This window comes from Pararge aegeria, chromosome 15, assembly GCF_905163445.1.
Source record: "Pararge aegeria chromosome 15, ilParAegt1.1, whole genome shotgun sequence".
In the NCBI taxonomy this organism is placed as follows: domain Eukaryota; kingdom Metazoa; phylum Arthropoda; class Insecta; order Lepidoptera; family Nymphalidae; genus Pararge; species Pararge aegeria.
Window position 1 is genome coordinate 17,888,474 of NC_053194.1, and position 113,126 is coordinate 18,001,599.

At 37.7% G+C, this 113,126-nt stretch overlaps 9 protein-coding genes across 10 annotated transcripts; 7 read left to right on the forward strand and 2 right to left on the reverse strand.

Moving 5' to 3' along the window:
- Positions 1-1,888: 1,888 nt before the first annotated feature.
- On the forward strand, positions 1,889-31,526 carry LOC120630004 (tetratricopeptide repeat protein 7B). The gene is made up of 18 exons (XM_039899121.1): positions 1,889-2,114; positions 3,070-3,349; positions 7,275-7,389; positions 8,011-8,156; positions 8,992-9,097; positions 9,827-9,949; positions 10,496-10,693; positions 11,326-11,458; positions 15,460-15,581; positions 16,822-16,938; positions 18,281-18,430; positions 21,860-22,063; positions 23,409-23,541; positions 24,565-24,712; positions 25,091-25,172; positions 25,773-25,878; positions 27,555-27,762; positions 30,957-31,526. Exons 1-17 carry the CDS (start codon positions 1,988-1,990, stop codon positions 27,755-27,757), a joined length of 2,493 nt encoding a protein of 830 aa, XP_039755055.1. The 5' UTR covers positions 1,889-1,987; the 3' UTR covers positions 27,758-27,762; positions 30,957-31,526.
- Positions 31,527-46,695: 15,169 nt separating this feature from the next.
- On the forward strand, positions 46,696-63,968 carry LOC120629749 (organic cation transporter protein-like). 2 transcript variants are annotated; one of them, XM_039898770.1, is made up of 7 exons: positions 46,696-46,954; positions 57,563-57,764; positions 58,483-58,583; positions 59,556-59,710; positions 60,129-60,770; positions 61,049-61,230; positions 63,232-63,968. In XM_039898770.1, the coding sequence occupies exons 1-7, from the start codon at positions 46,791-46,793 to the stop codon at positions 63,403-63,405; spliced, it is 1,620 nt and encodes a 539-aa protein (XP_039754704.1). In that variant the 5' UTR covers positions 46,696-46,790; the 3' UTR covers positions 63,406-63,968. The 2 variants fall into 2 exon arrangements, with proteins under 2 accessions (XP_039754704.1, XP_039754705.1); XM_039898771.1 differs by lacking the exon at positions 46,696-46,954 and adding an exon at positions 49,155-49,773 and having other exon boundaries at positions 63,232-63,965.
- On the forward strand, positions 51,675-54,309 carry LOC120629751 (protein ALP1-like). Its single transcript, XM_039898772.1, has 2 exons — positions 51,675-51,982; positions 53,082-54,309. The coding sequence occupies exons 1-2, from the start codon at positions 51,702-51,704 to the stop codon at positions 53,956-53,958; spliced, it is 1,158 nt and encodes a 385-aa protein (XP_039754706.1). The 5' UTR covers positions 51,675-51,701; the 3' UTR covers positions 53,959-54,309.
- LOC120629752 (uncharacterized serine-rich protein C215.13-like) lies at positions 51,977-54,672 on the reverse strand. The gene is made up of 2 exons (XM_039898773.1): positions 54,311-54,672; positions 51,977-52,955 (listed from the first exon to the last, which is right to left on the reverse strand). The coding sequence occupies exons 1-2, from the start codon at positions 54,498-54,500 to the stop codon at positions 52,075-52,077; spliced, it is 1,071 nt and encodes a 356-aa protein (XP_039754707.1). The 5' UTR covers positions 54,501-54,672; the 3' UTR covers positions 51,977-52,074.
- A 48-nt stretch (positions 63,969-64,016) lies between the features above and the next one.
- On the forward strand, positions 64,017-65,209 carry LOC120630160. The gene is made up of 2 exons (XM_039899312.1): positions 64,017-64,464; positions 65,028-65,209. Exons 1-2 carry the CDS (start codon positions 64,017-64,019, stop codon positions 65,207-65,209), a joined length of 630 nt encoding a protein of 209 aa, XP_039755246.1.
- Positions 65,210-68,850: 3,641 nt separating this feature from the next.
- LOC120630019 (organic cation transporter protein-like) lies at positions 68,851-79,638 on the reverse strand. The gene is made up of 8 exons (XM_039899137.1): positions 79,460-79,638; positions 77,298-77,490; positions 76,716-76,816; positions 75,550-75,713; positions 74,209-74,587; positions 72,326-72,564; positions 69,353-69,534; positions 68,851-68,988 (listed from the first exon to the last, which is right to left on the reverse strand). The coding sequence occupies exons 1-8, from the start codon at positions 79,636-79,638 to the stop codon at positions 68,851-68,853; spliced, it is 1,575 nt and encodes a 524-aa protein (XP_039755071.1).
- A 719-nt stretch (positions 79,639-80,357) lies between these two features.
- On the forward strand, positions 80,358-85,076 carry LOC120630017 (solute carrier family 22 member 7-like). Its single transcript, XM_039899135.1, has 7 exons — positions 80,358-80,596; positions 80,852-81,086; positions 82,056-82,311; positions 82,697-83,025; positions 83,350-83,644; positions 83,949-84,130; positions 84,900-85,076. Exons 1-7 carry the CDS (start codon positions 80,358-80,360, stop codon positions 85,059-85,061), a joined length of 1,698 nt encoding a protein of 565 aa, XP_039755069.1. The 3' UTR covers positions 85,062-85,076.
- Positions 85,077-86,995: 1,919 nt separating this feature from the next.
- LOC120630161 (organic cation transporter protein-like) lies at positions 86,996-93,809 on the forward strand. The gene is made up of 7 exons (XM_039899313.1): positions 86,996-87,225; positions 88,915-89,149; positions 89,486-89,741; positions 89,930-90,249; positions 91,480-91,774; positions 92,773-92,954; positions 93,642-93,809. The coding sequence occupies exons 1-7, from the start codon at positions 86,996-86,998 to the stop codon at positions 93,807-93,809; spliced, it is 1,686 nt and encodes a 561-aa protein (XP_039755247.1).
- A 1,290-nt stretch (positions 93,810-95,099) lies between these two features.
- Positions 95,100-100,190, forward strand: LOC120630162 (organic cation transporter protein-like). The gene is made up of 7 exons (XM_039899314.1): positions 95,100-95,338; positions 95,834-96,068; positions 96,592-96,847; positions 96,953-97,281; positions 97,786-98,080; positions 98,963-99,144; positions 100,023-100,190. The coding sequence occupies exons 1-7, from the start codon at positions 95,100-95,102 to the stop codon at positions 100,188-100,190; spliced, it is 1,704 nt and encodes a 567-aa protein (XP_039755248.1).
- Positions 100,191-113,126: the final 12,936 nt, after the last annotated feature.

The window sequence follows — 113,126 nt, forward strand, 5'->3', positions numbered from 1 at the left end:
TAATTCTCTGGGCTCTGGTCCAAAATGCTCTTCTGGTTTTTGTGATAAACGTGCCTCTTTGTCTTTTCATACGCCGTTACTTTACATATCAAACCCGTCCTTTTTTGTAGATCAAAGAACATCATAGTTAAAGTAACTACTTATCTGCACGCCCGCATGGGGCCATTATAATATCCAAAACCATTCAAAAATTCAAAATTCATTTATTTCAAGTAGGCCTAATATAAGCACTTTTGAAACATCAAGTCTGTCTGTGTATAGTGACTCTACCACCGGTTCGGAAGGCAGATTCTACCGAGAAGAACCCGGCAAGAAACTCAGCAGTTGCTCTTTTCCAACATTAACAATTTACATATTACATTTCAAAATTCATTTTTCTATCTTGTGAGAGATGAAAGCGGAGCCGGATGCTTCCAAGCAACCTTGTCATTAAGAAATTCATCAATTGTATAATAACCTCGCTGTAATAAATGTGTTTTAACATATTCTTTAAACTTATGCATTGGTAGGTCCAAAATTACCTTAGGAATCATATTATAAAAGCGTATACTCAGTCCCACAAATGAGTTCTGCACCTTTCGCAGACGATATGCAGATATCACTAATTTATGACCATTTCTTGTAAGTCGACTGTTTATATTTTATAGATTGGTAGATAACCATTCATTTTTAAAAACCTTACTACAATAACTATGGTGTAAGATGAAAGTAGACGTTGGCAATGATGTGGTGACAACTTTGAGAAGTGATTTAGCTGGATTGCAATATAAAAGAGACAAATGGATTTATAAAGTAGGTAACGGGTTTAAGCTACCTACGTAAGTATATAGAAATTATTTGCTTAATTATAATAATTTCAAATCTTTCTGACTGTGTTTTACTATACTAATAGTGTGTTAGTTAGTATTTACTATTTTTTTAAAACGCGACTTGCCAAGTACCAAATGTTGCCCAGAGATCAAAGAATCTTAGAGCAACAGGTTGAAAAAGATCATCTTCGAAAAAAAATGCACGTTTTTAAAAACCCTGCCGGAAACCTAAGCGTAAAACTTAGTTTCTGTAAGTAAATGTAACTTAGGTATACAAGTTCTTCTCAAACTAGGTATACCTGATCATAACAGCTTTCCATCAAATCACAAAGTAACAAGGGCAAAAATTTTGCTCCGATGCAACGTACCTAGTAGCTGATATGTAAATATCCTATCAGTCTTCAAGTAGCTATTCAATCTACTACCTACTTCAAAAATTTCACTAAGACCAGTTAAGCGGCCAAGCCATGCATGATTACAAATACATTTTTGTTTAAATCTTGCGGCTGAGCCTATTCATCCCGGAAAAAATGTATAGGTACCTAACCTCCAGACCTACTTAAAAAAGAAAAATAAAGTGCAATTCTAGATATCTAGTTATCTCTACATACGTAGGTACTTAAATGGCCTAACGGATTTTGATGTTAGTAAGGTCTATATTAATAAACTGGATACTTCTTTTTATCTATATATGAGCTAAGCGCTACATTAAGTTATATATTACTGTAGTATACACCTACCTAGACAACTGGAATGTTTTTACTTTCTTATTAAAACGAGATCTACTTTGCAATTTACAGATGGTTTAGCTTACTTTTAGATACATACCGCGCCATCTAGTTGAAGCTGTAGGTGTCTCTTACAACTACATAAAGTCATGGTTTTTAAAATAATATGTTCCACCAACTTAGATTGATTTATTTGCATTTTAAATACAGTAGTTTAAAATAAAGTCAGTGGTTATAATTATTAACATTATTTTTGAGGCTGGAACAGTTATTCTGAATGTAATGGAACGTTGTAATACACACCCGAAAATGTCATCACAAACGTCAAATTTGGCCTTCAATTTCTGGGAATTCTCGCAATTTCAGTGCGAGTTGTGAGATTTTGCAATGTCCGAGTGAAGTCAAACAGGCGAAATCGATGCTGTGACCGCGTAGAGTGTCCGTCTGAAAATGACATCGAGGAGCAAAAATGCCGTGCGGAGTTACGAGACCGAGATCGAAAAGAGTCGGGAGGAGTCCAACTGGAAGAAGGCAATCGAATTGGCACTGCAGCTCAAGGCCAGGTCTCCTCAACATGGTAAGTTTCAGTTGTAATTCAGGTACTTTTTTAAGACTTGTGTGTCATTCACCATAACACTTATAATAACTCACAAATTGCGTTATATCATCAAAACAATAAGTATTGTGGTACCTTTTATTATGTAGTTTTATTACGTTGATGGACGTAACTCATTTATCATAATAATTAGTGGTTAGTTCTCACTTACAGTGTTTGTTGTTCTTACAAGTCTTGTGATGCTAAAATCTACCCAACTTTCTTATCACTTGAAAACAAATACTAAACATTTGTTGGAATGACTCAGTGAATGCTGCTCAGTTAAAGTTGTATTTATGAAATTTTATAAATACTTCTCACTATCGTCAATGCATAACCAACCCAATACAAGACATGGGTCTCCTCTCTGAATGAAATGGGTTGAGGCTCACAAGCCCTTGAGAATGTTATATGGAACTCTTAGGTATGCATATTTCCTCATGATGTTTCCATTCACTGATAAAACAACTGGTATTGTTGCTTAAATTGAAAACCCACAGAACTCTGAAAAGTTAGCGGTACATCCTGGGGATCAAACTTTGGCCCCCCTCTAAGCCTTACCTACCAGACTTTTATTGCTTTCAAATTCAAATTCAAAATTCATTTTGAATTACCAGTTATATACAAAATCACTAAGACTGGTGATTTCATTGGTTGGCGTAAGAGCAGTAGTTGATTTGCTGAATCCCCTTGGCCATGATATATAGACAGATGCTAGTTTCAAGTCTTCTAACTTTAGGTTCTAAGTTTATTTATAGGTTTAATAAGCTATTTTAGTGTTCTTTATTAAATCTGACAGTTTTATGCATGTTCAGTTAATTTAGATTTAGTCAAGTAGATAAATTCTATTAAGTTAAGTAATATTGTCATAAAGGTGCATACTTATCAGATAAATGCAAAAAAAAACCACTAGATAAAAAAACCCTTAACATTTCAGAAAGCCTCGCACATTTCCTCATTGGCGAAGGCAAGTTGGAAGCATACCTTGATGAATGGCCACCCATCAAGGAGAACATTGAGAGAGCCCAGAGGGAGCTGTCTGAAGCTCGGGGTTACCTGACATTAGCTACAGATGAGGCGGGAAAGAAGGCTGGGGTTGCACTAGATGCACATCTTTTACTTGGGAAGCTAAACTTTGCGTGCGGCACGTATGATGATGCTTTGAAGCATTATAAGTTAGCAGAACTTGATACTTTGACCGAAAAAGAGTTGCCAGTGTAAGTATTCTTTTTGTTTATGCTCAGTTTATTCTGTTTATTCAGTTAGGATATCAAAATTTTGTGCTATTAAGTTCAGATAATATAACCACATTCTGTAGTGTTATATATATATATTTTTGTTACATAGCTTATTATGTTTGTCTTATTATAATTATTAATTTCATTAGTTTATAATTTTCATAACTTTCGTAGTATATGGAGTTTTGCCTTTCAAATCTGTTGAAATAAAATAAATGAATTAATGTTAACTTTAAATTAAATTATTTAATGTCACTATAATTTTTTTTTTACTAAATGCTTATGAATAACAATTAACAATTTTTAATGTACTTGTTTTGGATAATAATTTGCTCGACTAATTTTGATGCGGCTTTCTCTGGCAGATAGCTTAATAACTTAGGAAACTTTTATATTCAAAAAAGTTTGTCTCAAAAAATAACACTCATGAAATAAGGATTGTAATTTTCAAATAAATAATATACATATTATATATTAATAATAATAAAAGGTATAGGACTTGGATCTTATTAATGGTGAAAATAAATGATTAAATTAGTAACATTACTATCTGCATAAATTACAAGTGATATCAGTAGAATCTAATCAATAAAAATTTTATCAATTTTATTACAATGACAACTGGACCCACAACTGAATTATAGCTAAGGTTTTTCCAGTACTACTTATAAAATGTTATCAAACCCATTTTTTATATATACCTTAATGACTTTGTTTCATAATTGTAATTATTTAACAATAAAAAAAATTAGACGATTAATCTCCCTGACACTGTGGTGAGCTTAGTTTTCTTTAAAATGAAAGGTTATGCATTCAATCCAGGCAGGGGTAGTTGGAGTACTTATAATTTCTGGATTTTCTTTTTCTGATCTGGTCTAAGTTGCAACTTGAAATTAATGAAATAAGTAAATTGGTAAAATAAATCACCCTTGCCTTCCTTCGGTGTGGTCGGGTAAAGAGAACGAGAACATATTTGTATCAGTACCCGAGATCTCGTGTTCATTACGACCCTCAAATTTATTTTCGTCAAAAAAGTATTCTAGCGCATTTTGAGTGTGTTTATCTTTTTTTATAAACGAGACTATTTTCTCCATATTATATTAACTATCGCAGTTGTACTATAACGGTATACTACTATAGGTGGTTGCAAGGGAGGCACCGGTGCGTTCCTAGGAGATCCCGGAGCCTCCCATTATGTACTGAGGCTGGCAACCGAGGGGGTTTTAGTGGGTAGAAATCCCACATAACCCAAATTCTCCCACAGAGAATTGGGCATCTTTTGAGAAGATTTCCCCCCCCGTCAACAAAAAAAAAAAAAAAAAAAAAAGGTGGTTTCTAAAATGTGAACAAAATGAACAATATATTCTATTTCTAATCTATTTTATAAAATATCTCAAATCATAAAATATTTTAACACAAATTTCAGGAAATATAATAACATACCTCCTAGGTACCTATAAATCATTTAAAATTTTGTAGATTAATATAAAATCATTGAATTTAAAAAGTCCGCAATTAGTTTCACTACACATCCAAAATAACTGAACTCCTAGGAACCAACATAGCAACGTTTCGTACTATACAAACAGTGTAGTGTTCGTCTAATAAAACTTTACGTAGGTACCTGTACCAATAAGTGATCACTTAAAAGATTTTGCTCAGTGAATTTAATGTTACATCGAAACTCCATTTCATTCCCGAACATAAACAGATTGACTTCGTGGAATAAAGCGTATCATGTATAATACTCAGGACTACATAAATAAAACATACTAAATGTACTTACTATGATCGATTTTGATATGAAAAGCGAAAACCCAAGGATGTTTCAAGTGTGACTATTTCCCACTACCCTACAGCAAAACACATGCTTATGAGTATTTTACCTTGAATAACTTGCACCCCACAAGTTTAATTAATACCATTTAAGGTCAGTTCAACTTGTAGTAGTATAATAGTCAAGTCAAGTTGTCTATAATAATTCATCTATAGTTTTGCAATACAATAATTAGCTTAATTATAAGTTACCAATGCCTCCGTAGCAAGTTCTGAGTCATTTCATTTCCCATCCAAACTCTAATAATAACCTGGTATGACGTCAGAGGCGTACTGCTGTGATTCAATTATAGCCATGGTTTTCTTATTAAACATTGATACTTTGCTAGCTATTGATACAGGTTTATAATAAGCTGATAACAATTTATTTTATCCATTAACAAAATCAATCCAAGATTCCAAATAAGAAATAAGAAGAAGAAATACTTTACTGTACACAATCTTTAAAAAATATATAAAATAAAGTAGTGAACAGAATAAAATAAAAAATTGTAGGCTTACAATACTTAAATGTGGCAAAAAAATATTTTTTTGTAAATCTGATTAATATTAGGAATTTTATTTACCTAAGGAAACCCTTACGGTTTCCTTGGTTTACACTTTGGGCTCTTTGTTTGTGTGTCTGTCTTTCCATATTACAGAGACCTTTAAGTTCTGATTTTAAGACAGTAGTTACTTTGAATTACCAAGTTATTTTTGCATAATATATTGCCTAACGCCCAATGCTCTCATTAAACGTTCGAACAACCAATATACTTCGATTATCTCCATCGCGCAACGGTGAGAATTTAAGTAGAATATATATATATATATATATATATATATATATATAAATATATATATATAATCGTATTAGCACACACAAAAGCCTGGTGCATTATTAATAAACGTGGCATAACGTCGGAATAGCTATGCAGAGTTCTGTTACACTTCAACTGACAGCACCTTTCCAATGTTCGACAGCCGATTGGCGCAGTTTGCAGCGACCCTGCTTTCTGAGTCCAAGGCCGTGGGTTCGATTCCCACAACTGGAAGAAAAAATTATATGTATATTCTAAGTATTTATGTATATTATTCATAAAAATATTCATCAGTCATCTTAGTACCCATAACACAAGCTTCGCTTACTTTGGGGCTAGGTGGCGATGTGTGTCGTAGTATATTTATTTATTTATTTATTTATTTATTAATGTGAAAGTGTGTCAAAACACTGCTCAACTATTCGAGCGTTATTGTTCATTTATTAATGAATCCCCGGGAGTGTCATCGGAAAGCACTAACTACGACACTTAAATATGGCATAATACAATTTTTTGTAAATTTAATTGATACATATTTGGGATCAAAAAAATAGGCGTAGTATGAAGTCGGAATCGATATGCAGTGTTTTGTGATACTTACACTAAAAGAACCTTACAAAGATCTGTGAACACGGAATGGCTATCCTGACGTTATTCCTTATTTATTCGTAAAGTAAAGCCCTAGAATAAAGTTTATAGTTGTGTTGTGTTGGAAATAAGAAATAATCAATTCAATACTAGAATTAGATCAAAAAAGTTATTCAGTTTTAGGGAGTGCAACTACTTAACTGTAATAACCTACCAACATTTTGTATAGATTTTTGTGGAAAAGTTGTAACTCAGCTACAGGAAAAACTAATTTTCAAAATTTATAACTGCTCAGCTAAATAATATATCTTTGTAATAAATAATTTATCTTTGTATAGAGTTCGAGTCACCGATCATAATAAAAATAATAATGATTCATTCAATATCGAGAATTGTTGGTCACAGAGATTTGAATGCTCTACCCTCCTCCGCTAGGAAAACCTGTTTCAGATGTCCCGAATTCTTCCAGAGACCCAACTACAGATCGGTTGATTGCTTAATTAAATGTTTCCAAACAAACAGTATTGAATAAAAAAAAATGAATGTTATTAGTTTTATGTCCTCTTAAAAGTATGTTTTCTGGAGAATAAAAAAAACTGATAAATAAAATGTAAACTCCTCCTTTGAGGCGGCACACTTTTTATGAAGCATCATGTGAAGGTGGTATGTATCTGTTGCAGGCGCAGTTTGCGCATAGTGGCGGAGTCGTACGCCATCAAGGGGCTCTGCTTAGAGCAGACCGCTCTGCCCGGCTCCAGCAGCCGCTTCAAGCAGGCGGAGCGGGAGTCGGAGATGGTGAGGATATATTTGTTCATCGGACCGTCCGCCTGTCCGTCTGTCTGTCAGATCGATAGTCTGACTCTCCTTTCGGGAGTACGGAGTTCAATTTAAAGCACGCACTTTTGAATTTTTGGCCTCATGAGCATTTAAAATTTAAGCGATCAAATATCACTCGTTTTAACGCCGAAGGACCGTAGGAAACATTCATACCGGAGTGATCTCAAAGGTCCACCGATCCGCACTCGGCCAGCGTAGTGGACTTAACGACCTTATTCCTTTTTATTCTGAGAGGAGACTATTCCATTTTTAAATTAATCGACAGATTATTTTTATTCAACCAAACGGTTTACTTCAAACTAAAAATTAACACAAAGAAAAATTGTTTTTTTTTTTTTTTTGCATATGATTTTACAAATGTGATAATAATAAATATCAAATTAATGAATAGTTTACAAGAAACGCTTATGCAATGTTATTCGATTCACAACCAATGTTTCATGATGTAGTTCATAGTTGGGTATTTGGATATAATTACTCGTATGAGACTAAACGATGCCAAGTCTCAGTCGCTATCGAACGTTCGAGAACGTGGATACGAGTGCAGTGAGGCACCGTGCTGAGCCGTGTGGCGGGCAGGTGCGCAGCTTCGAGGTGTCGTCGGAGCTGAGCCTGCTGTACCTGCAGCGCGCGCGCGCGGGCGCCGGCGCCGCGCTGGAGACGGCGCTGCAGCGCGCGCCGCTGCTGCACATCCGCGCCGGCCGCCTCGGCGCCGCCGTCGACAGGTCAGCTGCGGCCCTGCGCGCCATACTAACCACTTCATTCAGACGTTTCCATCCATACATTGTTACTGTATTACTTACACTTTTCCTTAACCACCAAGTTAGTATTGATTAGTTTCAATAAATAAAAAAAATAATCAAAATTACACTCGCCCGATCGCTACTCTCACACAGTGGCACAGTGTAGGGCAGTCGAATCTGGCAGCAAATACCTTTAGAATGCCGTTGTCGCTGGTACGTAAACGCTGTAGGAGAGAGGCTGCTTTGTAACGCATTATGGCAAAAAAGTCATTTGTTGCTGCGTCTGCGAACATTTTAGAGGCGCTACAGCGCCGCGGCAGCCTCAACAGCATTCTAAAGGCGTAGTTATATTGAACACGAAGGGCATTGTAAGCCCGGCGCGTATAAGTCATCCACAGTCCACCGGTATAGAAGGACATAACGGATTATAACGGAGAACGGGCAGCGCTTTCTGTGCTACTACTACAATCTACTGCGATCACCAATTGGGTAGTGATTCAATGGAAAAATCCAGCTAACATTGCGGTATTTTTGAGAACATTTCTGACCCTATAGATTAACATGATATAACGTCCTACAAACTTGAAGCACTGTACTCTACCCGCACTGGATAGGCTGTTATCACACTGGTTTTTGTCTCCAATAATGGACTTAGTTCAATAGCATCTAAGTAATAGTATGGTAGTAGTTCTATTTTTTTGTAGTAACAATTGACGGACCAAGCAGATAGTCTACCTGATGGTAAGTGGAAAACCGTCGCAATATCGTCCTCGTGGTATAACGCAACGCAGCTGTTAAGCCTCACTGTCTGCGGCAGGTACCGGGAGATGCTGACAGCGGTGGAATCCGTGTCCACGCAGTCGCTGCGGCTCACGCTGGCGCGGCAGCTCGCCGAGGTGCTCATGAGGGGAGTCACGGGGCAGGTGAGGCCTTTATTCATGCATGGATATGGGTATATGAAGTGAAAACTTGCGTTGAATACTATTTGGGTGAACAAAAATCATGGAACGCGTGTCATTTTCACCGAACGCTTCCCGTTAGCTATATATATACCGTGGGTATAGGTAAACATTATGGGTGAATAAAAGGCGTGAAACTCGCATAGATGTTACGTGGACTATGTACATAGATTTAGTTTTAACATCTATCGGCAGTCTCCAGTGCCTGCTACGCATGTTTATTTATTCTACTATACAAGCTAGCCCTAGCTAGATCAAAGAAGTTGTTGTTGAGTATGATTTTTGTAACATTACGTTGCGTATAGTACTCGTTTTCTTGCTCGAACCGACAGACATAGTGTAGCGGATGTAACTTTGTACGGGAAACTTAAGCCGAAGTTGTGAGCAGAAAAATTCGGGAACCGCTATAGGTCTATAATCTTTTAGAAGTCAATTTAAGTGCAGAGTTAATGTTTTTGTTAATTGGCTGCTATTCAAGTTATATTTTACTTTATAGTCAATATATCAAAAAAAATTACAATGATCAAAATTATACGTCAGGGAAATTCGGGAAGGCACACACTGCGTTTACCGGTCTGTTGTGTCACTCCAGGAAACGACTGCAATCCCTCAAGCTGTGACCGTGAATGTGGCTAATTGTTCTCCTGCGAGTTTATACCCCCGAATATGCTAGTCAACAAATGAACGTTCCAGGTGTACAAAGCGCCGCAGAAGGTGGCCTCCCCGCCGCAGCAGCAGGGCACGCTCACTCGGAGAAGAGAAGAGCACGTGTCCGAGGGACCCTGGAAACCGAAGAAGTACGCGGGCATCAATCAGGTCAGGACACTTATTACTCAACACGTCATAAAGTTTACTTACAGAAATTCCAGCTGTCTCTTACGGTTTGAAACTTCTTCTCCCTCATTTGAGATTGTGTCTTTTAGCTTTGCTCTCAAGATGCTTCACTAGCAAGCTTATATTTCTGAAGTTGTTCTGTCCATTGTTTTCTTAATGGATTAAGTTTCGAAGTCACAAGTTAAGCAGGATAAAATTAATTTGTTTAAAGGTTTCTTTTTTATGAGTAATTTGAAACTCTTTTATATTCATAATTTTACCCCACAGACCAGTATTTTGCACACTGTAGAATAGTATCTTTAATTTAATATCTACACGGCACAGGTCTCCTTTCAAAATGCCAGTGTCGAGAAATATGGCCTTAAACCATATTCCTCGACACTCGAAAATATGAGAGACACCAAACGCTTCCTAAGAACATTACGAAGAATACAAAAAGTTAGAGATCGAGGACCCCAAAAGGCTATCAAATCTGGTCATTAGGGGATATGGTGTCCCACGTCCAAGTCTATAATGGAATCCCCGCAGTTCGTGCCGCGGAACGAGTACGAGGAGGTGGTGCTGCTGTTGCTGGTGGGCGAGGCGATGGCCGTTCGCGACGCCGTGCTGTCGCAGAGCGCCGAGTTCGAGGCGGCGCGCGAGCACGCGCTGCGCAACGCCGTGGCCGTCGTCGACCTGCTGGCGCTGGCCAGCGTGCGCTGGGGGCAGCTGGCGCTCGTCATTGAGGTTAGCGGTGTGTCAGTGACTCCTCCAACGCTCCTCCAACGCAACGCAAAGTAGGCTTTGCTTGCGCGCCGGTACTGTCAATGAGTACACAAAATAGTAGACTCACCTTACTACCTTGGCCTCTCAGGCTGAAACAGGGGTTTCCAGGTAGTAAGACAATACCGAAGATCTGTTTGGTGTGGAGTATACGGATTGAAGATTAAGTATAGCAAATTAAGCTTAATTTTCATACTATATTATGATGGATTTCCGCAAAGTAACGCCTGCTTGTATCTAATACCGCTTTTGAACCGCCAAGTCGGTCCGTTGGTACCGGTTCAAGGCTGATAACACAAGTTTATCAGCCTTGTCGTTAATGAATTCATTAATGGTGTAGTAACCACGATCGATTAAATGTGTTTTAATATATTGTTTTGAAAGAAAATAGTGGAGATCGAGTTCGAGACCCGGCACGCACCACTAACTTTTCGGAGTGGAATCTGTCGGCGTGTGAAATCTACCAATCCGCACTTGGCCAGCGTGGGCTAGACCCGTGCCGGTAATGGGTTGCCGATGATGATGATCTAATATTAGCTTCGGTACCGTGTTGTGGGGTATATGCCCTCCCGTCCTGACGCGCAAGTGTGTCGCAGTCGCTGGAGCGCGCCATGAAGTTCTCGTTCGGCTGCGCGCACGTGTGGCGCCAGCGCGCGCTCGCCACGGCCGCCGCCGCGCGCTGCCCCGCCGCCGCGCCGCCGCCCGCCGCGCCCGCGCCGCTGCTGCCGGGTGAGTCCGCATTCCGAATTCTAAATTCGAATTCATTCATTCCCAGTAGGCCAAGTTTATAACGTCATATTCCAAAATGTTTTCTTCATGTAGACCTTATCGCGTTTAACATGTTACCGCTAGTGTTAGGTGATGGTAACTGCATTCGATAACTGAAAACTAAACTTTTTTTTGTTATCACCATCTCACAGTCGAGTTAATATTTAGCTATTTTTTATTCATGTAGACTTTATCGCGTTTAACATGTTACCGCTAGTGTTAGGTGATGGTGATAACTGCATTCGATAACTGAAAACTAAACTTTTTTTGTTATCACCATCTCACAGTCGAGTTAATATTTAGCTATGAAGTAAAAACAATTCATACCCAAATTTTTTTTACGATACCTACATGTAATCCCTTATATTATAATAGGATTTTTCTAAAAGCTTTGAACTGGTAATTTGTTATAAAATGTTTTACAATTACCCTTAAATGAATTACTAATTTTATGCAGCCTAGTAAATTGCACTACAAGTTTATTTTTACTTCTAATATCAGAATTGTTACAGTGCACTTTCTTTTTAATTTTTGTTATATTTTTATGTACGTAAATAAATTTTTCAAATATGTATTGATTATACACTGTCATTATTTTAGTTTCTTTAAATTTATCTCTTAAAAACTCTTTGGGGCCCACTTTATACAGGATGTTTGGTGCATCGTGTGCCAAATCGAATCTGATGATTGGAGGGGTCTTTGGCTATCTCTTCAGCCCTCGTAAAAAAATCTTGCTCAAACGGTTTTTTTTATACTGATTTTAAATTGTTTTTTTAAAAATTGTAAAAATTCTACATTTAAATTTTAATAAAAAATAAAGTTGTTAAGTATTAATTAATTTTCTTTTTAATCTTTAATTTGTAACGTTTTACGCTTCTTTTGAAACTAGAATTACACGCCAGCAACATCTAGTTTTTGTTTTACAGCCCCGCAAAGTTTTTTTTACGTAAAAAAATAAGCTTGAACGTCAACTTTCGGTTTTAATAAAAAAAAAACTAAAAGTGATCATGTTCTTCCAATTTTTTTAAAACATCTCTGGACTGTCCCCTTTCTAATGGTGTGCAATATGCCATGAAAAGTAATTAGTAACATCACTAATTTTCAAATTTTCTAAACTTGGTCGCAATTTTCTAATATTCAACAGGTGAAAGAAAAACAAGGGTTTGCGTAAATAACACTCACAATTCACAAGGCAGATGACATTTTCTGTCTCTTTCATAAAGTTATACGCCCGTTGTTCGTTTAAACAGGCAAAAATAGTTTTTTCACTCTAGTGAAGCGAAATCTATCTTCTATTCCTTTCTTGCATAGTGCAAACCTGTTTGAACCAATCGCGAACGGGCCCCGCGTCGCGTCGACACGGCGGCCATCTTATTTTTTAGTCGAGACATCACTGCCTCTGCTGCCTAACGTGTGTGCTAGCTTACTGTACTCCACGATTCTTTTATTTAGTTTTCGTTAAGTTTTGTTGTTTTTTGTTACGTTTTATTTACTTTTGGTGTTATTGTTAAACTTTGTTGACTTTTTTGTTGTTGCAATGACGACATACTCTAACGAGGAATATGCGGACATCATAATGGTTTATGGTGCAGCCCGTGGTGTCGCTCGTGCAGCGCAACGACTTTACCAGGAACGCTTTCCTGGTCGACGATTACCTGGCCGCAGAGTCTTCCAAGACACATACCGACGTTTACGCGAGACTGGGAGTGTCAATTTTCATGAACCAAGGGGACATGTTGTGCGACATAATGTTGAAGTGGACGAGAGAATACTGGCACTTTTTGAGGAAGACGACACAAGAAGCATTAGATATGTGGCGGCACAACTTGATATTTCAATATGGAAAGTGTGGAAAGTCCTTCGACAAAACGAAAAATATCCATTCCACGAGACTCCGGTTCAAGGTACGTAATTTAAAACCTTTGTTTGACGTTGCCTTTGTTTAGCAGGTATCCATAATCTTCTAGTGCAATTAATTACTGCTCAAGGGGAATTAAAAAGATTTTTGGTTGTTGCAGGTCTTGAGGGTGGCGACTTTGACAGACGAATGCACTTTTGTCGGTTTTTGTTACACACAGATGTGGATAATCCTGATTTTTTAAAAAGAATACTGTGGACTGACGAATCCAAATTTACCAGAGAAGGGATTCTTAACTTGCACAATTTACACCATTGGGCACCGAAACGGCAAAACCCACATGCCAAAAGACAGCAATCTTTTCAAAGACGGTTTAGTGTGAACGTTTGGGCAGGAGTGATTGGGAATCAGGTAATTGGACCGCACTACCTGCCTGATAACTTAAATGGCGATAATTATTTAGAGTTCCTGCAAAATGATCTGCCGGAATTATTGGCCGAGGTGCCCGTGTTTAATGAAGATGTGCCCATAGTATTTCAAAATGACGGCTGTCCCGCGCATTGGCGTTTAACTGTGAGGGAATACCTCGATAATGTGTTCCCCAATTCGTGGATTGGGCGCGATGGGCCTATTGCATGGCCTCCACGTTCCCCAGACTTAACTCCGTTAGATTTTTATGTCTGGGGACGTGCCAAAGAGCTAGTATACGCCACAGAAGTCCCAACGAGGGAGGTACTAATACAACGCATAGAAGCGGCCTTCGGTACAATTAAGAACGAAATACGGCTTCGGACTACAACTGTAACAATACGTCAAAGATGTCGGGCCTGCATTCGAAACAGGGGTGAACAATTTGAGCAGAATTTGTAAAAATTATGAAATAAATGTTTCAAATGCAATGTATTATTTTTATTTCAAGTAAAACCTACGAAATTTAAAAATTTTACCTGCTTGTGAGTTTTATTTACGCAAAAACTTGTTTTTCTTTCATCTGTTGAATATTAGAAAATTGTGACTAAGTTTAGAAAATTTGAAAATTAGTGATGTTACTAATTACTTTTCATGGCATATTGCACACCATTAGAAAGGGGACAGTCCAGAGATGTTTTAAAAAAATTGGAAGAACATGATCACTTTTAGTTTTTTTTTTATTAAAACCGAAAGTTGACGTTCAAGCTTATTTTTTTACGTAAAAAAAACTTTGCGGGGCTGTAAAACAAAAACTAGATGTTGCTGGCGTGTAATTCTAGTTTCAAAAGAAGCGTAAAACGTTACAAATTAAAGATTAAAAAGAAAATTAATTAATACTTAACAACTTTATTTTTTATTAAAATTTAAATGTAGAATTTTTACAATTTTTAAAAAAACAATTTAAAATCAGTATAAAAAAAACCGTTTGAGCAAGATTTTTTTACGAGGGCTGAAGAGATAGCCAAAGACCCCTCCAATCATCAGATTCGATTTGGCACACGATGCACCAAACATCCGGTATACTGCACGAACAGCCCAGAATCAGCCGCATTACCCATAATAATATGCCGTTGGACAGTATGCTGTGAAAGTATCTAAAATGCACAAGCCAGGCAGTTTTCATACCTAAAATACGACGCATATTTTTATCCGCGTATGCTGCAGAGCTAAGTCTATTCGACACATCCTACTTTCTATAGCGATTTCAAAAATACTTCCCGTCATAAAATTAAAAATTGTTAGCGAGCGAAGATTCAGACTCAATTCTGAAGTCGCGGGCAGAAGCTAGTTACCTATAAAAATCATGTTTTTTGTATGGAAGCCCCACTTAAAATTTGTTTTTGATTCTATTTTATAGTTTAGACGGCCGATAGGCCATGGGTTTCCCACAACTGGAGAATTAACATAAATGATTTCAGTGTCTGGGTCTTTATCTATTAGATATATTATAAATATCTGTGGGGGGCTCTCGCTGACGCCAGCTGGCCCGCGACATATTTATGTATATTAATAATAAAAAAAAATTCATTAGTTATCTTAGTATCCATTACACAAGCTACGCTTACTTTGAAACTAGATGGCGATGTGTGAATTGTCGTAGTAATACTATTTTTAAAATATATAAAAATAGCAGGCACGCACGCGTGGAGCGCGCACGTGCGCGCGCTGTGCGTGGCGCGGCGCAGCGGCCCGCTGGTCCCGCGCGACGCCGCGCTGCGGTTGCTGGGCGCCAGTACGTGCTACCGCGCCGGCTGGGTGAGACGCGCTGTTGCTAACTACCTTTATAACTGGTTCATTTTAATTTTTCAGACATTTTCTATTATATGATTACTGTCCACAAAACCGCACTGAGCCATACTTGTTTGAGTACGGACCAAGGGCTTCTTATTTTGGAAAGAGACTTATGTTTTAAGGAACCATGAAACTGCACTATAGTTACCTATAGTATTTGATAATTATTAATGTCTTTGCACTCGGAATTGTTCTTAATGTTCAAAATTGTAACCGACTCGAAAAATCACGGACTCATTTCCGTCAACTGAACTATAACGAACATTGCCAACTGTCAAATGTCATATGTCAAGTGTCACTTATCATGATCATTGTCTTGCCACTATTGTCCTTATGTGAACAGTACCATTCTTGCTACCATCTGATAGTCTTATTTATTTATTTCTTTAATTGCAAAACCAACAGTTGTAATTACTAAATAGTTCAAAAATTGGTTGACTTAAAACTAATAAAAGGTTTCCACATAAGTTCTTTATAAACAAGGGTTCCAAGTAGAACCCAGAAAAAATGCAGCATTATAATTAAGTTTACCTAGCGTGCAACAGTTTATCTAAAAAATTGCGACGTACGCTATTTATATTACCATAAAATAAGTCAATTTCGGGGTCCATATAAACAGAATTAAAAAGGCGAGAAACATTGATAACAAAATAATTCATATCTAATAATAATAAATTAATCTGTCTAGTAGTCTTTTGAATATTGTTGTTGAAGGAACTAACGGTCTCCGCAATACAGGTCACCTTATGTGCAAAGCAAAAAAGACTTCAACTTTTTGGCAATAACGAATTTATTATGCTGTCATACTCATATGATATACCTATTTACCTTGACCTTGAAAATATAGTGATTATAATAGTCGTGAAACGAAACTTCAATAATATTATTATAAGCTTTAATCGATGGTAGTAAGTAAGTAAGTATACATGGAACGACTTGGAGTGGATGTAACCCATGCGCAAGGATGGCACGCAAAATCGTGAAGCTTTCCACAACTACACTAATAACGACCCTACCAAGACCTAATTACCAGCAATTTAGCACATCGGTACGATGCCGATAAACTGATAAGACAGGGGATTTAACTGGGGTAGATATTTAATATAACGTACAGGTTTAATAGAGAGTCATCTCCGTAAGATGTTGGTAGAAAAACCAGAGAGTGAATTTTTGTTTTACGTATAACGTGTCAACCTTTCGGTAGATAGAGGAAGGCATAGAGCTGGCGGACGAGGCGCTGGCGATAGAAGAGGAACGCGAGGGCTGGTTGCTAGCGCGCTGCTACCTCTACTGCGGCATCGGCCATCAGATGAAGGCGCAGGTATTTACAGGAATACATATATTTATAGCAATAAAAAACTATTAATTATCTTAATAAACAAATATTCCAATTAACTGTCATATTAAATCTCACTTCGGAATCTACCACAATCGAATGAGATTCGAGAGATTATAGAGATTATCTAAGGGACAATTTTATCATCAAAAACTGATTCAGAGAACCAAGGTCACCAACAACAAAAGAATTACCTTGAGAATTAACAAATGTACTGTTTCAAAATTTAAAAAAATCATTTATTTCAAGTAGGCCTAATACAAGCACTTTTGAAACGTCAAATCTGTCTGTGTGTAGTGACTCTAACACCGGTTCGGAAGGCAGATTCTACCGAGAAGAAGCCGGCAAGAAACTCAGCAGTTGCTTTTTTCCAACATCAAAAATTTACATTTTACATTTTAACATTCGTTTTGCGCATTAAAAGCGGAGCCGGATGCGTCATTAAATTAACAGAGTATATTCAAAATTCAAAATTCAAAAATGTTTTATTCATGTAGACTTTATTACAGGCACTTATGAAGCGTTCATAATTTTAAATGTTACACTAATGTTAGTGATGGTGATAACTGCATTCGTTAACTTTAAACTAAAGCTAGGATGTTTCCAAACGCGTAATGGTCTGAGAAGAGCCAACAACAAACATAGCCAGGTTTTTTTTTTGTTATCACCATCTCACAGTGTAGTTAATGTTGAGCTATGAAGTTAGAGCAATTCATACCCAAGCTTTTTTATCATACATGTAATCCTTAATATTATACATAATAGGATTTTTCTATAAGCTTACGTTTTATATAAACTTTGAACTTATTGAGAGACATATCAAGGATTTCATCTGGCAATTTGTTATAAAAAGTTATATAATTACCCTTAAATGAATTACAAATTTTATGCAGCCCAGTAAACTGCACTACTAGTTTATTTTTACTTTTAATATTAATATTGTTACATTCCATTCCTTTCTTTTTAAAATTTGTTATGTTTTTATGTACATAAATTAAATTTTTAAATATGTATTGATTATGCACCGTCATAATTTAAGCTGCTTTAAATATATCTCTTAAAGACTATCTTGGGCCCATTTTATATCCAACAGCCCTCTCCTGCAGCACAAAAATAAAATCAATATCAGCAGCATTATCCCATAATAATATGCCGTAGGACATAATGCTGTGAAAGTAACTTAAATTCACAAGCCTGTTTCGACATCTGTCATACGACGTATCTTTTGAACCGCGTTTGATGCAGAGCTAGGTCTGTATATCTTTCTTGTCTGTGTAGTATGCATTTGGAGTTACTCGTCTCCATTAATATGGGCATTTGTTACCAGAAAACAAATTCCCGCGTGGAGAAGGAGTCCGCGAACGAAACGAGCTTGCGGATGCTGCTGCGGGCGGTGGAGCTGGATGACAACGACCACTTGGCGTTCTACCACCTGGCGCTGCAGTACATGCACGTGGGCATGCTCAACGAGGCTATGGTGAGTGGTGGGCTCATTGTCTGTCGTGCATTCATTATTAGTCTGCATTTTATTACTTCACGAGGTATTACCTTCTGTTAATGAAAATCGGTGCCGCATGCAATAATGATCATCAATATAGACAATTTATTTGTGGTTGTGTTTATAATTGTCAGGCTTTTTTACAACAAAGTTTGGTTGATGATGTGTATAAAAATTCCCCAGGTATAAGATAAATATTGTACCTTTTTGTATGTTACCCCGGAAAAATTGCAACTCACTTCAGAGATTTTATGCGGACTTAGTTATATAAACAATAAAAAGCTTTAGCTGTAGTGTCTAGTATACGAGTAATCTACGCTAGTATTGACCTTCTCTTCTTACTTAGGTTTTATGGAAGGCCTGAAAGGCATCAATCTTTGGATGTCATTTCCGTCGGTATTAATCTTGTTGGAGGACGTTAAAAGTCCGTTAAAACTACCTAAACTGCATCAAAGCGTTTATCATCGTAAAGTCGCAAATCATCATGTCCTTTGCCTCATCTAAGCCTTATGTAGCTGTATATGTATGTGTATCATTTGAAGAAATTATTTGAAAAGTGGATTTAATTGACGCGGCATCTATATAAGCGTACCTCAATTTAACTCCCAAATATGGTCATAAGTGAAAGTAGGACAATTTTCGGAAATACTTACTTAAACTCGTTCAAGGTCAATGTAGTCTGGTGGCAAAATTAAACGTCGCCGACCGCTGAGATTTGAATACTGCTCAGGTTTTTCGTCGACGTTTCTTATTACCTCCTCGGCTGAGTTGGTGCGTTCTGCTTAGATCAGGGCGCGTTTCGAACCGTTCTAGCTTTAGTTATAAGTTGGAATGGAGTTATCACCGTCACTTAACATATTATATGTATTCTGGGCTAAAAAGTAAATTTTACCATATAAATATATTTAAGTTTATTTCATACATAATATATAAGAACAATTCACACACCATATTTCTATAAATACCCATACACCAGCGAACGAAAAAAGCATAGAAGACGCGTTTCTAAGAAATTGTCTTTCGAAACTAGTACCAATTAGTCAATAAACGCACGCCCTTTAAAAGAAGGAACTTGAGTCGCAAAGAGCTTTTAATAGGTTCTTCTATTTGTCGTACGACACGGGACCAAGCTTGATTGGCCGATAGTTACGTAGTGCCGCGGCTGCGCAGGACCAATCAGCAGTCTCTGGAATCGTTGGATGATTTTATGCAATAAGGAAAGCAAAATAAATTAGATTAAAATAACGTCAAAATAAACGCCGATTTACTCCAAACTAAATGCACTCTATTAACAACATTCTATTATTATGAATGTGAAAGTGTGTCTGTTTGTTTGTTACCTATGTTCGGCTCAACCACTGCACCGATCTTGATGAAGGAAGGCCTTTATAGCTTGTACCCTGGAGATTATACACTTTTCATCAAACGTTTCCGCGTTTAAATTTACAAAACTGACTACAAACACTTTAAAAGTATAAAATAATTTTAGTTGGTACACGTACACGCCGCATCCTTGTAGGTACATTTATTTTAACACGCCTAGCGTGTTCGAGCCGCACACGCGTTACGTAGTTAAAATAATATCCATTTGAAATATAATAATCCCTCCAGTAAATATACAGAACCATTGTTAAATTTACTTTAAATTCCAAACAATAGTAACTCATTACTAAGTAGTTCATTGGTACCGCTGGCCGCACCGATAAGGTTTATTCAAGACGATAAGAAAAAATATGGATGCGGATGCATCGTTTTGTACTTCTGTCGGTATAATGGAATGCAAACCAATATTTATAAAATATCTACTATATATCGACGATACCGATACCAGTGAAAATAGTGCAGACGAACTCAGGTGTACAAATATTAAAGAATATAGACATCAAACTTATGTTGCGGAAACCTTTATTGCAGAAAAACATTTAAAAGTATGCTAAAATATACGACGACGATCCTATATCGATATCAATATCTATTTCGCGTCCCTATAAAATATTTTAAAACAATGCAATTGTCTAGGTGGTTATTATTAGTGATTGATGGTATTATACTATTGTTTCAAATATTTGGTCGAAAACATGTTTTTTATTTTATTATAGTAATTATCACATTATTATAGTTATACGTGTGATGGTTGATTCTCTCGATGGCATGAGACTTATTAAGAAATCTACACTAATGTATAATGAGTAGATAACTCACAAAACAACGAATTTTAAGTAGGTATATTGTCTAATATATAATAAAACGTTATTGCGTTAACGTTTAACTAATATTTAATAAAACATACTTGCGGTAACGTATAACACACTTGTTGCGTAAATGCCGCTCTAGCAGTATATTTAAAACAACACAGCGTTTGTGTTTGCCGCACTCGCAGAACGCCGGAAAAACACGCCCAGCGTGTTCGGCCGCATCCTTGTAAGTACATTTATTTTAACACGCCTAGCGTGTTAAAATAAATGTATAAATGAGCCGCACACGCGTTACGTAGTTTTAAAACACAAACGTTGTGTTTTCAGCAGCCAACGTGTTAACTACATATGGCATAACACAAACGTTGTTTTCAGCAGCCAACGTGTTAACTACATATGGCATAACACCATCCATAAGGATAATACGTAATTGTAATTATTTAGATTTTAGTATAGTTATCGGTGTACTTACACGTGAAAAGTTATTCCACTATCCTTGTGGTGATGATCCGTATGATTTCGACACCATTTCACAACACATGAAGGCATTTTGAATTATTAAAATCTAGTTTTACGCAATTCGTTTAGCCGCCACTACGCACGAATGTCGCGAGTCAACTAGATTCGTTTGCGGTACAGTGTATAAGCCCCTCCCACCACGGCATAGTTTCCGTTACGCTATTTTTGAGTACGAGAAATGCTTCTATGCTTTTTTCGTTCGCTGCCATACACACACATAACTTTCATACCAACTTTTCGTCACAAACAAACACTTTATCCAAAGAGCTCGAACGAACACTGAATATGTCTTCTCGCGAGAACGCTTCACGGCTCTTTTTCAGCCGTCCTACACGGGCCCACACAACCACGGCATAGTTTCCGTTACGCTATTTTTGAGTACGAGAAATGCTTCTATGCTTTTTTCGTTCGCTGCCATACACACACATAACTTTCATACCAACTTTTCGTCACAAACAAACACTTTATCCAAAGAGCTCGAACGAACACTGAATATGTCTTCTCGCGAGAACGCTTCACGGCTCTTTTTCAGCCGTCCTACACGGGCCCACACAAGGTCCTAGGGAGAGGTGACAAGACTTTTACCCCACTTATTAAAGGGAAAACTGTCACCGTCTACATAAACCGGCGTATATTGTCTCGGTCGAAGAGGACCTCGCTACGAACTCACCTTTCATAAGTGAACATTCGCCAGGACGCGACGCGCGCGTGCCTGGGCGCGCGGCCGGAGTGCGGCGGCGGCTTGCGGCTGGCGACCGCGCTGTGGGCGTCGGCGTGCGCGGGCGTGCGCGGCGCGCGGGCGCTGGCGGCGGCGCGCCTGGCGCACCTGCACTACCCCGCCGCCGCGTGGCCGCTGCTCAGCCTGGCCGCGCTGCAGCTCGTGTGGGAGAGCGGAGAGGTGAGGCAGCGCACACTACTTGCATCCCGCGTCGCCAGCCACCTCCGACCCTCGGACTTGGCTTTGTTAGACGCCCGGGGACCACCCCAACCGAATGTTGGGCTCCCGCGCTAGCGAGGAAGGGATCAGGACAGCTTGACCCCCCCTCAGATCGTAGAGAAGCTTGTGTAGTGACGGGTAGCTAGCCCAATAGCTACCCGCCTCCTCCTAAGAGATGCTGGCGAGCGGCAAATTGCCGCCGTCTTCTTCCCACTCGTCTACGCCGGAGCGGATGCGCGTCTGGAGCCTCTTCACGCACCCGCTCCGCGGCCTCCTCTCGCGAAATCCCGTCCTCGCAGAAGTCGGCCACGGCTACGGAGTACCATACCCCTAACAGGTTAGGTTACACCGTCTGAGACCCGTGAAATCCCGGAACATATAAAAGAAAAAGAAAGTATTAACAAATTCCTTAAAACATTCCTTGCTGGAGAATGTTTCAAATAAACGACTTTCTAAATGAGAATATTTAATAATGACAATAATAAATCCGCCTCTAAATCTGGTTACAGCGCCCTCCCAGGGTTCCATTTTAAATGTATACATTCTATTGATATTCTCTTATGGAAATATAGAAATTATGTAATTTATAAAGACATTTAAATTGTAATTGAATAAATAAATAAAGAGAATAAAGCCAGCAAGTGACATTGCAGCCAAGGTGTTACTTGTAGCGAGATAAAAGAAAAATAAATAAAGTGCAGAACTTATCTGTGTGTTGAAGCTAAGACAGTAAATAATATGTACACTACATTCCGACAAAGCGAGGATTCAATGATAATTAATCACAAGAAGAAAACCTTGTAATAATATTTAATTATTGTTTCAAGAACCACAATTTATAAATCGTGGTTACTACACAATTGATGAATTTCTTAACGACAAGGCTGTTTAGTTTTACTATAAAATTATGTTCAAAAAAGAGCAATCTGGTGAGTTTCTTGCCGGCTTCCTCTCGGTAGAATCTGCCTTCCGAATCTGTGGCAGATTGACTTGAGGTTACAAAACTGCTTACACCACCTGCGTTGTCCTACTACGGTTTATCACTGTATCCTTATCCATAGGGCGTACCCAGCGTCTGGTCTGATCGTCGTTTTGTGAATTTTTTTAGGGCTACTATAATCGTTACTGAAGCCAATTCATTTTTGTCTGTCTATGTGCATCTTGGCCGCCATACATTTTTTAAGAGAGTTCATACGTTCCCTGGGTACGGCCCCTGGGTACGCCCCCCGGGCACGCCCCCCGGGCACGCCCCCGGGCACGCCCCCCGGGCAGCTGTCCCTCGTGTTGAAGTGGCTGTGTATTGTAGGCCGCTCTCGCCACAGGCAAGGAGCTGCTGAAGCTGCTGCACGGCGCGCCCGACGACGAGCCCGCGCCCTACGCCGAGCTGGACGCGCGCTCCGACTCGCTACACGACGACACGCACAGCAACCGCGACGCCGGTGCGTACGCCACTACTGATTTGCACACACACACACTCGCATGATTTCCTTTTTGTGTACTTAAACATGCATCCAGCCATTTCTGACGAACAACGGTTTAATGAATTGATAAGTAGATTTTCCATACTTGATAATTTTCATCCATTCTAAAATATAAGTGATAATAACATGTCAAATACAATATCATGTTTGATTAATGTCATCAATTTAATTAAGAATATAGAATAAAACATAGGTCATTCAAAATTATAAGTATGCCCGATAACAATTTAATATCTCACAAATATTATTTGAAACTAATTAATTTAGTAAACATTGTCTTGCGCCGCGTTGCACCCAGCGGACGGCAACGCGCGACTAGCGTTTATGCAGTCGTTAAGTTTGACGGTGGAATCGCTTCCGGAGATTCTTGACAACCCCTCTCAAGTATCTCCGGAAGCGATAAGCGTTACCGTAACCGCTGCCAGAGCCAGAAATATTAGGGCCGCTTGGGACTAGGGCTGGGGATTTTTTTGCAGTTCCAATAACGTTTTGCTGTTAATTGCAACACTTTGCACGCGGGTTGGTGGTTTCAGTGATGCTATCACAGCTATAACGCTACTGCCGCTAATATTCCGCTAAGCTGAATAAGCTCGGAGAACCAAGGGACTCCCAAGGGGCTAGAATGGTGAACCGCACCGGTAAAGGCACCGTTGCTCCGACGACATCAAGCGAGTCGCTGGGAGCCGCTACAAAGTCAAACGATTTAGGTCTATGTAGTAAAACTAGGCATCGATATTTTTGGTACAAGCATTAAAAGTGAAATTTCAAGATTGAAGAGAGTTACAAAAATACTTATTGAATATACCAACCTAAAGCGACAACGTAATGAGATAATTATTTTAATTAAAACTAAACTTCTATGGTATGGTATAACACCTATGTTCAGGAGTAGACGTCCATCAGTTATCATGATATTGTAGATTGATGGATACGTGTGAGTGGCTGGTAGGAAGCAGCTAAACATGTGTAGTGTGCCCGCAGCCTCGATCCGCGCGGAGTCGGCGGGCGCGTACCGCATGGAGCGCGCGCTGTCGGAGGGCGCGTCGTCGCTGTCGGCCCGGAAGCCCAAGTCGCCGCTGGCCGAGCAGAAAGCGCATGCGTGGCTGCTGCTAGCGGATTTATGTTTAAGGTAAGTGAGAAATCCTTCAGAATATCTTTCTCTTCGTGCTAAGGCATTGTTGCTCATAACACATTTTGTTTCCAAACTCGTTTCCATCTGCGATGTCGAAAATGAATAAAGACAAACTTTCTGTTTTCAAGATGTTATTCAATTCTCAGCGACTATTTGGAATTTATGAAGAAAACACCAACCATCTATTGAACCTTTGACAGTCCTACAATCAGTGATGTGATTTCCAAAATCTTTTTTCAAGTTGATTTTGCAATCCTTTTAAATTTATATGACTTTTTTTCATATCTATCCTACTCAATATTGTGTGACTCATTGTACGTCTTGTACTTTAGTGAAGGTTTTGACACTGTATTTCACATACTATTACCGTTATAGGTTAGACCGTGTCGGTGCAGCGGCCGGTTGTGTTTCGGAAGCGGCTGCACTAACTCCCTTCAGTCATCTCGTGTTGTACACGGTTAGTATATTATTGTAGCTTTTAATACAATAGGGTCTCACAAGGTGCTTAGTTAGAACCATTGTTGTTGACATGATATAAGTTTGTTCTATATATCGCAATTATAATTTCTGTTAAAACGTACGACGTTAATTATATTGAAGTAATATTACATTTGAAAAAAATTACTTGGTATTTAAAAAGTAATAGAGTTAATTATGGTTGAATTATTTTCAGAATAACCCTCCAAATTATTCGTTCGGTTTGAATTTACTATCTTATGCTATCCTATGAGTATTTACAGAAAATATTCTGCAAATGAGTTTTGTTGATCATGTATATTTTCAATGAAACCTGATAATAAACACCAAAATAAACCTATGTGTAACTAAACATTTTTATATTCACCTTCTGGATTGAATTCCGAGATTAAAATACACACGGAATTTCATTTTTTTGAAGGGCTTAGGATATATATGGAGCCGGGCTTTGATTGAGACGGTTCTTTATGTCTATGACCTGTGCCAGCAGTGCTTGTAAGTAGGTAACTGGCGATGGTTACTCACATCTTAGCGAACCGCAAGTTTTCTTTGTAATTAAACAGTTAAAGTGGCCTTTCAGAGAGGCCTCGTGCACGCGGCCGGCGCCGAGTGGGACGAGGCGCGCCAGTGCTTCCAGAACGCGCTGGCGATACACCCCACGCACCTCGATAGCTTAGTGCAGCTAGGTGAGGTTATCACTATTGCCTTTTCTTATCTCATCAATAACCTATAACAGAACTGATGGACCAAGGCCTCTCATAAAGGGAGCATCACAATGCTGGGCAAACGGGTTGGTGGCATACCAATAGTTTTTAGCGTAATTTGGTGTAATCAAAGATTTATGTACCAGAAACGCAACTTAAAACTTCGGTTGTTTAGGCTGGGTGATCTTTTCATCCGATAAACAGATTTAGTTATATTAGAATTCTGAGGTTTTTAAATGTTTTGCGTATAAATACCAGATTATATGAGGACATAACAAGTTTATTTGTTAAACTTTAATGGTACAGTGTGAGAGTACAGTTTACAAGTACAGGAGTTAGTTCAGTTTGTTCAGATGTAGCAGGATAGTATAAAGTCATTCTTCAGCGATTTTTGCTTGCGAGTACCAGGATCACATAAGCACATAGCAAGTTTGTTTCATAGATCGATATCAGTTTAATATACATATATCAATTTAATATTCACATGGATTGTTTTCATTTAATTTCTTTCCAAATAAAACTTGTTTTGCGTTTAGATAATTTTTTTTCTTCGTATATTTTGCTTAGATGTACTAAGGTAGCAGAAAGTAAGTGGCAATCAATGCCCAACACATATGCCCAACACAACCACACGCAGTTTCATATGCATACAAAAATTTAAATATCTTAACGCTTTAACCTAGCATCTGTTTGTTGTCCACGAACACTACGAAATGTTAGTTATCAGTTACACATACATAGGTTTGAATGATTCGTTTTCTCGCACTTGTTGCACACACACGCGCAATTGTTTACATTGTCCTTAACCTCCAACTCGCTTATGCAGTCCTATTATTATGAAATTAATTGAAGATTTAATTTATTTTATATTTAATGTGGAATTCAAAAACGTTCACTCGCAATCGAGGTCCGGGGGAGGATTGCTGACAACTATATTGTGATTTGCCGTCACCACACGGATATTTTTTTTTATCTAATGTTGATTTTTCTTTATGGTGTAGACTTATTATATATATTGCCTTTTGAGATTCTTCTCTTTGAAGATTGGCGCAGTGGACAACGACCATGCTTTCTGAGTCCAAGGCCGTGGGCTCAATTACGAAAAATGTTTTTGTGATAAACGTGAATGTGTTTTAGTGTCTGGGTGTTTATCTGTATATTAGAAATATTTACATGTTCCGCGCTACAGTTTGCCATTCTGTGGCATGCAAATTTATTATTTTTCCATTTTATACAAAATGTCAGAAATTTAACGTATCAAAACTGTGAAATTAAATAACAATGTCAACTTAACATTAAATAATATGAAGTAAAACAAAATATAAACCAAGAAATATAATAATTTAAACCTTTAGATTAGGATATTCGTCTACAGAATGAACCTGACGAAGCATAAGCCATTTTAATCTTAAATTTAGGCAGAGAGCTTAAATTTGAATATTTTAAATATTCATCAGCTATCTTACTGAGTACGCATTACAGAAGCCACGCTTACTTCGGGGCTAGATTTGCGCATTGCCGTTATATATTTATTGGTAAACGTTATTTTTCACACGCAAGTTCACTTCTTTGTCGAACTTATTTCACTAAGGCCGAGCGCTCTTCCACGGAATGTATCGAATGTATTTAAAACAACGAGTGCCGCGTGTCCCGCGCAGGCGCCACGTACTACTCGCTGGGCTGGCTGCGCCTGGCGGAGCGCACGCTGCGCGAGGCGGGCTCGCTGCAGCCCACGCGCGCCGACACGTGGCGGCGCCTGGCGCTGGTGCTGGCGGCGCTGGGCGAGCCCGCCGCGGCCGCCGACGCCGCCGCCGCCGCGCTGGCGCTGCAGCCGCTGTCCGGCGACCCGCTGCCGCTCTGACGCGAGTGAGTACGGCGGGGAGCGGCCACGAGCCACTTACTGGCGGGCGAATGATATATCCGTTCTGGCCCATGGAGCTTTAATCACCTACTATTTGAAACCTTCAATTCCGTAAATATTGGCAACCGTAAATTACCGTCCCGGGCCCTACTCCCGTTAAAAAACTTTTAATTTCTGCAAAAAATAACTTAATAGCTGCACTACATATTAGTCGATTTAGCTGGGTAAGTGACGTCGACTAAAGTAAATGGATGGGTGCCCATCTTTGGAAGTCTGACTGAGAATTTGCTATCCACCAGTCTCGGCTCGAGAATGAATAAAAATACAATTTAGGCATCGATGGTAGGAGAGCCGTAGCTTAATTGGTGAAAGGATGACTATCGTAGCAAAAAGTTAATGACTGTAGTGGAATCCTGTAGTTTGACTGTCTTGCCCCTTGCTGCTACGCATTACTCTCCTGGCTGTACTCCCTCTTTTCTTGACCTTATTATGGTCTCTTCTCCGGATTTTGTCTTCAAGCACGGTCAATGTCCTGCTGATGCATTTTCATATCATGATTTAATTTTTCTTTGCTATAAAATACGTCCTCCTAAAGCTTAATCTAAAATAATTCTCCAGCGTAACTTTGGTGGGATTGACAAGAGTCGCCTTTGTGATGATGCCAGTCTTCTTGATTGGACTGCTATCACAGATGTCGACTTGATTGATCGTAAGGTTGAGGTATTTAATACTTTGCTAACGCAGCTTTATGATGCACATGCTCCTATACGACCGATAAAGATTAAGCATCTGCCAGCGCCATGGTTGTCGGATGAGATAAAAGTCGTAATGAATAAAAAGAATGCGGCTAGATATAAATATAAAGTGAAAAATATCATAAATTACGGAACCGCTGCAATACCATGTGTAGAGATGCTCAACGACGCCACATTCATAAGTCAGTTGAAAATGGTGATACCATTAAAACATGGAAATTTCTTGAGTCGCTTGGAGTTGGTAAGTCATCCAGTCATACTTCTATTAATTTCGATATTGATCTCCTGAATAAACATTTCTCTACTTCCGATACAATCGATAGTGTCGATAAGGAAAATACTCTTAGACTTCTTTCTTCTGCCTCAACTCCAGACTTTCCTGCCTTTAACTTCAAATCTTTCACTGAATGTGATGTTAAGAAGAGCATTATGTCCATCGCCTCGAATGCTGTCGGTACTGATTGCATAAGCCGTAATATGATCATTCCTATTCTTGATGTTATTTCTCCCATTCTAACTCATATCTTTAATTATTCAATCCACTGTAGTAAATTTCCTGATGCATGGAAAAATGCACAGATTATTCCTCTTCCTAAAAAGACAACCCCCGAATCTTTTTCGGATTTTAGACCTATATCTATTCTACCCTTTTTGTCAAAAGTTCTTGAAAAACTAGTTTTCCAGCAACTGAATCTATTTCTTAATAAACATTCCCTTCTCAATCCTTTGCAATCGGGATTTCGTCTTGGTCATAGTACGGTTACAGCATTAGTTAAAGTGACCGATGACATTCGGCTGGCGATGGATAATAAGCAGGTTACAGTTTTGACTCTGCTTGACTTTAGCAACGCTTTCAATACTGTTGACTATGACATTTTGCTTAGTCTGATGTGCTCTATTAACATATCTCCATCTGTGATAGACTGGTTTCGGAGTTACCTCTATGGTCGTCGACAACGCATTCGCTTGGATGAGTCTATGTCTTCTTGGTGTGATGTTACGGCCGGGGTACCTCAGGGTGGCGTGTTATCTCCCTTACTCTTTGCTGTATTCATCAATTCCATTACTCAAAATATATCTTCTCTCTACCACATGTATGCAGATGATATCCAAATTTATCGCCACTCAAGCATTGAAAATCTTGGTTCTGCTGTCTCTGCTATAAATTTGGATCTTGGGGTTATTTATGAGTGGAGCAAGCAATATGGTCTAAAAGTTAATCCTGTGAAGTCTAAATCAATCATCATTGGCAGCCCTGGAATGATTTCCAAAGTTGATGGACGTAACTTATGGCCTATTCTATATAACGGTGTAGGTATACCTTTTTGTGCTACCGTTAAAGACCTTGGCTTATATTTAGATCAGGATTTGTCTTGGTCCACACATATAAAAGAAATGAGTAGACGTATGTTTGCCACCATGGGCTCGCTGCGACGCCTAAGATCTATTCTCCCAATCCCGACTAAAGTTATGTTGGCACATTCCCTCCTTCTATCTATTCTTGACTATGCGGACGCAAGCTATCTTAATTTGACTGAGGACCAGCTTAACAAAATTGAGCGTCTCCAAAATCTTGCTATTCGGTTCATATTTGGCCTACGCAAGTATGACCACGTATCTGAATTTCGACAAAAGCTCAAGTGGCTCCCTATTCGCCGTCGCCGAGATATGCATGTCCTTTCACTTCTGTACTGTGTGTTATTTAATCCTAAAACATCTTCGTACTTGAAGGAAAAATTTGATTTTGTAGGATTGCCTGCTGATTTAAGATCATGTCGTATGCTGACACTTCACATGCCTTTTCACAAGACGAAGTTCTATAAACTCTCGTTTACAGTGCAAGCTATTGAGTTGTGGAATGCGCTCCCACTAAATATACGTGAGGCAAAATCGCTTGAAACATTTAAAAACGCGGTGAAAGCATATTATCTTGCACTATAATGACGACATTTATTATACCTTGATTATGTTTATTTTTATTATCTATATGTTCATATATGTGTATGATTGAGTATATATTAGTTTATTATTTTATATTTATTTATTATATTTTTCTTATTTGTGCAATTTTGTTTATGTATTTGTATTTAGCTATTTGAATGTACGTTTATAATAATTTTACACCACCTGTCCGCTCTCTCTCATCTTGTCCTAATCCAAAGGTTGCCTGGCAGAGATCGCTACTTAGCGATAAGGCCGCCTTTTGTATTCTACTTCTGTCTTTGTATTTCTTTTGTTTTTTTTATTTTCCTAACTTCATTGTGGTGTACAAATAAAGAGTTAAATAATAATAATAATAAAGCAGTCAGGCTGCGATTGCCCGAGAGTCGCAGGTTCCGAAAATTTTTATATGCATTTTAGATTTATAAAATTGATAATTCCTCCAAGTGTAGGTAAAAACACTAATAGAAATTATAAAAATATAGTACGACTGTTTGTTTCAGGGATATCCACGGTAGTGACTAGCGCGAGCGAGGCGACTGGCGGCACGCGGACGGACACACGAATATATTACACTAATATATTGATACGGTATCTGTAAGGAGTGCATGTGTTGATATGACTCGAAGGTTTCAATCGTAGATATGCAAAACCACTAAAATTACCCTCCGACGCCATATCAACTTGACACTGTTCCAAATGAAAGCATTGGAAAGGCACGGGTCTCCTCTCGGAATAGGCCGTAGGCTGAAGTCCGCCATACTGGCCAAGTGCGGATTGATATTTATACAAGTTTTCGTTTACCGTTATAGCAAGGCGATCCAACTTAGCCTACCGTCAAGTCCTAACCTCTAGGCGAACATAAAGCTCAAATTCCAGCCTAATCAGTGTTGAGTCCATCATGGCGCGTCAAGGACACAAACTTCCATTAGATTGTCTGTGCCTAAAAATGTCAGCTTACATTTTGCCCTATTTAAAGCGACAACATGAGTAATTGTAGTTTTTTTTTAGTAATTTTTATTATAATTCCTTGGACATTCGTATTCCAAGTGTATTTTTCTTACCTGTCTTATAATCTTTTCGTTACTTTTTAGCTGAAAGTTTTTTTTAAATTGTTATGAAAGTAAAATAGAAAAGAAAAACACATAAACAATAAAAATCTACGATGCCCCCTTGAGGATAATTGGTCACCATCAGGTCAGCTTTGCGAAGAAATACTGCAGCGCTGATTTTCAGTAGGGACCCAATGTGATGCCACGGACAGGCAACAACATGGTCTGACGTAGCGTCTGTATACTCATTGGCAAGCTAACGATAAACAACAAAGATAATACAAACATAAAGAAAATCTTCTTAAATTTAAATTTATCACTCTTGTTTTTCTTTACCCTTTCAAAACCTACTTTACACTGAGAAACAATAAAAAGATTATATACATTATTAGACAGGTTAGGAAAAGTGGATTGTCGTGGTTTAATAGTAATAGAGGTCACCAATGTTCAGAGTTGGGTGATCACGCCCATTTTTTTTACGTGATAAAGGTGAAGTTAGCGAGTGCATATCTACCATATAAACCTTCGATGTTAAATACGAATACTGCTAGTATTAATGTAATTTTGACAGCGTTTTCGCATTATCCGATCCGATAGTGGTAGGTTCATTACCAACGGTTAGTTCTTTAATAATTTAAGCTGCTTCTTAAATGCCAGTTAAAAATAGCATTATCACACTATACTACTGGCAACAACGGCCTGTTTCGCTTATATGAGCGAGGAGACCCACTATGTTTCGCCAATGCAGGGTGGTGGGACACCTGGATTTCATTTCAGGATTTAGTGATAATAACCGAGACCGATAGCTAAACATGCTTCCGAGGCATGAAGTATTATGTCCAGTTCTAAAAAGTAAATAAGTGCATTGAGATAAATATTTGTTACTATTATATTGTACTTAAAAGTTTTAATTTTAAAAATATTAATTAAATTTCAATTATTTAGAGTAATAATGTACTACATAAACGTTGCGTTTTAAAGAAATTGATGCGCTACTGGGGTCTACGGGGCTGCAAGTCACAAGTGTATTCGCTTAAGCTCTCTGGCGCAGTGGTACGCACTTTGATCATATAGATGGGAGGTACTGGGTTACCGTTAAGGAACGTTAACGTTAGGCGTTTCGGTGCTATACCGCGTATCAGCTACCAACTTGGGTGAGATGAGATTGCAGTCAAGAGCTAACTCGTAGAGTAACAAAAGAAAAAGGAGTCAGTAAGCCTCAAACGCTAGCTAGTGTCTAGACTTGTAACTTTAAAAAAACCAGTGGAAAATATGTTTCCAAAGGCTGCACGGATCACTCAAGAAATAAATGGGGCTATCGGCGTACTGATAAAGTAGGCATAACTCTTAAGTAAGTTATTATTACTCGATGTTTAAATATGTCTTCCCTATGGCGATCGTACATGTTATACTTACACTGTCCCGTGCGCATTTGGAGTGGGGGTAGCTGTCAATTGTATAGTGACAGACGTCAGTCTTGGGGCGGACACTGTGCGGATTGGACGTGCGCGTTTTTATTTTGTAGCGAGCCAATAAATTTCAGTTTGCTGTTTTCATTGAGCGATATTTTGGCGATTCGTTAAATTTTTGCCTCGCGAGAAAAATTCTGAGTTCAAACTAGTTTTACGGAATCGTTGACGAAGTAAATAACTCAAATTGAATCGCTGTTACTGAAAAATGAATATTTATAAATACTAGCCTAGACGCGCGACGTCTTCCACTTTTTTAACGACCTCCTTGGCGCAGTGGTCATCACTGTATTTTGCAAGTGGGAGGTCCTGGGTTTTATCCCCAGCAGGTGCAGTTTGGGAATTTTATAATTTCTGAATACTCTCTAATCAGCTGTGGCTTGTTGCCAACCTACCGACTAGAAACTCTGCAAAGCTATATAGCGTTCTGATGCGATGCCACGTAGAAACTGATTAGTGGTGTGGGCTTAAACTGTCAAGGCTAAAACTGTCCAGAACCCCCTAACAGTTTAACACGCTACTGTCTCAGACTGCATGATCACTTACCACCTGAGTGCCTAGTGCGACATTTTCTACCTCTTCGATCGCGTGAAGGTTAACTACGATTTGTATAGGATCGGAAGAGCGCCATCTAGTAACAATACTGGTAATAAAACTCGATGGGATTGATGTTTCAAATGAGATTGCAGTCTAGGACTAACTTAAAGAATAATTATATCCTATAGTAAAACACTCCTGCAAAGTCCAACTTACCCAACTGAAAGTGAAGTCAGCAAGGAAGGCAACAGGAACTCACTAGTGCAATTGTTCACCATTAAGACTCATTAAAGTTTGGTTAACTATTTTGACATCTTGTTATAGATCTTTAGTATTGTAACTTTTTGATATAAATATTTAAAAATCGAGTTAACTACATTTTCACTTGTCTATAAATTTTGTGTCTGTTATTGGTTGTTAAGGAACAGCATTTGGAATACTGAATATTTCAGAACCGCATGCCAGGTTACGCATGCCGCACCAATACGTAATGGTGTGGATATTTAACGCTACATTTCGACTTTCCGAATGCAGAAAGTTCGCATGCTATATATCAAACACGTTACCGAGAAATAAAAATACGCCCAAAGGTGCATTTTCTGTAGCCGTTCATATAGCAATACTACGTAGTCTATACATATAATAATAATATAATATAATAAAATTAGTATTAATTATAGTCATACTGTGACTGATTCTTAATGTCTTTGATCATTCCTTGTTAGATTCGATACGAATAGATAGACTCTTATAAAGAACTATAAAAGTGATCGTGAATAAAAAAAACACATACTCTAACAATGCATCGAGATTCTACGTACTTAAATAAATATTGTATTACGCGGAAAAATATAACTTCATTTAAAAAATAGTCCAAGCGACCACAGCATGCTATCCCCTGATTATAAGACTTGTTTTTTTCTATTCGTCTGACTCCTATTCTTTATCGAATCATTAATCGTGTACAACTAAATAACAAACAGTTAATTGAAAAAATAGTTTGATTAATATATAGACTTAGAGTCAGAGTATCAAATCAGATTTAGTTTCGTCTGAAAATATCTATCTGGTCATGTGAAAGCACAATTTTATGTCAGTCGTTTTTGGTAAAAGAAATTTAACATTTTTTTCTGGTAACTGACGGAAAGTAGACTTAATTTCTTACCTATTATCTTTTTCTCTTACTCATTATTATTGATATTATTGTATATATTTTTAATATATTTTTTAAAATGACATTAGATATTTTATTTATTATTATAATTAATTGCAATACATATATTAGACTAGATACTGGATATGTTTCTAAAAAAAAGTCACACTGTTCTAAAATTATCTTTAATTATAAATGCTATGGGCTCTTGCACTATAAAATTTTCCATACTGAATAAAATAATAGAATAATAAATAGTGATTGTGACCTTGCGATGTGTGTACCACTAAAAAGATTTTTTCTCGTTCCATTTTCACGTCCGTCATGACGTATTAACATTTACTGTTAAAATTGTAAACGTTCTATCGAATAAAAATTAATAAGAAACTATATATTGAAGCGTTTTCACACTATCCGATCGGATGTCGCGATACAAGGTGGGATACTAATAACTAACTTAAAGTGCTATATTTTAAAACTTTATTATACATGACTAAATAAAAATGGTTTCTTGCTTTTGTATTTCAAATCTAAAGATTTAGTCATCATCAGCTTTTAGATTTTAGTTAGCATAGGAACTAAATTTGCACAATACATATCAACTTATTAAAGTTGTAGTGCTGTCTAAAAAATTGGATTTTTTTATCATCTATGTGTACAGGATCTTTGACTTGGGAGGGCATTTCCAGGCAGGTCTGTTTAATTTCGCACTTGGACAGGAATTCTCAGACCGGCGGTCTGTTAAACCCGCACTTTAGGCGCGCTAAACTAGCTAGTTCATCATAGTGTATTGTGATCCGTGTGTTACGGTGTTTCGGTTTAATTTGGCTTGAACTATTGTTGCCTAGGTATATATAGCAGGGGCGCAGCATCTTCGAATATCGGATCGCATAGTGTGCTAAACTCTTATCAGCGTATAAGCGTTGTGAATGTCGTAATTTACTCAACTTTAATAAAAGAATAGTGAGATGTTTGTTGACTAGTATATTAATAGTTTGCGGTTATACCTCTCTCAAAGGAGTGCTAAATCATCATCACTATACAGCCTGCCTCTGACTGCCTCGTTGATCTGTGTCCGATTACGGAGCTCGAGACTTGGGTTTGATTGCCGGATCGTGTAAAAAAAAAATAGGAACGAATGAATGAACAGGTATCCCTTTTAACACTCAATAAATCAAAAAGGAAATGTTAATGATTCAAGGTAGTTATTGGATAGAAATTGGTGTTGCCTAGCCCCCGCCTCCAAGAGCAGGATAAGCCATTGGTTATCATCATTGGCTGGTGCCTTCACAGTAAGGTGTATGAGATATGCAGTGGGAAGCGGATATATCTTGCTGTCTTGCTCACACGCCAATTGTCAGCTCACACGTTAATTGACAGTTTAGAAAGGTTTTTAATTTATATATTTAAAGGGGTAAAATTATTTTTATTCCTAAGGCCGTTTTAAAACCAACATCGAGCTATTAACAGGTTCTCAAGTATCAGACAAGGTATGCTTAAGATCAAACTTGAACTTGAATTTCGCATTCAATTTGGGAGAGGTTTAAACGTTGCCTCGTTATCATAGATTATATCATAGTAAACTTATAGTATAGCTTTACATATTGATTAACTTAATGTATCTACTCGAATTGAACCTACTCACTTTTTTATAAAAAAAAAATCGATGTCTGTTCTTCTTTTATACTTTAGGGCATATTGAGTATCTTCGCAAGGCGAGCAAGATAGCAATATCTTTGTAAGGGAGGTACACACAGTTTCAATCCATCATCTGCTAAACAAATATAAAAAACAAGTCAAACTCGGCTTTCGATGTTAATTACGGTTTTCGTGTGAACTCGCAGATAAAATGAATATATAATTACTCTTGCGGCTACGAATATTCTGATTATGTCCGCATGGAAGCTGATTGTTATACATAATAAATTAAAAGCCAATAAAACATTTTATTTTGGGGCGCTATAAAGCCACGCTTTCACTGGTTTTAAAATTGTTTCGGAAATGTACATGTTTAAAACAAAATCGATAAAATAATATTATCGGCTAAAGTTTTTTTAAGATTTATGTTCGTACGTGTATTTTAAAACCTGGCCCTTACTGCAATAGTTCCAGCAGCTGCCATACTATGCCAGTCTAAAAACTCACGCTAACAAAATGTATACCACTGATGATACATAACTTTAGTGATAAATTATTTAAGAAACAATACAAAGAAAATAATATCTAAACATTGCTACACACATGCATCTACAGAAGTGGTCAAACAGGTTTCAGTTATATATGATTGTTTTGGGAAAATTCAGTTGTTAGTTAAGTAATTTTATAATACGTTCCTTTTAGTTGTTTACCTCTTTTTGAAAATGTAGGGATAAATATGATCACGCTAAGACCAATAGGAGCATAGCACCAAAGAAGAGTGTTTTAAAATCGGGGGTTTTTTCTTACTTTTTGAGATCTTCCGCTGCAACTGTTAAAGTTTCGATAAAATCATGTTTGACAACGTTGTTCCCCTTTAAAACTTTGACTCATACGCGGACGAAGACCCGAGGAATTAGTGATTCTATAAATTTAACTGTTTTGATTGCAATTTGTTGTTCGAGGTGTTGAGAGATGTGTTTCCTAGAATTTTTAGTCTTTTAGAAATCTTTAATCTTGTAGTAAATTTTTCAATTTTATGGGTCCAAAATAGATCGCATTGTGTACAGGTTGGCATTGGTCAAGTACAGCCTAGATAGCTTCCATAAGCATTGGCAACTCCTGCAAGGAAAACATGAAACCTGTCTAGAGACGTCCCGCTAGTCTTTTATAAGTTTTATTTTTGAATCGGATGCTATGACAGTTTGTACCAATGTCAAAAACTCTGATAGTACTGACAGGGGCTTCGTTTGTCGAGGATTGCTCCAAAACTCTGAAGGATGAGCCGATTTAGGACAGGTTCATGCGAATAGTACACCGCCGAAGTTTTCTTTATACTACATACTTAGTATATGTAACTTAGCCCCAATAACGCAAAAGTGGCGAATTGAATCGGAAAGATCTTAGATTTGAATTCTGAATTGTCGTATCAACTTATAGCGTCTTGAATGACGCTAAATTGGAGGGGTGAAGGATGAAGACATGAGTAATATTAAACATGGCTTATTCTCTTTCTTGTGGCATTCGACACCTGCCTAGCTTTGAAAGACAGCAGGCATTCTACGACGTCATTATTTACATCGTATATCTGATCTGTATTTTCTGCCGTGTTTGAATACTTCTATTTTCGGAGCTTTAAGTCTACGGTTAGTTTTTAACTTTGATCAATGCATTTTGAGTACCGTCCAATGGTGTATAGTGTGAACTGAATTCATCACGGAAGTTGGTGTGTTACGTTAGTCGATTATAAATTGTATATCTAATTTAGTTCTATTCATCGAATTTACTGATCAAAATAAGCTAAACTGCACTATGCATGTAGCAAGGGTATCGTTAGTAAAGCCAATAACAACAATTGCTATGGTATAAAATATATAGGGTACGATAAAATGTGAACTATTTGAGTTTATAATTGTTACGATGTATGTTATACTCGTATGTGGAACATATCCTAGGGGTTGTATGCCAGTAACCGTTTCTCCAACTTTCGTGTCGTTACTCTCACCGCAAAATGTAGTCATAGTTTAGTATTAACAGAACTTGTGTTGTATTTATGTAGTTTTTAAGGCAATGGTATTTTGTGGGTATAGGAATTCATACAACGTCAGTTTTTTTATGTAATAGCATCATATTCCGAACTTTTTTTATGAATCGAAATCATTTTTATATTTTGAATATAATTTCAGAAAATGTATACAACGTGTAACAGTATTATGAAATAATATTGAAGGATGCATAAGTATAATTCATAAGGAATCACCCTGTAAAAATATTAAATCCAAATAAGCATATTTATTTTTCCATACAAACTAATTTAAGACATTATAATTGTTTTCTTATGACATGCACAATATCTGCTTCTTTCAGAACTTTTACTCAAAAACTATTAGGTTTTCAGTTTCATAGAAAAGTCTCAGACAGTCCATAATGTAGGTACCTCTAAAGCCTGTGAGGTTTTATTTCGATATTCATTTACACGTTGTATATTATATTTTTTTTTCATAGAAAAAGTTATTATAAATATAAAATAGGTTATCTTTGTTTGCGGGCAAAAAAATAAATTTAGTTTACGGTAAAAGTTTGGGTTTGGTCCGGTGTTCTTTAAGTACTCTAGATATTTGAATTATGTCCAATTGTTGTACAATAGTTTTGGTTTCGGGCTGGAGTTTTATCATAGTTTAATATTCAGTTTTAAATAAAAGTAAAGTACAATTGTTGGTCGACACCTCGGAATGTATGTGTTATTGGATATTATCTTTTGTATCGCTTCTGGTTGTAATTCGAACAAAAATGCAAACTAGGAAAAACGTTTTGTATAGGAAAATCATATTTTTATTCTCTTAAGGTTACCGACCTTAAGAGCAACATACAAACATGATTTTACTTTGTGCTATTGTATTGATGTAAGTAACAAAAATTGCAAAAAGCGGTACGAATATTTCGATGCGCGTTCACTCAGGGCGTTTTTGCACGAGCCACAATAAGGTACGGATTTGTGGTTACAATAATGAAAATTACGTCGTAGGGTTTGTTTGTGTTTCGTACAGCCGCAATATCGTAAAACAACTCGTAATAACATAGCGGCACCAACGACTTAGCTAAAACTTCTACTATAAAATAGATCGTCGTTCTATGCGTTATTGTTGAGTGAGCGAACGTTTCATAGCAATATGTGGCATCTTGAGCTGTCGCCACATTTCAAGTCAAGTCAAATATTCAAAAAATTCAAATATTCAAAAGTGCCATCTATGAAGAAAGCACTTTCGATGCGTTGATTTTATACAAAATGTGAACATAGCAATGAGTAGTGTTGGCGACAACTACATTCGTATACTTAAAACTAAAGCTACGCGGTTTTCAACGCGCCCTGGTCTAAGAAGAAGCCCACAACAAACTTAGCCAGATGAAATTTAGGATTTAGCGTGTCAGGTGACTCGTGCATAAACGCCCTTATCGTAATCGTGTAAAGATATTATACTAATATTTTGAATATTGTTTATATGACGCCCAAACATTTGATAGTGTAATGCCAAAATAGTTTCATAGAAGATGTTATATTTCGTGATAGGTATTCGGATACAACGCGGTACATTCCTAGTGTTATGTATATTATAAGTTTATAACTATCGCACTATTGTTCGTTTAAATCTTCCATTAGGTACCTACTACTACTTTTTGTTGTGTCATCTGATCAATCAACTAATATTTTCTTTAGAAGTAGATGTATTTTATCAACACATTGTGGTTTCCAAGTCATATTTATATCTACTGTCTAGGTATGTGTATGAAACGAATCTGCGGGTTGGAAAGATGACAATCGATGGTTTATTATATTTTTTTCGAGAATATTAATTATTTAAGCTGGGCCTATTTACTTTGTCGATAACCTATAAAGACGTGCGAAGTGCTTTTTTCCCACACACTGACACACACACACGCACACACAATTAAGAATATACAGAACCCTTTAATTCACTGACGGCCGGACCGGCCATTGGAACCGGAAAATGTTTGTGTGATGAACATGAATGTTTTTCAGTGTCTGGGTGTTGTCTATATTATAAGTATTTATGTATATTATTCATAAAAATATTCATCAGTCATCTTAGTACCCATAACACAAGCTACGCTTACTTTGGGGCTAGATGGTGATGGTGATATATTTATTTATTATTTATTTTCTTTTCATTCAACCATTATTGCATGCAGTGCATTGTGTCCAAAAACAGTGAAACGCTCCGCGCACGTCACACTTCACATCCGCGTAATGTTCAGAAACTTTTGAAAATTTTCCATTTTATGGTGGAACATTAGAGGAAAAATAATTACTGTATACTGCTAAATGGATCACTCCATTCTCACTCCAGTGACTAACCGCCTGTTCGAGAAACACTACTAAAGTGGAGTGGTTTTTAAAGCTTCAATATTAGTCGTGTACACTGTTTCTGTATGTTCTTAATTATGCGATCCTACCGGTTTCCTCTTTTCCTAATCCCTATATTATAAGTTCTTTTCAACCAAGAGTTAATAAACATCTATTGAAGCACTCACTGACATGTGACTGCTGATCTTAATAAAAAAAACTGAAATTATAAATCTACTATAGATCGATAATAATAGTCGAGTAACAAAATCATACACAATACAGATAGTTCACGCAAATAGATCTGTCATTGCTTCTTTAAAAGTATACAAAAACTAACATTGTATATTTGTAACAGGCAGAGCAACGGGTGGGCAAAGCGGGCTTGTCCGGTTGATTTACTCCAAACATTAAGCTTAGTTGTTATAATTAGGAGTTTAGCAAATTATTGTATATCATAGAATCATATCCAATTTGTTACTTCAATTACGTTTGCATCGTTTGCTTTTATAATTGTGTGGTCGTCGAAATGGTCGACCAGAGCTACTCGTATGTTCAAATTGAAAAATGTTTCATTCATATAGACCTTATCACAGGCACTTATGAAGCGGTCATACATTTTACATGTTACTTAGCCATAAGTGCAAACCAGTGTCAAATTTGCCCACCCGGTTGTCCGTTAGATGTATACGTTGAAATAAATTAATATAGTTCCCACTCGTTGGCACCCTGAGTCCTATTAAGAAACTTTATATACCTTGTATAAAGATTCAGGTACACTATTTAATATACCTATACCTATTGTATATAATTTAAAGTATATAAATCTATAAATATATATATAAATTTTTAAACCTGTTGTTTCCTGTGTACACTCTATGTAGATGTTTTCGCATTCGATGTTGACTGTACTGTAAATAATATATAAAGTTTGAACATAATATAATATGGAAGTGTAATAATTATAATGTTACATAAAATGTTTGTTTTTATTTTCATCATCATATTCCACTGTTGGTCTTCTTAGAACCACTTAAGACTTTGCCCTGATGCGAGTTGGAGCAATAAAATGGCCAACCCTGAGTTTAAGGAACTATATTATATATTATGCGATATGGTTTTATATTATTATGCGAAAGTGTGTTGTGTTTGCTTGTGGTTAGTTACCACCGTGCCGTCGAAGCGATTTAGTGTTCCGGTGCGATATCACGTAGAAACCGATTAGGGGTATCACTACCACACTCCCTAATAGATTATACTCCTTCCATCTTAGACAGCATCATCACCTACCAGCAGGTGAAATTGCAGTCCAGGGCTAAGCTGTAGTGGAATAAAAAAAACCTTATATCAGTATTGAATGTATGAATTATTTGACGGCCGATTGGCGCAGTGGGCAGCGACCCTGCTTTCTGAGTCCAAGGTCGTGGGTTCGATTCCCACAACTGGATAATGTTTGTGTGATGAACATGAATGTTTTTCAGTGTCTGGGTGCTTATCTGTATATTATAAGTATTATATTCATAAAAAATATTCATCAGCTATCTCAGTACCCATAACACAAGCTACGCTTACTTTAGGGCTAGATGGCGATGTGTGTATTGTCGTAGTATATTTATTTATTTATTTATTTATAAAGTAGGTAAATTTGAATACACCATGCATACTCATTCAGTTGAATTGATGACGATGATGATGCATTATGATAAAAAGGTGATGAGGATATTAATTTTATTTTAACATGCGAGTCTAAACGCGCGAAGAGAACGAAGCGAATCTCCTTATTCTGGACTACTACTGAGAATTGCTTAACATAAAATCGAACCTAGGCCCTCGTGATCTGTAAGCAAACATCCCAACCAGTAGACCAACGAGGCAGGCAATAATTTCTCTTAATTGAACACTGCGTCAGCGAATCGAATAGGAATTCTCTTATAATCACATCCCTATCCCTATCCCTACTAATATTATAAATGAAAATGTATGCTTGTTTGTTACACTTTCAAGCAAAAACTACTTAACCGATTCTCATGAAACTTTGTACACATATTCGAAAAAGTGTTAGAAGTAATATAGGATACTTTTTATCCCGACATTAAGCTCGGTTTCTTTGGGAGAGGGGTTGAAAGTGTTTGATGATTTTACACCATAACTCCGACACATTATAACCTATTTTAATAATCATATTTTGTACTATAGAGGTTGTAGTATGTGTTAAATTTTGCCCAAACTGTGGCGATAGAGGACAGAACTCCTCAGCGGACAGCAGCAAACCCCTCATTTAAGGCTTAGCGATACTGAATACTTTAAATTATTTTACAACTACAACTAAATTTAATGCCACATCAAAAAACAAAATCAAACGCAGGCGAAGTCACGGGCAACAGCTGATATAAATCAATTCAGTTTTTAGTTTCATCATCATATCAACCCAGCCTACTGCAGGCCACACACAATGAGAAGGGATTATGGCCGTAGTTCACCTCGCTTGCTCCGTTCGGATTGGTGGACTCAATACACCATTGAGAACATTATGGAGAACTCTTGAGCCATGCAATTTTCCTTCAAGTTATATTGGTTGAAACGCACATAACTTAGAAAGAGGTGGGTACTGGGATTCGAACTCTGCCCTCCGAAAGTGGAATCGAAACCCTACAGTTTTAGTTTATTAAGTATTTGCGTGAATCATAAAGGTACTATTATTAAAGAGATTAATTAGATACAACGTTGTACAAATATTTAAAAACGTAAATAGATTCTTTTACGAAAAAATAGTTAATTGACATCTTGATAAAAATAATCCGTACGCCCTCGGACTGATTTTCAAGTGGCCGCCGTAGCACAGATAAGTTTGTTTAGATCTCAAATGTTCAGATATGTACTAATAACAAAAATACGCTTGTCTAGCGGGCAAGATGTCCTACACGCGATTCCCGCCCGCGTCACATTCCCAGAAATCTATTGTAAGGTCTCTAAGCAATCTTATTGGTACGTACGATGAATATTCATGATTGAGAAAGGTTGAGTCTATATTGTCCAGGATGCTGGCCCTGTGCGGATTACAAAACGAGTGAACTCCACACGCCTTTGAATACATTATGGAGAAATCTCAGGCATGTAGGTTATCTCACGATTATTTCCTTCATCGTTGAATGAATGAATAAATGAATATACTTTTATTGCACACGACAAAAAGTACCTATATAAAAAAAGAAAAGCTCGCTTCAGAGCGATTTCTTCCAGGCAACCAATGACGAAGAAAACAAATATAGAAAATAGTTTGGTGGTGCACATACACATATACCTACGGTTATACCCATAAAATAAATATATTAAAACTTAAATAAATATATATAACTAGCGAACCCCAACGCCATCTGTCGAGCTGATTTGTGAATCTAAACCATGGGTGCCACCCAAACGGAGGAGGAGTTCAGTGACATACACACGCACACAAGAAATATATATATATATATAAAGATATTTAAATTGTTGAATTAAGTTTTATGCTTAACACGCACATAACTTAGAAAAGTTAGAGGTGCTGGGATTAAAACTCGTGCCCCCCAAAGTAAAACTGAAGCCCTTATCACTAAGCTATCACCGCATAGGTTGATATAGGTATCATTATTCAATGATCAATGCTGTTAAAAGTGCATGGAGCCTTCACCTTAGACGTGTCCGCGTCATAAGTAAATTCATCTAGGGCAAGAATGCCTATACCCCCACTCCGCCAATTACGCAGGGGGGTAAGGCCGAATTCCACCACCCTAATCAAGTGCGGTTTGATACACTTCACATGTCTATGACTACATTATAGAGAGTGCAGGTTTACCCAATAAAAAAGTGATATACTAATGAAAATACATATATCTTCTGAAAATTAACAGTCAGCCAGGGATCAAACGTGATCCGAAGAGAAAATAGTATATATAACTTTAATATATAACTTTGACTTTGACTTTGAATAGGCTTCCACCGCTTTTTATAAGCAGTATATAGTGCGATTACAATGCTTTGTAAGTTTACTTTGGTTTGAAAAAATGTAGGTACCTAATACGCGATGGTATTTGGGGGCGTTCATAATATACGTTAAATGTTTAAGGAGGGGAGGGGGCGATTCAAAACTCATCTAATGTTACGTTGGAAAGAGGCGGGGTCTCGGCAAATATCACGCAATTTTTTTGTTAAATTTTTATCACAACAATGTTAATTACTAGTCTTAATTAACTAGTGGTATGTTAAAGCACGAAGCATATTTTTTTCTTTTTACAGTAACAATACAACGCGTTTACGTAAGAATCTCACATTTAAAAAAATCTCAAGTGAGATTGGGGGATGGGGAGAGGGTTGAATAAAATCTCACGACATCTCACCAGGGGGGAAGGGGGGGACCTAGGTATCTGTTTTTATTCTAGCTGTAAGTATTGTAAGAACGGGTTGCCGTTCGTTGGTTCTTTGTTTTTGTTTGGTTACAGTTATTACATAGGTACGTACCTATATAGCTAGGTACTTACTAAGCTGATACAGCTAGGTATATAGGTTCCCAGTAAGTAAATTATAGTTTAGTACCTACCTACCTTTGTACTAATTAACTTAGCCATTATCAATGGTTTAAGATAGCAATCTATAATTGTAACGCCAGTTACTTACAATGTATGTAAGGAGATTATAAGAATTACTTAGGTAGGTATATTTACGTATAAGTGAGTAGGTAGATACATAATAATTTGCTCGACTTGTCCGGTAAAAATATAATGTTAGATTAGCAGCCCATGCTCGAGTCAGATGATTAAGTTCAATTCTGCTGCCATTAAATCTCGCAAGCTAACCAAGTAGCTACCTAAATAGGTACTAAGGTTTGATTGCAAAACTTGTCGTGGTAACATTATATTAAGAAAACTTCAATAACACATTGCGATATTTATATATATAGTTATATAACATTAAGTATCACGTATAAGCTCATCTCATCAACCCATTACCGACCAACTACAGGGCACAGGTCTCATCCCATTATGAGAAAGGGTTAAGGCCGTAGTCCACCGCGCTGGCCCAGTGTGGATTGGAGGACTCCACACAACTTTGAGAACATTATGTAGAGCTTTGAGGCATGCAGCTTTCCTTACGATGTTTTCTTTCACCGTTGTAGCAAGTGATATTTTAATTAGGTACTTAAAACCTTAGAGGTGCGTGCTGGGATTCGAGGCCCCCCGAAAGTGAAGTCGAGCTCCTAGCAAAAAACGCTATCATACGTATCATAAGCTTTATAATGTTAAAATACTTACTGAAGAAACCAGGGCCTGATTGCAAGATCCTATTTTGACGAACCGATTAAGTTAAAGAGGATATAAACACTAAGTACTTGATACGGTTACAATTATTTAAAAAAAAAAACTTATGATAAAATAATTTTCCAAATGTCTTAATTGACAGTCTACTAGACGACTTTGAAATCTTGGTAGCCATAAACAAAAGTTGCTCCTTCGTGCCTTATCCATCTACAAGACCTTGTGCCCAGTTGGCCCAGACAAACAAGAATTGAATTGAAACAAAAGTTGAAGTTGAAATCTTGGTATTCTATCTGAGCCTGATTGGAACTTGGAAGGCCAAATACTGAAGCCAAATGTTTAATTATTATCATCCACGCCAAATCACGTAGCTATAGTCCAAGCAAAATTAGGGAATAGATAATGAAGAACTAAACTACTTATATCGGTATACCCACAGAGAACGTCGTGAAGAACACAACAAGAAATATTTTTGCATACTTACTAGAGTAATTTGTTCTGGGACCGTAAACCATCCAGATCATTAAAAGTATGAGCATAGAAACAGAAATAAAGCGTGAGAATACGCTGCTTTTTAAACAAGGCTCAATGTTGCTGGTTGCTCCCCAACGCACGAGCAGCGGTCTACCTAAGTCATATTTTGGAGGTGAAAGTGAAATTTATTTTAACCAGCTTGACCTCTTTACTTATTGAGTACGACTCATAATAAATTGATGAACTGTGCTTATAGTTAACGGAATAGGCAAGGTTATGCGTCTAAGCTCACTGAGCTTACAACGGTCGCCTCTACGCGTCGCGTAGGCTTGTCTTCGCAGTGTTCTTTACTCCGAGGAATGAGACATGCCGAATTACAAATGCGATGTGAACCTGGACAGCGTCTTGGTGGAGATCGGAGAGTACGGCCGCTACCAGATTCAGAACTACGTGCTGATCCTCGTCGCCATCATTACAAGTGCCCTCTATAACAGCCAGTACATATTCACCGCTGCAGACGTCAAGGCAAGGTAAGACTATAGGACCGTATTCGTAGTCCTTTCGCTTATTGGCATCTTCTTTATCTTTAGGTTCACTAGCTGTCTTCAGCGTTCTTCGTAATTTTTGTAGTACCTAGTAGTTAGAGGTTTTTGTGACAGAGCCGTGCTTATTTCTGCCGCTACGTAGCATTGTTGCAATGCTGTGAGGCTGTGAGGCACGTGAGGCCTCAATTTGATGGACACAGGGCTGCATGTTGCAGGACGTGCTCCTTGCATGCTCTTTGAAATTTTGCTGTTTTTGGGCAATCGTTTTCCACTTACCATCAGGTGGGCCATCGGCTCGGTCTGTCAATTATTACTAAGTATTATAATTTTCATTATCCGTTGCTAATTAGTAACTTATTACTCTGCACATTTGATATTATTATCTTACACAATAATCTTCGATCTATCATTGTGTATGGGTAGGTACAAGTCGCCATGACCGGCTTTTAGTATTTTTGATGTGAAACATCTATAGGCGGAGGGTAAACCTGATATATGATTGAATTTTTGTATTTTGTATGTAACAATAAAAATTAATATTAATTTCATTCTAACAGTCATTACTAACCGACAAAAATCATTACTAACTTACAAAAGGAGTGGTTATCCATTTGGTTGTATTTTTTTAATAATTTGTGGAACAAATTTGTAATGCTTTATCTTTTCATTATGCAATATCTGCAATAACTTACAGAAAACAATTTCGATGTTTCACATCTGCCAGGCGCGTCGTCCCGTGACGGCTCACACGTTTTTTTTTTTCACTTGTAAGTAGTTTTTAGGGTAAAAGCGCACTAGAGTTATCCACGAGTGGCTCGTTTGCGGAGGTTCGCAACGCTAATAGGAATCAACCGAAAAGAAAGGTCAAGCAAACAACTTACATCTTCATCATCATATCAACCCGCGAATCAGCATATCAATACCTGTGACCAGAAGACACGCGTTAACGCACAACGAGAGCGGGTTAGGCCGTATACCACCACGCTAGCCAAGTGTTGGCAGTCTTCACACGTCCGAGAACACGATGGAGAACTTTCAGCAATGCAAGTTTCCCTACGCCCGCCTGGCGCAGAGGGCGGTTCCCATAACTGGAAAATGTTTGTGTGATAAACATCAATGTTTTTCAGTGTCTGAGTGTTTACTTGTAAGTATATTATATGTATTTATGTATATTATTCATAAAAATATTTATCAGACATTTTAGTACCAATAACTCATGCTACGCTTAATTTGGGGTTTGATGGCGATGTAATGTCGTGGTATATTTATTTATTATTTATTTTATATTTATAATGTCTTCCTTCACCGTTAAAGCAAGTGATATTTAATTAAGTAAATTTAAAACGCACACAGCTCTTAAAAGTTAGAGGTTCGGGTTCCTCAGTCCCCCCAAAAGGAACTCCAAAGCCCTTACCACAAGGCTATCACCGCATTTATATTAAACTTTAATGAAATTTCGGTTATCTTTCCTTATGGTGTACAATAAAAATGTGCATTGCACTGCATGCATTTTTTAGGTCTTGCAATTATTCATTCAATCTATTTATTTATTCCACATTACGATACGCTTATAAACCTACAACTTCTTAAAACTGTATTGCTAGCGAGGCAGGTAATTTTCTCCCCGGGGAAAGAATCAAATTTTATCTTTTCCCACTGCTTTATCAAGTCTCCAACGCACAAGTGAACATAGGTATGTTATTTTATGTACCTACGTTTATTGTTTATTTTAAAATTAATAAATCGGTTTTATTTCTTGTTTCTTTTTTTATCTGTGCACCAACCACCATTTTAACTCTTTGTTCTCTTTACCTTCATTAACGCCGCCCTTACGCCCTACGTTAGTTCATAAATTTAGTTTCCTGTATTGTTTTTTTTATTTTTTATCATTTGGTGTAAAGAAGAGTTTTATTATTATTCCACCAATCTAGTCTACCGATCCGCACTTGGCCAGCGTTGTAGACTACGGCTTAAACCCTTCTCATTCCGAGGGGAGACCCGTGCCCTGTAGTGGGCCGGTAATGGGTGATCATGATCATAACAATATTTGTTGTCTACTGTCTGTGCTAGTAATGTATTGCATTGCGGTCCGTCATCGTGTGGGCTCACCATTAGTACTAGATCATATCAATTTTCTCAAATCTGTCGCGGGCAGCAGTGCGGAATGCGAAGTCGCAGGCGGACGTCAGTCGCCGCGGACGAAGGTGCTCGGGACGAAACAGCGTGCGAAATTACTTTTTCATAACATAAATAACATCAAATAAGTAAACAAATACAGAAGGAAATTGTAAATTGCTATAAAAAAGTGCTTCAAAATAAATCGCTAAAAGAGCATTGCATTAAGAACACATATGAAGGTTACAATAGTAAATAATACTAAGTTTATTTTATAATTATTTAAAAAAAGTGTTGCGATCTGAATTTGCTAACGAGGTACGAAAGATAAACTTTATCGGTAAAATAATACGATAAGTAACTCTATATTTTGTATGCTTTAGTAACTGTTTAATAATTAAATATCTAGATATATATCTGAAGTTGGTAAATAAGCCGGGAAAATGATCAACGTTGTATTTAAGAAGTACTAAGTTGAGTGAACAGAAAAGTGTTTGTACATATTAAAAGTTAAGTTCTTGCAACAAAATGAGTAAGGAGAAGGTAATAGACCTGGATGAGATCCTGCTGGAGGTGGGACAGTTCGGGAGATACCAGATGAAGAACTTCGGTTTGATTCTGATACCGATCATGTTCACTGCGATCTACAACAGCCAGTATATATTTTCAGCTGGCAATGTACCTTACAGGTGAGAATAAGCTTATTTTTGGCGCAGCTGTTGCTGTAAGTGGCTGTACCGGCCACTGGGTTTGATTAGGCAGTTTTCGTAATCTGTATATCAATACGTGAAGCAAAAACTTTGTACCCATTTTACCCGGACGGGGGAGTATGAAATTTTGCAACGGTTTTACAGATAAGTCTCTGACAAAGTACATTATGTACCTGTGAAGTAATATTTCTATAGAGTACGGTACTAATGTTTTTTTTTAATTGTGCAAAAAATACATTAAGACACACATTACCACGTATTTGACACACACGCGCATATGTGTATAGGTCCTCTTTTTAGTAATCTTTTGGATTATAATTTGTTTGAAAAAAATAGGCCAAGTAACAGTGTCAGTGCTTCGGCTAAATCTATTGAAGTATAGAAACTTATTATTTAAACTAATTATGGTAAAATTTTGACGGCGGGACCGCCAGTTTCTAGAATCCCTGCGTTTTCTCTAGTCTGGTCTGGTGGGAGGATTCGACCGTGGCCTACAGTGGTTCCGGTACGACGTCGTGACGACGTCCGGTAAAAATCGAGTAGGAGTAGTTAAGGATATCATATAACTGCTATATTCACTATCAGGTTAGCCCGTTACCATTTCAGACTGCATCATCTTTTACCACCAGGTGAGATTGTATTGCTTACTTGGAGTAAAATAAAAAAAAAACCTTTCCAGCTTACTGCCTTTTCGGTCTAGTGGTTGGTTCAGTTAAAGTTCAAGCTATCCCGGGTAGGTACGGTTCCCGAGTTAGTGTCAAATGTATTACCCAGATAGGTAAGGTTAAAATTAGGTTTCCTGGCAAGAAATTGTCGGGGCTTTAAAGCACGTGCCGTCATAGTTGTTTATCATCGCTAACGGATTGTGATAAAGGTTTTAAGCCGTTTGATAAAAAATCGTTAAAGCCACAGTCGCTGACACGCATTTGTAAAGCGTCTTATGACGGCTTTCTCTCTGCTTAGAGAGATAAGGCTTGTGACCAGCCATGGGAAACTAATAGGCTGAGGAATATGATGAAATCGTAATGTTAGGCATATGAGTGTAAGCGTTATGAGTGAAGAAGACAGAAAGCCACACACTAAAATGTTTACACGTAAGATGCGAGCCAGCACCTCTTTTAATTGACTTAGCTCAATGCTCAGTTAGCAAAAACGTCAGGATAACTTATCATGTGGCACAACCTAGTAAAAGGTTACGGCACAGCATTATGCTACATTGCTTTATGCAGCGCAGTTTTTTTAGCTGGATCCCCATGCCAGGTGGTTTTCAGATGCGATTCCCCGCGGGTTATCATTCCCTGGGTGATGGAAGATCAGAATACACAGTTGTTATCAACCTTTCTTTACTCACTTATAACGGATAACGGACAGCAGCTATCTTAATACCCAAAACACTTTGGGTCTAGTTGGTGATGTGTGTTTTGTTGTAGTATTTTATTTACCAAAACAAAAAACTTGTCCACTCATTTGTTCAACTATGACGTCACACCAAGCGCGTTAGTTTTGTGTCCGCGTCGATTGGCTATTTTTTTAAATAAAAATTTTAAAAACCCTTTTGTACGCAGTCGAAGTCAAGAGCATCCGCTAGTCCTTCATAAGAATGAAGAGTTATCTCCCATTCCGCAACATTGTTACACACTACGCAATCTCCTAGCGTTAGATGGCCATCAAGATTTCAAATAGATATCTAAATAAGTGCCTACTTATTGCTTACAGTTATCAGTACACGAGACACTTTGAGCTCAGCCCGAACTTCCACTTAGTGTGGTTTTACAGTGACGCTTACTGTCCGCGCGGGTGGTAAGCGCGCGGATGACCCGCTCGAAACTATAAAACTAGTTTAAAGCTAGTCGCGCGGTTAGCCGCCTCGTACAGTCGTGATCGGTTTGCCGGCTCATACAGTCGTGATGAGACTTCTCGTATTTATTATACTATATTACTTATGGAAAAAAAGGCAACGACGACGACGTATACAAGTACATCCTTACAATGCCACTAGATTGCTGAGAGGCGCGTTCTCTACATCGTTTGCGGATTTAAGAGAACATAGTGACAAGTTCTTTAAACATTTTCGTCTGTCTATAACAACATTTAATGAATTACTCTGCAAGATAGAACATAATTTAAAAAGATCAAGTTTACGTCGAGCACCTATAGAACCAGTTGAAAAGTTGGCGATTACCTTAAGGTAAGTGGCATGAAAAATACTATTTAATTTTTAGTAATTACTTTATTTAGAAAATTTAAACAATCAAAAAAACAAAACTCGTTGAAATGTAATTAATAGAAATTGTCGTTTTCTGATGCAATATTTGGAAAGTGCTGTATTTCTTCACAGCTTTGCTGAACAGAATTATTGACTGTTGAATGAGGATCATATTGATTTGCTGTTTGATAGCCTTGCTGAGTGGTGGTACTAGACATTGATTCGTTGACTGGTAGCGTTTGGTTTGAAAAATATGATGAATTGGTTGCACACATTACAGAAGAATTAGAATCATTTTCTGGTGACATGACGGTGTAATATTGACTTGCTGATTGATAACCTCGTTGCGTAGTAGTATCATTAGAATGATTGGTTGTTGATGTTGTAGTAGAATTTGAGTTATGTTCTGGTGACAAGATGTTGGACGTCGACGTAGTGCCACTTGAAGTTGGCGCGGAGAGATCCATGGCGATTTGCAATACTTTGGAACGAAATAATAGTTTTTTATAACTGTTAAAAGATTTTAGTATTGGACCTAGAGAATTAAAAAATGACAAATCGTCAGAGCTTATGTCTGGCATATTTTTGTCTAACAAATCTACCAACTTTTTCTCAAACGCGGAGTTCTCTTGTACCCGTTCATGTTTCCTCTTCCGAGTCCATGTTGGTTTATCTTGGTCAGCCACCGGAGTAGAACTGTTTTGAGAAGAGCCAGAAATTTCGTCGTTATTTACTACGTGAGCTATTGTTTCAGATGAACTTGATTGTTCATTAATGTTGTACATAGATTCTGAAACTTCGTTTTCAGTGATACGATCAAGAAAGTTTAATTCTTTGAAATAAATGTATTTTGTAACGGTTTTTGCCCCGCTACCAGATGGTGCTTTTTTCATATTAGCTTTGGTTTTGAAATATCCATCTCTTGCAGATTTCCATCTTTGACGTAAAAGCTTATCTGAAACAAAAAAAAATTGGCAAAAATAATATTTTGTGTATCACGCCTTCTCACTTGTACTTTTTATGAATCCTTTCCTACTTGGAACTTTCTACTAGTTCTAATAATTATATATATTTTTTTCAGATTCTTAGCTACTGGGAACACTTACTCCGATCTACATGTCACATACAGAATGGGCGTTACTACTATAAGCAAAATCGTCAAGGAAGTTTGCTGTGAGATATGGGAAAAACTACGCGAAGAATGCATTCCTCAACCGACAACGCAAATGTGGCAACGTATTAGTGCAGAGTTTGAGATGTATGCAAACTTTCCTAACTGTTGTGGGGCAATAGATGGTAAACATATACGCATAGTTAATCCCGCAGGTGGAGGGTCAATGTTTTACAATTACAAACATTTTTATTCTATTGTCCTTCTGGCAATGTGCGATGCCAACTATTGCTTTACTTATGTCAACATTGGTTCTTGTGGGAAAAACTCTGATTCCACCATATTCCAAAACAGTGTACTATTTCAACAGTTAGAAAGAAATAATTTAAGGTTACCGGCTCCAAAGTACCTGCAAGGATCTAATATTGTGGCACCTCATATAATAATTGGTGATGGTGCATTTGGCATATCGAACTATGTGATGAAACCTTATCTTCGAAATGATATGAGCCACAAACAGAAGATATTCAATTACCGTCTAAGCCGTGCCAGAAGGTACATAGAATGTACATTTGGAATATTATCAAACAAGTTTAGAGTGTTTCACACTCCAATGAACGTGAGCTTCTCCAACGCAAAAACTATAGTTAAAGCTTGTTGCGTATTACACAATTTTATCAGAGTGCGAGACGGCTACAATGGAAATGACTTATTAAGCATTAGTGGTTTGATTGACATGAATCTTCAGCCAGTTTCTAGAACAGGAAACACACTACGCGAAGTGTTTGCCGATTACTTTATATCGCCTGCTGGCAGTGTTTCGTGGCAAGACAGACAAATATTCTAGAGGTACCTACCTAGTACCTATTTGAAAGAACTTATTAGTGGAATTGAATTCATTGTCGTCCTTTCAAGTATAGACTATAGTGATGATTCATAGTCATTTATGACTAATCTAATGTGTTTTTTCTGCAAGTAAACCGTTGAAGAGTGTTCAAATCATCAAAAATCCACAATCTTATTTTTAAATCCATAAAGATAGTGCTCCAACAAGTAAAATTGATCAATTTACCTTATCTTACCCTACATATCGATTGAAATCTTACCCTACATATGTTTAACGACGACTTTTATACCAACATAATATAAATTTTATATTATAAATGTAATTGATAAAAATACAAATTTTATAAACATACCTTTGTCTTTCTTTATGTAATTTTCTCCAAAGATTGCTTCTCCAACTTCTTCCCAAGCCTTATTTTTTGCGTCTTTGTTTTTGTATAATTCGTTCGATGGATCCCACAGCAACGGTCGAAAGCGAACTTCTTCAATCAATCGACCCGTATCGATATAATTCGCATTCATTTTGGCGACGACGGTACGCATGCGCGCGTCCGACCGGCGAGACTGTGCAACGCACACTGAACACAATGACTCCTCGCCCGCACGCGGTTGAAAAGCGCGGCTGAATTGCCGTCAACGCGGGCCATCCGCGTGACTATGTAATGATCCATGAGACGCAAAGCTCGTGGCCCGCGACGCTTACCAACTGCGCTGGCGAAAGCGTCACTGTAAAACCACACTAAAAAGTTTTACTGTCACGTAAGAAAATCTGGCGCGAAAATCATTATAAGTACTTGTATGTTCCTGAGGCCATTCATGTTAACAAATTCAAAGATGTTATAAATACGATGTGAAATGGACCAATCAAAAGAAAATTAACCTTTTAATTTCGTTTAATACTCAAAAGAAAGGACAGGGAATCGGGACGTGGCTGTCTGTGGCCTGTTTAAGGTGTTTAATATATCCTCTGTTCTGCATGACGCATTGTGTGTTAGGCACACTACGCAGATATGCCTAGGCTAGGTATGTGAACCAGAAAAATTTTGAGTACAAATCAACAATTTAATGTAATTTTGTTTCAATAAAATTGGCATGATTATGATAGAGAAATCATGAGGGTCTGATAACAAATCGTACGACCTATCCATTTAAATTATTATCAACGACGATTACTGAAGATTTACGAACTAAATACAGAAATCCGGAAAATTACTTATCTGTTGAGTAATGAGTAAATTGCCATTGTCGAATTAATAAATATAAATGAATCTAAACTAAGAACAGATTTTAGCAAATTAAGTTCAATTTGAAGAACGTAGAGCTTTTTGGTGTCGTCATAGCGTATTGGAAGCGGTGATAGCGCATTGGGTAGAAGCTCGACTTCTCTAAAACAAAAACTGTAGTAAAGTAAACAAACACGTTATTGGTATGTTTTTGATAAATGTCCCGTAAGCTTAAAAGCTTAATCAGGCATAAGCACCTAATAACGATCCAGGAAGTGAGCGTTTCATGATGCCGAACTTCATCATTACTTTATTGTGCACTCGAAAATTGAGTACGTACTTATTATCTCTGCTAGTCGTAATACCGTGGATATTCTACACATGCGCGCTCTCACGTCATGTTAGCCGATCATTCATCATTGACGAAATTATTTTTGGGCACAACTAACACTAGGATTATTTCTACAAGATAATGTTTAATTACTTTTAGGGATAACAGAATACTTGACAATGAACCGTTATCAATCATTATGGAGAGTTATCAAATACTACTTTTCATTACAGTAGATAATAACGAGTTTATTGATCCTGGGGTACTGATTGGTATTTTGGGGAATGTTCGCGTCTCTGTCTTTTCTGAGTTATGTGTGTTTTTAACTAAGGCGATTAAAATATCACTTGATTTAGCAGTGAAGATCTCATCGTGAGGAATCCTGCATCGCTGAGAGTGCATAATGTTCTCAAAGGCGTGTATCTACCAATTCCACTAGACCAGCGTGGTACCTAGAGAGATTCTGAGAATCGTGTGTCAGAAAATCAGAAAATAAATCAGCCTCTCGTTTAAAATTAATTAAGAGCAATCATTGTTTATTAATATTGCAATTAATACACTATTCAAAGTGGAGGAACTATCACGCTCAAGGGGACGGTGAGGAAAAATAAAAAAAGGAAGTGTTTAATGACAAGCGATCTCAGTACAACGAGACTCGCGGCAAACGAGTATACCGGATGGTTGTAACTAGGTTAAAGCGTTATCCTTTTTATTACTAACGCCATCTAAGAACTCGCAAATAAAAGATTTGTAATGTGATGTCGTGACAAAGCTATTTTTGTGCGCTTACATTGCAAAACCTGGCTACACCATAGGAGGTAGAATAAATCAATGTACTACGGAGTTATATATCTTAGAAAGATCAATAAAAAGTCCACGGCGGTATATGTTTACCTCCAAAGAAGAACCCACACTAACGATTTATATCCTATCCTTAACGTTTTACAAAAAAAAAATTGGGCTATTTACCAATCATCAGAGATTTAAAAAGCGGGGACAGAGCGGCTGGCGGGCGCGGGCATTTAAACTCCCGCTAAATTACATACATAAATAAATATACTACTACAAAACACAAATCGCCATCTAGCCCCAAAATAAGCGTAGCTTGTGTCATGGGTACTAAGATAACTGATGAATATTTTTATGAATAATATACATATAAACACCCAGACACTGAAATACATTCATGTTTCATCACACAAACATTTTCCAGTTTTGGGAATCGAACCCACGGCCTTGGACTCAGAAAGCAAAGTCGCTGCCCACTGCGCCAGTCGGCCGTCTAATACATAAATACATTGTACCTTTGTGAAGCCGGGTGGATCGCAATTTGTCAATAATATTGGCTTGTGTTACTGAACAGAAGGGCAAATGTGGGTAGCGGGTGGGAAGCCGTTGAAAACAACACATTTAAAATACCTACAACGCATAGTTATCCAATGTAACCTCACAAATAATGCCGATTGAAAGTACAAAGAGATGAATGAACGGCTGCAACAGATAAAGGGTCAGATTCATTGCATATAAGTAGGTAGTTACCTAGCGTACATACGTCAGAGCTACTATTGTTACTTTTCACGGAAACAAATTAACTTTGAAGTAGATAATGTAAATCTACGAAGTATAGAATTTTACGTTTTGTCTTTCTTAGAAAATGAGAGATTTCCGCTAAGGGTAGGAGCTAAGGGCTATGGCCATGCTCATAGTTATCATCATCATTTTCCCCCATGGAGATCACTGCTGCGCACTTCTTATGGACCAATTTTATATAACCACAATCTGGCTGCGTTTAACGATACGGCCCTCCTTGGAATCTCAATGCAGCATATATGCTGCATATTTCTAAGCTTTATTGTGTACCTTGGCCATCATAGCCGTAAAAGTGTTTAAACTTTTATTTGTCACTCTTCATGAGGGACCTGTAAGTTGGGATTCGACTTCAGTTTAAGGACCCAATAAAGTATGGTATAGAATTATGTGGGAACAGATTTACCCACCTTGTCTCAATTGTGACTTGACTAGTTGAACGTTGGAAAAATCTTTTATTTCAGATGCAAAGTCCCAGAGTGCGAGGCAAATCCCCCAAGGTTCGAAACCAACGGATGGGGAAACTGGGCTTTACCCGACGGCAGAGGGCGCTGCGAGCGGTACTTACCGATCGGTAATACCTGTGCGGCCGACTCCTTCCACCCCACTGACACAAAGCTGTGCTCCAGATGGGTGTATGAGAACCACAACACTATTGTTTCGACGGTGAGGTTTGGCTTCTTAATCCCTTTCCTAATAGCAGGTGCGGACAGTGCTTTCAAGTCAGTAATTCCTGCAGGACCACAACATCAGTTTCTCAATGGTGAGGTTTGTCTTCAAAATAGCCATCCCAATGGCCACTGTGGACAGTGCGTACCAATTAGTTCCACCTGACTCTTTATACCCATCGTCTGTCTGTATGATTCTGGGTGTATGTGACCACAACACACTATTATTAAACGCTTAGTTTTCTTTCGTTAATTTCCTCGTATTTGAAATACAAAAATAATAATCAATAAAGCTTAATTATTTGTTAATGCTTAACGTCTAGGGTTTCTATTGCCTTTTTGAGTTAACTGAATGCACCTTAATAGGTACATAGATCGTTTAAATTTGAATTGAGACACAAAAGATAAACCATTTACGTAATCATTCCCAAGGACAGATAAAGAGGTCCCGAAAGCTGAAAGAGTTGGTTTTGTTTTGAAGTTTCATTTTTATGTATTTATATCGCAGGCTGGCTTTCCTGTTCTTTATTGAAAATACTAACAAATTACAACAACATTTTTAAGTACTTGGGTATAACTAAACAGCAAAGGCAGGTAGCATTTCAGTGTTTTGTTCGGAGGCAAATTTAGATCCTCAAAATTAAATTTTGCCTTATACGAGTTTATTTTGTAAAATTGTTATCGGTAATTTAAAAATTTTGTTTCTCATTTTTCAGTTCGATCTGGCATGCGAGGAATGGAAGCGTACGTTAGTCGGCACGCTTCACAGTGCCGGTATATTCCTTGCTCTGCCGCTAACTGCTTACATCTCTGACAAGTAAGTGATTTGAATTCCTTTTTGTAATTTGTAAAATGCTAAGTTTCTGATACGTATTTAATATTCACTTAACTATTTTGTCTTTCAATGTGTGTTTCAATAATTTCTGATATGCAAGTAAAGAGTTGTTCTTCAATACTTATATTTAATTTCTTTATGCATATAAGATAATCAGAACCAACGGAATTCTATCTAGCCTCTCTGGCAACAGCGAATACTATACGCGTAGGTAAATACTATACGCTTTTATTATTTCTGCTCTTTTGTATCTAACTCAAAAGCTTTAGAATATTTCATCACGTTTCATTATCTCGATTCAATGCGCGATTCACTGCATTGACAAAAGAACAATGCTTTAGATATTGCAATAATGCCAATTTAATATTTTGTTGAAAAAAATAAGACCATTTTAAAATAATGTGCCAGAAAGAAAATATCGGTGTAAATATATGGGAGAAGAGAGCTAGCCAATGCCTGGGGTAGATCGCTAAACGTGCTCTTCAAGGTACAGCCACAAAATTAAGAAAAACTCGGTACTCTCTTCAAGTTATCGATGCTGCGGCCAGCAAAATCTCCTGATTTGTTAGAAACTTAGTGCCCTTAGCCTTGCAACATTCTACATATATCCTTTTATTATTATTTCCTTACTAGGCGTCGCCCGCGTTTTTCGTCGCGTTTGCGTTTTACACTCTTTTTCCCCTGGGAACCGTTGGTTTTCCTCCGATTAAAAGGAGCTTCTGTTATTCTCGGTCTTTTATACTAATTTTATGCCAAAAATTAAGTTGATAAGTTGCTCGGTTAAGTCTTGAAAGAAGAGCAAACAAACACACTTTCGCATTTATAGTATTAGTATGAATTTAGTTCTGTTCCTTACATTACACGAACTAAGTTTATCCTTGAGCGTTTTTACTTGGCAGAATATGTTATATTTTTCAACCCAAATTTAAAGGTGTTCTATTTACTGCCTTCCAGCTTCGGTCGGCGAGTGGCATTCATCCTGACTGCCATCGCCCCGGCTGCTGTGGGTTTGGGACGTTCCTTTTCCCAGGACTACATCACCTATGTGTGTCTGGAGTTCTTCGAGGCAGTCGTTGGCGCTGGCGTGTACAGCTCTGGTTTCATTCTTGGTAAGTCGTTTTATTCTTAGCATATTCCTGAGAATTTATTTAATCAAAGACTACACATTTTTTTTCATTGAAAGAGATTAGCGATGTATGCACCGCAATATCTTCCAACATTAATAAATATATACCGAAAGCAACAGCCGAAAATTTACATGGACTGCCAAAAAAAGTTCAGATTAATAAAGTTCACTGGGTCACCTAGTTATGTTGAATATATATACAATTTTATAATTAACTACAGCTCCATGGACCATTTGGTACAAAACTAACAAAGTTCCGGAAAGACAAAGGGTCAAATGTAATATATTTACAGACATGGGCTCATCAATAGAATTCATTATTGCCTTTACTATTCGTTTGTTCGCAACCACCTATTGTATTTTAACACGAGAAATTATAACCTGGTGTATTCTTTTTTCAGCACTTGAAATGATGGGACTCAACAAGCGGGTTCTCGGAGGCAACATCATTTCTTGCACCTTCGCAGTCGGTCAAGCGGTAGTTGCACTAGTAGCGTGGGCTGTGCCAGAATGGAGAACGCTGACAAGGATCCTTTACGTTCCTTCTTTTCTCTTTGTATTCTACTACTTCCTGATAGAGGAGAGTGTTAGATGGCTGCTCAGCAAGGGCAGGAAGAAGGAAGCGGCTACAATCATCTTTAAAGCCGCAACGGTCAACAACAGAAAACTTTCTCCTGAAACTATCAAATTATTGACCGACGATACACCATCCACCACAGACGAAGCCAAAACACAAGCAACTCCCGAGGAGAAGCAAGAATCTATTGTTTTGCAAGTGTTAAAATCAAAAGTTATAGTATCAAGGTTGTTTATATGCTCATTTTGGTGGATCACGGTGACGTTTATCTACTACGGACTTTCAATAAACTCTGTGTCCCTTGCGGGGAACAGCTACGTGAACTACATCCTCACGGCGCTGGTGGAGATCCCAGGGTACTGCATCAGCGTCCTCACGCTGGACCGCTTTGGACGGAAGACTTCTATCATGACCGCCTTCTTCGTTTGTGGAATCTCTTTAGTCTGCTTGCCCTTCATTCCAGAATGTAAGTTTCTAAATAACAAAACATTTAATGTTAAATTTAGCCATGGTTATAGCTAGTACATTTATCATTTTATTATATATATGGTAATTTATATTCTGCTGTGTTACTATTTAGTTTTGTTAAGCGGTTAGTTAATCAAGGAGAGATTTATCAAATTCCTCAAATTGGAAATTTTAGAAAAATCGCATTTTGCTGTGATTTGTTCATTTTCTTTATGTATTTTTTTAGTGTTAACACCATCATGTAGAGTAGACAGTAGCCTAGATCTTACTTTGCAGATTTGCAATGGCTGCAGACGTGTCTGAACTTGCTGGGCAAGTTGTGCATAAGCATGGCGTTCAGCAGCATTTACATCTACACCTCGGAGCTGTACCCCACCACCATCAGACACAGCTTGGTTGCCGTGTGCTCTATGGCGGGTAGAATTGGACAGGTCATTGCACCGCAGACACCGCTTTTGGTTAGTATACCTTAGTTTTGTTTGGGATACAGTATTCATACACATTTGCGTTTAAATTCTTCTTCAAATACTTTTCCTAATGATATCTTTAACTATCTACGTATCTTAATAATTTGATGTCCACTTGAAAAGCGTTTGTCGGCAAAAATAGCAATAAGTGTGTAAAATTGATAAAGCGTTCTGCATATTTGACAAAAGTGACTGCCTCGTTGGTCAAGTGTTTGTATATCTCGCGTGTAGTTGGAAAACCTCTCTTGTGATTAAATCGGCCAGAAAACTGCAATTTGCGTCATTTTGCGGAATTTCATGATATACAATGCACATTAAGTTTATTCACATAATTTGTTGTCCTCCACGAGCTTACTGTCATTGTAAAGCGTTCATCCACAATAGAGACATCGCACGTCATTCCACCAACAGCTGCGTTTACGATAGCGCTGACGATGATCGGCAAGTTGTGTATCAGCATGGTGTTCGCCTCCATCTACATCTACACCCTCGAGCTGTTCCCCACGCAGGCGCGCCACTCCCTGATGGGTTTCTGCTCCATGGTCGGCCGGATCGGATCCACGGTCGCGCCCTTGACGCCTCTACTGGTCTGTTCTGTAGCGAAGCTAAGCGGAAAGTTTAGTATTTGAGTGCTAGTCCTGGTCGCTTGTAGATAAGAACTGTACAAATTCTTGACTCTAGTTTTTTGTGTAGATTGCTCGTAGATTTAACTCCCATATTAGCAAAGCGTCATCATCATAAACCCATTGAAGAGCCGCTACAGGACCTCCGGGTCAACTTTCAGAAGGGCTTAGACTGTAATCCACAGCGCTGGCCAAGTGATGAATGCCCCACATCGTCAAATTGATGTTAGATGATTGTTCATAAATTTAACCTGATATCCAATGGTTGAAAGATCAATCAAAAAATCAGCGAATCAAAAGCTTTTGAACTTAATAAATGATTTATGTGATAGATTGAAAAGTCTAGGTATTAAGTGTTAGTCAGGTTCGTTAGGTAATTTATTTAAAGTACAAGATTTTTTTGCATTTAATTTTCCGCTTTCAAGTAAATAGACCATAAGTAGTTGTGCATGTCAATTTTATCTGACCAAGTAGCGTATAAAATCATGAATTTGGGTTAATAGCTTTGTTGTTTTAAAAATAAACAGGTGTCTTTAAAGAAAACGAAAGTGTATTTTTGGTATTGACGTGAATTTTTGCATAAAGATAGTTTTTAGATGGAATAGCAGCACAAGGCAGCAAATTTATCCGTCTAATGAGCATTTTTAGTTTTAGATATATAATAGTAAACGAATTCTGATGAAATCTATGTAATGTACTATACAAATAGTATTTTTTATTTAATTCGAAAATTGTATTAAGTAACAAAGAAAAATGTACCTAATTAAAATTTTCGCTAAAGGTAAACTAACATTTTGGTTAGATAACCATTCAGTCTCAAGAGATGTTCAAAAAAAATATTGAATTAAGAATCTCCTTTGGAAGTCGGTTAAAAATAACATACCCTCTTCGGCGCGAAGAACTACACACATTATTAATATTTTGGGTTCTTCCGAGCACTTCACTTTCATTTAGAAGCGCTCAGCACCTCAACAATATAACTTTGTATAAGTTGCATTATAATTCAGGTGCCGTGCGCTGACGGCAGATATGAATACAGTCGTCTTCCTGATGGTCCGTGGATAGGCTTCATTATATAGGCTCAGAGGCCCTAAAGAAAGAAATTAGGAAGAAAGAAATTTTTATACTTGCTTACATAATTGCTTACAATTGTAAGTATACAAAAATATATAACAAAAAAAAATCACAAAGCATGTGGACAAATAGGGTTCCGCCTAAGCACGCAGCCGCAGCGAGCTGTGACGCTGGTTTTCAGGGGGACCATGTTTGCTCACAGACGTGTTTGCGACTGCTTACTGACCCTATAGTCGGTACCTCGCGGTTAAAGGCGACGTTGATTGCTGATGTAAGTGACGGCGCGTGTCCCCAGATGGCCTACATGGAGGCGCTGCCCTACCTGCTGTTCGGCGCCATGGCGGCCGCGGCCGGCCTGCTCATGCTGCTCACGCCGGAGACGCTGCACGCGCGCCTGCCCGACACCGTGCGCCAGGCCGAGGCCATCGCGGCGCCGCGCTCGCGCACCACCGACGTCATCGTGGACTAGACCGACCGGATATCTCATCATCCTCTTCACTGGACCGGTTTCCGTATTCCCGCAGTCTTCGCTTGTTGTGTAAATAAATCCTCCGCTGAACCTGTTCCATCCAGAAGCCAAGCTTGTCACGCAGCTTGTCCGGTACTGCGTGAATCATACTGGGCATTGCAGGAAGAATTCTTAATTATATTTTTTCACCAGTTTTCGTGCTTCATGTTAAAACAGTTACCTAAACTACGATAAGTAACTACCTAATATAAGCTTAAGCGAACGGCACATTAGACTTAACATTGTATAAAACAGTATGAAGCCAAGTACACTGACAAAGGTTGGGGCTACCTCGTGCTAGACGCTGCTGACACCATTTAGTGAACCTTGTTAGCAAATGCGTGCCACTCGAGCAGCGAATTCAAATTATTCATGCTTTGTATGCGAATTAAATACTAACCACTCAGAAGAGTTCGTAACTCAGTCAAAAATATCATGATGCGGGTCACGTATTCGACTGTCAACTTACATGTGGTCCGAAAACACACCATCGAATTTCATTGAGAATACACACTAGACACAGAGTCTTATCCGAGGTCACACTAGCACTTATCAATGAAAGAAGATTAAACATGAATAAAGAGAACCAAAATATCGGGCAGCTCAACAAGAGGGTGAGGAAATCTATAAGACTCGATCTACGGAGATATAGCCGAAATACCATCATTGATACAATCAAAGAAAATAGAGGTCTAAAAGTGTTCCAAAGGAAATTAAATACTGGTAGCGGCCAAATATACAGTTTGCTGAGACCCGATGGATCTAAAACAGAAGATAGGGATGAAATCTTGAGAACCGTAGAGAACTTTTATACAGATCTCTACAGTACTATAACATCAGAACCGAAGACCTACAGAGGAAGAGATCCCAGGGCAAAACTAGTAAGACGTAGGACTGAAGATCTCCCGGATATAAGGCTGTACGAAATAAGTAACGCACTGAAGCACATGAAAAACGAAAAGTCATCCGGGCAAGACCAAATCCCGATTGAACTGGTAAAATGTGGTGGTAAACCTGTTCGTAAGCGTCTACAACTTATGTTTACTAAAATAATACACGAAGGTGTAACGCCCAAATCGTGGAAAAACGCTGTTATAACGCTAATCCACAAAAAGGGGGACAAATCCAACCTAGCTAATTACCGACCTATTTCAATCTTAGACCACATATATAAATTATTTACGAAAGTGCTAACAATAAGACTCACACAGCGCCTGGACTTTGAACAACCAGTCGAACAGGCTGGCTTTCGATCAAATTTCTCAACCATAGATCATATCTTACGATCCGTCAGCTTATAGAAAAGTGTGGGAAATACAACCGTCCTCTCTACCTCACTTTTATAGACTTCGAGAAGGCATTTGATTCCGTAGAGCACTGGGCAATATTTCATGCCTTACAACGTTGTTAAGTGGACGACAGATATGTCCAAATAATTAGAGAAATTTACAGCGGTGCTACCCTACAGGTTAAATTACACGAACTGATAAACCAAATAAAGATCCTTAGGGGGGTTCGCCATGGCGACACAATTTCACCAAAGCTATTCTCTGCAGCGCTGGAAAATATCTTTCGCCTTTTAGACTGGTCTTCGAAAGGCATTAACGTCAATGGCAAAATACTGTCTCATCTGAGGTTCACTGATGACAGTGTTCTTAAAGCAGAAAGCTTAAAACACCTACAGGCGATGATGGAAGAGCTACATACAGTGTGCACAGCCGTAAGACTTAAAATGAACATGAACGAAAGTAATGTGTCGGGATAACATTGCCCATATTACTGTCCACGGCTGCCAGGTAAAGTGTGTTTCCGAATATGTCTACCTCGGACAAACAATAACCTTAAGCAAGGAGGGACAGGAAAAAGAGATTAGCCGACGCATCCAACTCGGGTGGGTAGCCTTTTGGAACTCTCAGACGTCCTTAAGGGAGACATTCCTTTATGTTTAAAGCGCAAAGTGTTCGACCAATGTGTCCTACCCACTACGACATATGGAGCAGAGACATGGACCCTTACAAAGAAGGTGGTGCACCGGCTCAAAGTGGCTCAGCGGGCAATGGAAAGAGCGATGTTAGGTTTGTCTCTATTAGATAAGATTCCCAACGTAGAGATCAGAAACCGAACTGGAATCACTGACATCGTTCAAAGAGCAGCGGCCCTGAAATGGAACTGGGCGGGTCACATATGTCGAAGGGAGGACGGGCGATGGAGCCGAATGATTTTGGATTGGCAACCGCGCACTGGACACAGAAGCATTGGCCGACCACCAGCTCGATGGAGAGATGATATTGTAAAGGCACTAGGGAAGAACTGGATGCAGCTAACCAGCAATAGACCGAGGTGGCGTGCGAATGAAGAGGCCTTAGTCCAGCAGTGGACTGAGATAGGCTGATGATGATGACACATGATAGTTACTGTGCTACTTTTCTGTGGTCTATAAAATATACTGAAATGATTGTCGCAGGTTATCTGCAATTAAATGCGTGTCGAAGTGACCAGTCCTCGTGAGCGAATATAGTCGACCAAATATATTTACGTTAAACATTTATGTACATTCTGCAAACTAGTCTTAAAAGAGTTTGAATATTTTAGTATAGAGCCAAGTTTACCTACTGTCCGCCATTTTATTGTTTCGATGAGCTATCTAAGTTATTCTGCACCGCCGCTCAAACCTTTCCTGTACAAGTCTAGATCATGAAGACATAAAGCTTAAGTCAATATAATTCGCTTTATAAAGCTTTTTACAGAGTATGATTGATTTTATTGCCACTTTTTCCACCACCTATCTTGAGATTTTCATTGTGAAAGCCGTTAAACATTATATTTTTAGTTATTTACTGAAGGCGCCAGTAAATAGGACATTTTTTTGTTGCCTACCATTAAAAAAAAAGACAAAATGGCGAACGAGTAGGTTAGACAAAATATTCAAAGTCCTTAGTGTTAAGTTAATTTAAGATAATTTGTAAAATAAGTTATTTCATGTACCAATAGTAAACAATGTACATTACGTAATAACACACAAATAATTCAGTTTTATTCACGCGTGTTAACAAGTGTGTAACAGTTCATTAAGCAACGTGTAAGTTCGAGAAGAGTAGGTATAATAAATTCGACGTGTCAAACATTGTGCTAAAACCCTTGCAAGATGTTTAATCCAAATTACTTTCTACTCGGGCTCAAAAGTCGTCGGACGTACACCGCAACCAAAAGGCGCGGTATAAAAGAAAATTATTTGTGGATTAGGAGTAGGTTCCTCAGTGTTAACTTTGTCGGTATAGTTATGTAATTATTACTTTATATCTCTGTCATATATGTCTGTTACATATGTACAGTGGCGTGCATAGAGGGTATGCACAGGGTATGCAGATCATATAAAATGAAGAAAATCTCCGGTACGAGTTGTAGAAAACTTAAGTATAGGCATTGTAAGAGTTATAAAAAGCCTACCCTCAAGTATTTATAACTTGTTCTGGAGATTTTCTTCATTTTATACCATCTGCATACCCTGTGCATACCCTCTATGCACGCCACTGCATATGTATATAGGTTTACTTGTTAGTTTTTATTTCTGATGAGGAATAAAGGGAGAAAAATGATAACATGATCAAACATTACCAAAAACGGTTTATTATTTTTACTTCCTACCGTAACCGACTGGCCAAAGGTTTTGACGACAACTTGAAGCTTATGTCGATACTTTAGTATAACTATAGCGTAAGTCGACTGTAAGACGGCCATGGTCTGAAAACTTCGGCTGTGGTGTGTTACCACCCTGCTTACAAACTAGTTACCACCCAACTGGCAAAAACGTGCTTGGTATAGGTTTTATATAACTGCTAAGCGCACTGCAGTTACCATTTATCTTGTAGCTAACGGGCTAACTTATATGAATATAGTGAATTATTGCTCTAACCTATTTGTATCTTGCTGCTCTTCTAATAATGTTAAATATCAATGTGAGATGGTGACATCAAAAAAAGAACACCCGGCTCAGTTTGTTGAGGGCTTCTTCTTAGACCAGGACGCTATATTTTTAAGTTTACGAATATGGTTATCGCCATCATTTCACTACCGCGTACACATTTTTCATTTAAGGATCAAAGGTGCCATATATGGGCCTTGGGATTTATTGATTGGCGAAGAGTGCGTATTTTGGTTTGTCCATCAACCACGCAGCAACGGAGCAAAGTATTGCAGCAATTATACGTAAACTGATATTTGACCAGGAAGAGTGACTTAAGTATAAATAAATATAAAATATAAATATACTATGACAATACACACATCGTCATCTAGCCCCAAAGTAAGCGTAGCTTGTGTTATGGGTACTAAGACGACTGATTAATATTTTTATGAATAATATACATAAATACTTAGAATATACATATAAACACCCAGACACTGAAAAATATTCACGCTCATCACACAAACATTTTCCAGTTGTGGGAATCGAACCCACGGCCTTGGACTCAGAAAGCAGGGTCGCTGCAAACTGCGCCAATCGGCCGTCGAACTTAGATAGTTTATATCTATCCTCATCAGCATTTAAAGGACTGAATGGATTTGATAAAATTTTGTATTATGTACTTCTAACATGACACTTTTTAATCTAACAACTGTACTAATATTATAAATGCGAATATATATAATCGTTTATTAAGATTCTTCCCCGGATTTTTCATTTCTAATGAATTTTAGCAACATTTGGCCTTATGATAAGCGGACGGAGCACTTAACTAATGTCATAACACAGAAATTGGTCCACAAGTCCCGTGACCCAAGAGCTGTGGCTTATTTTGCCCAACGGCTAGTTCTTGCGATTCAGCGGCAATAGCGCCAGCGCTCTGGGAATGCCCATAAGTGAACAGTTGGATGATACATATTTTTAGTAAATTTTAACACATCTTATGCTTTCCAAATATATAGAGATTAGTAAATTGTTGGCTAAATAGGTACACCAATCATATCTTACTCTATCATCCACTGAGCGACTCGTTCCTTTTTTTATTCGCCATCCATGCATCGTCTACTTTATTACACCGACAATCACACAGTTTAAACCGAAACACAGTTGTACAATAATGCTGCTTGGCGGCAGGACTTTAAAAAAAAAAACATTTCTTTCTACTTGCCCGAACGAGCTCTGTCACAAAAAGCTCGACTACTACTAGAGTGTCAGATGTAATACGAGAGTTAAGTCAATCTGTCAACAAAGTTTAGTAAAGCTTAAAGATTTGAAATATAAGAACATTTACTGGTTGGGTGTCTGAACTGTTAAGTTTAACCCAGCCAACCAGCAAAAAGCTTTCCTATCAGACCTGTAGAACATATTACATTATAGTTGAAACAAGCAGGCCACAAACGATTGAATGTGGCTGCTTATTCAGCCAGTTGAGGCCGTTGGCCTTAAGACATGGCCGTGGCCTCAGCAACGGTGTCGGGCAGCCGCCGCCGCAGGGTCTCCGGAGTGGCCAGCGTCAGCGCGGCCGCAGCCAGCGAGGCGCAGCCGAACAGCGCGGTCGGCAGAGAGCGCCACCATTCACTCTGAAAACCAAATAAAACATTAGAGGCCATATTTGGTCCAAGTGGGACCACAAGGCCTTCGTTCCAACTATTTAAACTAGACCATGACCCTATAAAAATCGCCACGACTAAATATTTTTTTCTGGTTGCAGGAAATTTGGTTCATGTTTTGAATAAACTGTCGCCCATGCGATGGACTGATCAAGTCAAATCCGCTGGGGGCGGCCTCTTGCATGAGTATACCAAGCTGTCTGCCAGTAGGGAAAAGTGGTGAAAGCTCGAGTAGGTAAATAAAATCTGCTCCAAACAGCGTCACTTCATGATGACCAAGACCACTCTGGCAAGAGTATAACGGCAATAAAGAATACAACTTTAATAAACTTACCAAGAGAGGAGTAAGTGGCGCTAAAACCGTGCCCACTCGTGCCAGCATAGAGCAAGTGCCCACTAAGGAGCCTCTTGCGGAAGTGGGCACTAACTCCGAAGTGTACACATACACTGCGTTGAAGCATGCCGATATGGACATTTTGCCGATCAGGAATATTGCGATCGAGGCGGTTGTGTATTCTGGAACATAAATATTTACATAGATTACAGCAGCAATAAAACCTTTTAATAATAATACTTTATTCACTAGGCATTAGGCAGGGCTAGGTTCCGGGGGCAGAAATATACCAAGAGCTATCACATAAATATAAATAAATAATAAATAAATATATACTACGACAATACACACTTAATATATTTCACTTATGTAACATATTTCGAGAAAAACCCTTATTTTTAATTCTTATTCTTTATTCCATAATGATGGGTTTCTAACTGTTCGTTTTGAGTTCTCTTAATTATTTTCGTTCCTAAACATTTCTGAAATGTTTGAAATGAACCAAAAACAAAATTCAAATCTGTTGAGCTATTTTCTTTTCTCTGCGAGACGTACGGTTAATGATTTTTTATATAATTAGTGTATTGATAGAAAATTATAAAGATACGCCAGTATTATACTGTAGTAATAATCTACGAGTTGGAGTTGATTGCAAAGCAGCATTGGAACGTCGTAGCTCTACTGCCCCTATTTTATGGTGAGGACTGGGCTCATGCCCAGCGGTGGGACACTAATCGGGCGCATGACGATGATGTTATTGAGATCACAATCACTGGATGACGGGCAAGTGATAGGCATCTAAATGGCATAGATATAACGCATAGATTTTTATATTGATTACTAAGTAAAGCGTACACATTTACATGCTCACTTGATTTAGCCCTCGGAATCTGTTTTGAGTCGGTTCAATCATCGTTGTATTGAGTGTTATGAGTACCTGGGTCAAATTCCTGGGGGGAGGAAATCAAGAGTTGAAAAGAATTAAGTTCTTGTCAAGAATTTTCAGTAGGTATCAGCTCGAAGTTAACAGTTAGCTCGAAGTTAGCGTTGTCTTTTCACATGTTTCAGAGAGCACTCTAAGCCGCATTGACGCAGTGTGAAGTCTAAGTTCTATAAGTATTTTCTTGGCCTATGCCCGGCTACGGAAAAGTAACACGCTAATAATGATGAGGGTGATTATAATGTGACAGGTGGCACGAGATCTAATCTCTAAATCTCTCGCTCCTGTGAGAGAAAAGGACTTTTCTGTGCTCAGCAAGTTTATAAATACAAAGGTTCTAGTAGAACTGTCCTATTTACTAGTAGTTGCCCTATTTAGTAGCGGGACCATACAGTTCCTATAATACTCTGTAATATCTAAGGAACAGTTTTACAGAGGAGGTTAGGATTATTTGTACAATAGTATACGATGGGTAGTTATGTCCGAGACCCACTAATAACGTCACATCACACGTTTAGGTCAGAAAGTTTGCCAAATGTGATGACGAAGGTATGCTTTCGAACTATGAAAGTTTGGTATCAGTCAATCTAGATATTTCCTATATTTTTTGTTACAAACAAATACAAACAGACAAACTATCGTAATTTCGTAATATAATAAATAGAAAAAAAAAATTAAACGGATAAAGATCGCACACGTGCGGTTACAGACATTGGCGCGCGGAATTTAATCATTTTGAGATTTTTTGCTATCATATATTTTGCAAATAGGCTTTCAAATCGGCTCTCAATACCAGTCCAGTGCCGATAATATTTTAATAATATAAATAAATAAATAAAATATAAATATACTACGACTATACACACATCGCCATCTAGCCCTAAAGTAAGCGTATCTTGTGTTATGGGTACTGAGATAGCTGATGAATATTTTTTATGAATATAATACACATAAATACTTATAATATACAGATAAACACCCAGACACTGAAAAACATTCATGTTCATCACACAAATACTCTCCAGTTGTGGGAATCGAACCCACGGCCTTGGACTCAGAAAGCAGGGTCACTGCCCACTGCGCCACTCGGCCGTCAAAATATAAATATATGAACTAAATATTCATTGCTCTATGATTCGAAACTATGTTTCTGTATGAATATTATAGTTACATTAGTAATATATTTTGTACCTATCCCTATCCCTATGCCTACTTCCCTATCCCTACTAATAGAATAGAATAGAATAGAAAAACTTTATTGCAACATAACAAAAAAAGGAAAATACAAGGAAAACAGTAATAGTACTTAGTGCTAGGGTGCAAAGGCGGCCTTATCACTAAAAGTGATCTTTTAAAGGCAACCTGAGCGTACGAAGCCGATAAAAGAGTGGAAATTGGATGGTGCATAAAGTAAGTTACATAAAAAACAAAAAAAAAAGAAATGTAATATAAACTTACATGAACATACATACTACATTTACATATTAACTACACAAATACCAACATAAATTTATATATACTATGATAGATATATGTGATATATATTTATGCTATTATAAACTTACATACTACTCAATTACATAGATAAGTAATAATTCTTTAATATTATAAATTTGAATGTTTGTTTGTTACGCTTTCACGTTGGAAGTGTTAAAAGTAAGTATAGGATACTTTTTATGCCGACATTAAGCTCGGTTCCTTTGGGAGAGGGGATGAGTGTTTGACGATTTTACATCATAACTCCGACAAATTATAACCGATTAAAATAATTGTTTTTGTACTAAAGAGTACAAAAACAATTATTTGTGTATGTGTTTAATTTTGCCCAAATTGTGGTTGGAGATAGAGGACAGAACTCTTCAGCGGACAGCAGCAAACCCCTCATTGAAGGCTTAGCGATACTGAAAACTTTTTTTTTTTAGATCTACAACTAAATTTAATGACACATCAAAAAACAAAATCAAACGCAAACGAAGTCGCGGCCAACAGCTAGTTTTATATATAGCAAAGGTAGAAAACTCGTGATTGGACACCTTGAGGTATAAATCCACTGGAGACACAGCACACCCCACAGAACACAAACCCTCCCAACAGCGTCTTCTTCCGTCCCACGCGGTCCAGCGTTATCACCGCAATGACGTCCCCCGGGATGGTGGCCAGCGAGGAGAGCGCGAAGTTGGTGTACTTGTTCCCCGGCAGGCCCACCGAGCTGATCATCAGCCCGTAGTACACGAAGGCCGCTGTGAACCACCACCACGAGCAGACGATGACTCTGCGGAAGACAGTAGCCTTACTAGAAGAGTCGTTTTCCTATACTAAACTCATTTTTGACTATCATATAGATTCTATTGTGACCAAAGCATTTAAAGCTTTAGGTTTTATTATACATGTTAGTAAACCATTCAAAAAATTAAAACCATCAAAATCCTCTACTGTTCATTGGTCCGTAGTCAAGTAGAGTATTCTTGCCAAATATGGAATCCTGCGTATCACATCTATATCATTAAAATAGAAAGTATTCAAAAGAAATTTTTCAGATTCCTTAAGCACAAATTTCACCTTCCGAAAACTTCCTACGAAATCTCATGTTCGGATTTACACCTTGTTCATACACGTAGAAACTTTGCCGATGTTTGTCTCTTACTTAACATTGTTAGAGGGTCAATAGATAGTCCGGAATTACTGACTAAGTTAGATTTTATTGTACCCTCACGATTACCTAGGCATAAAAAGATTCTGCACGTACCCTTAACCAAAATTAAGAATAGATTTAATTACTTTGTAATCCGTTTCTCTCGCCTTCTTAATTCTGTTTACAATGACCCCGAAATTTACTTATTTTATGTTAATATGAACAGTGTACGTTGCAACTTAGTAGATAAACTGTTGCATGCTAGGTAAACTTAATACTTAGTTGTAGTTTGCTGCGTTTTTGCTGGGTTTTGGTTTGCTGACTTATCTGTGGAAACCTGTTATTAGTTTTAAGTAAACCAATTTGTTAACTATTTAGTATCTACAACTGTTGGATTTCCAATTAAAGAAAAATAAAATATTAAACTCTGTACCGTCAAAATAAAATGGGCCTTTTCTTAGAGTCGCAAATCCGGTACTTCTAATTTTTATTTAACAAATGTTAATAGTACTTGCTGAAAAACTGTAACCAAATTTGATTTTAAATTGATACATATAAGGTCCGTTTTGTTCTGACGTTTAAGTATTTCGATACTCGAAAACAACCCCTCGATTGTGAGTAAGCAAATCTTGTACTAAGGGGTAAAGAACTTAATTATCATAGTTGCTCCAAAGCGAAAGAACTTCATAAGCACAAGTACAATACAGACAATCATCTGGTCTGATAAGAAAACCGTCAATCACCAGCTTTCAAAATAGGAAACTATGGCCCACCTGATCGTTAGTCGAAAACCATCGCCTATACTTAAATGTAGCAACACTTCACAGGGTATGCAAGAAGCAAGTCGTGCAACATGCCGCCCTGTGTCCATCAATTTGCGGCGTAAGTGTTAAGACCGTAACATAGCATTACGACACTGCTGTTTAGCGGCAGAAATAAGGCGATAGTACTTCCTGGACGAGCTCTGTCACAAAATGCTCTACTATGTCACGAAACTTTTGATCCATTCGGGATCAACTTTGTTACATGTTTTAAAATTACATGTTGTTGTGTTTTGGCTATAAACCTTTATAGCAAAACACCGAATGTGGATGTTCGGAGGACGTAGAGCTTTTTTTTATTAATTCCACACAGGCAACAAGAAACAAGCGGTCCAGGAACGTGGTTTTCTGAGCTCCCTAAAAATCTATGTCCATCGGTGGACCTGGAGGTTTTGTAATAGTGTCCCGTTTGCGACCTTAGGGTACGCTTCTTAAATTTTTACTGCATAAGTAGTTACCGTACCTTTTAAGTAATGCAGGCGAGGAAAACAGCAGTTTTATGTTAAATTTTTCCGTTGCAATATTCTGAGCCCCTTTCGATTCTTTTGTAATTTCATCGATCGCTTCATCCGACACCGCAAAATGATTCCAGCTCGCAATCCTATGCAGTAGAATAAGAGCTTCTTCATTCTTTCCATTAGTGAGCAGCCATCGCATGCTTTCTTCTAGGAAGTAAGTGTATGCGAGGAACAAAGGAGCGGGGCAGGAGACGATGAGCAGAAAGTGCCGCCAGTAGGGGATGTTCCACACGATCAGATTCAGGATCAGCTCGCCGACGGCTACGGAGATTCCCACTGCGGCTGAACCGATCGTCCTCTTGTCGCTCCCAATTAGCTCGACAACTAGAACATTGAACAGATTTTATTTAGGAAGTGGTGATAGCCTAGTTGGTGCCGTTCCTTTCTGAGAACCGACTCCACCTCTAATTAGTAGTAGAACTTTTTGTGATAGAGCTTGTCCTAGGAAGTACTTATAACAAATAAATAGAAGTTAAAAAAACATTTATTATTCCTTGGTTAACAATTACAGAGCAAAATAAAATTGAATAGAAAAAATTGGAATACAAGTGTGACAAATTAGTTTCAATAAATATAATATGCGACCCCTTGTGGGTGAAGGCCTCCTCCATTTTCTGCCACTCAGCTCTATTTGGTACTCCAGGCACAGGCTTAATACCCACCTTAACACATTAGTTGTAGACCATAACACACCTCAGGTTGATGGACACAGAGTGGCAGTTTAAAGAATGTGTTCCTTGCATGCCCTGCGAAGTGTTCTTCTGTTTATAGACGATGGTTTTCCACTTACCATGTGGGCCATCTGCTTGGTTAATCAATTGTTTTATAAAATAACTTTTCGGAGTCGTGAGAGTTATTACTAAGCAAATCTAAATATTACTTGCTTTGATGGTCAAGGATAACATAGTGAGGATACCTGAATGCCTTCCTTCTCCATAACGTTCTCAAAGGTGTGTGAAGTCCACCATTCTGCAATTGGCCAGCATGGTGGTCTATGGCCTAAATCGTGTAGTAACCATGATTTATTAAATTTATTTTAATACATTGTTAAAACTTAAAAGTTGGTCTAATCTTACCTTCGGTATCATGTTATCAAAGCAAATACCCATTCCCACGAAGGATTTTTGTACTACTTTTCTCAGACATTATGCAGATATCACTAATTTATGACATGTCAAGTAAGTCGGTTGTTTATATCCCGCGTATTAGAGACCAATAAGAGCCCGCCTGTACTAGGTCATATTGCAGTCACAGGCTAACTTGTAAAAGAATAAAAAAATACTTACTTAATACAAAACACGTAGTGTAAGTACCAGTAACCAAGACAGCTTCGAAGAATTCAATGATTGTGTAAGTTAAGTAGGCGCTGTGACCCGTTCCCACTAATGTCTTCAACGCTCCAGTGGCGAGGCAGAGCCCACTCAAAATTATCGCTTTACGACGGCCCCATCTGCAATTTATGCATTGTATCAGGAAAAGTGAACGTAAAACACGAGAGAATATATATTGATGACTAGTTCTTTTCTGCGACTTTTTTTAGTCACCTAAAATCTAGGAAGTATGCAACGGGCTCCCCGGACGTCAACTAAAGCCAACGAGAGAGACATGCCGTCGTGGTTTTTAGTTTGGGGTCACCTAAGGCTGCAGTAATCGTAATTTTTCCCTCGATACAGGTGTCTTGGCTCGATGATGTAAGCTATCTCTATGAAAAATTATGTCAACATAGGTTCAGCTAAAAATCTCTACAAACCTATCCACGAGTCACGACTTACAACGGTTTTATCCCTGGCTGAAAAAGGCAATTTTTTTAATATCTCGAACGCTATCGGTAGATACACTACTCTTGGATAAATATCCTATGTCCATTTCCATGTTGGAAGCTATAATATATGTGGTAAGCTTCACCAAGATCAATGCGGTGCCAAATATATGTAAAAAAAAAAAACAATAAACACTTTTCCATTTATAATATTAAGTAAGGATAAGTTAGCGCTTGAATGCGATGCCACGAAGATAACTGCAATGGAGTCTAATGCTGGACTATGACAGCCTGAAGGTGAACTGATCATCGTTCATAAAATAACATTCAAAATTCATCTTTTTCACGTAGGCCTAGTTTGTAAGCACTTTTGAAACTTCAATTCAGTCCGTTGTAGTAACTTTACCTCTAGTTCAAGCCGAATCTACCGAAAAGAGGCCGGCAAGAAACTCAGAAAATTGCTCTTTTCTTGTGAGAGATAAAAGCATATCGGCCTGGTTGTATCGTCATGATGAAGTTGTGTCAGCGTCATGGACACCATTTCTAGCCACAGGGCTTTGACCTAGTACTCTTTTTAATTTGCTTTACTTACGAGTAAAGCAACTTAAAAGAGGTTTAGTTGCTTGTGCTAGTGCGAGTTGCTTTACTTAGAAAGAAACAGAGAAACTATAGAGAAAACGTAAAACTGTTTACCTGTCTGAAAGATATCCCATGAGAGGCATGGACACCAAGACTCCCAGGTTGTGGATCGTGCCCACCAAAGTTCGTTTCCACTCGTGACACGCCAAATCAAACTGAAAAGAAACCAAAGGTTTTGTTGAATGATACCGAGAAAGAAGGAAGATATACATTTTCGAATTTTCTGTACCGTCAAATTTTTATTCCTCTGCAAGCCCTTGATTGCATTTTTGCCTGGTAAGTTATGACAGTTGTGTAAAAGATATAACCTGTTGAGGGTATTGCAGTTATCATGGGCGCACATTTTTCTGGCCAGAGAAAATTCCGAAATTATAAATTCCTTAATTGCTCCTACCGGGTATCGAACCCATAGCCGCAGACCGCACTGCGCAAGGGAAGTTGTCAAAAAGTCGACGATTTCGATGATATTTTATTTAAATTACATTACCAGATTAAACTCCATAATAATACCATAACAACAAAAAAAAATGTATTTCCTTAATTTAATTGTCTTAATAATTAACATTACATATTAAGTAAAGTAACTAAGTTTTTATTTTTTAATCAATTTTTTTATCACTTGTATCGAGGCACTACCTCATTAACGATAGAATCCCTTGTGTCATAGATCCATCGATCGCATGGCTCCACATGGTCAAGGTCACTGGAACTGCAGGTGGAGTTGTCGGAATAGACCGGGCGGGAGCACCGCACATCGCTAACGTTGGTCGGCCACCAGTCCGGCGTCGCTACCGTAGCGTTTGTTACTTCGCACGGCGGTACGGCACATCTGGAAAAAATTAAAAGGAGAAATCCAATAGGAGCTTCTAACAAGCATTTATCATCCCCATCAATATCAACCCATTACCGGCCCACAACAGCGCACGGTTCGCCTCTCAGAATAAGAAAGTTTTATGTACCATTCTGCAAATTGACAGTAGGAATGTATTATATATAGTAGAATTGTGTGTAGGAATCACACACCTCTGAGAACGTTTTGGAGAACTCTTAGGGATGCAGGTTTCCTCACAATGTGTATCTTAGCAAGTGATATTTTTATTGCTTAAATTGAAAACACACATAGTTCTTAAAAGTTAGAGGTGTTGGGTCCGGGATAGAATCGGTCGCACCGGGCCGAAGCTCTAACCACTAGGTGGGCACCCCCTTATCAATCCTTTGAAATTCTTCAAAGTGAAATATATATATTATACTCGACTATAATTCTAACTAAATGTTTTTCCGATTTAAGCGTATTAGTAAATTTTTTAAACAAAAATGAAAAAGTTTACGCAAATTTACGTTCGGAAACTTTCACATTTCACATTTGGTATTTATAAAGGTATCCTTAGTTATCCCTATCCCTACTAATATTATAAATGTCAATGTAAGTTTTTTTTGTTACGCTCTCACGCAAAAACTACTTAACCAATCCTCATGAAACTTTGTACAAATATTCTTGAAAGTGTTAGAAGTAATATAGGATACTTTTTATACCGACATTAAGCTCGGTTCCTTTGGGAGAGGGGATGAAAGTGTTTGCGATTTTAAACCATAACTCCGACAAATTATAACCGATTTAAATAATTATTTTTGTACTATAGAGGTTATAATATGTGTTTTATTTTGTCCTAACTTTGTGTAGATATGATGAATGTGGTCGGAGATAGAGGACAGAACTCCTCAGCGGACAACAGCTAACCCCTCATTCAAGGCTACAACTAAATTGAATGCCACATCAAAAAACAAAATTAAACGCAGACGAAGTCGCGGGCAACAGCTAGTATATTATAATTTTGGGATAAAAAGAAATTATGTTTAATTTTATCAAAGCAAATAAAGTTTGCAAATAAGTGAAAAAGCCTTTTAGATCGCGTTCAGTTTGCAAAGTTCTGAACGTCTTTAGAGTTTCATTATGAACCTTCTCAATTTTTAAGAAAAATATCTATTTAATTGTAGGCACCATAAACATTTTCAAAGTAACATAATGTAATCATCACGCGTCTTTTTACTTTATGGAGCAGTTATAAACAAATAGATACAGCCTTTATTGCAGATATAATAAAATTATTTTACGAATGCAACAAAACAATTTGTATTATAATTGCCATTTATTAGACTTTATTACATACCAAAAAATATGAACAACTACTGTTACATTTTAATCAACCATACAACTTAGAAGTTTCTACTCTAATTCTTAAAATGATGCTTAATTTTCCTTACTCTATGATGTCCCCCTCAGTAAATTCGCTGGTAGGCTGGATATATCACTATGGAGGTGCTGGGATCTTCTCTCTGCCAGTCGTGTGCACCCTAGGTATGAATGTCAGAGGGGGCTCAAAAAGGTTTTAATTTATTTTTAAGTATAAAAATATTGTGATCTAGTTATTAAGTGCTAAATAAAACCCACATAAGGAGAAATAAAGATTTTTATATTTTTAGGTCGAAAGGTGGACTACTTTCGACCTAAAAATATAAAAATAGCCTAATAGCTTTTCGCCACGTTGCATGAATACCATTTTTTAATCTACGTCTGTAGTAGATACACCAGCATTGAAATTCTTGGAGCTAGAACTAATATCTGTCACTAAAATTCGCTGGAAAACACCGCACAAATTTAGGTGACTTGTTTTTATGTTACATATAGAATTAAGGAGATAGAAGAGTTTCTCATTTGACCGCAGTGCAATCGTTGCAATCACTGAAATAATTAAGTGAACTGTAAATTTTCAAACATTAGTACTGTAGCTTATTTATACCTGTAGTTGATAGCAGCAGCGGCAAACACAAAATTGGTGTTACTAAGCGCAGTACAAATAACCGGGATGATCGCTAGAAGACACTGCCATATTTGAAACCGCCCAAATCCACTGACCAACTCCACTAGGTCTTCTTCAATCGATACCTTTACAATGTTATTGACTTTTTTCATCTCCATCATCATATTTTTGAAAGTTATAAATGTTTTATTGACTCTATCTAAATATGATTCCGTTACACCACTGCTCCCCGGAGACAACGACTGGTGACCATTTTCAAGATCCAATGTCATGCAACGCTAATTTTATGTAATGACATAAGTGTTTAAGTGTATTCAGAAAATAGGTTGACGTAATGATATAACAAGATGTAATTTAGGATCTATTCAAATCGCCATTGTACCATCCACTGAAATCACTTACCTTGTGAAACCATCTAATTAATTTAGGAATTGTTTGGTATTATTGTGTTATTAATCATCTAACTAATACACTCCATACTTCCCATTTTTCATAAGAGGGGGAAGGAAGCTTAGGTCTACCACGCCGTCTCAGTTTTAGTTAGTTGACTTAAGTAATGTCCTCATAAAACAAACGTATGTATACAATTAAAGCATCACACAGTGGATATAGAAGCAGTACTAATACACTTATTACTACAATATCAAATATTTAACTTACTACTAGTAAATTTTAATTCACATACAACATAGAGCATAGGAGACATATCGGATGTCTAGATACTCTTATCAAAGTTTTATTCTTCCATTTACGAGGCAATGATGGGTTTAGTAATAAAAAATAATTATTTTAAGTATTACGATCAAATTCATTCGATTACGAATTGTTGTGGACAACACATCCTCGGTCTCAGAAATTGGAGTATTTTAAAAACCAAATGATAAAAGATGAAAAAAACGATCCAATGGAGACGCAGACTGAAACCAAAGGAAGTACAGTTAATGGTAGGAAAGAAAGTGTTTACAAAAAGCCGTTAGACCTCGACGATGTGCTGACCAATGAGCTCGGCCAATTCGGTTGGTACCAGAAACGGAACATCCTCCTCGTTGCAATCCCGATGATATTCTCCTCATTTATCAATGAGTTCATTTTCTCCGCTGCTGCAACACCACATAGGTAAAATATAATTAAGCTAGAATGATAACCATTAATAGCCCCATTAATTTCCCACAGCTGGGCACGCGTCCCTGTTTCATTGAAATCTATCAAAAATTATAAATAGAAATCTATCATTGAAATCTATCAGAAAATCACGACGACATAATCTTTTCTTTATTTTCATTAACATTCCATAATCGTCACATGCCTTTTTACTGTATGGATCAAAATGATTAAATAAGCTAGGTATTATCTTAAACCTTATTTTATTAGATGTCGCATCTCAGAATGTGGTGAAGACGGCAAATCCCACGTATACGATCCCGATTGGATCTTGAACGCAGTTCCAGAGTCTGCGTCAGGGTTTGCAAGCTGTGAGAGATACGTTTCAAGTAATCCCGGAACCAATGGCACCTTGGACTATTGCCCTGTCAATTTGTTTGATAAATCTTCTACTACAGGGTGTGATGGATTCGTTTATGCAAAGGACAATACTGTGGTTTACGATGTAAGTTACGCTCTATCTGTAACATTTATCGTCATAATTATCATTACCGCGTTCATAAGACATTTAGACCCGCTACAATGAGGATTGACGTGTGTATACTAGTATAATAAGAGAAAGTTAAACTATTGAAAATTACTAGTGATTTAAACATACCCATATAAAAAATCTGTTTCGGCACTAACAAAGTACGCCTTTTGATTTCATATTGTCATAACCACCATATTTGCGACCAAGTGCGGAGACAAGCCCAGGAGGTGAAGAAGAAGAAGAAGAACCGCCATACTGGATTTGTCGTAACATCATCGCCTGTGATACTTTCATGATATAGAAAAATATCTTATGATTGGACATACATTATTCTAGCATTGTACCCTGGCCAGAATTATGTATGTTCAATCCTGTGGTTTATATTATAAAGTGAAATTAAAATATAGCAACCGGGTAAAATCATAATTTTAGGGCGTTATCTAAAATTTAGTTTTATAGAAATTATTATTATTATTAAAAAAAAACAGCAATTCATATTGCTGTGGCTTCATCATTTTAGTAGAACACACGTTTTCACGTTTTGTATTTCCTCAAATAACTCAAAACTCACGTTTGTCTAAGCATTTGGCTCTTAAATTGGAACCATCGCTTTACTTAGCTTTTATAACTACCGTGCTACCTATTGGGCTACTTGAATAAAGATATTTTTGACTTTGATTTTGACTCAAGAAAGCCTCGTGGCCGATGTGTGGGTCCACTGGTCGTATACTAGAGGCAGAAAAATATTTAGAAGATTTTTTTACGACACACAATTCAACGTTTTCAGTTCAGTTGAGAACACCAATTTTCAGTCTAATAATATATTTATGCTATGCGAAGACCATAAATCGACTAATACCACTTTAAAAAAATGCATCCAAAGACATTAAATATTAGGCAGGTTTAAATTTCAATTAAAGAAATCAAATAAATTTTTTTCAGTTCGATCTAGGATGCCAAGAGTGGTTGCGAGCGTTTGCCGGCACTATGAGCAGTATCGGGACGTTGTTGGTACTGCCTATCACTGGATACATTTCAGATCGCTACGGTCGAAGGTTCGCTTTAATCATCAGCGTGTTCAATTTGGGCTTATTTGGTCTTATTCGAGCTTTCTCCGTCAACTACCCCATGTACCTGGCGCTTCATCTGATACAAACTACGCTTGGATCTGGCACTTACAGTTCGTCATATATTTTTGGTAATTATTTGAACTGTTCAAACATGCTATTATTTCATTTTAATATCAAGTTCTAAAAGATTACGGTAAACAAACTTATGTAGCATTTAAGGTACACTAACATTGAAGTAGAGTTAACACCACTACCTCATAAATGTGTAAAGAAAGACTTAACAGACTTAAAACAACATGTTTAATTTCCCTATGATCCATAAAACAATTCTGATTCTTCAGTTATAGAAGTAAAGTAATATCTAAAAGTGTTCATCCATTGGTTTAATTTCAATAAACTTACCAAGTACTTTATATATAATTTATATTATAAAAGAAAATGTCTATATTGTTACGTTGCCTAAAATTAGTTTGCAGGTAAAATGTTTGTGATGACAAAATTTTTTTTATTCAGCTGCTGAACTTGTTGGTCCCAAGTACCGTGTCATAACAAGCGCCACGTCCGCTACGATGTTCGCATCGGGGCAGGTGATTCTCGGCGCGGTGGCTTGGCTGATCCCATCCTGGCGTTACATGATCATAGCACTCCATGTTCCCTGCTTCCTTATTATCGTATACTACTGGCTCCTGTCTGAGAGTGTACGATGGTTATTGTCAAAGAGGCGATACACGGAAGCTGAAAAAATATTGGAAACTGTCGCAAAGGCAAACAATACGTATATCAGTGAGAAATCTAAGATGGCTCTAATGACCCCACCAGAAACTGCTGTCATTACGTCTGACGTAAGTACATATTCCCGTAATGTTCATTAATATTCATATATTTGCGACAGTGCAATTCGATATCTGAATGATTAATAAGCTCTTTCCAATTAGAGAGAGGGAGACATTAATTGGAATCACGATGCTGATATAATCATATGATTTCCCTACTAAAAAATAGGCACTATTTAAAAGGAATTATGGATTATCTTCAAACTATCCATAAGCAAATAAATATTTATAACATAAATGTAAAAATTACTTTGCTATTCTTACAAAAGTACTAGATCTCATTAAAGTATGATTGGTTTCCATTTATATTTGAAACAAAACAAATATTTTCAGGCTGAGAGTCCTGGCTTGGTGCGCACCGTAATAAGCTCCAGAGTTCTGCTCAGGAGAGTCTGCACGACGCCGATTTGGTGGATTACTATGACCTTTGTGTACTACGGACTGTCCATCAACTCTACTGGTCTCTCTGACACGATGCATTTGAACTATATTCTAACATGCGCCATAGAAATTCCTGGTTACATTACCGCCGTTCTTGTCTTGGATAGAATTGGTAGAAAAGCTACTCTATCTGCAGGTTATTTCCTCAGCGCAGCTTGCAACATCGCCTATATTTTTGTTCCTAATCGTAAGTATACATCGAATTGCAAATCAACATCATTTATTATGCATAAGTTAGCTGCAGCGCTATTTTTTTTTAAATTTTATTTCTGGCGTCGTTATCGCCATTCCTATGTTAAAAATATACATTTAAGTTTAATGTATTTTTTTGTTTTAGATCCCCTATGTAATGTGTTCTTGCTAAGATTATCTTCTCATTGTCTCACAAATACAAGATTCGCTTCAATAGTAGCATCTTGGCTATCTTATATGTAGTAGAGATATTTACAGGTAAAAACAAATCATTGCTAATCGCTGTACACTATTTTCAGAAATGGCAGTGCCTCGACTGATACTCTTCCTAGTGGGAAAGTTTGGTATCTCGGTAGTGATGACTTCCGTATATCTGTTTACCTCAGAGCTATATCCAACTGAATTTAGACACAGTTTGCTTGCATTCTCGTCTATGATTGGTCGGATAGGCTCAATCACAGCTCCACTGACACCAGTTCTCGTAAGTTTATTTTTCATGGATCATGAATACGGTGTAGTCTCCATATTCATTATCTTAAACAACAATATAACGTTTATTTGTTGTTTAGAAACGTTTTTCTCACGCTCAAGTTACTATGGTTTGTTAGCAATTTTGATTAAAAGGTGCTTAATATGGAAGGACTTAGTGAGGCCTCATTGGGGATTTCGCTAACACAAATAACTCGATTGACCTAGGTCGGTAACTATTTGGGTGACTGACTTGTGAAGTCCTAAAACTTGTCCAGTTTTTTATGGTTAGAGTCGTTGGAAATCCAGGTGAGGGTGCGCTTAGATATAACATAATCTTGACGGCCGATTGGCGCAGTGGACAGCGACCCTGCTTTCTGATCATAAATGTTTTCCAGTGTCTGGGTGTTTATATGTATTTTCTAAGTATTTGTGTATATTATTCATAACAATATTCATCAGTCATCTTAGTACCTATAACACAAGCTACGCTTACTTTGGGGCTAGATGGCGATGTGTGTTGTATTGTCGTTGTAATTTATTTATATATTTATTTATTTGTAATCATGATGCCGTAAATTCTTGTCCTTTTAGAGTATCAAAACACTGCAACGTCAAAGCTAAACCAATAATTTCTTCAGATTTGTTATTTGGCGAGGCGCTTGATATAGTGGAGGGAATTTGATTTTTTTACTCTGACGTTACAGAGTTAGTCGGTACTCGGTAGTAAAGTTATTGGACGGATGGTGATGATTGTTTAGTAAAATCAATAAATATTTCAGATGGAGTACTGGCATGGCATTCCTTCCTTGTTGTTCGCCTTCATGGCGGTGCTGTCCGGCCTGTTGGTGCTCACGCAGCCGGAGACACTGGGCACCAAGCTGCCCGATACCCTGGCTGAGGCCGAAGCGCTCGGGAGACCAGAATCTAAACTCACTAGTTAACATCATTACTTAGATCTCGACAATAATTTATAAGTTTTAGATAAGACTGAGTTAAGACTATAGCGGCAATTCTGTTGTACACTAATCTCTAAACTAAATTGGCATACCTAAAAGACCTCTTCACAATGATAGTGTTTTTTTTCTAAACCTGTCAGTTTAATTTTGCATGGGGGGGGACTTTGGCCGTGGCTAATACCACCCTACCGACAAGGACGTCCCGCTAATCGATTTAGCGTTCCGGTCGATGTCGCGAATAAACCGATTAGGGGTATGGGTTTTTTTTTAAATAACTACTGTACTCCTAACAGGTTAGCCCGTTAACATCATAGATTGCACAATCACTTACCAGCAGGTGAGATTGCAGCCAAGGGAAAACTTTTAGTAAATTAAAAAAAATAAAGTAAGATGTCACATTTCAAAATGAAAAATTTTACAGGACAACATTTTTCTAGATTTTAACTCTGATTTTAAATGTTTTCAAAACGAAAAAACAAGCTATAGCTATAGCGCTATAAGGTTATATTTTCTTTCGCGTCTTAATATCTTCGAGAGATGTTTTTAATGTAGCTAAAACTGGAGTTATTTTTTTGAAGTTAGGTTTATAATTAAAATCTTTTTTTGTTTATGTAATCCTTGTCGCAATTGAGCGTTATATACCGCAATAGAATACAACAGAATCGGCACCAATACGCTATGCTATTTGTCTCAGTGCTAAATCGCTAATGGATAAATAGCTGATCACTAGCTGATGACGCTCTTGGTAATAAAATTCAGTTCAATGACGGAAATTGTTTTAATTTGTTATTAATTGGTAAACCTATCAAAAGTTGTACATTGTAAACTCGATAATATGCACTTCAATGCGTGGCTATCTGTTAACAGTGTTATCTAGTGCTGGAAGTTAAATGAACTTTAAACATCGTAGCGGCAAACTAAAACAATACGAAATATAGTCGTCATAATACATAAATTTATTAGATGATATGTAGAAATCACATGCACATACTAATTCTCAATAATTCTTTTAACAGCACAGCATAAGTACTTTTTTTTTTTCTTAAACTAAATATCCAAATTAAATGCTCTTTAATTTAAAATAACAGGCTATCCTTAAGTACAATTAATGTAATAGGATCCTCGATATTGGTTCTTGTAGCATCTGTATTATAAATATTGATTTACTTAAGTTCCTATTTTTTAAAAATTGATGAAAGAAACTTGCGTACCCGTTTTTTTATATCTTTTTCGTCTTATTTATTTGTTGATTAACCATAAAAATAAAAATGCATTAGTCTATCTTTGTTAGTCAGACTAGTAGAAAACTTGATTTGTGTACCGTTTCGTGCGTGTTGCCAAGACAGGTATGGTAATATTATAGTTTATAAAAAGGAAACCGGTTTTGTCGAGTGACGACGATAATTATTGAAATTGTTATTATATTAATAAAATGTTTAAAACCATTTTTTTTTATCCGTTAAATTTTTTTTTAACCCGATTGTGTAGTACCTACTTATAAAGGTCGCGCAAATTGGGTGTTGGGTTAATATGGTTATCCCAAGGCCACCTACAATAAACCTAATTTCAGGATGCTCAAAGACTAAAGATGGCGTTTGGACTAATGGGGAAAGTAGGAAAGAAGTAGTATTGAAACTTTGTGATAATTGGTAATTCTCTAGCAACTCTTTGAATGTATTGCCTATTTCCTACTGGTCTCAATTATGACGTATTTATAGGATTATCTGAATTTTAAAGAGCTATCGATGTCGAGGCATCTTGATAGAGATATCAAAGTTTGCCGATGGAATAATTAGTGGGCCAATTCATTCGACAAATGCCAGCGGCTTAGAACGCCGTGTTCTTTTCTATTTCTGAAATTAATTAATTCATAAACGCCACCTATTAAATTTCTGAGTATATTAAAAACCCGATTGAAAATGGCTGATGACCATAAAGCCAATACTGTGGAAGCGCCACCAGAAAGCAATGGGTCTAATAGGAAAGGAAGTTTGGTCCCAAAGCCAATAGATCTTGATTATGTGCTGACCAATGAGCTGGGACAGTTTGGATGGTTCCAGCTTCGGAACATTCTCCTCGTTGCGATCCCGATCATAATGTCTGCTTTTATGAGCGAGTACATCTTCTCCGCAGCTGCCATTCCACACAGGTAACTAAAGTTCACGTTTCTCTGTGTACAATCCGAATATTTCCGATACAAGCAATCGTATTTTTATTAAAGCGTCTATATAGCCTTGAAACTACATCTCTGTTATCATGTTCAATGATATAACATTACAAGGCTGGAGGTAGAAATTAGTGGTGGCGTGCCTAAGAGTTCGTTATTGTCACTGAAATGTGATAATAATTGTTAAAGCCCGCCAAATAATTGTGAAAGCAGCGGTTTTGTGCTCTGATATGCAATAAAGAGACGGCCTGTGTAATAGGCTAAAGAAGAGCAATTATGTTATATTATTTCCATGAACACTCGATCACAATAATTTTGCTCGTTAACATTAACAGCCCTTTTATGAACTGGTGTCTTAACGTCATATAATTAATTTGATCCGCAGTTAAAAATATAAAGCAGCTAACAAAAACGAACAACATGCTTTTCGCAATAAAAAAAGTGTATGTGTGTGTATAGTGTAAGTGTAAAAGTGTATACTACACACGACGAAATTTTTGCATGGACCAGAAAATGTCGTTTGATCTCTCGAACCGACATGTCGAACACTGCATAAGTACTAGTTTTGTTAAAATAGTTTGCAAAGGAGAACCTTAGAGTACCTTATAGAACGTGTAAATGAAAACTGAAATATTACTTCACAGGCTTTAGAGGTGCAATAATTTCTGTCTCTGAGACTTATCTGGGAAACCGAAACGCTAATAGTTTTTTTAGTAAATCACTTTTATAGTTTTTACTGAAATTATTATTTAGTTTGTGTGGAAATTAAATATGCTTCTTTTGATTTAATATGATTTGATTTGATTGATCTCTTATGAAATATCTTTATGCACCTTCAACAGTATTTTTTAATTCGGTTACACGTTGTATATCATCAACGTGTATTACATCTCGAAAGCACCGTGGTCTTCTAACTATTCAAACATTGCGATATAAAACGCGTACGTCGACACCGTTCAGGCTTTCGTCATCATCAAAATGTCAACCAACAGACGTCTACTGCTCGACATATATATTTTATACGGATTTGTTAGGACAGAAATAAATAGTTAAAACGATACAAACAAATGTTTGACCTAAATCTCTCTCGTTTTAACGCCAATTTTGGTTGAGTACAAAGCCAAAATAGGTTGTCTAGACCTTGACCTCAGTTTGAATATTCTTTCAATTCAACCGTAGCGATGGCGTGAAGAAGCCACATTTGCAAAAAAATTGAGATAACTTCACAGCAGTTGTATCAGTAGTAATAAAGATGCCAATAATTAATTTATGATGTTATAATTCGTGGCTTTCGTGTGGGATTTTCCACCTGTTATTAAAATTTTACTTTCGTTTGTACTTTAGTTTTTTTATAATCTTCATTTATAGTTTATCTACCCTAATAAAAATTAATATCAAAAATTCTTGGAAGGAATCTTCCATCTGTAACATAAGTTGTCTTAGCACAGAGGGTAGGCAATCATTTTGTCCTTTATCAAGTAATTTTAACTTTCTTTATGAATAAACTTATTATTATTTCACGAAGCAGGGGGAACAGAGAAATCATACATGCTCTGTATTTTACTCTGATATAGTATACTTGAAACTATCGATAATAATTGAAAGATGTGCAAGCTCCTGCTTTAGTTATTAGTTACGAGTAGTTTATATATTTTATCAAAATGTGATCAGATGTCGCATCCCAGAATGTGGAGAAGATGGAAAATCCCACAAATATGAACCTGAATGGATCTTGGGAGCCGTCCCGGAGACTTCTTCAGGATTTGCAAGTTGTGAGAGGTTCACTCCTCGAAATGTTGGAAGCAACGGCACATTGGACTATTGTCCGCTCACGTTGTTTGATCAGTCTACCACTACTGGATGTGAAGGATTCGTTTATGATAGAGACAATACTGTGGTATACGATGTAAGTATCGTAAAAATATTGTCTTATCGTAAGCTGTTTGACAGCTGATATTACTATACTCTCTCTGGATTCCACAGATAAATATCTCTTTTTTCAAAATCTGCTTAGTGGCTCTTTGAAAACGTTTAGTCTGCTCCATATAAATGTAACAAGAAGAATATGATTCTTCTTCAAAGATATCTTGATACATGGGCTAAGACTTTTACCCTCTGTAAAGTAACAGTAAATATTATATTTGATAACTTTATAAATTTCACGCATACATCAGCAATAAAAATAAAGCATTGTTACAGAATTTATGCAGGCTAGTAAACAACCCAAGTTTATTTTTTTTAGTTCGATCTGGGATGTCAAGATTGGCTTCGTGCGTTCGCTGGCACTTTAAACAGCATTGGGACATTGCTGGTGTTACCCATCACTGGCTACGTGTCCGACCGTTTCGGTCGACGTTTCGCCCTCATTATCAGCGTCTTTAACTTGGCTCTATTTGGTCTCATCCGAGCGTTTTCAGTTAATTACACCATGTATATGATTCTCCAGCTACTACAAACCACATTTGGAGCAGGCACATTTAGCTCTTCTTATATTTTTGGTAAGTTCATTCTTACATGTATCCTATGACCTGATTAAGAATTATTTATTTTTTAAAGTCAAAATAAGATATTATTGAAAACGAACTTCTTACTTCAACTTCTTGAGTTTATCGATCACAACATATTATATAGTCGCAGTCTCATAATCATTGTTCCCTAAATTACACTAAAGAAATTTGTATTTCAGCTGCGGAACTTGTTGGGCCAAAGTACCGTGTCATAACCAGTGCCACATCATCCTCAATGTTCGCGGTGGGACAGGTGATCCTTGGCGGCGTGGCCTGGCTCATAACGGACTGGCGGTACATGATCATGGCACTGCATATCCCTTGCTTTCTCATAATCGCGTATTACTGGATACTCTCTGAAAGTGTAAGGTGGCTATTGTCGAAGAAAAGATATCCAGAAGCACAAAAAGTCTTGGAAACTGTTGCGAAAGTTAACAAAACGTATATCAGTGAAAAATCCTTAGAGGCTTTAATGAATCCTCCGGAACCTGTGTCTGCAGTCACTGATGTAAGATTTTCTTTATATTTTATTTCTGTCTTTATATATAGAAATAGGCTTACTTTATGACAATCAATTCTAATGGAAAGTAATATGGCTATTTACTCAACAATGAATCAGCGGCCACCACGGCATCCTACTAAAGTACCTACTAACCCATTAAAAATACTAGTTGTCTTCATTCCTTGCAAGACCTTTATACCTAACTCCATTTAGTGTAACTTCTCGATTCATGTACTGAGCGATAACGTCAAGTTTTTGTACCCATCAGAAATGGAAGTTTTGTGATCAAAAATTTAGGTTTAAGTATATTCTATCCAAAACGGTAATAGATTATACCTATCGCATTTTCGATGCACTGCTATAAAAAATTATCAGGATTATAAATAATACGTAATATCTTTTAAAATTTGATGTAAATGTTATAGCACGTGGTATTATAAAGATCTCCTATCTTTAAGGAAATATCGTAACCTTGAAACGTGTTGGATACAGGTGTTCTTACCTGGCGAACCTTCAAAAAAACCAAACTTTATTTATTTCAAGTAGGCCTATTTTATAAGGGCTTTTGGAACGTCAAGTCAGTTTTTTTGTAGTCAGTCTACGACTGGTTCGGAAGGCAGACTCTACCGAGATGAGCCGGCTGCTCAAAAACTTGCTCTTTTTCAGCATCATTTTAGTGAAGCGGAATTCCAGGCAGCCTATTCGTTAAGAAATTCATCATTCAACGACTTTTAATTTGTTTTAAACCATTATTTTAACTAATGCATTTGAAGGTCCAATATTAACTTAGGAATCATATTATAAAAGCATATACTCAATCCCACAAATGACTTCTGTACCTTTCGCAGACGATATGCAATGTCACTAACTAATGTCCATTTCGAGTAAGTCGGTTGTTCATATCCACTCTTCGGTTACAGAGAGCAATGTTTTGTCTTACCAATACTATATTGTTGTAAACCTATATCTTCTTTAAGAACAGTGAAGCCAACCAACCATTATTGTTCTTTTATACGAGTAAATCTGTCTTTTTATACGCTCGACCAAGCTTAACAGTTGTGGACAGATTAGTTTGACTTTGATATTAGATACATCTGTATAATAAAGAACACATGCACAATTTGGTAACGCTCTTGCATGATGCAGAATCGTGCAAGCCTACGTGCATCACCTATGTCTTAGCATCTTATGTACTTCAAAATGTGCATTAAATTATTATTTTTTTAGGCTGAGAAACCAGGATTGTTTCGCACTATTATAAGCTCCCCCGTTTTGCTTAGAAGAGTGTGCACGACGCCAATATGGTGGATTACTACAACCTTTGTCTACTACGGGCTGTCCATCAACTCCACCAGTCTCTCGGATACGATGCATTTGAATTATATTTTGACGTGTGCCATAGAAATTCCTGGCTACTTTACTGCAGTTCTCGTGTTGGACAGAATTGGCAGAAAGGCTACACTATCCACTGGTTATTTCCTCAGCGCAGCTTGCAATATCGTTTTCGTGTTTATTCCTAATGGTAAGAAGTCAAAAATCCATTATTAATTTCTAATGGTTTTACAATGTAATGATAGGTCTCCAAGTATCAACAAATGTAGAAGCTATTATACCCAGCAAATAATCACAACCACGGCAGTTTATAAAAATAATGTCAAAATATTTTTTACAATGACATAGAACTAGATAGATAACGTTGTTATTTTATCTTTGGTTATCTTATTTAATATTGCCGTATTTTCACAAATATTAGTGATAAATTTTACAAGATTATCTACACCTTGATAATTTTATTATTATACCTACGTAAAACTGCCTGTTGCTAAAAGTTGGTTGATACCACCGACCTTTACCTGGATTCGATTCTAGAGTTGGACCAAGATTGGGCAGAGCAACCTGCATCGTGGCTTGTTTAAGCTCCAATGAGGCACATTTAACATTCTTCACGTATCGTATTTTTTTTAGGCCATACGATCTCAAGCTTCTTAGCTTTTCGCTCATTCAACACACAAACTGTTCCTCATAAATTCCTCTTACCAAAGGTGATCTGGAAAGGATCTCTTTAGTTATAAGACAGCCTTAGCAAGTAGTAGAGCTTTATGTGACAGAACCCATTTAGGCAAATACTACCGCCATGCTTACTTGTGCCGCCAAGCAGCATTGTTCCAGGCTAAACGGTGTGGTTGTCTAAAGAAACCAGGTTGACGGACACTGGGCGGCACTTTGTAAGACGTGCTCCTTGCATATCGTGCGAAGTGTTGTTCTGTTTATAAGCAATGATTTTCCACTTAACATCCGTTCGATCCGTCAACAATAACTATAAAAAAATGGCTTCAATGAATAAATCATCTCTTCTTAATCGTTACAGTCTTGACATTGTCAGACTGGTCGTGGTCATTATTTTGGTGTCGAGGCCCGCTTTACAATCCGTCGTTTTTCTTCCCTAGCGGTTGCTTTTCTTGCGGAATAGATCATAGATCATAGATACTCGTAACTAACTTTCTGATTTTGTATTTCCAGAAATGACTGTAGTTCGCCTTATAATCTTCCTGCTGGGCAAGTTTGGCATTTCGGTGGTGATGACGTCGGTGTACCTGTTCACGTCAGAGCTGTACCCCACGGAATTCCGCCACACTCTGCTAGCGTTCTCCTCCATGATTGGACGCGTGGGATCTATCACGGCGCCCCTTACTCCAGTTCTTGTAAGTGTTACTGCTTTACTGAATATTTTTTATATTCCCGTAATATTATGTATAAGAAGCTGATAGCAGTCGGTAGGAGTTCGACTTCACTTTCGGCGGGCCGAGTTTGGATCCCAGCACGCACCTCCAACTTTCTAGGTTATGTGCGTTTTAAGTAATTAAAATATCACTTGGTTTAATGGTGCAGGAAAACATCGTGAGGAAACCTGCATGCCTGAGAGTTCTCGATAATGTTCTCAAAGGTGTTCGGAGTCGACCAATCTGCGCTGGGCCAGCGTAGTAGACTACCACCTTATTCTCTTCTCACTGTGGGAGGAGACACGTGCCCTTTAGTGGGCCGGTAATGGGTTGATATGACCATGACGTTTATTATGTTGATTATGGCTGCAAACTCAATAGATGATAGCAAGTAGCTATATAGTCCTCGCATGTATAACTGAGATGGTAAATGATTATTTTTTTTACATACGAGTACAATCGAACCCACCATTAACACAATTAAACAATTACGGAATGTTCCGCGGCTTGCTCGAAAGTGTATCCCTACTTCCGTTTCAAGGAATTACACATTGCTTTTTTTGGATGATTGATAAGTGTTTTTACCTACACTTGGAGAAAATATTATTTCCTTCGAAGGTAGGTCAAACACTATGATAACAATTATTAAATTATTAATTGTTTTCTCAGATGGATTACTGGCACGGTATCCCATCAATGATGTTCGGTGTGATGGGAATTCTCTCCGGCCTGCTGGTACTCACTCAACCTGAGACGCTGGGCACCAAGATGCCTGACACACTGGCTGAAGCTGAAGCTCTCGGCAGACCGGAGTCGAAGCTACATCGAAACAGCTGATTAAACCAAACTTAATTGATCTCTTTGTTAATTTTAAGCTTATATAATAAATAATTATTTTATTCGTTAGTTTAATTTCGACTATATGAAACACAAATTTCAATTATTTAATTACTTAGAGAGTTACATTTCCATTTCTACAAGATTATTATGTCATTATTAAAATTTTATTATTGCTGTAACCTTTCTACTTTTTCTACTTCGAAAGAGTAAAAATCTCATACACAGATTCCTTGTTTATCTTCTCCTGTTTAATTCACAAAATATTTAGGTACTAACTAAAAAAGAATAAAATGCCTTGTTAGTATTTAATAGCAAAGTGTTTTTCCTGTACAAAAGATATTTTTATGAGGCAGGGAATTTAAAAGACTATATATTCGCCTATCTTTGATGATATAAGTCATGGTCTTTGTGATAAAATTTGATCTGCGAATTGGAGCTGTCCAATAATCTTATGTACTTCAGCAAGAAGTAGGTTTTGAGCGCAGACTTAAGAAAATACAGAAACCGCGTACACGACTAATATTGAAGCGTCAAAAACCACTCCACTTTAGAGTTGTTTCTTCAACAAACGGTTAGTCACTTTATACCAGTTAGCAGTTGAAAGTAATTATTTACCTATAATGATCTAAACGTTTACCATAAAATAGGGGAATGAGAAAACAGTAAAATAAAGGACACATACAGGAATTTTGTAAAATGTGATATTGTTTCTTTTATTGAGATAACTGCTGTACCTCTCGCACCATACACGTGAAATAAATCCACTGGCATAGCTTTTCAATACATTGTTATAAAATTTGTATGTAAAGTTTTGTTTTGTAGCTTAGCGTATATCGTGCATCATAAACGCAGAGGTAGGTACAATGACGATGATTTTAATGATGCCACAGATAAAAAGACTAGTAAAGCAAGTATCACGAATTAATATTATTGAAAGCCTCGTCTATATGTTTGATGCCTTTATATTTATGCGATATCGTAAACAAGTTCATTAGGTAACATTTTGTTTATATTTGGCCAACTTTTGCATTCAATTCTAACTTAATATCATATTCTCCATGGTCACTTTCGGCTTTCTACTAAAATATGTAATTCTTTTGTGTCAGAATTGCGTGCAAAGACTAGTCTTGGGGTAACTTTATCATCGAAATGAATCTTGATAAGCTGATAAGTTAAACTTAGCTACGTACACTTTTGGTTGAAAAAAGATGCAGAATCTGAACCATGGCAAATGTACAAGAGGTTTGAGGAATGCAATAACTCACCTATCTATCTTTTAAATTCAAAATGGTTGGAAATCAGAAAAATAGTGATGGTGGGACGTCATTGGAAAGAAATGCAGGAACGGATCAAGAAATAACGGAAAATGAATACCAGAAACCGCGGGATCTTGATGATGTGCTAACTCACGAACTGGGCCAGTTCGGTTGGTTCCAGATCCGGAACATTCTCTTAGTGGCTTATCCAATAGCGATTTGTGGTCTTATGACGGAGTATATATTTTCAGCTGCAGCTACACCACACAGGTAATGTCAATTTATAAAATAAAATTATTGTTAATACGACAGCATATTGTTTGTGCTGGGAATTGAACCCCTTGGACTCAGAGCTGGGTGCTACCTACTGCACCGATCGGCTATCGAAAAGTAGAAGAATATTTCCTAAAAATTACAAAATTAATGAAAGACGCGCAGCTCAGTATTAAATTTACGTTAGAAGGAAAAAGAAACGTTAAGCTGCATAAAATTAGTAATTAATTTATATATTTTTTTTTTAAATAATAAACTACATGTAAGCTTGTTAAAAATAACTAATAAATAATCAATTAGCTAAATGTAAGATTGTTAAAAATTACTAATAATTAATCAACTAATAAAAATATTTTGATTTTGAATTACTAATAAAGAAATAGGAAGGTTGGAACCTAATTGATTCGCGCACCTTTAAGGTCAAGATTACAACACTATCCTTATTGTACACGAGACATTAACCTAATACTGAGCATTTTGATTTCATTCTAGATGTCGTATCCCAGAATGCGGTGAATATGAAAAATCACACGAATTTAATCCTGAATGGATCAATAATGCCATTCCAGAGACTGATTCAGGGTTTGCCAGCTGTGAACGATACGCTCCTCGAGGTATAGGAAGTAATGGGACCTTGGACTACTGCCCTGCTAATCTGTTTGATCAGTCAAAAACCATAAAATGTGATGGTTTTGTTTATGTCAGAGACAACACAGTTGTATATGAAGTCAGTATTAAATGTATATATCAATTTAAAGCAACCGAAGTTTTATAGTTGAAGCTTTTATATATGAGTCTAGACTTACACACTATATTTACAGGGATTACTTGGCTTGGTACTTTTTGATTCAATAATGTTGCAGTTTTTGATAGTTTGTTTTAACTGTCTCATACCGTGCGCAACGTTAATTCGAGAACATTAACTTTTTCGGCTGTCAGCTAAAAACACATGAAATAAATTATTACGTAATCTCAAGCTATAGCTAATGTTAAAAATTTTAGTTTAAAATTATTGTTAATAGAATTCGTTTATAATAATTCAATGGTAATGCTTGAGGAAATAGCATATCTTAGATGTCATAGCATCCATACTATTGTGTCCCGCAGCTGCAGCTACTGCCGAGTCCATTTTAAATTTAGTTTAGTAGCCTGCGTTGAAAATAAGCTGTATTGCTCAAAATATTTTTTTTTAAGAATTCCTCTGTAGTTTTTCTCATTGGGTTGTCATAATATTTTATTATATTTTCTAGTTCGACCTCGGATGCCAAGAATGGTTACGAGTCCTTGCAGGCACGTTGTACAGCATAGGAACATTGCTCGTGCTCCCTATCACTGGATTCATCTCAGACCGCTACGGCCGCCGAATAGCCCTCATCATCAATATTTTCAATTTGGGCCTGTTTGGCTTCATCAGAGCATTCTCCGTCAATTACACTATGTATCTGACCTTACAAATCTTGCAGACGACGTTTGGTGCTGGTGCCTACAGCTCTGCTTACATTTTTGGTAATTTATATATAATAACATTAGAAAAAAATAATTTATATTTTTTCTAATGATTGTTTAGGTTACGGTTTTTTAATGTGTCATATATATTATACTTTGTTTTAGCTGCTGAGCTCGTAGGGCCGAAGTATCGTGTCTTGACAAGTGCTACTTCATCTACGATATTCGCTATGGGCCAGGTGTTACTCGGTAGCGTTGCTTGGTTGATCCCAGCCTGGCGCTACATGATCATAGCACTGCATGTCCCTTGCTTTGTGATCATTGTATACTACTGGATACTGTCTGAAAGCGTACGATGGCTTCTTTCAAAAAAGAGATACCCTAAAGCTAAGAAAATTCTGGAAACTGTTGCGAGGGTTAACAAAACACATATTAGTGAGAAGTCTATGGAAGCTCTCATGAACCCTCAACAGTCGGCTACTGCTGTGCCTAATGTAAGAGTGTTTCAGTATTAAAAAAAAAAATTAAAAAAAATTAAACTAACTAAAAAGAAGAATATAAATATTTTTAAGTCTGTGCCAAGTAAAATGTAAAAAATACTCTTTTTCTGCTCAGCTACTATAGCGAACGGTATACAAAGTATGTACTTATTACTACATAGGTAGGTCTTAAATTACCATAGAAATCAAAGGTGCTTTGTGCTTTATAAGCAGCTTACAAGCAAGCTTATAAAGCACAAAACTTTTAATTTTATTAATGAACTTGGTCTCCATATGAATTCTCAGTACCTTCAAATCACAAAATCAGACAAAAAGATTGTGACAATTATTTAGATTGGCTCAGCTTGAGAATCAGTGGTATATTCTTGATCCTCTGTGTTTTTCCAATAATTATGAAAAACTTACGCTTAATAATATATCAAATATATGTAAGGCTTGTAGTTTCTCAATTTTTATAATTTTTTTATATAGAATGATAGCTTTTTGTTTCTCTTTAAGGCTGATAGACCTGGTTTATTTCGCACAATAATACGGTCGCCAGTATTGCTGAGAAGGGTTTGCACGACACCAATTTGGTGGATCACGATGACCTTTGTGTATTACGGGCTGTCCATCAACTCCACCAGTCTCTCCGACACCATGCACTTGAACTACATTTTGACGTGTGCTATCGAGATTCCTGGATTCTTCACAGCTGTTTTACTTTTGGACAGAATTGGCAGGAAGATAACCTTGTGTTCAGGATTCTTCTTTAGCGCCGCCTGCAACATCGCTTTTGTCTTCATTCCTATGGGTGAGTTTAAGGAATTATGAAATATTACTAATTTACCTATGATTTAGTAATATTTTACCGATAAAATATCATCAACAGAATATAACAGTACACTGCTGGATAGTAAAGGGAGGGTTTGTCCGGTTTTACCACGCTGGGCAGATGGACTGGTGATCGCAGGTGGTAGTAGGCACAGAGGACGCTGCTGTCCGTTCTTCTTTATATTCTCTTAGTCGCCTCGTACCACGGGAAGAACAGGGGTAGGGGAAGCAGGGGTGATCACTGATCTGCCGTCACAACACGGCGTGGAATTATTTTATAGGTGTTTATTTTACAACTAGAATCTTTTAAATTAAGCTGGGTTATCATTATCACTATTTTCCCACTACAATAAAATGTGTGTAAGCATTTAAGCGCCTACTTCATTATGGTTTCAAGTTTAATGAACTTGACAAAGCGAATTAAGTAATTCTTTGCGATCAATTTTAATAAAGATCTTAATTCTTATATGAAAAAAAAGTTTTTGCTATCCAAGGAGAAATTGACGACTTCCCCGGCCCAGTCGCTGTGGTCATTTAATAGCTGAGGTCCCGAGTTTAATCCCCCAAAGGGGCTATTTTATTTGGTAATTTAAAATATGCAATTAAAAATAAATAAAATGCAAATGTCTGGTCTGGTGGGAGGCTTTGAACGTGGCTAGGTACCACCCTACCGACAAAGACGTGTCGCCAAGTGACTTCGTGTTTCGGTACGATACCGTGTTGAAATATATTGGGGTGCCATACCCCACCATGCCATACCATCTTAGACTGCATCATCACTTACCTTCAGGGCCAACTTGTAGAAGGATTGATCCTGAACGTTCGAAAATTGTCTTTAATCATCTAATTATTATACCAACAGACTTGTCAGTTCTGCGGCTGGTAGTATACCTGCTAGGAAAGTTCGGCATCTCCACCGTGGTGACGTCAATATACCTATACACTTCGGAGCTGTATCCCACCGAGTACCGACACACTTTTCTTGCCTTCTCATCCATGATTGGTCGTATTGGGTCTATCACAGCTCCACTTACCCCAGCACTTGTAAGTTATTTTAAATCCTACTATATATATTTTATACATTATATTATAAATGTGTAAGTGTAGATGTTTGTTACTCAATCGAGCAAAACGGCTGAACGGATTTGAACGTAATTTAGCATGTATGCAGTCTTTGACATGGAAACAGAACAAAGGCTACCTTTTATCCCGATTCCTTAAGATATTCTCGAGCGAAAATAGAAAGCTGTTTTTAGAGCTCAGAAGCGGGCAGACAGCTTTGAAATTTGGTATTCAGGTCGCCTATGCTATGGAAAAACATGTACTTTTATGCCGATCTCTCAAATAGTTCCCGTGGTAGGATTACAAAATATTAACGAGCGAAGCTTCAGACCAAATTCTGAAGTCCACGCAGACAAAGCCGCTGGCAGAAGCTAGTAATAAATAAATATACTACGAAAACACACATATTATAAAAAGTTAAATAAATACTTATAATATATAGATAAACACCCAGAAACTGAAATACATTCCTATTTATCACAGAAACATTCTCCAGTTGTGGGAGTAGATCCAGCAGCCTTGGCTCAGGGTTGCTGCCCACAGCGCCAATCGGCCGTCTTACACATTTATATTTATAAGATCCTATATACATTATGTTTATAAGACCATATATACATTATTCGATGCGGTGATAGCCTAGTGGATAAGGCTTCCGCTTCCCTTCGTAATCATCCCACTATAATGTACAATTTTTTATGTAATGTACGCATCAATATTGCCATCTATTCAAATGGGCCCCCCATTTGTATTTATAAATATTTAACTTCGACTTTTCGCATCGCTACTCTCTTAACAATCATTACTTAATATTGGACGCTTTTCAACTAGTTACTTAGTTTTGCCAATTGTACCATTTTCAGATGAGCTATTGGCACGGCATCCCGTCGCTGATGTTCGGCTGCATGGGCATCCTGTCCGGCCTGCTGGCGCTGACGCAACCAGAGACGCTGGGCACCAAGATGCCCGACACCCTGGCCGAAGCTGAGGCGATTGGGAAACCGGAATCTAAAATAAAACAAACTAGCTAATCCCACTGAAACCTTGTTTCATTATAATAATATGACAGTGTACTTTTCAATCAACTCTTTTACTCATAATTCAACAAATACTACCTCATTGGTTATTAACATGTTCTACTACAGATCATATGGTTTTTGGTGGGTAGGCGCTAAACTGTGTAGACATATTTAAAATCGCTCCTGCTTTTTTAAGCTTTTAATATAAGAAAACTAATATACAATCAAGTTTAATATGTACCTCTAGACTCTCAAACCCACCAGCATTATTCGTTAATAATTGTTTTCAACCTTATTTGCACTATCTATATTGAAATTTTTGCCACATCACTGTTTACTAGACACTGTTTACATTAGTCAGCGCATACCAATTTTAAACAAAATCATACTACAAATATTATAACTCAAAATGGATATGTTGAAGAAGTCTGTGGAAGATCTGGCTGCTACATTCAATGCCCGGATGGATGATTTTCAGAGAGAAGTCCGGACATCCATTCCAGCCGCAAGTCCTTCTTCTAACATAAATGCACAATTTAATGTGTTCAGGTGTTTTGTTTTGACTGCTCTTGAGAATCTGCAGTTACAGCTCCGGCTTCTCTCCAGGCAACAGGAAGATTTGGAAGTTCGGGCCCGCAGGAAAACATTGCTTGTGCACGGGGTCGCTGAGGAGCAAGATGAGAACCCAGCCCTGTGCTTTTCCAAGATATTGTACAGCCAGCTAGCTATTCCTAACATCTCTGTGAGTAATTTTAAGCAGTGTCATCGTTTAGGCCGTTCCATCAGTGATAAACCTTGTCCTATACTGGTGAAATTCCGAGATCAAGACCTGCACAACAAAGTGTGGTTTGCTAAGAACAAGCTGAAGGGCAGTGGTGTTACGCTTTCGGAGTTTTTAACCAGAGGTCGTCATGAGGCGTTCATTGCGGCCCGGAAACGCTTTGGTGTTACTCAGTGTTGGACGAGGGATGGCTGTGTTGTTGTACTTGGGCCTGACAATGTGCGGCATCGGGTGGTGTCTCTTGCCGAGGTGAACGCTATCGCAGCTAGTGGTGCAGGAATATCTGCTTCAACCTCTGTTGCAGACAACGCGACAAGCTCAGCTGCGTCTGCTGCGGCGACAGCTGCCTTGGTTACTCAGAAGCCTAATGTGACTGTTAGGGCCAGAAAGCCCATTAGAAAATAGTCTGGTAACGTTTATTCCACATATTTGTTAGCGTACTTAGTTGACTTTGGTTTTCACTATGATAAGAACGTATAGTTGTTACTTTATTTATTTAGGTACAGTTGTTTGCAGCAATCAGCATTTAATTACACTTGTAGTTTGACAGGTAATTTCATTATTTTTATAAGGGCCGGTAGAACAATAATAATGGTTTGTTATTATTTTTAACCTGACATTTCATTACACTGTCTTCTGTCATGTTTACTTTGCTTTGGTGTGATTGCAGTCAAGCGCTCGTCTATAAATATAAAAAAAAAAAAAAAAAAAAAAAACTTTGCCACTGTCAGTTGTCACTTGTCAACTATTGGAATAGACAAGGATCGGTATTTTTCTAAGAACAATTGAATAGTTTTAATGCGTTTATTTTATAGTTGTTTGTTAGTTATATTATTATTATATTTAATTAGAGCCATTTGTATACATAGTTTCGTATAGTTTCGCTAGTGATTGTGTTTTTAAATTTTGCATTTCGTAATCCAGCTCTTTTTAACCAAAGAGGACACTCACAAAAGTCACAACTTTAGTGAACTATATTGAGCTGTTGTAGCAATTAATGACCTGTTTCCCATCCATACTAGAATTATACCATATTAGAATTATTTTTTGTTGTTGCTGTAAGCTACTTTTATAGATATTGTTAAGTTAGTTTGAGTTTTAGTAAGTAGTATTAAGGCTTTGTTTGAACAATTATTAATTTATAAGTCTTTCCTATTATTGCTTTATTTGGAATGGTGCTGGTGGTTGTATCTTGGGTACATTTTGCATTATTTAATTATTAGTATACCTAGTTATTTTTATACTTAATTATTCATTTTGACTTGATTATATTTATTATCTATATTATTATATTATTGTATATATTAATAGACTTATTTATTATTTCGTATTATATTATTATATTAGTGATGTCTTCCTCAAATATTAGCATTAATAGTGATTTGTTTCTGTCGTTGTCTTCGGGTGATGAGACACTTAGTGAAGCAAGTTATCACAGTGCAACCACTTCCATTCCCCTCAACGATCTCTTAAATTCTCACTTCTCCGACTGCGCGAAAAACTTTAATGCCATTCACATTAATGCCCAAAGCATTCCGGCTCATTATCCAGATATGCTTGCGTCATTTGAGTCCCAAAATATTCACGCCATTTTAGTATCTGAATCTTGGCTCAAGCCTTGTTTGCCGTCTACCTCTTATTCTCTTCCTGGATTTAACCTTATTCGTAATGACCGCACCAATAGGAGTGGTGGTGGTGTGGCGATCTATCTTAGATCCTTTATTCCTTTTCGAGTTGTTAGCTCGTCATGTCAACCACCTCCTGCGGACTCAGCAGAGCATTTACTAGTGTAGGTTTCTTTGTCGCAGACTAAGATACTACTTGGCGTGTTCTATTGTCCCTCTCTTTTATTAAATTATTTTAATCCTTTTGAGACTCTTCTCGAAACTTTTGTCCCTACTTATAGCCATACGATTATAATGGGTGACTTCAATACATGTTTACTTAAATGTGACACCCGGGCTAGCAAACTAAAATCTGTTATTAAAGCATGTAATTTACATACTCTTCCCCTTTCGGCTACCCATTATTTTCCAGGTTGTTTTCCTTCTCTTCTTGACATAATAATTGTGTCTTCTACCGATCTTGTTTCTCAGCACGGGCAATGTTCTGCTGATGCCTTTTCTTATCATGATTTATTTTTTCTGTCATATAAACTGCGCCCTCCAAAAAATAAACCTAAAATACTTCTGCGACGTAATTTTGGTGGTATGGATGTTGATCGATTGTGTGATGATGCTCGTAATGTTGACTGGTCTGCTGTAGAATCCGCATCTTGTATTAATGTGAAAGTTGAAATTTTCTGTTCTTTACTCACACAACTGTATGACATACATGCACCTATTAAATCTGTCAAGATTAAACATTTACCTGCGCCCTGGCTTACTGATGAATTAAAAAATACAATTTTAAAGAAAAATTTAGCCAAGTCTAAATTTAAGAGCAAAAAATCTGCTGAAAATGAAAGAAAATATCATAAGATCAGGAATCGCTGCAATACATTATGTAGAGATGCACAGCGACGCCATATTCATACATCTGTCGAAAACGGCGACTCTTCCAGAGTTTGGAAGTTTCTTGAAACTGTTGGAATTGGTAAATCATCCAGAAATTCTTCACCTAACATGATGATGTTGAACTTTTAAATCAATATTTTTCCAACCCTTCTAACTCTTTTGATAGTTCAGATAAAATGCGTACTATTCTTTCTCTATCTACAATTCCAACCTCTAATTATCCTCCGTTTGAGTTTAGTCAGTTTACTGCATGTGATGTTAAGAAGAGCATTTTGTCCATTGCCTCAAATGCTGTCGGTAGCGATGATATTAGCCGTAATATGCTGGTTCCTCTTCTTGATGTTATAGCTCCTGTCATTACTCACTTATTAAATGAATCTGTATTCACTTCCAAATTTCCTGAGGCTTGGAAGAGCGCTCATGTTATACCTCTTCCTAAGAAGGCTCTTCCAGCTAGCTTCTCTGATTTTCGTCCCATCTCTATTTTACCCTTTCTTTCCAAAGCCCTTGAAAAGCTCATTTACCAACAGCTGAACCTTTTCATTAATCGAAAGTGCTTGCATAATCCATTCCAATCCGGTTTTCGTCCTGGGCATAGTACGGCTACTGCTCTTATTAAAGTTACCGATGATATACGTTGGGGTATGGACAATAAACTGCTCACAGTTCTGGTATTGCTGGACTTCAGTAATGCTTTTAATACGGTAGATTTCGACATTCTGTTGAGTCAGTTGCGTTCTCTTAACATATCTCCATCAGTGATTGACTGGTTTCATAGTTATCTTCATGGTCGTCGGCAGCGTATTCACACTGAGGAATCTCATTCCTCATGGTGTGATATTACTGTTGGCGTACATTACTCTTTTCTATTTTCATCAACTCCATTACTCGGAATATATCTTCTCTCTACCATATGTATGCTGACGATGTCCAAATTTACACCCAGTCAACCTTTGATAATCTTCCAATCGCAATAGCTAGCATTAACAAAGACTTGCGCGTTATTTCAAATTGGAGTAAAGCGCATGGCCTTAACGTTAATCCAAAAAAAACTCAAGCTATTGTTATTGGCAGTCGAAGGCAGATTTCAAGGATTGACTGGTTTTCCCTCCCCTCCATTGAGTTTGATAGTGTCACAGTCCCATACTGTGAAAATGTAAAGAACTTGGGCATTTATCTTGACCGAACCTTAAGTTGGACGTACCATATTAATGAGATCAGCAGAAAGACATTTGCAGCTCTAGGCTCTTTGCGTCGTCTTCGGTATTTACTTCCTATACCTACCAAAATTATGCTCGCACAGACTCTACTCCTTCCCATTCTTGACTACGCTGACGCAAGCTATGTTAACTTAACTGAAGATCAGTTAAATAAACTTGAGAGACTCCAGAATTCTAGCATTCGTTTCATATTTGGGTTGCGCAAATATGATCATATTTCTCAATTTCGGTCTCGTCTCAAGTGGTTACCTATCAGACTTCGCCGGAATTTGCACATTGTTTCTATTCTGTACTGTGTTTTGTTTCATCCTTCTACTCCTCTTTACCTGAAAGAGAGGTTTAAATTTGTAGGAGTCCCAGACGAACTTCGTTCTACGAGGAAGTTAGTCTTGAAGGTGCCTGGTCACAAATCCTCCTTCTTCAACGGATCATTTACGGTTCAGGCTATTAAATTATGGAACGCCTTGCCGTTAGATATCCGTGAGGCACAATCGATTCAAGAGGACCTTCAAGAAACTAGTGAAGGATCATTATTTGTCTCTTTCAGCCGAACAACGCTGAAGCGAATCATTTTAAGTGTGTAATTTGAATTATTTATGTATTTCATACTAATTGGGGATGTTATATGTAATATATTTATATAGATATTTATGTTATATATTTTATTTGTATTTATATATAATATATTTATATATATATTATAGTTATATTTATATATATATATATAAATATAACTATAATATATATATATATATATATATATATATATATATTTTAGGAACCAGAGGTAAAATTTTAATAAAAAACAAATCATGACTACACACACATATATGTTTAATAGAAGCAAGAGTTTCCACAGAACTAATAAAACACTCAACAGATTACTAATTTAGAGAAATTCAATTCATAAATCTAATTTACAACAAAAACAAAAATGAGCAGGTTGACTTTCCAAACGGACAGGGGTCCCCCTCAAACTAGTTGACGGTACCCGAAGATTCTCTCGAATGAAGCGCGCACCGCCTTTTATAGTCTCTAACACCACCACTACGCGTTGTCCCCTCCACGATGACGTGTTGGGACGATTTCTCCAACACGGCCTCTCCTGATTGGAGGACGTCCTCGTGCTCCGTTGTCTCATGCTGCTGGATGCCCGCAGAGCAGTAGGTCACGGGCTCCGCAGTACGTTTACGAGGCACATTGTTGCTCCTGGCAGCTTGCTCAGGCGTGGACTCCATATTGTCATCATCGTCTGCACCTGAGAACATAAAGCATCTCGGATTGGGACCTCCGTGATTACCAAGGACACATCGACCCGTGATCGATGGTTGATCACAAACAAATACCAGAAAGGAAGCACGACGTTAGCTATCTCGTATAGCAAGGAACATAGGCTCGACGTTAGCTTATTCCCTACATCAGCTCACCTACATGTCATAGGCACGACGTTAGCTTAACATGAGGCTCTCACGAATTGTAGAGGCGCGACGTTAGCATACCACTTCCGAATCAACCACATAGCATATGCACGACGTTACCGTACTATGCGGTCTTCATCACAGTGTAACAGAGGCACGACGTTAGCTTGTACACACAAATAACACACAAGCTCCCCCTCGAAGAAGGCAGCACACGTGTCAGGAGTCCATTCCCCTTGCCATGGCACCATAAATTCTGCCGCAGCCCGGGTCGCCTTTCCACACGAGCCTGCCAGCAGTTGCAGCTCGACGCGACCGGAAGCGCCTTGACCACACGGTATGTCGTATGGTATGTGCCAGTCGCTTGTGCCTGCTTGATCAAAAAAACAAATGAATTTATTTCGAATAGTCGAGGAGGTCTACGGTCGGAATTTGCCGTTGAATCGTGTTGATGTTGATTCATTCTCAATCGTTCAGAAGCCCTTTGCCTATGCATCTCTCTAAGTGCTTGACGATTGGGATGAGAGTCCTCCAAGGCCACATCTCGAACAAGATGACGAATGAGTGGCGTAGCCGCTTCTATGCCCACCAATAAGTTTAGTGGTGATAACCTGGTGGTTTTCTGCTTTGTTATGTTTAAAACCAACTGCAGTCGCCACATAACACCTGACCACTCGTTCTGTCGGTGGTTACATTCTATACGAACCATATTGAGTAAAGTCCGGCAGTAACGTTCAACCTGTCCGTTTGAGTGATGCATTTCGGGGGTAATTAAATGCATGTCAACGCCCAATTCTGATAAAAGCTTTGTAAATTCCGAATTTACAAACATACGTCCACGGTCTGCTATAATCAATTTTGGAGTACCAAATAAGGAAATAACATTTGTAAAGAGTCTTTTTAATTCTAAAGCATCCTGACCAAACATAGGGTATATAAGACAATATTTAGGAAACGCATCAATTACAATTAACACATATCTGTAACCATTAGACTGGGGTAAAGGTCCTAATGCATCTACATGTACAATCTCAAAGGGCACACCTGGTTTCTCCCATGAATGTATGAGCTGATGGGGAGCCCTAGGAATCTTCTTATGAGTTATACAAATTAAACAATGACCTATATATTTTTGGACGAATGATTTAAGGGAAGGAAACCAAAAATGTTTTCTGATAAGTTCCAATGTTTTATCAACTCCTAGGTGATCGTGCTCATCATGAAAGATTCTAAGCAGGCTAAGCCTATGGCCTTTAGGCACAAAACATAAGAGTCTGGGGTCTTCTCCTACTGGAGTGTACTTATAATAGAGAAGGTCGTTCATTCGAACGTAATGACTGGAGTCTAGTCTCCCATCTGCTAGTTTTTGAAGTAATTGCTGTGACTCTTCATCGGCAGCCTGTGCTATTTGTGCCCAGTTTTGTTGTTTGCGTGCTTCGCAAACATTAATTGGATTGCGGCTCAAATAGTCAGCGTGCGACATGGAGGTGCCCTTGCGGTATTCTAAGGTGAAATTAAAATCCTGCAAATATATCCACCATCTGGCTACACGCGGCAATAGGTCTTTCTTTCGTTGCGTGGCTTTTAGTGCATTACAGTCTGTAACGACAGTAAAGTGAACGCCAACCAGATAGTGTCGGAACATTTGCAAGGCCTTAACGACAGCCAAGGTCTCGAGCTCATAGGAATGGTACCTTGGCTCAGCGCCTTGAGTCCGTTTACTGAAGTATGCGACTGCTCGCTTATACACCTTTTCATGAACCTGAAGAAGCACTGCACCATAACCAATAGAACTAGCGTCCGTATGGACTTCGATAGGCAAAACAGGATCGTAAATGGCTAAGACGGGCTCGCTTGTAAGTTGCAAGATATCTCGCCGTGCTTCTTCTTGTTCACTACCCCATGCAATTTGCAAAAGGAACGCCTTTTTTTGTAAGTCTAGTAATAGGTGCAGTCTTAGTAGCAAATCCAGCTATATATCGACGGAAGTAACTAGCTAACCCTAAAAATTGGCGAACCTGCTTAACGGTCTTTGGGATGGGAGCCTCGACTAAGGCTTGAACCTTCTGTTCGCTCGGCTGCACCTGACCCTGACTGATAGTCCTTCCCAAATATTCTATTTTAGTACACAAAAAAGAGCACTTCTTTAGATTAATAGAAAAACCAGAATCAGTTAGAGTTTGAAGTACCTTGCGAAGAATCAACAGACCCTCATGTATTGTATTGCTCAGTATAAGTACGTCATCGATATACACCAGGACCTCACCGGACTCTAGGTATGGGCGAAGTGTTTTCGACATTATCCGCTGGTAAACAACAGGTGCATTTGCTAAACCGTAAGGCATTTTCAAATATTCATAGTGCCCCTCGGGTGTAACAAATCCTGTGAGTGGTATTGAGTCATTATCCATAGGTATCTGGTGGAATCCTGTGGCCATATCGAGACTGGTGAAGAATTTATGTCTACCTAATCGATCAATATGATCATCGATCAATGGTAAAGGAAAGCGATCCTTGACTGTAATTTCGTTGAGTTTACGATAGTCAACACACATGCGGTCAGACCCATCCTTCTTTTTAACTAATAGGATAGGACTCGCATATTCCGATTCAGAGTCCCGAATAATATTTTTTTCTAGAAGATCTTTAATTATCTCGCGAACTTTTAAAATTTCTGGATGAGAAAGCCTGTAGGGCCTGTAATTAATCGGCACAGCACTATTTAATTTAATTGACATGCTGCCAGTGTTAACTGTGGATGTTGCCGTCCCAGAGATAAAAAAGTCCCAATATGTCTTAATTAGGTCTCGCAGCTTGCTAAAGTTTTGATCAGTTAACGACGTCTTAATCGGAATCTGCGTAGTCGGCATAGTACACATAACGTTAAAGGTAAGACGGGCCTTGCTAGTAAGGTATTGCTGTTCACGGGTACGTACATAAGTAACTCCTTCGCGATTTAATACGTCAGTACCGACAATAATAGGGGTATTCATAAGTTCAGGGGATATGGCATGTAGGTCCACCTCTAAAGTAATCTCATTAAACTCTATGGCCAAGGTGACAAAATAAGTTGACTCAATTTCATTACCGCCTATACCTCGTAAAACTCTGAAAGCTGGCCTACGCGCACACTTGAAATGTCTTAGCAACGATGAAGAAATCAAAGATATAGTTGAACCGCTATCTTATAGATAGCGAATATCAACCGGAATTCCCTGTATGACTGCTACTACTATATCTTTATTTTTATCATAGCAGTTTTCCTGGCAAAAGTTAATGTTATTTGTGTTACGAGAATCAGATTTAAGTTTTGCAAAACAAGTTTCAATTTTATGCCCTGGCTTTCGGCAAAAAGCGCAAGGTTCGGATTTATTTAAACTCTGAGCATAATTCTTATTGTTTTCCTCGTTGTTGCTTTTAACAGAGATGGCTTTAGACTTCTTTGAACAACGAGACTGAGTATGACCACGTTGGCCACATGAAAAACATATGCCTTCCTCAAACCTACGTTTTCGAACTTTTGCATCGTAATTTGATTTAGAAAGACGATCATAACTTATGCTATCGCCAGATTTCCTATTGAAAGATGATGTCTTAGATTTCACGTAAATAGAGAAGAATTCTACTATCTCATTTGGCATTAACTTTGCATTGGTAGCAGAAGCACGAATTTGCGGATCGGTGATGCCCCGTATGACTATTGCCGAAATTAGCTCGTCACTCAACCCCCTAACTATGCGTAACTTTAATAAGGACCGACGAGAATAGTCTGCATATGTTGGGTATTTATCAGAGTTAGAACTCATGACCTCGTATAAAATATTTGCAATATCCGGTGTCCTAGGACACAACGGTTTAAACTCTTTCTTAAAATTGCTCCAACTACGGTCATTGGTGACCCACTCATTGAGCCAAGTCCTAGCATCCCCTTTAAGACAGTTGCCGATGCGAGAAAGACACTCGTTATCGTTCCAATAGTTTGTACTCTTAGCACGGTCAACTTCCTCGCACCAGATGTCTATATCGTGGATGCTTGGATCGAAATTGGATATGTAATAAGATTGGTTGGATCGCACCGTCGTATTGATTGAACGTATCGCCTCGATGATACGATCGGTTCCGCTGGCATCGCGGTCCGTCATTGCGCTCACAGGACGCCCTGGCGAAGACTGCATAGCAGACTCTCGACCCTCCACCACCGACCTCTGTTGCTCAGCTACAGTCGCGGTCACAGGTCGCAGCCGTGGTGGCGACAGCGCAGGCAAACAGTCAGCGTTCGGTTCATGGAGACGCGGCGGTGAGGAGCGGCGTTGCCCTTCTAATGCAATTAAACGATTTTGAAGTTGTTGCATTTGTTCGATTAACACTTTATTAGGGGAATTATGTCGGTTTGAAGTAAGTCTAGAATGCGAACTTCGACGCCTACGGCCAGAATCACTGTCACCCGAGCGTGCGGTACCATGCCCGGAAAGCGAGGCGCGGTATCTAGAGCGACTTCTCCTTTCATGATCTTGATTTGACATTTTCTTTACTGTAGGTAACAGTAAATTACGAAATATAAGCAAGAACTAAGCCCAATAAAAATAAACTTTTATGCGGGTAGGTAGGCTATTATAGCAAAATAGCGAGATAGGCCAAAAGTAACGCTAAATTTGAATTCACAAATCTATTTGAAAATCACGCAAAATTATATTGAAAATAGCTGTTGGTAGTTAGCAAATAAATAAAAAAAAGGAAGTACTCACCAAGGTTTCAGCTACGTATACTTTACCATTCAATCACTTAGACAGCACACTACTGACGTAATAAGGGACATTTAAACTTCAATTTTCAAACGCAACGAAAAAAAAGTAATTTGAATAGTCAAACTGCCGCAGGTATTTCAGGAATGCAAAGCAAATTAGGTCACGTGATATTTTCGAATCCCACAACTGATTTTAGGAACCAGAGGTAAAATTTTAATAAAAAAAAAACAAATCATGACTACACACACATATATGTTTAATAGAAGCAAGAGTTTCCACAGAACTAATAAAACACTCAACAGATTACTAATTTAGAGAAATTCAATTCATAAATCTAATTTACAACAAAAACAAAAATGAGCAGGTTGACTTTCCAAACGGACAGGGGTCCCCCTTAAACTAGTTGACGGTACCCGAAGATTCTCTCGAATGAAGCGCGCACCGCCTTTTATAGTCTCTAACACCACCACTACGCGTTGTCCCCTCCACGATGACGTGTTGTGACGATTTCTCCAACATATATATATATTTTATTTACATTTATTTATATATTTGTATAATTTTTAAATCTTATTTATTGCACCACCTACCTCTTTTCTACGTTTTTTCCTTTTACGCCATTGGTTGCCTGGAAGAAATCGCTATGTAGCGATAAGGCCACCAAATTGTACTCTCTTGATTGTATTTATATCTTTGTAACTACTTTTTGTTTCTTTGGTGTACAATAAAAGTGTATTCATTCATTCATTCATTCATGGTCCTGAGTACGATTCCCTGGTCCGATCATCTTAGATCAATAAAATCAACATCGGTCTCGGGTATTATCACTCAAATAAGACAATGTTTAAGTAGTAGAAAACCTATTTGTATCAGAGCTCGTCCTAGGAAGCTCTGCTTATTTCTGCTGCCAAGCAGCATTTCTGTGAATCGGTCTGAAGGGCGTTTTTGTCGGGGAAATAACAAGCACATGAATATTTTTAATGAACAATTTACACAAATATTAAATACTTATAATATGAAATGAAATGAAAATGAAATGAAATGAAATGAAATTTGTTGTTAAAATATTAGTCATTTTACAATAGTGTTGCGAATCCTGAAGTAAGTATAATAATATAGATACAGATAAACCCAGACACTGAAAAACATCCATGTTCATCACACAAACATTTCCCAGCTGTGGGAATCGAACCCACGGCCTTGGACTCAGAAAGCGGGGTCGCTACTCACTGCGCTAATCGGCCGTCAAAATACTGTAATGGTAATCACTTTGGCACTTTGTAAGACGTTTTCATTGCACACCCTGTAAAGTGTTGCTCTGTTTAAAGACGATAGGTTTGATCCAGTCCATTAATTATGACTATAAAATAAAATTTCATAATAATTAATATTTAAGTTCTATTAATTTTGTGGCATCTCGCTCAGATCAAAGGCATCAGCGTCAGCTCTGTTAACATGGAACACCAACGTCGAAAATGATTATTTGTTTGTTCGTCTTTTCTGTATATCTACATGACTATATAGTTGACAACGAGTTGAATTTGTTTTAAAAAAAAATCATAGTTAAGTATTTTGGTACCTAAATTCAGTAAGCACTAAGCAAAAATTCGATGTTCAACGTGGCCTACTGTTCTTCTCAATCACACGACATTGCCCCTCGGGGTTATTTTTGACTGAATATTTACTCGTACTGGTTTTAAGTTAAAAAATACTAAGATTTCTCAAGGTAAACATTAGAAGATTGTCTTATTATGATTATGCTCTAATTTTAATTAAATTATCAGAAAAAGAGATTAAATTAAAGCTTAAGTTATCTTTAGTAGCCTAATCCAAACAGCATAATTATGTAGACACACTGCATAGTTGCATATGGTTTCATTAATATACAGTCGAAGGATATAGTTAAGTTAGTTTGTAGTCATCTATCTTACTACATAACCTTAGAGGTTTCTCATTAAAAGCCTACAACTGGGCTGTATAAAAGGCCTCTCCCAATGGGAGTGTTGGCCCATATGGTCACCACGCTGGGCAGAAGGGTTAATGATCGCAGAAGATAGTAATAGTGGCAAAGAGGACGTTGCTAGCCCTTAAATAATATTTAAAATAATATGAGTGACAGAAATAGTTAAAAACTTGATAAAACTAGCATTATCGTTTTCACAATAATTGTACCTTTTATAGCCGAGAAGCTGAAGAAGATTTTGACTGGTTGCGTGCAGAACATTCGTCGAGCGATTTAGCCGGAAAGAAAATGGTCACGATTTAATA

Excerpts from the sequence above, each read along its gene's own strand:
- LOC120630004 (XM_039899121.1), top strand. The coding sequence starts at position 1,988 with ATGACATCGAGGAGCAAAAATGCCGTGCGGAGTTACGAGACCGAGATC. Across the intron at positions 16,939-18,280 it reads GCCATCAGATGAAGGCGCAG|AAAACAAATTCCCGCGTGGA; the intron begins GTATTTACAGGA and ends ATTTGTTACCAG. Across the intron at positions 23,542-24,564 it reads GCACAGCAACCGCGACGCCG|CCTCGATCCGCGCGGAGTCG; the intron begins GTGCGTACGCCA and ends GTGTGCCCGCAG.
- LOC120629749 (XM_039898770.1), top strand. The coding sequence starts at position 46,791 with ATGCCGAATTACAAATGCGATGTGAACCTGGACAGCGTCTTGGTGGAG. Across the intron at positions 57,765-58,482 it reads ACAACACTATTGTTTCGACG|TTCGATCTGGCATGCGAGGA; the intron begins GTGAGGTTTGGC and ends CTCATTTTTCAG. Across the intron at positions 59,711-60,128 it reads CAGCTCTGGTTTCATTCTTG|CACTTGAAATGATGGGACTC; the intron begins GTAAGTCGTTTT and ends TTCTTTTTTCAG.
- LOC120629751 (XM_039898772.1), top strand. The coding sequence starts at position 51,702 with ATGAGACTTCTCGTATTTATTATACTATATTACTTATGGAAAAAAAGG. Across the intron at positions 51,983-53,081 it reads AAGTTGGCGATTACCTTAAG|ATTCTTAGCTACTGGGAACA; the intron begins GTAAGTGGCATG and ends TATTTTTTTCAG.
- LOC120629752 (XM_039898773.1), bottom strand. The coding sequence starts at position 54,500 with ATGCGTACCGTCGTCGCCAAAATGAATGCGAATTATATCGATACGGGT. Across the intron at positions 52,956-54,310 it reads TTACATAAAGAAAGACAAAG|ATAAGCTTTTACGTCAAAGA; the intron begins GTATGTTTATAA and ends TTTTTGTTTCAG.
- LOC120630160 (XM_039899312.1), top strand. The coding sequence starts at position 64,017 with ATGAATAAAGAGAACCAAAATATCGGGCAGCTCAACAAGAGGGTGAGG. Across the intron at positions 64,465-65,027 it reads ATGTGGTGGTAAACCTGTTC|ACTGGTCTTCGAAAGGCATT; the intron begins GTAAGCGTCTAC and ends TTCGCCTTTTAG.
- LOC120630019 (XM_039899137.1), bottom strand. The coding sequence starts at position 79,638 with ATGGAGATGAAAAAAGTCAATAACATTGTAAAGGTATCGATTGAAGAA. Across the intron at positions 72,565-74,208 it reads TCGCCTGCATTACTTAAAAG|AGTCATCGTCTGCTCGTGGT; the intron begins GTACGGTAACTA and ends TGTCTTCCGCAG. Across the intron at positions 69,535-72,325 it reads CAGTGGATTTATACCTCAAG|AATACACAACCGCCTCGATC; the intron begins GTGTCCAATCAC and ends TTTATGTTCCAG.
- LOC120630017 (XM_039899135.1), top strand. The coding sequence starts at position 80,358 with ATGATAAAAGATGAAAAAAACGATCCAATGGAGACGCAGACTGAAACC. Across the intron at positions 80,597-80,851 it reads GCTGCTGCAACACCACATAG|ATGTCGCATCTCAGAATGTG; the intron begins GTAAAATATAAT and ends TTATTTTATTAG. Across the intron at positions 82,312-82,696 it reads CAGTTCGTCATATATTTTTG|CTGCTGAACTTGTTGGTCCC; the intron begins GTAATTATTTGA and ends TTTTTTATTCAG.
- LOC120630161 (XM_039899313.1), top strand. The coding sequence starts at position 86,996 with ATGGCTGATGACCATAAAGCCAATACTGTGGAAGCGCCACCAGAAAGC. Across the intron at positions 89,150-89,485 it reads ACAATACTGTGGTATACGAT|TTCGATCTGGGATGTCAAGA; the intron begins GTAAGTATCGTA and ends TATTTTTTTTAG. Across the intron at positions 91,775-92,772 it reads TTTCGTGTTTATTCCTAATG|AAATGACTGTAGTTCGCCTT; the intron begins GTAAGAAGTCAA and ends TTGTATTTCCAG.
- LOC120630162 (XM_039899314.1), top strand. The coding sequence starts at position 95,100 with ATGGTTGGAAATCAGAAAAATAGTGATGGTGGGACGTCATTGGAAAGA. Across the intron at positions 98,081-98,962 it reads TTTTGTCTTCATTCCTATGG|ACTTGTCAGTTCTGCGGCTG; the intron begins GTGAGTTTAAGG and ends TTATACCAACAG. Across the intron at positions 99,145-100,022 it reads CTCCACTTACCCCAGCACTT|ATGAGCTATTGGCACGGCAT; the intron begins GTAAGTTATTTT and ends TACCATTTTCAG.